Source organism: Chiloscyllium punctatum, chromosome 3 (assembly GCF_047496795.1).
Source record: "Chiloscyllium punctatum isolate Juve2018m chromosome 3, sChiPun1.3, whole genome shotgun sequence".
Taxonomy (NCBI): domain Eukaryota; kingdom Metazoa; phylum Chordata; class Chondrichthyes; order Orectolobiformes; family Hemiscylliidae; genus Chiloscyllium; species Chiloscyllium punctatum.
Genome location: NC_092741.1, coordinates 85,296,960 through 85,407,738, shown reverse-complemented (window position 1 = coordinate 85,407,738; position 110,779 = coordinate 85,296,960). Strand labels below are relative to the sequence as shown.

The 110,779-nt window shown below is 39.7% G+C and overlaps 1 protein-coding gene across 3 annotated transcripts; it reads right to left on the bottom strand.

The window, feature by feature from the left end:
- Positions 1-6,213: 6,213 nt before the first annotated feature.
- On the bottom strand, positions 6,214-85,984 carry pkib (protein kinase (cAMP-dependent, catalytic) inhibitor beta). 3 transcript variants are annotated; one of them, XM_072555932.1, is made up of 3 exons: positions 85,870-85,984; positions 9,789-9,963; positions 6,214-6,894 (listed from the first exon to the last, which is right to left on the bottom strand). In XM_072555932.1, the coding sequence occupies exons 2-3, from the start codon at positions 9,934-9,936 to the stop codon at positions 6,815-6,817; spliced, it is 228 nt and encodes a 75-aa protein (XP_072412033.1). In that variant the 5' UTR covers positions 9,937-9,963; positions 85,870-85,984; the 3' UTR covers positions 6,214-6,814. The 3 variants fall into 3 exon arrangements, with proteins under 3 accessions (XP_072412033.1, XP_072412034.1, XP_072412035.1); XM_072555933.1 differs by lacking the exon at positions 85,870-85,984 and adding an exon at positions 68,597-68,721; XM_072555934.1 differs by lacking the exon at positions 85,870-85,984 and adding an exon at positions 44,936-45,023.
- Positions 85,985-110,779: the final 24,795 nt, after the last annotated feature.

Here is a 110,779-nt window from a genome sequence, read left to right as displayed (position 1 = left end):
GAGCTAGTACTAAAGATCCACATTTTCACTTATTCAACGTGTGATGCACTTATTTTCTGAAGTAATGATTTAGATAGCCTCAAAATACATTTTAATTTAGTTGCCCTATTGTGTTTTTGTAATGATAGAATTCGGTGACTTGTGTCGATTTTTGTTTGTACATTTTGAATAAGCGGATCTGAGCTGATTGTGACAAATGACAGATGGGATTGGAGTGAATTTGAGCCCTGCACAGTTGTAATGGGTGAAGCGACACCTGTTGTTCACCTTAAAGAACACAAGTCAAAGGAAAGGGGTGTTTGGAAGTGAAGGGGTACAATTCTTAGTTGGATGTTTCTGCATTGCGTTTACTATAGCGATAGTGGAACAAGGAGTACATACTAACGACATAGCTGTACAATTTAGCTCAGCTGGGTAGGCAGTAGGTTTGCCAAGCAGTGCTTTGAATTCCCATCACTATTTGAGATTACCATACCATGAAGGACTCTCCTTCTCAACCTCTCCCCTCGCCTGAGGCCTGGTGACCCTCAGGTTAAACCACCAGCAGTTGTCTCTCTCTAATGAGAACCATGATATCACACAACCCGAGGTTAGAGTCCAACAGGTTTATTTGGAAGCACTAGCTGTCAGAGCGCTGCTCCTTCATCAGATAGCTACGGTTGTCTGAGCTGTTATTTGTTTTATATATAAAACCTTAAGTTATCTGGAGAATGCAACTGGAAAGAAGTTCTGGGGTTTACATATTAATTAACCGAAACCAGCAACCCATTCTAAAAGATGAAAGATTTAACAGCAATCTAAGTTTGTTCAGTGTATCATTTCAGTTGCATGACATTGAGACCTTTTGCTATAAATTGTATGCCTTACGATCCTGCTCCACAGCTCCCTGGAAGAAGGAGCAGTGTTTTAATGAGAGAGTAGCGCTGTGGGCTGGTACGGCTATGGCGACTTGACTGTCAGACGAATGAAATATTCCTATTCTGAAGCATTTGTTGGGACTTTGCTAACACCCCACAAGACCTTGTTGAGACAGTCCTGTCGCTCACGTGCTGGCGAGACATGAACCTCCGCGCTGACCACATTGTATTCCCAGGGATAAAAAAGAGAAATTGCTGGAACAAATCGTCAGGTCTGGCTGCAGTGAAATCAGGGTTAACGTTTCAAGTCAGGGGACCATTCTCAGAACCGACGGTTCACCTTTTCATCAGGAGCTGGGCACACTCCAGTTACGGTAAATGCCTGAGATTGGAAACTGGGGAATCATGTCCTGCAATGGAATTGAAAAAGTTGCATGTCACATTATTAGCATTTTAAAAGTAACAACTCGCGTAGCTGGACACATCCAGGAGGGAAACATTAGAGTCTGGTCAAACTGTGTTGGACCAACTGTAACTGAACCCTCTTCCAGTTTCCTCATTGCCTTCAATTCCTTTTTTTCTTTTCACTTCTAGACTGTCGATTTCTTCCTTGTCTCGTCCCTTCATTGCCATCAATTTGTTTCCCATCTCCCGGGAGGTGTAGTTGCTAATAGATACGATCCTCCTTCGACAGCAGCCAGGCGTTCTGTCGGCGGTGTGTAGCTGTTCGAGATCAGCGCGATTTCGGAGCAACGATGCGGAGATTGGAGCCCAGTTTGTGGGATTCTCTTTTATCAGAAAGGGCAGCTCAAAACTCTGGCTGCTAAAATTCTGCTATCTAATGTAAAAAAAAAGTTGCATTGCCGTTAGTTACCACACACCAAGACCAATTTCTGATGGACAGTATAATCATTGTTGCAATGTAGGAAGCAAGAAGCCAATTTCTAGAAAACAAGCCTCCACAAAGAGCAGTGTGGTAATGACCAGATTATCTTTCTGTGACAGACACAGAGAATGCTGGAGAAACTCAGCAAATCTAGTAGCATCCATGACGAGACAACCAGACTTAACATTTCAAGTTCGGTGTGAATTCTTCAGTACTTTAATTCTGTTCTTCCCTTCTGAAGAAGTCATACCGAACTCAAAACTTCTGTTTCTCTCTCTCTCTCTGCAGATACTACCAGCTAGACCTGCTGAGTTTTTCCTGCATTCTCTGTGTTTGGTGCAGATTGCCAGCATCTACAGTATTTTTACCCTTTAATCTTTGTGTGAGATTGATTGGGAGATCAATATTGGCCACTACACAGGATAATTCCCTTGCTTCTCTTCAAAGCATTTTCATTGGTTCTTTTACATCCAACTGGGAGGATGAATTAAGACATGGTTTAAAATCTTATCTGAAAGACAGCACTTCCAGCAGTACAGTATTCCCTCAGTGCTGTACTTCAATGTCAGTTAGGTTACTGTGTTCCAAGGTAAACTGAAGTCAGTGGGAATCCAGGTAGAAACTCTCCACTGGTTGAAATCTTATCTACCACAAAGGAACACTATTGTTGTTGGGGTTAAATCATCTCAGCTCCAAGAGATCACTGTCAGAGTTCCTTACACCAGTTTTCTAGGCCCAACCAGCTTCAATTGCTTCAGCCTTCTTCCATCACAAGATCAGAAGTGGGAATGTTTGCTGATGATTGCACAATATTCAGCACAATTCATAATTCCTTAGGTACTGAAGCAGTCTGTGTCTATCCTCAGTAAAAGCTAGAAATCATTCGGTTTGGGTTGGTAAATGGTACGTAGCATCCCTACCACGCAATTACAAGGCATTGATTTTATCCAATCAGCTGCCTGTAAGATTTAATGACAGTACTATTGCTGAATCCACACCACCTGTCAAGATACTACTGACATTATATTTGTGTGTTTTGACTTTTGACTTTGTTCCCATGAACCACCTTATAAATTCAATCCCTCCACCATGAACACCCAATGGCAACAGTGTGTACAATCTACAATACTTACTGCAGCAACTCACAAAGGCTCCGCATCTTCCAAATCTTTGACCGGTACCACCTCAAACAACAAGATACCAGGTTCATGGTAACAACATCAACTGCAAGTTTCCCTTCAAACTGGACACCATGCTGACTTGGAACTATATCCCGTTCATTCACTGGGATTGGGCAAGATCCTGTAACTCTCTTCTGAATGAAATAGCAGGTCTACCGACACTACATGGACTGTGACAGTTCAAAAAGGCAGCTCACCATCACCTCAAGAGAAATTAAGGATGCTGTCTTGCCAGTCAACATTAAAACTCAGAAAATCTGGCCCTTTGGTCTGCTATTCAATATGCTCATGGATGGTCATCCAACTCAGTAACCTGTTCCTGTAATCTCCCCAGACTCTGTGACCCCTTTAGTTTTGAGAACCAAATCTAACTCCTTCCTGAAAATATTCAATGTTTTGCCCTCAACCATTTTATTTGGCAGAGAATTCCATCAGATCACTACTGAAAAAATTTTTCATCATCATAGTCCTAAATGGCCTATGCCAATATGCATAAACCATGGTTCCAGGTTTATCGGTTAACAGGAACATCCTCTTGAACATTCACCGTGTCTAGTCTTGTTAGAATATTATGGGTTTCTAAGAGATCCTCATTCATTCTTCTAGACTACAAAGAATATAGTTGTAACTGATCTAGTCTGTCTTCATATAGCAGTCCTGCCATCCCAGGAATCATCCAACTTTCATTGCACTTGCTCAACAGCCAGAATACCCTTCCTCAGATGAGATCAAAAGTCACACAATACTCCAGGTGTAATCTCTGCAGGGCCCTCTACAATTGCAGCAATACATCGCTGCTCCTGTACTCAAATCCTCTTGCATGTAAGCCAATATACAGTTGTCTTCTTCATCACCTATCACATCTACATATGTACTTTCAGTGATTGGTATATAAAGACACCCAGGTTTCATTGTGCATACCCCTTTCCCAAACGATCCACTTAGATAATGACATCGCCTTCTGATTTTGCCACTAAAGTGGATGATGTCAAATTATACTTCATTATACTTCATCCACCATGCATTTGCCCATCCCTAGTTCCTGCAACATTGAATCACTCCTAGCTTCAACAAACTTGCCTCCCACTCAAAGTATACAGAATATCTTAATGATTGTGAGGAACAGTTGACCAGTTGTCAATGTAGATGCCCCTTTGCCCATTCAGAGATGAGATAAGGTAAAGTGCTGTTGAACATGTCTCTCTTTACTGTCAGAGGGTCTGGCCCTTGCAACTTCCTCCCTTCACGTAACACCTAGCTTTCCACAATTCTTGCATTTCACCTTGTCCCTATCCTTCCTCTGCTTTACTTGGGTGTTTAGGTCATGTGCCCAGGTGAACTCATTCACAAAATGTTTTAATGGCTCCATTGAGACCCTCCTTCTACATTTTCTGGAACACTGTATCATCCCTACCTGGATTAGGCAACCCTGGAAATTCCTTATATTTCCTATACTTTGATTTGACAACCTCAGTTGCAGTTTCTCCATTGTTCAGGGTACTGTCCATTATAGCACCCCAGTTACTTAAACCACTGCCTCCTACTTCACTCCACTCCACTCCACCCCACCCCAACCCACCAAATGACTCAAAACTGTCAGTTTTAAATCTCAATACTTTTGTCAATTATTTTTTCAGGATCTATGTCCATGAGTTATCTTGGCTATTTCCTGCACAGCTTTCCAAGACATTGGGGGGATGTTTCACCAATCTATGTATACCTTAGAATGCATTTGATGAATTTGTTTGCATTTCTTCCAATTTGCTCCAAAACTTGGTATTCCTTTAAGGCATTTAATTTAAAATCACTTGTTCCTTTCATGGTTTGAATGATTTATAGACAGAGGTGTTCAGTGTATTCTTTATCATTCCCAATCTAATCCTTGTCTTGTCTTAGTTTGTACAGTGTCTAACAGTGCCTGTCCATTCTAACACAGGTTGAGAGCCCTGAGATCCTGATCTGACCTTTTAAACATGCTTCAGAATGATATCAATATCATCACTTCACTACCCCTCTGTACCTACTTCCTTCTTTAACTCACACCATGCAATATCCATGTTATTATCATTATGCTGAGTTCCTCTGGTCCATTTTCTTTCCTCATAACTGTTGCACACCCTGCACTTGCTTTCTTGGCCTTTATTAATTGCTCCTCCAAGTACTGCTTATTTTTCTTGAATTCTACTGCAGTTTATACAACTTCATGTGTACATGAATCATACTGGTCTTGAATCATTAACTCTATTTCCCACTCCACAAATGCTACTAGAGTGCAGAGGTTTAGAAAATTACAGAGTCATACATGTTTGTTCTGTCTTTGTTTCATGTGTTCATGCTGCAGATTGACAATTCTCTTTCCCGTGTATGTTTTGTTTATTTTCCCTACCAATGCTTTTGCTTGTTTGATTCCAATTGAGTCCCAAGCATTTTTACCACCTTTGTTACAGTCTTCTTATGTTGCTCCATTAAGTATTCCATGAGTGACTGTTGTGGTGCCGCTTGCTGTGTGTTTCCATCATGGCTAGATTCTCTCAGTCAAATCCATCTATTAGGACATCCTTCTGTTCCCTGTTGTTTGCCCAGTGGTCTTTACGTGTTTACCCGAGGAATGGCTTCCACTTACTTCAGAAACAACCGGATGCACTGCATCAACTTTAATATGCCAGATCTGCTCTCCTTATTATGGTTCAGATTCCTGTTCAATTGAAGCGGTGGTCTGTCACTTCAAAGGTCCTTTTTAACAGGTGGTATATAAATGTACTCACCCATCCTCTGTTAGTTCTGAGTCCCTCTCTTGTTCAGATCCTGGAGACCTTGTCGATTATGTCAATTATAGTAAGTTCTTCAAACATCATTCCAGAGGCAGATTGTATGAAATATAATCGTTTTGCAAGCATATGCAGAGAAAAGTATTCAACTAAGAGAAATCTCTTTGCAAATTTTAGTCACAGCAAATATTTATACAGCAATTTCAAGTGGCATTGTCCTCCATGTTTGATTATATTTTGTGTCTCTTCATTTAATTATGTTTTGTGTCCCTTACATAAAAACATTTGTCCCATCCAGAACGAGAGAGAAACAATTTACATAACAAACCTCAGTAACCCAGATAGAAAAGAAAGCTTTAACACTGTAAGCTCTTTTAACGTTTTACTTCCCACATTAACTTCCGTCTGCTACAATCCAATTGCTTCCCGCTCATCATTCCTATCATCCACATATTTTGCATAAGAAATGTTTGAGCTTTACATTTCAATTCATGATTACAAGGGATATTTTTCAAAAATAATAAACAAAACAAGCACGTTTATTTTAAATGAAAACATTTTTTATCAAAAATCTCATCTAAAAGTTTTTGCAAATGCCATACAATCTACAACAGTATAAAGCAGGTAGTGTCCATAAAGGTTGGAAGTTAATTACATGAAAGACAGTACAACAGCACAAAGAACAGAATGTGGTAAGTGGCTTTAGAATAATAAATACGATAATTTCTTTATATTGCATTTTACGGAAGCTATTGTTAGATAAGAAAATAAACTCTAAATTAATTTTAATAGTTAAACTGCAAATTACTAATACCTGCACATATTCTATCCACAATGTTTCTTATATTTTACTGAGTTATATAAATATCATTTGAATCCATGTGTAGATAAATGCCATCAGTCAAAAAAAAATCAGAAGCAGTTACAACGAAACAGGTTGTTGCAATGTTATCATTTTGAGAATTCTATCTAATTCCTCCCCACACTGTCAAGAAAAAGAAATGCTGAGTTTGCTTCAACTTGAAGTGGCAATCTCTTGTATTTAATTGCTGCATAAATCTGGGCAATTTGGTGTCACTTGTGAAAATGACATATTACGCGGTGTTGTGGTTCAGTGGCCTGTTATGATGTATTTTCCTTATCTTCACATTCTTGTGGTTTTGGTGGTTCTTCTGACACAGATGTTTTTTCTTCTGCTCCATCTATGATCAATTAAGAAAAAGATGAATAAAGAGAAACAAAAAATATATACCACAATGACTTATTGCTTACAATGTATAGTTGTAAAAACAAATAGTACGGTTTGTTTTGAATGTTTATGACCAATAACCGATGTGAGTTTTGTTGTAATCATAACAATTTTGTCCAGATAGCTCTGAACGAGGCTGCTTTACCCAGTTATTTTTATTTTGTAAAAGCCCTACTTTTCAAAATACAATACCCTTGTTAATAAAGTGGTAATGAACACTCATGTTTAATTTGTGGAATTGGTTTATTTATTCTTGTTTATGCCTCTTATTAAGGGAAGTCTTCACAAAAAAAAACCTTATCTCCTAAGTTATGGGCTGACTTTCTGAGAACAAATGTTCATTTTTTTGTCTCAGCAAATTTGTGGATGATGATAGAAGCACCTTTATGTGAAAAATACTTGTCATTCCTATCAGTAAACTAGTTCTTAGATCATAAGCTGTACTTTCAGGTGCTGAGGTATCATTGTTGGCATTAATATGTGAGGCATTTTGTGTGACTCACATACTTATTCCAGCATAAATGTAGTGTCAAGACTCCAGAACAAATTTGCTGCGGTTAGGATATATTAATTGACTTCAATGAGACTTATCAAACACAGTGAGAGAGACAAAAAACAGCAGAATTGGCACAACCCTCCACTTTCCACTATAATTTAAACTCATGAAATGGTTACCTTTTAATGCTGCATAACCATCCACCTAGCCAGATTACATTGGTCCATGTAGTAATGTCAAGGAATACGATACTTATTAAAACTTTGCATATACACAGAATCTGTAGAGCTGCAGCATGGGGTATTGTTGGAAGCCAGGGCTAGTGTAACACTTGTATAAATTGACAATTTAATTTGGCAAATTTATTGAAGGAACTGTAAACTCAAAGTATAATAAAGCTATATAGATGTTCAATTGCTGAAGTCACAACAAAAAGTGAATGAATTCAACTAGCAACTTTCTCCACCGGACCTCTGTGTTGAACATCAGGCACTAACATCTCAGGGCATGCTTCATAGGTACTGGCTGTGTCCATCCCTTGTCCTCAGATACTGGTATAAGAAATATGTCAAACTCTAAGCAGCCTAGTTGTATACTTCTGATTCACTTAGAGGGTTCTTCTGCACCTTGTGCTGCACCAGCAACAATCATTGTAATGCTGCAGCCCTGTGCATTCAGGGGCATGCACACAGCTCATGGACTGATCCACACCCACATTGCTGGTTTCTTCACATGCTGTCATAGTGCTCAATCACTTGAAGCTACCTAGATGCTTGCAGTATCCCTACCTTGCTTGGCCTAGGCATTTTCCATTTGTCCCCTCACTCGAAGGTTCCAGGTTCCTATTACTTCTGGTTTGACTTACCATTTAGCAAAGACACAAAGGCAGGAATTTTGGCATGGTTATTATTTGGCCTCATTCAAGTCAAAGTGCATGGACTTCACTCAAAGTGGCTCCAGCTCTGTAAGTAAAAGGCAGCTTTCATACTAGTCCACGGGCTTGGATAGTCTGTCAGCTGCTCGGACAATCAGAGTCAGGGGCAATCAGAGTCAGGATGCTCTACGCATTAGGAGAGAGGTGCCAAATGTCAGGGAGCTCTCTGCTCAGCTTGTCCTTTCCTGCCTTATTATGGGAGTTGATAAAGTATGGGAGCTGGAAAAGCCCGGCAAGTCAGGCAGCATCGGATGAGCAGAAAAGTCAACATTTCAGATTGGGACCCTTCATCAGGGCTGCGGAGGGGGAAGGGAACTGTGAAATAGATAGAGAGAGTGGGGTGGGACTGGGGAAAATATGGGTGGGATGATGATGGGTTGATACAGTTAGGGGGTTATTGTGATTGGTCAGTGGGAAGGTTTGAGCAGATAGGTGAGAAGGAAAATGGAACATTGTGCCAGTTCTGCTTCCTGCTCCAATGCTGTCTGACTTGCTGATCCTTTCCAGGTCTACATTTTATCGACTCTGACTTCCAGCAGTCCTTACTATCTTCAAGCCACTGCCTTATTGTGGGCTGTTTTCCCCCTGGAGAAGCTGTATTAACGGGGATGAAAGTTGGTGGCACAGTCATTGTTGGTGCAGATGGGGAGGTGTCACAAGCAAGTGAGTAAGCTGGACAGAGGCCCTGTGGAGTTAGAGCAATAGAGGGTTGGAGTGACCGCAAATGAATGAAGATGTTGTAGGCAAGAGCAAGAGTGGTAGAGCATGAGCCTTGGTGGGAGATGGATACAGTATCAGAGTGTGAGCTATCGGAGAAAAGATAGTGAAACTTACCCTGGCAGAGTGGAGAAGAACATTGACCCTTTTCCTACATTTCTGACCATTCCTTCAACCCAAATGATAACCTCAGACCAGGCTGGCATGCTCTGGTGTTATGGTCTCCTCCTCTGATTCTGGGGGACGATGGCATCCCACTTCTGCACCACCCTATCCAGCAGGACCTCTAGATGTGCCCACAAAGTGAAGAGCACTGATTTCCCCATCTGTATATTGAGGGCAAATATCAAGAACCAATAGGTTTTAAAGATAATACAAGGGATGCCAGTTAATTCTGGAATATCCCGGCAGTGATAAGATATTCTGGCATCAACGCTTCCTAAGATCGAGCTGGAAATGAATATAAGAGATGCCATAGAGGCAGGTAGGTAGTTTATAATGCAAGTTTGGTAAGACACAGTGCAAATATTTAAGGCCTTGCAGTAAAAGGCTTTACAAAAAACTTGAGAGACCTCAAAGTTAGCCAATAAAAAATGTAAGATTCAATGCAGAGGTGGTATTTTGATTCCAACATGACTCTCCTTTGGAGTTCCAAAGAAGACAATGCTAACTGTCAGACTTTCCTGGCTGCAATCTTTACCTGTGTTTATGGATAATTCTGACAGCTTGTTTGGTAAATCAGCTGAATTGACTCCTGCTGGAGAGCTAAGGATATCAGGTAAGGCATTTCTACGGCCTGCTCGTCCTGATGAGACAAAATCTGTGACACCAGGCTCCACATCAGTCATTTCGGAGTTGTCTCTTCATAGCAACAGCTGAAAGAAAATTGGGAAGATTGTGAAATCATGGCACTTAACCTTTATTCCACTTCCCACCACTCCTCCCACACCCCCGCTGAGATTTAAAATAAATACAGCACTAACATGTCCCAGAGCAGTGAAACTATAATAGCCTCACCCACAAGGAAACCAGCAAGAATGGCAAATGAGACATACTGGGTCTGATATTTCTAGGGGATGAGTATGACCTGTAGTTCATTTCCATATATTACTATTTATTTTACTGTTTTCTCTCTCTCATAAGCCACAGATGACATATCCGATTGTCATAATTGTTTCATATTCAACTCATCTACATTCACTGAAGAGATATAAAATCAGATTTTGATTTCATGCGAAAACCTAATTTGCATCATTCCTATTTTGTATTTGTCAGTGGCAGATTCGCTATCACACAGGGACTCAAATGAGAAGTGGAACTATCCATCCCTTGCAAGTAAGTGGGATTGTTTGTTGTTATGGGAAAACATCCTTGTCAAAGGTAGTAAATATTCAATCGAAGAAAAATTGCCTAAGTAGCAGGAACCTGTGAGATGGATGTGGAGCTCATAGTCTGGGTCACTCTACTCATCCAGTCAAAGCAACTAAACAAAACTCTAATTAATAAATTTTAAGTAGCACAACAAAATCTTTATTACACTGTTCTCTGTTTCATATGTGCTTGCATATTTCCTCAAGTCAATCCTATGCATGGTTATGAGGATACGTTTCCACTGCAAATAAAAGATGTTTTCATTAAATGCCATCTCAGAAAGTAATACGTTAGCTGGAGAGCTGAACAGCAATTCAGGTTTCAAACTGAAAAGTTTAGAACATCTTAAGAAATAAATTTAAATATGTAATACTTGAGGGGTATTAGTGGTCATATTTCTTATGATTTACCAGAGATATATTTCACAAGATAGAGTTTCTTCTTAAAACAGTTCATAACTATATCAGTGAACAACGTTGGCAGCTTTATTGGTACTCGCAAGCCTTTTCTTCCTATTCATTACATGGTTAGAAACATATTCTGAATGAAAATCTATTTTAGAATCCTCTTTCATGTTTGCTTCATATGGCAGAAGGCCCTTGTCTTTTGATATTAATACCTGGCTTGAAAACCAAGTGTGACAATCACAGGAGTTATCCAACTAATTCAGCTGCAATAGGGAGAACAATTCTACTTTCTACATTTAACAAGGTATAAAAGAGGTTTTATTGACAGGCTTATAAATGCTGGTAAATTTAAAATTCTTACAAATCCAGCTTGTCCAAGATTATCTAGATTGTCTGCCCAATGTTAGTAAAATGCCAAATGTTTTTCTAGGTACGTGGATCTTTCTAAATTTCAATTATACTGGCTAGTTAAAGTGACGCAAGATCACTTCAAACCTAAAGCTGAACTTGGAAGTATTTGCTTCCTGCACAGTCAAAGCTGGCTTACAGAAATGCAGTGGAGCTTGTGTTGAAAAAAATTTCACATCTTATCTTATTACCGATAGACTGGTTCAATTTCTCATTTCAAGATCTCGACTGAAAAGGTTTCTGGAATCAACTGACCAACAACCTTAGTTCTACTTTACAAAGAACAATCATGGCATTATCATGTTGTACTAGCTCAGTAGTAGCATATTGATTGTGGATTTTGATATGTGAGCAGAGAACACTGAAGTTAATTCTACTATTGTTATCATTCCTAAGTTGCAAAACACCAACATAGCTTAGGCTCACTTAAAAATATTACCAGCAGAGGTCACTGTTCATTTAAAAAAACAGAATAAATGACTTGCAATGGCAAATGGTGGTTTTAAAAAATATCACTCTGAAAATTCCAAATCCCAAATTCTGTCTCTAGTGGTATTCCCACAAGAAGATTATTTCCAAAAGCAACACTACACTTGGAAAATATGATACATTTAAAAAAAAATCATTATTGACTTCCGACTCTTCCTGGCTCCATAATAAGCAAAAAAATAAAAGCTTGGCTTTCAGGCTCAGCCTCCAACAGTCCCTGAGTTGGTTGCCAAGGGCCTGACATTATTGACTGTATGTTGTGGTCTGTTGCTAATGATCAAGTTTTGTGTTAAGATTGTAGCTTGGGTGCCAGTTGTCGTGGTTGTGGGGATGTTCACTGAGTTGGGAAGTTGATTTGCGTCCCCTGTCTAGGTGACATCTTCAGTGCTTTGGAACCTCCTGTGAAGTGCTGCTGTACTGTGTCTTCTGGAATTTATTTGGTTTCGCTTCTGCTGCTTGCGGTTGTCAGTTCCGATTGCTCATTGTAGTGGCCGATATATTGGGTCTAGGTCTATGTGTTTGTTGATAGATGGCACTCATCCACAGACTCTTTTAATTAGCATTCTGACCTGGACCCAATATACCGGCCACTACAACAAACAACTGGAACCCGCAATGGGAAGTTGCAAGAATGGAACCAAATAAATTCCAGAAGACACAGTACAGCAGCTCTTCACAGGAGGCTCCAAAGCACTGAAGATGTCATCTAGACAGGGGACAAAATGTCTGCAAATCAACTTCACAGCGCAACGAGCATACCCACAACTACAACAGTTGCTAATGAATTTTGAAATGGCCTCCAGCACCACACAATAACATTAACAAAGAATCTAAAACCTCTTTCAGTGTGGACCTAGATGCATGCATGATTAACTTGAAAATAAAATGGGGTAGAGCACTTCAGATATAGAATGTGTGCATTGAACATGTGGACAGTGAAGTTCTCCACTCAGAGTACAATTTGTGTCCCTGACACACTCAGGACTTCCTCCAAGCTGTGTTCAACATAGAAGAACACTGATTCATCAGCTGAGGGAGGACACTATGTGATAATCAGCAGGACCTTTCCTTGTCCATGTTTGACCTGATGCCATGAGACTTTATGGGTTTCAGAGTCAATGTTGAGGATCTCTAGGGCAACTCCTTGTTAACTGTGTGCCGCTGTGCCGTGGGCTCTGCTGGGTCTGCCCTGGCAGTGGGACAGGACATATCCAGGATGATGATGGTATTGTCTGGGATATTGTTTGCAGAGGTTTCTTTGCCCATGTGTGACCTGCTGCCATAAGATGTCATGGGATCCAGCATCAACATTGAACACCGCCAGGCTAACTCTCTCTTGACAATGTGCCACCAAGCTGCCACCTCTGGTGGATTTATCCTGCCATTGGGACAACGATGCCCAGGGAATGGTGACATCCAGGACAATGTTTGTGAAATATGATTCTGTAAGTATGACTATGTCAGGCTGTTCTTCACTAGTCTATAAGACAGCCGTCTCTCTTTTTGGCACCAGCTCCCATATGTTTGTCAGGTAATTTTTGCAAGATGGGCAGAGGTGCATTTGTCATTGTAATTTAAAAGTGATTTTGTTAATACTGGGTGATTCATCTGGTTTCAGTCCTTGTATTTGATTTTTTCATAACGAGATATGAATAAGTAGTGTGCTACTCATTTCGGAGGGCATTTAAGGGTCAACCATATTGCCATGAATTACTGTCACATACAGTAGTATGTTTTCCACTCCTACACAATATTAGTGAACCAGATGAGACAACCATCTACAATGGTGTCATGTTTATCCTTTAACTAGCTTTGTTAATAAGTTATTACGATTTATTAATTGAACTCAATTATTCATTTCAATTTATTATCTGAATTCAAATTTCACTATTAACCAATGGGGATGGGGGGGTAGGTATCAAAACCATGTCCCCAGAGTCTTGGCCTAGGTATCTTGATGGCTTATTCAGTGACATTGCCACCATGTCACCCCTATCCTAAATACCAGTAACCTGAGTAGCAGGCCCTTAAAGTGGCATTAATTTCCCACCTAAAGTTCCCAATTGGCAGAAGTGTAAGCAGGTTCTCTGTTTACCTTAGCAGCATCTGAATAAAGAGGGTGTAGATGGGATATTGTCAGTGTAAATCACCCACAACTCTCCTGCCTGACTGAATCCCTCTTGTCCCCAAATGCACAATGGGGAAGTGCATTAAATCACAGCTCATGTTTTAGACCAGACAATGAATAATGTACCATTCTTACTCTTCTCACTAGAAAATCTGAATATTTCAGCAACATTCCATAAGAAATCAGTTGTACATGTGCCAAGATTTTAATGCAAGTGAACACAAAGAGAATAAGAAATGCTGGAGATCACAGTGGCTCAGGCAGCATCCATAGAGAGAGAGAGAGAGCAAACTAACGTTTCGAGTCTAGATGACTCTTCATCAAAGCTGAAGTGAAATGTGGAGGGGGCAGCATTTATGCTGTAGTGAGGCGGGGGTCTGGTAGGAATGCTGGGGAATGAAGGATGTTGGTAGTTCAGATTAAGTGATCACAATGTGAGAATGGCATAACGATGGGGTGTCTAACTGCCAGACTGGAAAGAACAGACAGTCCCATTGGATTTGGGGGGAGAGAGTGTAGCAAGCAAAGCTGAAAGAAAGGGAAGAAATGGGTTCACTCTTTGAAGGTGTTGAACTCAATATTAAGCCCAGAAGTTTGTAAAGTGCCTAACTTGAAAATGAGAAGTTGTTCCTCTAGTTTTCGCTGTGATTCGCTGGAGTATTGCAGCATGCTGAGAACAGATAAGTGGGCATAGGAACAGGACACTGTGCTAACATGGCCGACTACAGGAAGGCTGGGGTCATGCTTGCACACAGACCTGAGGTGTTCTGCAAAACAGCCACCCAGTCTGAGTTTGATTTCTCTAGTGAAGAGTAGGCTACATTGGGTACAGCGAATACAATACACAAGATTGGAGGATGTACAGGTGATATGCTGGTTCACTTGGAAACACAGTTTAGGCCCTTGGATGGTGAGCAGGACGGAGGTGAAGGGACGGGTGTTACACCTTCTGTGGTTACATGGGAAGGTACAGTGGGACCCGGGGTGGGGGTGGTGGGGGTGGGATCGAGCGCTGAGAAATGCAGAAAAGGATGTGAGGGGTATACATGTTTGGTGGCGCCATTCTGTTGGAGTTATTTGAAATGGTGGATGGCATCAGAGGAATTGTGGATGTAGGTGGGCAGGGTCTGGACAAGTGGAGAGAGGATGGAGTTAAGGTCGGAGAAAATGAGCTCAGTGGGGTAGGAACAAGCTGATACAATAGGTCTACTGAGGCAGTCTGGTTTGTGAATTTTGGGAAGGATGTTGGAATGGCCTGTCTGGGGTTGGGAGACTATAAGGTTGGAGGCAGTGGGGAAAGGATTCCCAGAGGTAATGAGATTGGCGACAGTGCAGGCAACAATGGATTAATGTTTAGATGTGGAGTCATGCTCCGGGGGTGGGTGGGGGGGTGGAGGGCGATAGGAAGAAGTGTCTGAGAGCTGGTGTTGAACCTCTGCAAGGTGGCGATCAGTGCACAAAACTACAACAGCACCAGCTTGGTCAGTGGGTTTGATAACAAAGTTAAGGTTGGACCTGAGAGAACAATGTGTGGAAATTTCAGAAGAGGACAGGTTAGAGTGGGTGAGAAGAGCAGAGAAAGTGAGATGGTTAATGTTACACCAGCAGGTTTCAATGAAGAGATTGAGGGCTGTTAAGAGGCCAGAGGAAGGGGTCCAAGTGGACGCGAACACTGAAGGCGAGTGATAGGATCAGTGGAATGAGGGGGGAGTCCTGCCCAAAGAAGTGCGCATGGAGATGGAGATGGTGGAAAAACAGCTCCCCCTAATGGTGAGCCTGAAAGGTGGGGGCATATGTGTATGAAGCTGAGGCCTTTGCTGAGGACAGTACATTCAGCCTCAGAGAGGGGAAGGTCAGGAGGTAAGATGAACACATGGTAAGGTCTGAGACTGGATGGAGTAAACTCTTGGGAACAGAAAGGGGTGTCATCTGAGGGCTGGGAAGGGATAAGCACGAAGGGAGGGTAAGGGATCAGCTCTGAATGACAGGTCCTAGAGGCGGAAAGAGGAGGGCAGCACAGGACAGGTGTTGGAGTCTATAAGTTGCTAGAGCTGGTGAGCCTTGAATCCTGAAGGAAAGAGAAAAAGTCTTTTGTTGAGGTGACAGTTGAGATGAAGGATGCAGTGAAATGGAAGAATGGCACAGCTTGGAGAGAAGGTGAATCGATGTTGCTGCAGAGTGGAGTCGAGTTTATCACCTTCCCTTTCTTTTAGTTTTGCATATTATATTCCCTCTTTCCTCTCCCCCCAGTTCCATTCTGTTCTTTCCAGTCTGCCATTTTTCTGCCATTCTCGCCTTCCGATCACTTATTCTGAACTATTAGCACCCTTTCTCCCTGAGTATTTCAACTCCCACTGGCCCTCACTATTGCAGAAATACTACCCCCTCCACACTTCACTTCAGCTCTGATGGAAAATCGTCTTGACTCGAAACATTTGCTTGCTCTTGCTCCATGGGTGCTGCTTGATCCATTGTGACCTCCAGCATTTCTTGTTTTCAATACAGATTCCAGCAACTGCAGTAATTTGCTCCGATATTGAACATCAAGAGTTTCAGGTTTCATTGCTATAAAATCACAACACAAAGTAAATTGGAGATTATATTCATAAAGAGTTCCAAAAAACATAAAGTAAATAGATAATTCCCACTGCATTTGCATAAATTCTGACGTGCATTCAAATGTATTTGAGCCTTCATTGGAAAGATTGTAGTGTTGAAGGAGTAAACAATTAGCTCCAATCATTGGTTTGTTAAGGTCTTTTCACTGAAAATGATTTAAGATGTAGTGCACATATGTCTTTTCACAAGATGAGGTGATAGAAATCAGTGCTTAGGCTTGTTTTCACATTGAAATCCTAATGTGAATGTCTCTCTTTGGAAACACAAGCTGACTGTCTGGAGAACTCTGAAACTAGGTCAGAAAATTTGCATTTTAATGCCTGATTTAAATATTAGTGAAAGCTGCCTGTTTAATGGCTACATCAGAATTACATCAGGACTAGTTTCCTAACGATCCATTGAATACACTCACAACTTGTCACTTGTTTTTTGTTTCCTCTTTTAACGGGTCTCAGTGGAGGAGAATGGAGCATTTTCTAATTTTAGGCACTGTGTTTGGTGCAGAGTAAAAATTTTTCTTCTCTGCCCTAACAAACATAATACATCAACATCAAATGGCTTTAAAGTGTACAGAGAACATGTGTATTCTGAATCTTGCTTTCTAATTTGAAACCTTAATGTCTCAACCTCAACTTCACTTGCTTAATTCTCTTCTCTGCAATGTTACCACTCCATCAATGTCTTTTTTAAGTGTACTGTGCCTAATATCAATATAGAACAGAATATGATGCACATCCCATCCCTCCGACTCCAGCATGTGAGAAGTTCAGAGTTATGGCTTAGGTATTAGTGGGTCATGTGATCATGTGGGAAAATACAGACTGGAGATTCCACACCTTTTCACCTTCCTCCAGTTAAATCAAGGTTGGGAAGGGTAGCAATTACTTGGCTAGAGCTCAAGTGAGAGTACCGGCTGTTTCAGGACATCGATCCATTGTCAGTGATATTCAGCTAGCATGGGTCCTAACATACAGCGAGGCTACCTAGTAGGCTTTACAGTGACCTACTAGGATGGGTCCAATGTTCTCAGTCGAGAGTGTGGTGCTGGAAAAGCACAGCAGGTCAGGCAGCATCCAAGGAACAAGAGAACAAGGGCAAAAGCCCTTCTTCGGGACAGACATTTCCAGCAGCACACTCTCGACTCTAATCTCCAGCATCTGCAGTCCTCACATTTGCCAATGTTTTCAGGCCCAGAATCAGGAAGAAGAAGGGCCTGCAGGAGCTAATGCACTGGCCTTGTTGTCAAATCCTGCCCTCACAGGCTAGCAAGTCATCTGAGGGCCCACTTACCTGCCTCTGGAATATCCAGTGTCAATCTTCTGGGCAGGCCACATTAGAATACAGGTAGTGCCCGCTGCATCCAGTTGCCTTAGGGGTGAGATTTCTGCTGCAGGCATGGCAGTGCAGCAATGAAACATCTCTGGAGGAAAGACAAACCCCAGCACAGAGCTCCTGATGCCAATTGAGAACTTTATTCCAGGTTGGTGGGAGAATCAACAAATTCTGTAGTGGCATGCCTACTGTCCACATTGAAAGTCCAGGGATAATTTTTAAATTGGACCTAACCAGTGATTTACATGATGTGGAAACATCAAATGAGATAGCACAGAAGGAGGTCATTATGATATCCTTAAAGATTGAGACTGGGAAATAAGAATGGTGAACCTGGAAATGGCGGAGGAGTTGAACAAATACTCTGCAGCAGTTTTCATGGTAGACGACATTGGTAGTATTCCAAAATATTAAATAATCAGGCACTAAACGGTGTAGGAAATAAATGCAATAACTATCATTTGAAAAAGGTTCTAGGGCAACTAATGGGGCTAAAATTGCCATTGAGGAGATAGTGGTGAGCTGCTTTCTTAAACTGCTGCAATTTTTGTGACATTGATACATTCACAGTGTTGTTACGGAAAGAATTCCAGGATTTTGTCCCAGCAGCAGTGATGAAACAGTGATATAACCCTATATCAGGATGGTTTGTTGATTAGGAGGAAGGTTGCATGTGGTTTTCCCATGTATTTACTGTCCTTGTCATTCTAGGTGGTCATGAGCATGGAAGCTGCTGTCCAAGGAGCATTGGCAAGTTGCTGCACTACATATTGTGGATGGTACACAGATCAGACACATTGGTGATGGAGGAGTGAGTATTGAAGCTGTTAAAGATGGTGTCAATCAAGTGATAACTTTGAACTGAATGGTGTTGAATTTCTTGCGTGGTAATGCCATTGAATATCAGGGGAGAAAGGTTGGATTCTCTGTTATTGAAGATGGTCTTTGCCTAGCACTTTTGTGGTAAAAATGCTGTTTGCCATTTATTAGCTCAAGACTGAAAGCTGTCTTGGTGTTACTGCACCTGGCTACAGACAGCTTCAGGATCTGAGGAATTGCAAACGGTGCTGCACATTGTGTAGTCATCAATGAACATCCCACTTCCTTATGATGGAGACAAGGTTATTCATGAAGCAATTGAAAATGGTTGGCTGAAGACACTACCCTGAGGAACTCCTGCAGAGATGTGCTTTGACTGAGGTGAATGACCTTCAACAAGCACAATTTTCATTTTCGTACTAGGTATGAATCCAAACAATTTCCACAGTTCCCTATAGCTTCTTATTGATTTCAGTTTTACTTGGATTCCTTAATCAATCAAATGCTGCCTTGTTGTCAAGTACAATTACCCTAACTTCCCTTCTTGTTTTAACTCTTTTTCATGCTGTAAGCTGACGTCAAGAGCTGAGCAGGCCTGAAACCTAAACCGAGCATAAGTGAGCAGATTATTCCTAAGGAGTTATTGCTTGATTGCACTGTTCATAATAAGTTTCATCACTGTTCTGATGATTGAAAGTAGACTGATGGACAGTGATTGGCTGGAGTGGATTCATCCTGCTTTCTGTGCACAGGACACATCAGGCCAGTTTGAATGAATGGATATGCTGAGAGATGGTCCCTCATGGGAGAGACTAGGAGCACAAGGCATAGAATAAAGGAGCACCAATTTAAGACTGAGGTAAGATGGAATTTCTTCTCTCAGAGGGTTGTGAATCTTTGGAACTCCTTCCCACAAAGAGCTGTGGAGGCAAAATCCTTGTGTGTATTTAAGGCTGAGATAGATAAGATTCTTAACCAGTAGGGGAATCAAGGTTATGAGAAAAGGCAGGAAAGTGTGCAAGGGGAATATCAGATGAGCCATGCTCCTATCAAATGGCAGAGCAAGCCCCAGAGACTGAACAACATACACTTGTTCTTATTTCTAATGGTCTTATTTTGGGTATCTGCCACTGAAAAAACTTTGATGGAGGGAAATCAATGTGTCACATAACAAAAGGATGCACCGTGAGTCTTTGACCAGAATGAAAGTGACAAACTCTGTTAGTTTTGAATGGTCAAAATCCATTCTTTCAGACTGTTACGTAGTCTTCAGAACCTACCATTATCAGCAGAGGAAAGACAGGTGACAACTGTGTTTTTTTTTAATTCATAGGGTTTTAGTGAGAAAACAATCACTTTTTTTGGTGGGTTTATTCAGAGATAACTTTTGTAGCAATGGGTGGTTAGGTTTGTAAGCAGTTTATCTCTTCAAGAAATACAGCAAAAAAGTTAAAGATTGATTTGGTCTATGAGGATATTTCACTGTCTCACCTTTCAGACATTGTTTACTTGAACTGATATTTTGTACTTACTATATAAAACTTGAGATTAAACTACTTTACAATTTTATCTATTAGTATTTCTGAACTTTCTGGATTAGTTTATGTCATATGGTTTTCAACACTTCCCCACTATGTTCCTTGTTTTAAAATAACTTGCTCCAAGTAATCACAGGCAGAAAACACATTGAGCAGATGGCCTTTCAGACAAAGAGTCATCAATAGGTGTTTGATTTAATAAGGGATTTGGATCAAATAAGCAAGCTTTCAGGTGACGAACTCAGGGTATCGTTCATGAGGACATGACCACATCCATCCCTCTATAATAAACAAGTAGGCAAGGATTATATGATAAAATGTTTTGCTATCTCAATGGTTAGCGATAAAACACAATGAAGTGGTGTGATGTATAATAAGCGATTAATAATTAAAGACATCTTAAAAGTTCAAACCTATTGTTTAGGATATTTGCAATGATAATTAATTGCTGGAAAGTGACACTACATGCAATAAGCTGATACACAAATTGCTTTATCGGTACCATTTTCTCTTGGTAGCTATCTATGAAATGGGTGAGTTAAGACAGACAAGCAATTTTAAGAGCAATGATCTTATAAGTTGAGTGACATATAAAAGAATAAATGAATAGAAAATGGAAGTGAGCATATAGTACCGATGCATTCCAAAATTAACCATAATTTGTTCATGCACTGTACATGCATGCCCCATGCTTCAGAGACAAATTAATGTTACGAGTTCTAGTTTAGAAAGGGTTAATAAGTCCTACTTTCCAGAGTTGTGTTTGCAGGAAGCAGATATCAGAAGGAATACAGAAGAAAGAGGATTTACATGTATCTGGAAAGGCAAGGACTGATTAGAGATAGTCAATATGACTTTGTATGTGGGAACTGTCTCACTAACTTGATTGAATTTTTTGAAAAAGTGACAAAGAAGATTAATGAAGAGGGTGGTGGGTGTTGTCTGTATGGACTTCAGTAAAGCATTTGACAGGGTTCTGTATGGTAGTCTGGTTAGATCACAAACATGAATGGATCCCCAGGACCTGATTGGTGTACCCTAGAACTCTGTGGGAAGCTAAGGAAGTGATTGCTGGACCTCCTGCTGAGATATTTGTCTCATTGATAGTCACAAATGAGGTGCTGGAAGACTTGAGGTTAACGTGGTGCCACTGTTTAAGAAAGGTGGTAAGGACAAGCCAGGGAAGTATAGACCAGTGAGCCTGACATCGGTGGTGGGCAAATTGTTGGATGGAATCCTGAGGGGCAGGACTTACACATATTTGAAAAGGCAAGGACTGATTAGGGAGAGTCAACATGGATTTGTGTGTAGGACATCATGTTTCACTTAATTGATTGAGTTTTTTGATGAAGTAATAAAGAGGGCCAATGACGACAGAGCAGTGGACGTGATCTATATGGACTTCAGTAAGGTGTTTGACAAGGTTCCTCATGGTAGATTGCTAACAAGGTTAGATTAAATGGAATACAGGGAGAACAGGCTTGAAGGTAGAAGCTTGAAGCCTGAGGGTATCCGTTGCTCCCGATGCGGCTTCCTCTACATTGGGGAGACTGGACGCCTCCTAGCAGAGCGCTTTAGGGAACATCTCTGGGACACCTGCACCAATCAACCCCACCGCCCTGTGGCCCAACATTTCAACTCTCCCTCCCCCTCTGCCGACGACATGGAGGTCCTGGGCCTCCTTCACCGCAACTCCCTCACCACCAGACGCCTGGAGGAAGAATGTCTCATCTTCCGCCTTGGAACACTTCAACCCCAGGGCATCAATGTGGACTTCAACAGTTTCCTCATTTCCCCTTCCCCCACCTCACCCCAGTTCCAAACTTCCAGCTCAGCACTGTCCCCATGACTTGTCCCACCTGCCTATCTTCTTTTGCACCTATCCACTCCACCCCTCCTCCCCCCTGACCTATCACCTTCATCCCCTCCCCCACTCACCTATTGTACTCTATGCTACCTTCTCCCCACCCCCACCCTCCTCTCACTTATCTCTTCACCCTTCAGGCTCTCTGCCTGTATTCCTGATGAAGGGCTTTTGCCCGAAACGTCGATTTTACTGCTCCTCGGATGCTGCCTGAACTGCTGTGCTTTTCCAGCACCACTCTAATTTAGATTGAAGGTAGAAGATCTGGTGGTGGTGGTGGAAGGTTGCTTTACTGATTGGAGACCTGTGACCAGTGTGTGCCACAAGATTTGGTGCTGACTCCACTGCTTTTTGTCACTTTTATAAATGATTTGGAAGTGAGTACAGGAGGTATAATGAATAAGTTTGCAGATTGCACCAAAATTGGAGGTGTAGTGGATAGTGAAGAAGGTTTCCTCAGAGTATAATGGGACCTTGATCAGGTGGGCCAATGGGCCGAGGAGTGGCAGATGGTGTTTAATTTAAATAAATGTGAGGTGCTGCATTTTGGAAAGGCAAATCAGGGCAGGACATATATACAGGTCCTGGGGAGTGTTGCTGAACAAAGAGACCTTGGAGTGCAGGTTCATACTTCCTTGAAAGTGGAGTCACAGGTAGATAGGATAGTGAAGAAGGTGTTTGGTATGCTTCCCTTTATTGGTCAAAGCATTGTGTATAAGAGTTGGGAGGTCATGTTGCAGCTTTATAGGACATTGGTTTGGCCACTTTTGAAATATTGTGTGCAATTCTGGTCTCTGTACTGTAGGAAGGATGTTGTGAAACTTGAAAGGGTTCAGAAAAGATTTACAAGGATGTTGTCAGGGTTGGAGGGTTTGAGTTATAGGGAGAGGCTGAATAGGATGGGGGCTATTTTCCTGGAGCGTCAGAGGCTGAGGGGTGACCTTATAGAGGTTTACAAAATCATGAGGGGCATGGCTAAGGTAAATAGACAAGGTCATTTCCCTGGGGTGGGGAGTCCAGAACTAGAGGGCATGGGTTTCAAGTGAAAGGGGAAAGATTTTAAAACAGACCTAAGGGCAACCTTTGGTGCATGTATGGAATGAACTGCCAGAGGAAGTGGTGGAGACTGGTACAATTACAACATTTAAAAGACACCTGGATGGGCATATGATTAGGAAAGGTTTGGAGGGATATGGTCCAAGTGCTGGCAAATGGGACTCGATTAATTTTGGATATCTGGTGGGTATGAATGCGTTGCACTGAAGGGTCAGTTTCTGTAGTGTACATCTGTATGACTCTATGACATGGGGTCCAGGGGAAGCTAACTAATTCAATACAAAATTGATTAAAGATAGGAGATGGAGGGTGGTAGTCGAGGGTTTCTGGAGGCCTGTGTCAAGCAGTGTGCTGCAAGAGTTGGTGCTGGGTCCACTGCTTTTTGTCATTTATATAAAAGATTTAGATATAAATATAGGATATATGTTTAGTAAGTTTACAAGTGACACCATAATTGGAGGTGTAGTGGACGGGGAGGAAAGTTATCTCAGAGCACAATGGGACCTTCATCAGATGGGCCGATGGGCCAAGGGGTGACAGATAGGGTGGCACGGTGGCACAGTGGTTAGCACTGCTGCCTCACAGCACCAGAGACCCGGGTTCAATTCCCACCTCAGGCGACTGACTGTGTGGAGTTTGCATGTTCTCCCCGTGTCTGCGTGGGTTTCCTCCGGGTGCTCCGGTTTCCTCCCACAGTCCAAAAGATGTGCGGGTCAGGTGAATTGGCCATGCTAAATTGCCTATAGTGTTAGGTTAGGGGTATGGGTGGGTTGCGCTTCGGCGGGTCGGTGTGGACTTGTTGGGCCGAAGGGCCTGTTTCCACACTGTAAGTAATCTAATCTAATCTAATTTAGGTAAATGTGAGGTGTTACATTTTGGAAAGGCAAATCAGGGCAAGACTTAAACACTTAATGGTAGGTGCCTAGGGAGTGTTGCTGAACAAAGAGACCTTGGAGTGCAGGTTCATAGTTCCTTAAAAGTAGAGATCACAGGTTATCAGGATAGTGAAGGAGACATTTGGTATGCTTGCCTTTAATGGTCAGTGCATTGAGTATTTGAGTTGGGATGTCATGTTGAGGCTATACAGAGTATTGGTTAGGCCACTTTTGGAATAATGTGTTCAATTCTGGTCTCCCTGCAAGAGGAAAGATGTTGTTAAACTGGAAAGGGTGCAGAACAGATTTACAAAGATGTTGCCAGGACTGGAGTGTTTGAACCACAGTGACTGGCTGAATAGGCTGGAGTTGTTTTCCCTGATGTGTCAAGAGTTGAAGGGGACCTTTTAGAGGTTTATAAAATAATGAAGGGCATCAATAGGGTGAATAGACAAGGTCTTTCTTCCATGGTGATGGAGTCCAAAACTACAGGGCATATGTTTAAGGTGAGAGGGAAAGATTTTAGACGGACTTAAGTGGCAATTTTTTCATTTCTGAAGGTGGTGTATGGAATGAGCTGCCAGAGGAAGTGATGGAGGCTAGTATAATTACAACATTTAAAAGACATCTGGATGAATATATGAATAGGAAGTGGTGCTGAACAAAGAGACCTTGGAGTGCAGGTTCATAGCTCCTTGAAAGTGGAGTTGCAGGTAGATAGGATAGTGAAGAAGGTGTTTGGTATGTTTTCCTTTATTGGTCAGAGTATTGAGTACAGGAGTTGGAGGGTCATGTTGCGGCTGTACAGGACATTGGTTAGGCCACTGTTGGAATATTGCGTGCAATTCTGGTCTCCTTCCTGTCGGAAAGATGTGTGAAACTTGAAAGGGTTCAGAAAAGATTTACAAGGACATTGCCAGGGTTGGAGGATCTGAGCTACAGGGAGAGGCTAAACAGGCTGGGGCTGTTTTCCCTGGAGCGTCGGAGGCTGAGGGGTGACCTTATAGAGGTTTACAAAACTATGAGGGGCATGAATAGGATAAATAGACAAAGTCTTTTCCCTGGGATTGGGGAGTCCAGAACTAGAGGGCATAGGTTTAGGGTGAGAGGGGAAAGATATAAAAGAGACCTAACGGTCAACTTTTTCACACAGATGGTGGTACGTTTATGGAATGAGCTGCCAGAGGATGTAGTGGAGTCTGGTACAATTGCAATATTTAAGAGGCATTTGGATGGGTATATGAATAGGAAGGGTTTGGAGGGAAATGGGCCAGGTGCTGGCAGGTGGACTAGATTGGGTTGGGATATCTGGTCGGCATGGATGGGTTGGACCGAAGGGTCTGTTTCCATGCTGTACATCTCTATGACTCTATGACTCTAAGCGTTTAGAGGGATTTGGGCCAAGTGCTGGCAAATGGAACTAGAATAATTTAGGAAATTTGGTTGGCATGGATGAGTTAGACTCAAGGCTCTTTTTCCGTTCTCTGTGACTCTATGTTGAGATAGCACCCTACCAATTGGGAGATCTGGTATTTTGTTGTGCAGAATTTGACTCTACTGCCTGGTTAAGTGTAATTTCTGTTATGCCTGTTATGATAATTTATTAAACTGGTAAACCTAGTCTGAACACACCTGTACTTGGAGTGGTTATAGTCAGATCCTGAAAGGAACAATTATATTCAAATTGGCTTTAAAAATCCTACATTGATGTATGGTAGCAAGTTGGCAGCCAGATCCCTATCTCAAATATTAATTCACAGCCCCACCACTACCTCTTCTCTCTCTTTGTAAAAGAACAATATTTACTTTTTTAAAATCTCTATTTTTTTTTTCTTCAGCAATCCAAATCATAATCTTAACCTAGACTATTACATGGATCCCAGTGCACCATGATAGTTGGCTTTTTCTTAATTCAACTAATGTCTGAAAACTCAGACTGTGCTGGTTTGGTTTATTTGGCTGGTTTATTGAAGAGGCATTATGGTAGCAGGTAGTGAACTGTAACAACAATGCAGGCAAAAGTAAGGACTGCAGATGCTGGAAATCAAAATCTAGAGTGTTGTTGAAAAAGCACAGCAGGTCAGGCAGCATCCAAGCAGCAGGAAAATTGATTTTTCAGGCAAAAGCCCTTCATCAGGACTGAAGGCAGGGAGCCTCCAGGGTGGAGAGATAAATGGGAGGGGGGTGGGGGTGGGGAGAAGGTAGCAAAGAGTACAATAGGTAGATGGGAGTGGGGATGAGAGTGAAAGGTCAGAGAGGAGGGTGGAGCGGATAGATGGGAAGGAAGATTGGCAGGTAGGACAGGTCATGAGGATGGTGCTGAACTGGAAAGTTGGAACTGGGAAAGTTGGAGGGGAAATGAGGAAACTGGTGAAGTCCACATTGATGCCCTGGGGTTGAAGTGTTCTGAGGCAGAAGATGAGGCGTTCTTCCTCCAGGCGTCGGGTGGTGAGGGAGCGGTGGTGGGGGAGGCCCAGGACCTGCATGTCCTCAGCTGAGTGGGAGAGGGAGTTGAAATGTTGGGCCACAGGGCGGTGTGGTTGATTGGTGTGGGTGTCCCAGAGATATTCCCTAAAGTGCTCTGCGAGAAGGTGTCCAGTCTCCCCACTGTTGAGGAGACCACATTGGGAGCAACGGATACAATAAGTGATATTGGTGGATGTGCAGGTGAAACTTTGATAGATGTGGAAGGCTCCTTTGGGGCCTTGGATGGAGGTGGGTGGGGGTGGGGGTGGGGGTGGGGGTGGGGTGTGGGGGGGTGGGCACAGGTTTTACAATTCCAGCGGTGGTAGGGGAAGGTGCCAGGAGGGGAGGGTGGATTGTTGGGGAGCGTGGACCTGACCAGGTAGTCACTGTAACAATAATGCAAACAAACAAGTAATCTTGATTCATGAAATTACAATTAACAATCATGAAGTGAAAACACGATAGAAAGTAAAAGAAGGAATGCAGTTATGATCATTTCAGTCTATTGTTAATTACAATAGTCAGTGAAATGTAGTCCCCCAAACCTTAGTTTAGGGAATAGAAATGAAAGGCAAACAACACTCTAAAATTTATGTTTAGGTCCAGAGATCAAATTGACAGATTGAGTTCATAAAATTGTCCTTCATTTACATGCTATTTGTGAGTTTTATAAAGTAAGAAATTGAACTTGAAATGTGAGAAAATCCAATATAAGGTGACTATAATCTCATCTCTGCTCCAGCTTCCTCTCCGCACCTTTACTCCAGTAGTTTGGTCGGAGGCTGCGATAACTTCATTCCTAAAAGTCCATTCTAGGCTCTCAAATTTTCATTGTAGTTAAAACAAAGTAGAAATACAGAAAATTTGTGGGAGATAGTTACTAAATTAGCCGCACTATCTTTTTCTCTGCGATTTTATAATGACAGGCAGTGATGCTTACATACTCCTGTTTGTAATCCTATTAGCAAACGAGTAAATCGCAGAAAGGATGAAATAGCAGAAAATAAAATTACACCAGTCTGTCATTCTGCCCAACAAAATAACTTTCAGTAAGTTAGCCACTTAATATTGGGACAAAATTAATTTAGTTAGAAATTACGATTATCAGTGTTATAATTTTGCCATTCTTCACTTTCTTAAATCATGGTTTTTCAAAAATTCACTTCTAGAGAGCTATGTGTGCCTCCTGTGGACCAACAGAAAAGCACTGTGCTGATAATCTATTTTAGGCTGAACTACTAATTTTACTAAGGAGATTATACTGAACAAAAATAGATCAGCAGATTAAACAAGTTGCCTGCCATCAATGGATAAATTAACCTGTTCTCTGAACCTATCACAATAAACTATTTCTGTAAAAATATTTTATCAGAACTGTTCATATGAAATTTTGTTTTGTGATTTGGCTGAAATAAACAAACTAAACTATCTCAGTAGCTTTTATATTCAGGCAAACTTTGAAAGCTTGCGGCTGAAGAGTTGCTAAACAAACCAAGATAAAAATACAAAAGCAGTCCAAGGATAAATTACATATTGATGCAGAGTGACACCTAGTGTACAAGTGTGGTATTTTAAAAATTAGCTAACTTATTATTTCCTTTTGGGATGTGGGTGTTGCAGGCTGGCCAGCATTTATTGCCAGTCCCTCGTTGTCCTTGAGAAGATAGTGATTAGCTACCTTCTTAAACTGCTGCAGTCCATGAGCTGTCAGTCGGGAGGTAGTACACTTAAAGCAGTTATTTGATGCCCTTTAAATTGTACTTCTTTTACTTTAAAAAATACACTTCATTCATAAAAATATCTTTATATACATCATTTATATATATCACTTAAGCAGCTCAGCTTGAATCCTTTCTGATGGACTCAGCAAAGGGCTCTATACAACACACGAACAAGGCAGGAGAGAGTGGGCAGCCCTGCCTGTCTTTGGATCTGATCAGGAACTTTCTGATTCCTACCCATTAACCGAGAGTCCATTAATGATGTTGGTTAGAGCATTCAGACCCAGCCTCAGATTCCTTCCCCAATGCCCAATTTGGACAGCACATCCCACAAGTAGGTGTCAAAGGCCTTCCCCTGGTCCAGACTGATGAGGCAGCCGTTTACACCCCATGTCCTGCACACATGTGATCATATCCCTGAGGAATGCAAAGCTCTCTGAGATCATCCTGCCAATACAGCACAGGTTTCACTGTGGCTCATGATGCAGCCCAAGAATGGCTGGCCTGGGGTGTCTCCAGCAGCAGTGGGAGCTGCTGCAGGATGGCCACATCTCACTTTTTACCACCAGGGCATACACGTTAAGTATTCTCAGGGGAGCATTTCTGTCCATGACATCTACTATAAGGAGGCACTCGCCCACCACCTCCATAACCTCAAAGATGATGAAGTTGTCTCCTCAGAAGTTCACTTACTTGCGGTGCCTGAAGTTAAATTCCTGACCTTTTCAATACTCTCTGACCTATTGCAAGTTTTTAGACATGTCAACAGTTCCAAACCACAACTGCCCAAACCTTCAGATCTGGGTCAGTGTTCCTATTTTGGTAAGCTGCGCACGGTCACATCCAGAGGGCGACATACACCAAGTGAATATATAGTTTGGGAACTTTGGAGACATTTTAGGGAGTCAAAGGGGAACAATTTTTTTTAATGCTTTGTTGGCTCACAGATTGTAAGTCTTTTTTAATAGAATAAATTGAAGCCCAGTTTCGGGGTCCAACACAAAACAGTAACATCGCTGAAGATCAGAAGCTTCATTGTTCGGTAACAGTTGCTACTTTGCCTGTCTAGGTATAGGTTACTTTCAGATTGAAGGTAAATAGGATAAATATTTACAGATTACAGACTAAAAGACAAGTAGGATTTTTTTAAAGATGTAAATAAAAATGAAGATGCCAGGTGATGTATCAGGTGCACCCCACTGTGGTTCATAGTGACCACATCTGTAGCAAGTGCTAGTTGTTTGAGGAACTCCTGCTCAAGGTTGGTGAGTTGGAGTCTGAGCTTTGACATGAGAGGATGCTGCATTTCAGGAGGCACTCACATCCCTTAGATGAACTACTTTGAACTTAGTCAGTGGTCAGTGTCAGGAGGATGAGACAGGTCAAGTGATCCAGAAGAGAGTGCTGAAGGAACGTCAACCCATGAGCTTGTCCACCAGGTTTGAGATTCTTGCTCCCTTGCAGATGACAGTAAGGGCTGTGGAGAGAATGTGCAAATTGACCATAGCATCATGGTACAGGGAGTCATTCAACATGCGAGAGGCAGGGCTGTGCGTGAGAAAAGAGAAATGTAGTTGGAATTGGGGATAGAACAGTCAAAGGAATGGAAACTATTCTCTATGGCCAGGATCAAGAGTCCCAAAGTCCCAGATATTGTCTGCCTGGTGCCTGAGTTCAGGATATGTCATCTGGGCTGCAGAGGAAAGAGATAGAAAAAGGTAAAAGATTCTGCTGAGGGAATATGATCAGCTGGAGGCTAAATTAAAAAGCAGAAACAAAAAGGTAATAATCTCTGAATTACAGTCTGAGCCATGAGCTAATGGCATAGTGTCAACAAGATTATAGATGGTAAACATATGGTTCAGAGAATGATGTGGGAGAAACAGGTTTGAATTCATGGAACATTGGCACCAGTACTGTAAATGGAGAGAGCAGTTCCAATAGGATGGGGTCCACCTGAAGCATGCTGGGACCAGAGTCCAGGCAAATAAAAATAACCAAGCCTTTAAGTTAAATAGTGGGAGCTGGGTTCAGCTGCCATTGGAAAACTGTAACATTAGGAAAAAGGTAAAGGGGAGAAGGGCTCTGGAGAGGTTGTTAACATTTCTAGAACAAGTAATAGGACAGAGAGTATTGAAAAGGTCAGGAATTTAACTTCAGGTACCGCAGATAAGGGAACATCTAAGAGTAGAGGGTCCAGAGGAGGTTTACAACAATGATCCCGGGCTTATCATATAAGAAGTGGTTGAGGACTCTGGATCTGTGCTTTATGGAGTTTTGAAGGATGAAGAGGGATCCTATTGAAACTCACAGAACACTGAAAGGCCTGGACAGAACTGACATAGAGAAGATCTTTCCACAAGTAGGAAAGACTAAGACCTAAGGGCACAGATTCAGAGTAAAGGGATAACTCTTTAGAACTGAGGTGAGGAGAAATGTCTTCAGCCAGAGGGTGGGGAATCTGTGGAACTCATTGCCCAGAATGCTGTGGAACCGAAGACATTGAGTGTCATTGAGAGGAAGATAGATCATTTCTTGATTAGTATGGGGATCAAAAGCCCTGAGGAGATGGCAGATGAGAAACATGTCAGTCATGATCGAATGGCAGAGCAGATTCAATGAGGCCAGCAAGACTAATTCTGGTCCTATATCATATGATCATATAGATTAGACAAAAGGTTGCCTATTTACCTTCCACAACTTTTTAGACCTGAATTCTGATGTACAATACATCCCAATAAATGCAGTCAAGGGATGTCAAGTTGGGGTGGAATAGTGACCGAGTGTATGTGGTAGGGCTGGATGTTGGGGTCTGGTCAGATCTATAGATGCTGATGATAGACCAAACTAAAGCTTTTGACATTGAAATAAAGTTGGTCTTGATTATGCTGACTCAGAAACCAGGTGCCCCACAATGAGAAGATGATGGGAGCAGACTTACTTGATCCAGTGTGGGAGTTCCACACCCACCTGGAAAATCTGGGCAATCTGACTGGCAGCTGCTCTATAATCACAGCTACACTAGGACCAAGAGGCAGCCATGTTTGTGTTACATCCTGAGGAAGTTGTATCATGGAGGTTTGTAAAGAGTTTTAGATGGATTGAGTGAAGCAAGGGAGTGAGGGAGGTAGGGGCCAGGTTTCAGAGGCCACAGTGGAGGCTTAAAGGCAATTATGATCTTGGACAATGGGTGCCTTCTATGGCCATGAGGATCCCCTCCTCAAAGGAGGTATGCCCCCTTCTCTCTGACAGTAACATTCACAGTGAAACCTACTGGGATGTCCTCCTTGCTTCTGCTTTCCCCTGTTGTATGTTAAATAGTAGCAGTGGCAGAATGAAGCTCTTCGTTAATTGGTCACATAAGGGTCTCCATAGGTTGAAGAGCAGGTGAGTGGGTAAGTTACTTGATTACTTTGCTATCCAATGGAATATGGGAAACAGTTTGGGGTTGGACAGGAACATGATAGGAACACCAGCCACATTATTTTATAAACTTCTTTGCTTTCAGTATGCTGGCAGAAGGGTAGTAACATTCAGACCTGTGAGTTGATCTGCTGTCTGGCACATACACTCCAAGGTAGGATGTCAAATTTTCAGCACTGTCAAAGACTTGCGCCTGCTGTCTGTGATAGAATGGTTGGATATGTGTCTGACAGTGGCAAGATATCCAATTTCATTGCAATAATCCACAGTATCAATTGAGGATGTGTTGTGGGTCCCCAACTCTTCAATGTCTGTTTTGTTGCATTGATTAAGGAAGCCACTAGAGATATATCTGAAGAAATCAAAATAAGGTTGCTTCAAGAACATCGTCACTTCTGTAGACTGCATGCCTCCACCAACATTAGAGGAAGTAGTCAGAGAGCTTCTGTATTCAGATAACCATGTCCTTGGAGATCTCTCTCTACAGATACTACGAGATCTCTTGATTTTTTCCAGCACATTCTGTTTTTATTTCAGATCTCCAGCATCCACAATTTTTTGCTTTCAATTTAAATGGACATTTCCCATATGGAGGACATCTCAAAATCCCCAAGTAGATCTCCTTTGAGGAACTGTCCCAGAATACTAACATCAAGGTGGTCAGTACATACAACAAAGAGTCACCTTAAAAAAAGCCTGAAAAAAGTGCATTGCAGACCAACACTCTTTGGAAAGTATTGTTGGTCATGTGAAGGCACACACTGAAGTCTGGTTCAGCAAATTTTGAAGATCATTTGGATGTACAATGTGGGAAACTGTGAGGATATTCACATTGGTAGTTAGAATAAAAAACAGAATTTTAAAAAGATAATGAAACCTTTAGCATGCAGATTCAACAACTGATTAGAAAAGCAAATGGCATGTTCAACTTTATTCTGGATTAGTGGTCATCAGGGGCTTTTGCCCGAAACGTTGATTTCACTGCTCCTTGGATGCTGCCTGAACTGCTGTGCTCTTCCAGCACCACAAATCCAGAATCTGGTTTCCAGCATCTGCAGTCATTGTTTTTACCTTGTTCAACTTTATTGTCAGGGAGTGGAGCACAAAAGTAAGGAAAATTTGGTATAACTCCTCAAGGCGTTGGTGAGACAATGCCTGAAATAACATATGTAGTTTTGATCTACATACTCCAGGAAGGATATACTTGCATTGAAGACAGTACAGTCAGGCTTCACTAGATTGCATTGTGAAGAAGAACTTGAAACATTAACTCTGTTTCTTTCTCCACAGTTGCTGCTAGTTCTGCTGAGTTTCTCCAGCCTCTGTGTTTGTTACACGAGATTGGTTTCTGGGATAAGGGTTGTCCTAAGTTGAGAGGCTGAATAAATTTGGCCTATCTCTGTTGGAGTTTCAAAGAATGAAAGATGATAGGATTTTAACAGACAAGATTCAATTAAATTGTCCACAATAATACTTCAAATGATAGGAAAACAGACATGTTGAAAGTAAAATATAAAACAAAGTACCATGACAAATCTTCTGAATCTGAGAAGACTGTGGCAGATGTAATGAATTGGATTGGGTGGATGTGGACAAAATGAGCCTGCAGTGAGCATACTGGTACAGGTGCCAAGAGACAGAGGAAATTGGCCGTTTGAGATTGATGCTGATAAGTAGCAAGGAATGGGTCTTTTGGCCATTTGGGATTGGGAAATTGGGATTGGGAAAGTGGCCGTTTGGAATTGATGCTCATAAGTAGCAAGGAATGGGTCTTTTGGACAAAGGTGTAGACGTAAACTGTTGGCATATTCAAATAGGATTCAAGTACAAAGAAGGGTCAAGATTGCAGGATCTAGAGGAATAATGGCAGGCTTTTTAAGGAGGTAAAGTACTTGAGAAGAAGAAATGAAAAGTGATAACACTGAAAGACAGGAAGAGAAAGAGGGGAAAGAAAGAACAAGTGGAGCAAACAGAAGTCAAAAAAATGACATTGAAATACTCGACTGGGATCTGGAGCTGCAGTCTGGGCGTGCACATGAATAAGCAAAGCAGCAAATAGGATTATAAATGCTTGACATGTGATGTGCTGATATGTTGCATTTGCAGAATGTGGAAGCTCCTGAGCGCAGATGTGACCCAGGATAAACAAGTCTGCAGTATACGTCTGTGGGAGGGGGCAGCCGAAGCTCAGAGTTCATGAGCTGGAGACATGCAACTTATCAGAGTCATAAGTCTTAAGCAAGGGGTGAACAATAATTGAGGATAGATAGGAATGTTGATTCATCAGTTCAGCCTTTTGAGGGGTTGTTTGATGTTCTCTGCCCCAAATTCATATATTCTAATATTAGGACAGACAAGTCAGAATTGTCAACAGAGGCAAAGGCCCTGACTGCCACAGTACCTCAACATTTTGTTTTCTTACCTTCTGTTTATAAACATACTAAACAAGGAAATATATTCGAATATTGCCACTTCTAGCACCATTGTGCAGACTATGTTGATTGCCCAGGGGCAGGCAATGTGGTATCACATATCGTTCTCTCCAATATTGAATGCTGCATGGTTTGCTCTGGTGGTGATCCACAATCCTGCCTGCCCCAGGGATTCAAAGTGCTTCTGCCTAAAGATACCTGAATCAGTGATTCACAAACAAACCTTCTTCTTTTGTACTTTAATATTCTACATTGACCTTTTCTACCCCATGACATGAAATAACGAGATACAGAGGTATCTCAGTTAGAATGTTGTCCAACATAATTAATATTAATTTTTTGCATTTATTTAAATAAAGAATGTGAAGGATTTTGATCAATCGTACATCATCACATTCTCCAATCATAATTCTTTATGGAGGGGAACTGTGCTCCCAGGTACCATCCCTGTTCTGTGCTAAGTTGCTAACCTCAATCTGGGCAGTGTAATTATTGCACCACTGCCTGGACTAGAAAAAAGAAAACAAAACTAGCAAGGTTCTTGTTTATAATTATTAGTGAGCGTTGTTGGAAATTGCATCTGGAAATAATGGGGAGAACAGATCCAGGTTTCCCTAAGCTCCTTCCTTGAATTAACATGCTGCCAATGTTTACTGACATGGCTCATAAATAATGGTGGACCACCGAGGAAAATGCTAGATGGCACTTTGCTCTGTGAAAATGTATTGGATCAATAGGCAAGTTGATTTGGCAATGTTAGCAGATTTTTCCACTAGTAGAGCAGTGCAAGTATTATTTCAAGAAAGTTTCCAAATATTTAGTTACATTGGCCTCTTGTTTTCAATTGTTCCTAAGATAAATCAATATAATTTAAGAAAAATGAAGGCAGCAAAGACTTTATCAATATATAGTTGCACACAGCACCAATAAATTATTGTATTCTATCTGAAATATAAAGATTAACATGAATAACAGAACAAATGTTAATATTGGTCAATATTAATTTCAAACATTGTCAAATATTTATGCCCTGTATCTTTTAGTCCAGCTCTACATATTGTTCTCCTAGTTTCCATGTCCCTGGCGAAATTTGAGTTCCTCCATAATGTATTATTAATCCAATCTGACTTCATGCTTGTATTAATTTTGATATCCCTTGAATTCTCATTTACTTAGATCAACTCTAATGGGTGGACCTTATCTTCTATTACTATCTCAATAAATCTGATGCAGATGGTAGCAGAAGAGCAAAAAAAATGTTAGAGATTTTTCAGGTCTACAAAATATGTAGCTTCAAATAATAATAATTCACATAATACAGAGAATTGCATCAGTAAGAATATTGAATTTAATTAATCTATTGGGTTACTAACTGTCGCTACTAACAGTGATTGAGTCTTCCTCTGCTTCATACATTTTCACTTTGTTTGAATTACTTGTTTTCAATAAATAAAACAAATCAGGAACATAGAGATTTAAATTAAGACACTTCACATTGATTTCCAAGAAGAATTGTTCACTTGTTTAATGTGGCTATTTATTAAACCGTGTTGCAGCACAGTTAAAAAAAATGAAGTGCTTTCATTTAGTTGTCCACTTAGTGAATTTCTGGAAGTACCAAAAATAAATAGAATTCCATGTCACTTTGTATAAAGATTAGGTCTCTCGAAGTCTGAAGTATATCAGTAAGCTCATCTCCATTTTAAATCTGCCAACCCTTATCCTAAAACTATGACCTCTCATTCCAAATTGCCCCACAAGAGGAAACATTCTCTCTACATCTACTTTGTCAATCCCATATATACCTCAGTTAGATTGGTCATTCTTGTCAACTTCTAAACTAAGAGAAAAGCCTTAAATTGCTCAATCTCTCTTCATAACAGAAACCCCTCACCTCTGGAATCAATCTAGTGTACCTCTTCTGGGCTGCCTCTAATGCAACTGTATCTCTCCTCAAGCGATAGTCCAGGTGCGTTTTCACTAATTCCTTTGCTAATGCATTAATCTCACTAAATTAAAGCAACACTTTCCCAGTTTTACACTCTATTTCTTTAGCAAAACATACCAAAATTCCATTTGCCCTCCTTATTACCTGCTGTACCTGCATATTAGTTTTTCTGTACAGAGAAACTCAAATGTCTCTGCTCTGAAATACTCTGAAGTTTCTCTCCATTTAGATAATAAGTTACTTTTTTTTATATTTCCAACCAAAATGGATAATATTATATACATTCAAATTAAATCATGAGTGCCAAATTTTGGTCCATTCAACTAATCTATCCATATCCATTTGTAAATTTCTTATTTCCTTATTGCAACTTACTTTCCCATCTATTTCAGCGTCATTTGCAAGTTGGCTATAGTGCATTCTGTCCCCGCAATCAAGGCATTAAAATATAGATTGGAAATAGTTGGGGCGCAAGGACCAAACCCTGTGGCATCACATTAACTAACATTGTTCCATCTTTGAAGCACTCCAGGAAATTAGACAAAGACAATTTACTCGTAAAACCATACTGATCCAATGGATTGCATTTGACTTCCCAAATGTCCTGTTATTTCTTTGTCAATAATGGATTCTAGTAATTTTCCAATGACAGATGTTAGAAATAACTTGTCTATAATTTCTACTTTCTGCTTCCCTCCCTTTAAAAATAAAGGTGCTATATTAGCAGTTTCCCAATCCACTAGAATCTTTCCCACATCCAGGGAACTTTGCAATGTTACTGGGCTGCCTAGTCCACATACACCAAGCAGGTGGACAGGTGCCACATGCAATTGTTTGGAGTCTCTTGAGCACCATTAGGAGGATAAAGAGCCTCCTACATTGATGTACTCCAAACCAGCAGAAATGTCTGAAACTGAACTACTCTGCATTCAGTCCAGGGAGATGGTCATGTAGAACCAGGGCTAATGTTAAAAATCCTGAGGCAGTCATGTATTCAGAACTTGAGCATGGACTCTGCCTGGGCGACAGCAATAATTAAGATTCAAAGATTCCTCAGAAATAAACCTGATGAAAAATGGCATGATCACAATGAGCTTGTAGACAAAAAGCACAAGAAATGAAAATGTGGAGAGAAACCTGAAGTAGCCGCATTGTTTCCTTTGAACAGCAAGGCAGCTTTAACTAAACAGCAAGCGAGAAAGACCCAGCCTGACTAACAAAATGAAACATTCATCCTTGCCCATTTTGTATAAAACTGTAAGGGTCCAACAAGGCTTATAATGAGGTGTGCCATAAGTACCATCCACCATGAGAGTGTACGTGACCTAGTCAGAGAAAAGCTTAGGATCTTGAAAGGCTAAGATCTAACATCTGAGTTTTCCTTGTAGTCACTGTAATGATATCTATTATATCAATATAACTCTTAATTAGTTACAATGAGGCAATAAACTGCATCTGTTTTAAGATAACAGACTTTTCTTGATAGAAAACCAGGTAGTTTTACTCAATTGGACCAAGCCGGCTGTGTAGAGGAAAGAGAGTGGTGCCAGCGAATCTAACAGACAGCTAATATACAACACAATGAGCAATGGTGAAGATGCACCCATGACAACTCACGATGTGGAAAGCCATGGAGATCTGCAATCATACGAACATAGAGACAAGAAGAAGGAATAGATCAGTCAGCCTGCTCCGCCAGTCATAAGATCATGGATGATCTGATTGTAAATTCAAATCTGCATTCTCACCTACCATTGATCATGTTTCAATTTCTTGTTTAACAAGAATCCATCTACTCCTGTCTCAAAAATATTCAAGAACTCTGTTTCCACCAAGTTTTTCAAGGAGGAGAGCTCCAAAGATTTACAACTCTGTGAGAGAAAAAAATCTCTGTTTTAAAGAATGACTCCTGGTTTTAGATTTTCCCATGACAGGAAACAAACTTTCCATACCCACCCTGTCAAGACTTCAGGATTTTATACGTTCCTGTCAAGTTGCCCCTTACAGTCCAGTTACAAGCCTAATCTATCCAACCTTTTCTCATAAGACAGCCTACCCATTCCAGGCATTAGCATAGTAAACTTTCTCTGAACTGTCTCCATAATGTACTTGCATCCTTCCTTAAAAAGATGACCAATACTCTGCACTGTACCACTCCAGATAACGCTACATAATTAAGTAATGACATTGTCAATTATGAAGGGAAACTGCTGACAAACTATAAAATTAAGATCATGCCATATTATCACCTTTCACAAACACCAGCGTGGAAATTGTTGGGGTCTGAGTGGTGGCGAGATGGGTGGCAGAGTTAGGTGATAAATGCAGAGTGCTCCATCTCAGTGCCAACATCATTTTGCTTCATGGTTTACACTTTCACATATAGAATGGCAAAGCAGCAGCAAGATGCCAATTGTTGGTTGTTATTGCTTATAAACACAACTTGTCTTTGGACACAATGGCCTCCACTGCTCTGAAGCTGTATCAGTGCAGTGAACCATGTGACTGCCTGTCTGCCTCCTTGGACAGGGCTTCAGGCTCTCTGCCTTTATTCCTGATGAAGGGCTTTTGCCCGAAACATCGATTTTTTACTGCTCCTCGGATGCTGCCTGAACTGCTGTGCTCTTCCAGCACCACTAATCCAGAATCTGGTTTCCAGCATCTGCAGTCATTGTTTTTACCTCCTTGGACTGGGCGGCAGCTGCATAGAGAGTTAAATCCAGCCCCTACACTGTTCAAGCCACAAACAAACATAATCAGATGAGATATTCTGAATTCCTTCTTAGCAAATAATTTAATAAACCTCAAAAATTTGTCAACCTGAAAAAGCAACATATCTTTCATCAGATCACAAACTTTCTTCTTGCAGAATATTTAAGCACAGATAGCCCTTGTGCTTTTAACCCGTTTCTCCCACTAAATGCCAAATGTTTCGCATATAGGACTGCTTCATAAAAACAAACTTACAAGAGATATTATAGTAATATCATCTCAAAACATACAAAAAAGATGTACAGTAGCGCCTAGACATACAAATGACCCCACTCACGAACAAATCGGTTTACAAACAAGATTGTATGTAAAACTTTGCTTCAACGTACGTACGAAATTCAAGGTACGAATGAAGATGAACATTTTAAATGACAATGTGATGTCCCATTTTCAGAAAATTCCGCAACAAAGAAAAAAACAAGTTTTCCTGGATTGTTTTCTTGTGGCATCACCAACCTCCAAGAGACAAAAAAGAGAAAGACTCCGGAAATATCCAAAACAATGGGAAAATTGATTCAGTTCACAAACTTTTCGGTTCGCGAACTGGGTCCCGGAACGGATTAAGTTTGTAAGTCGAGGCGCTACTGTATTTTAAAGGTTGTTGGTATGTGAAAACATATCCAATTTATCATCATCGATTGATTGTCAAGTATTATCCAATGAATATCTTATCTAAGTCAGGAACTTGTGACATATGACTTATGATTAAAGTTGAAGAACTGTAAAATATGGCTTGCTATAGAATTACCTGATAAGTCAATTGTGAATTATTTATAACTTGCAGTACAGATGTAAAGATCATTATTCATCTAACTGAAAGTTAATGACATTGAGAACCTACATCATCCTTAGCAAATTAGAAGAATGTTAAGAAGAGAGGGATATTTCCATCAATGCATCTATTCCCCATTTTACTCAGAATTTGAAAGTTAGTTTAATTGTTAATAGGATATTATAAATATATTAATTAGCCAGGTAATTGATGTAAAAGCTGACCTAAAGTGAGTCTTCACTGATCCACAAATGATTTCTCAATACATATTTTTGCTTTTCTTTCATAAGAGGAATTTTGTGAGTGCAGAAAAATTATTAATGAAAAATAATTCTATTTTTTATTCATTATTCCCACTCTATAAATTTTGTCCAAAAAGAAAATTGCTGCATTTACTCTAGATAATGCTCAGAATTTCTTTACAAAAGTACGAACTGTTATTCAATTTAGAAAAAAAACTGGAACTTCTCTCTCTGATGAATTATTTATTTATGTTAACCTCAATGATAACAACACAATGTTAAAGTTGTTAATGCTTGTACTTTCTACAAACACTGTTTGTATTATGGCCAAGTGCCTGCAGATCCTAATATCAATGCAAAGATGCTGCTAATTCTCTTGGAAAGAGGTCCATTAAGGAGGTCCAAATAGAACAAATCAATGGATCAAGTTCTGCCAATCAATAAAAATAATCTTGTGAGGATATTGTTTGTAGTGAATGTCATTGTGAAACTTATGAATGATGGATTATCCAAATGCAGTTGTGAGAATTATCACTTTAATATTCTTCATCTGGGGTATCTCCAATATGAATTAGGAGTTGTATCTCACTTGGAAACACTCTTGCCCATGCATCACAAGCTTCTGAGTTCCCCACTCCAGAACCTGAACAGCAAATTAAGACTGATACTGTTGTGCATTTCAGTCTTATTCTGAAGAAATGTTACAGTGAGCATTGCTGAAAATGGATGCATACATCAATTAAAGGGGAAAACCATCAACCAGTATATTTTTTTCCTTTGAATTGTTATTCTTGCAAATTGTCTTGATGAGTACAAGATAAAAATCTTTGACAAAATGTCTTTTTGCAACAATAGTCAAGTTCTGTACTGCCAAACAACAATTTGAATGGAGATGCTGTCTTTCAGTTCAGATGCTTAGGAGGGTGGTAGCATAATGATATTATTTCTGTCCCAATAATCCAGAGACCCAGCTAATGCTCTGGGAACACTATGGCAGATGGTGAAATTTGAGGCAATGAAAATTTGGAATAAAAAAAGACAACTAGCTTAATGTAACCATCTTTGGTTGCTGTAAAAACTCATCTGTTTCAGTAATGTACTTTAGTGACGGAAATCTGTCATCCTTATCTGGTCATCCTTATCTGTGACTCCAGACCCACAGCAATATGATTGACTCTTAACTTCCCTTTGGAATGCCCTCAGAAAGTCAGCTTATTCAAGTGACAATTAGAGATTGGCAATATATGTTGGCCCAGCCAATGGCACCCACAACCCACGAACAAATAAAGAATAAAGATGCTCAGTGAGATTTCAGCTCTCCTCTTTAGTAACGTAAAATATCTCATGAAGCTATTTGAAGAAAAGTAGACTTGAATATTTATCTCTATTTTGCAAAATAAAATATCTGATCATTATCACATTGCTGTTTATGGGAGCTTCTTTCGTACAAATTGACCATTGCGTTTCTATATTGCAACAGTAATTACTATTCAAAAGTACTTCATTGGCTTTAAAGTGCTTTGAAACATCTGGTGATTTTGAACAATGCGATATAAATGGAATATTTCTTTCTATATCAGTGATGAAGACAGTAAAGTCTTTGGGGTTACAGCATTAAATAGGCCTGTAAGAACTGTAAGAGTAGCTTGTAGAGATAATTTGTTGGAATTCTGTAAATAATTATTGCTGTTAATAATAGTAAATTAAGAAAGATGTAAAATAATATGTCAAATCTCTCTGTTAATGAAGCTCATCATTATGAAATGGCTGACCCTGAGCAAGATCGACAATCTAGAAAGAATATGCTATTAGAATAAATTTGTAAGTCATCATTATCTAGAATATTCTGTGATTGCATTTCTCTCAATGACCTTTGTTGAAGATCAGACCAAACAGCTCACATCTAAAACAATGACGGGTAGATGTGTCAGATACCAAAATAAATTACAGTTACATGCAGACGGGGTTACATGAAGGAATTAACTGTGAATAGCGTCTTGGACTAAGTCTAAAAAGATACAATCACAAACAGATCACGTTTCTAACAAACAGATCTCCAAGATTGTATTCAAAGGCTTGCTCGTATGTGGTCTAACGCAGAAGAAACCAGAAGGCCCTGCTTGAAATGATAAGAAGATGGAAAACCAATGAAGAGAGATCAATGAAATGGAACTGGACTTGCATGTTAAGCCATTCAAGTTTGATACATGAAACAGAGCTTGAGTTTATTATCTAATTTCAGAAGTTATTGCACTTCACAAATTTATGCCAAAGATGTGGTTCCGGTCTCATCTCTGTAATTATTTCATATTAGGATCTCATAGAATGGAGTTATTCTTCACAAAGTAAATTCCTCATAGAAGTAAAGGAATTACATTTCATCGGTTTAATATTGAGGATTTATGAAGAGAAAGTGCCTTTGTCGTTTTTGATCCTTTCGGGAATAATGAAGTCTATAATTATGTAAATAATTTGTTCAAAAATTGATCATGACCAGACCTTGCACACAATCAAGCCCCAGTTTGGTGGGAAATCTATCCAAGGGGGGTACAGCATAGCTGGGGAAAAGCTGGCTGCATATCAATTTACACAGGACTTTGAATAGGAATTGTAGCACTGGCAAAATCCAGTCTGAATGCTCAGACTGAGGTCAGGAAGCTTCAACTCCATACTGTATAAACAGTTTGGTGCCACACTAGCTCTGAACACAAGAAGCTCGCAGGCTGTCACAACAGTCCAGTAATCTATCTTCTCACAGATTGTCAGAATCGGAGTACAAACTTTCTGTTCTTTTTCAGGATAACAACACTTACACTCCCAACACTACCAATCCATGAGAGCCCTTGCTATTTTTTTTGTCAGCCAGTCAACCAAGATTATAGCTTCCCCATGCTGAGATGGTACGGCAGAGTTCAAAATCAGGCCTCCTTGGTTCAGAATACTCGAGGACATTTTATAAGAACAAATGTGGTCTGCTCCACTGACACTCAACAGGCTTCCATCAACCATGCAGCAGACTGTAGTGGTGAGCTCTGCCAACTACCAGTTGCTGGTAGTTGGTATCCAGAGTTCACAACAACTGAAGACTTTCCTACTTGTGGTCCCAGTGCCTGCATACTTCACAGATTACAACAATTTCCTCAGTAAGCACTTGCACACATTCAACCAGCAGAAAATAATTCACAAGTGCCCGCAAGTTGTTCAATTTCCCACTATTGAGGAGTTTCCTTCCCTTTGTGCTGCTTAAAGTTGACTGGCATAATATTCTGCCCACTCATCTTGCTTCTGGCCCACCTTTGCTAACTCCTTCACCTGAAGTTCTGTGGATGCCATTTTGGTACTAAACCATGGAAATAGCACCAAAATTACTGCAGCTCTCGAATCTCATGTTGTGTCCTCACTTGTTAAGTTGTGAACAACTACAATTGCGATAACTTTCATACTGGCCTCCCTACCTCAATTGGCCCAAATAAAGACATTTAATTAAAAGGACAGTTAATTCTTTTTATATTACTGTCCCTACCACTCTTGACTCACTAATTGCCTCCCTTTTATATGCACAGAGGATAAGTGCTGCTACACAATACTGTTGCCTAGCAACAAACGTTTTCTATTTCTCATGCAGGTTTTGTAAATGGAAACCGTTTGTAATCATCACAACCTTTCTTTTAACAAACACAAATATTGGAAAATGCAATTCCTTCCAACTGTTTATGCCTTTCAAGGTTCATCCAAAATGAAGAATAAAACCTAATAATAATAATAAAATGAATATGGGACATCTACATATAATAAATGTAATGAAGGAATTTTCTTTAACAGAAGTCAAGCTTATATTATTTGAATATTGCTCAATATTTTCTGCTGGATTAGGAACTTTTAATGTGCACAATCTTAAAAGTACTCTATTTGGTTACTCTGATCTATAATTAACCATTTGTTTTGTGTCTTTTTATGTGATAAAGATGATTGTTGATTATAAAAGAAATGGTTTATAACAAAGTCTGAATTCAATGTTTTAACTTAAACGCAATATTACTGATAACATATACCACGTTTATAGGCCATTCTACCCCTTGAAGTTTCACCTCCTTTCATTAGGTGATGGCCAATCAGATATGGTTAGGGTTAAGCTTATGGCTTGTACTGCACATTGAGGGACAGTATTCCAAACACTGATAGAAGAACTATCTCATCTCTGTTGTTAGCATCCAGTTCAGAACAATTAACATTTACAGAGAAATCTGAAACCTCATTTTAAGTCAGTAAAGCTATAGGCCAAGCTTTCACATCCTTTTAAACAAAATGCAAACTTTATTTTACATAGTACAATTCTTTTTATTCTTACATTGGATGAAGCAAACAGTATTGTCATTCACAATTTATTGAACAACCTTAGCTCAAAATAAGTTCTGTACAAATATATTTTATTCAGGAAACAAAATAATGAAGGATGAACCACATATAAACCATATAAACCATAGTGCAACTACAAAACAGACAGTCCAACAGCAATTTTTTTAAAAGTTGAGGTTAAAATGACTTGACTGAAATTGGCTTTCAGCAAGACCCAGAACTACTGGATTAATTAAAAGACTCATTTAAACAGATGTTGTTCACTGCCTTACAGCTAAAGCAGTTGTAGAAAGCAGGTTTCCCCAGAGCAGTTTTGAAATAAAGAAATACTACTAACATTGTGGAAAGAGATTGCATGAAAACTTTAAAATGGGTAAAAAAAAACATCATGAAGAGAATTTCCCTCAAATAAATTATGTCCTGAGAACCATAAATAAAAATGTTGAAAATCAAATAATTCACATTTGTGAAGGATTTACCTTATTAAGCACATAGAGTATACTGTTGGGTAGTCATATTCCAGAAGTAGGAAAAAATAATAATACCATATCTTCATATATATAGACAAGTAGAAAAATTCAAAGCAAATCTGTACTCTAATTATAGGTTCAAGTAACATCATTAACTTTTTCAAGTTTTTCATTCATAAGCTTCTGATGTTCAAACTCTTTCATTCAAGCTTTTATTTTAAGAATGCTTAATCGCGCAAACAATTATTTTTATAAGTTAATATAAGAATAGAAAACCAGGCACAATACTTATATGTTTTTCATTACTCATCTGATGATAGCAATAGAGAACTGACTCACCTAACGAGATAAACTTAACTCTGGTCTCCCTTTCTTTGAAGCGATCTTACTGGAAATGTTTGGCAAAGACTGCTGTTTATTGCAGGTGCTGATGGACTAAAAGTGCCCTTGAATGATTCGTGTAAACTGTGCTTACCTATCAAGTATTAAATTACATTGCCTGACTGTACCTCCTCTCTCAGTTACTGCTAAAGGCACTAATTAGATTCCAAGTCTCTTTTAATAATAACAAGAAAAAATATGCTACAACTGTAAAACATCAATTAAGTACCAATATTCTAAAACAGCTGTAAATTTTGCAAAAGGACTGGGTGTAGTTAGTTGATGTAGCTTGACTGTATACTTCAAAGAACTATTTTTTATAATAAACTTCATTTTCTCTTGTACAAATCCACTTTCCAGAAATCAATTTTGAATTTCATTGCTTCAGAAAATATACTTACAATAACAGAAAAAAATTGGGTTGGTTTTCAGCTGCAGGCTAAAGCTGCCTTATTTGGCAGCTGTCCTATCACTTTTACTTATAATGAAACATTCCAGGAACAACACCTGCTGAGATGCTGCTATGTTAACACTTCTAAAACAACCCATTGAACTGCAATAACCTTGTTGTCAATAGTGTGAGTATTTTCACAAACAAATGTTAGGTTATCAACTGGAGTGAATACAGGTTAATTGATAGAAATGATTAACGTATTAGAAACAAGATTTACTTGTCTCAAAAGCTTGGATCTTTTGGTATAATAAATGAAAAGAATAAACATCACTGGCAGTCATCAATAATTTAGAGAAGTTAAATCTCAGTAACAAAGATGTAGTGTTCTAATGGTGAACTTTTGTTTTAAAAGGAAGCTACGTAATTGTATCTTGTATTCTCTATGCACAGTGCCTTTTGGAAATATCTTGGTATGTCTGGTTTTGGAGCTGGGAAAATGGTAAACACCCTTGTGTTGAGAAATAATTTCTCTAAATGCAACCTCACACATCTGCTCACATCATGTCAACAGGCTTCACAGAACCAGAGGACTATGTTTGAAAATCTTGCTGCTTATGTGTGCCTGCAGTTTAGCATAGAAACTAAGGAAAGACTCAGATAAATAAGTGAACAGGATATTAATTTCAATCAAATCATGGAATAAGTGCATAGAACAATAGGTTGCACTCAAGTCGCTATGACAGACCTGTTTTTAACCTCTTCTATGCAAATGAAAACTGATTTCAAACCCTTGGGCCTGGATCTTTGCTTTGGAGAGTCGAGGATATTCACAGAGCAATAAAAACCCAATGTGGGGAAAAAATGCCACAGCGAGTCTAATATTTGCTCCAAGATGGAAGTTTGGAATGTATGGTTCTTAAGGGGAATTCGGTCCACTGATTCCAGAAAGAGTTTAGAGGCAGGTATAGGGTGTCTGCAGCGTATGGAAGGAGATCTGTGAACGGCTAGCCTCAGTGACCTGGGACTTCATTGCCACTGTTAACTCAAAAAAACCCTTCAGTCTTCACCCCCTCACTCAATAACGCCATACTCTCCATTCCCTATTCATGGCAACGAATGCTCAACTCACTTCTACCTTTCCACATTATAGCTCTTCATGATCCCAGTGGAACCCTATGTCCCTCCACTTGCCCCATGGCCTTCTATACCCCCTTGCCAATTTATGCTAAAGTATACTCTCACCCACCACCCTTTGCCACTACACTCTTCATGCCAACTCATTCAGTATCCAAAAGGGACACAGTTCAGAACTTATGCCATATTCAACTTTCTTCAAATCCTAATGAAAAACAAGTATTTGCGTTCATAGTGCCAGTTAAGCCTCTTAGTAAGACTTAGATCTATCAATCAAGCTATGAACTGACAGCCACATCGCAGTGATAAGGTTGTCAAATTCATCGTGCATAATAAACCCAATAATGATAGTCCTTAGGCTTATGTCAATAGAGTGAAATAGCAAACTTCTTTTTACACTACAGATAGACTTTAGAAAAAAATAAAGTCCAAGACAGTTAAATTCCTTGACAGCTTGACAGTTCAATAAACTTGACAGCTCCAATGAGCATGTAATAATTCTAATGAGCTTAACAGTTGCCTTGACAATTTGCCAGTTCCTTTGACAAACTTAGTTAGAATTAACTTAAGTATTTATTATTTATATACATGTCCACTTCTAACTACTCCAAAGGCTCTTCAGTTTTTGTAAAAGCTATCAGACTTCTGCTAAAGGGCATCTTATTCTGTCCCAAAGATGGCCTGGGCCTATCCAGATGGTAAGTTTACCTCTCTGAAAGGGTACCATATGCCTCTAAGAAATGCTAGCAGCTTTAGGCTTTTTCCGATTATGTTTAAGACACCTCATGGGAAAAAAATGGATTATTTGAAAGTAACTTCACTTTAGCATATGCAGCTTCTTCAAAAACCATGAACATACAAATGTAATCCACCTTCATTTTTCACTGGCCTTAATAGTGGGTACCTAGTTTGCACAGACTTTGTTACTGTTTTGGTTAAGACAGTGACCCTCTTCCTCATTACAAAACTTCAGGCTTTAGCATCCAGTTAGTGTGTGACTACAGGTATTGGTGATGTCACGAATGTGGTGGTCATATTTGCTTATGTGGACTTGTAAGAATCATATATTCCTGGACTTAATGGCATATTCTGCACAATGCCTAGTACTTTAAGAGTCACAGTGTACAAAGAGATTTATCCAAACATTCACTCTTCCTAAAAGAAAGGAAACTAAATGCATGCCCTATCATCTGAAAGTATTTGACATAGTCCATAGAAAAAAATGATCAATCGTGGGGATAAAAACCTGTACTTTCTAGACTCTTCCAACTTTGTCTATTCTACTTCATTTTAGCCAGTCCCTCAGATTGAGGAAGATATCCTTCCAACCTGGTTTGATGGGTTCGGAGATGGCAGATAAGTTCAATGCACAATCTGCAGATGCTGCCACCTGCAGCCAGGGGATGCTTGAAGAGTTGGGTAGATGGATAGTTTGGACGTTTATGTGCTCTCTTGGATGATTTGACTTCACCTCTACACATCTCCAATGAAGTCGGCTGATGTGTGTGACTCCTTCCCAAACAAGACTTCTCCATCTTGATTAGTTTCAAGTCAGGACCCCCATGAATCAGCAGCTGTGTTTGACCTCTTCAGGAATGATCTTATGATATCAGCAAAGTGTTTCCACTTTGCTTCCTGATATGACTGAGCTCTCGACAGAACACAGCTGCTTTATGAGCCTGATGTTAGGTATATGGCCAACATATTCCACATAAAATTGTAGAATTACTTGGTGAAGCTGAGTTTGACTGAACAGCACCTTGATGCTGGTTGTTTTAACTTGGGAGAGGGTGTTGTGGTTGGTTTAGTGTTTTTGCCTCTGGGTTTAGAGGAGCATTTGAAGAATTGGTGACACTGCTCTAGTGCTTTGAGGTACCTGCTATAGGTCACTCAAGCCACCAAAACATTTAACAGCATTGAAATCACTGCTGCTCATTAAACCAAGACCCTAGTCTAGGGTTTATGATCCTAGTCATCAAATACATTTTTCCTCAGTCTGTCCCTATACACACAATACACAAATAGTCTTGAAGTAGTTCAGATCTTCTGATAGTATGTGTATGGATTGGTGTTGGCTATTTGTCTGGTATCTGCTGTTTGCTAAAGTGCATTTGACTCTCTCGGGAATATTGGTGCCATAATAACTGCTGCTACTGTGGTCATTGTTGCTGCTGGTCCATTGCATTTGTAGTGGAATGGCTGACCTCTGGGACTGGTGGTTCTTCAAATTATGATTCAGTTGGCAAAATCAAATTTGCCTCAGTAGGTTTATTCTGTAAAAATGCACGTTTTCTAGTTATACATATAGATCTGCAAGGAGACCTGTTGAAAGAGAAGCATTTCTTCCAAAAGGGGGCATTAAGCTAAGTGTTAAAGAGGCCTAAATTTATATCTAGATTTTGGTTCCTCTCGGTAAGGTCCATTTTATTAAAATTAAGCTGTTTTCAATTGAATTTTGACCCTTTTGTGTTTTACTGACACCGTGGGGTGGTAGAGGGGTAACTTTCAAGCATCTTTATGCTGTCCATAAATGCTTTCTTACGACAGTAACAAGTGAATTTGAAAAGCAATGTCATAACTGGGCTTAAAACAGTATTTAAAATTGGCGATCAGGTTTCAGGGACGTTTAAGTACATTGGGCTGGTATTAGAACATAGAACATAGAACAGTACAGCACAGAACAGGCCCTTCAGCCCACGATGTTGTGCTGACCAAAATTATTATCCTCATGCTTTCAAACTTTGTATCATTAGTAAATCTTGAAATTTTTCTTTGCATTCTCATATCCAAGTCATTTTAATCTTTGTCATTAGGAGTCTCTATCTTCTGTTTGATCACTTCCATTATTATATACATTCTCATACACGCTGAGTATTCTAGAACTTGCAGTTTCATTTTTTTGTCCACCACTATTTTTTCTTGTGCTGTATTTCAAAGAGAAATGACAATCCAAGTGTGTCAAACTAATTAGTGTCGGATGTTTGGTAGCAAACTATAAAATGGTTACAGTTACAGTTGCATGTAAACAATTATCTACAGTTAACCATTTGGTTAAAACGGTGACCCTCTCCCTCATTACAAAAATTTTCAGGAGCATTTCAAAATTTCGTTCTACTATAAAGGGACAATGATAACATTTTAAAGATATGAAGAAGCAGTTGGTTTTTCCACATCGCCCTTCAGCGTTTGATAGATGAAGGAAGTGAGTAGCAGAGCTATTCAGGACCATGAGGGAACTAAGCACAATTTGCAATCTAGGGCAGCTCACCACAAAATGTTGCCTACCCCTAGGAAAGGATGGAAAAAGAAATATGCAAAAAAAAATCAAGAATATTTGAATACTGAGAAGGCCACCTAGGCTCAGCAAACCTGTCTCCATTTGTCCACAGATCTCATTTAACCACTTCTCACGATATCCCTAAATCCAAGTACTGGAAATTGCCTTTGCTGGAATAATTCCAAATTGATTCATAGCTGTGATCTGAAACTATGACCTAAGGAACTGATACATCAAATTTGCAGAACAATTGGAATAGGTTGTGCTTTGACTTGGAAAACAACTCCTTCATCTTGCCAGGTTCACATCAATTTAAAATTTCCAGCTCCTGGCATCCCGTGCAGTGTCAATTCAGATGTGCTTCTACCTCAATCCTGTTGTGATATTCACTTCAGTGTTATAGTGAATGAAAGAAAATATATAATTATATTTTGCAACACTCCTAAGATAATTTTAGTAATATTCATGGAGTAAGGAATGATAATCAAAACATTATAAAATCTTTGCACTCTCTAAAAGTGCCATTAATTATCACTTAAACAGGTGAGAAAGGATGTCAATTTAATATCTAAAGACACAGCCATAGCGCAGTATTCCAATGCTGTACTTGGGCTGGCCACACAATATGCCGAGGCTCATCATCACCAATATTTCTCCGTTTGCTCTCTGTCACTCTATCAGCAAGGTCACAAGCTCCTTTATATGATGAGGGAGAGCTTTACTTGACTCAGTTCTACAGAGAATTGGGAGGAGCAGATATATGGCATTGTCAGGGTTGCAAGATTCCCAGTGTCACAAAGCAGCCATCAATAGCTCACACATTACTCTATGGGCACACCTCAAGGGAGAGCTGAACAGAAACAGCAGAAGGTTCTATTCCCTTAACATGAAGTTGGTGTGCAACTGCAAGGTTATCATGTCAGTGAATTCCTGTTACTAAGTCTAACCTACCTAACCCTATTGTAGAAGCCATGATGCTTTTATCCTAAAACAGTCAGCTGTACCTGCCATATTTCTCACAGTGGAAATTATGTACCATTAAGAATATTTCTCAGAAGTAATCACTCTCGCTTAATCTTAAAACACGTTTGGCAAATGTCCCAACAGCCATGATTTGGAAAAATGGACAAATACCTGAGAATAAATTCAGCCTGTATAATGCCAACTCAGAAACTTAAATAATTTTTAATTCACTGTTGAAGGTAGATTCAGCATGTTGACTGCCCAGTCTGCATTTTTTTTTACAGCTTTGTCAGCCTGCATTTGTTGTTCATATAGCAAGCTGGAATCAGCTGTATTTTAACCTGCAGCAACTAGCTGCTAGATTCCATATAACTGCACAGGTATGATTTGCCTGAATACAGTAAAATAGGCTGGCATGGTGGCTCAGTGGTTAGCAGTGCTGCCTCACAGCAGCAGGGACCTGGGTTCGATTTCAGCCTCAGGTGACTGACTGTGTGCAGTTTGCACATTCTCCCCATGTCTGCGCAGGCTTCCTCCGGGTGCTCCGATTTCCTCCCACAATCCAAAACTTAGGTGAATTGGCCATGCTAAATTGCCCATAGCGTTCAGGGATGCGTAGGTTAGGGGGTAAATGTAGAGGAACGGGTTTGGGCAAAATATTCTTCGGAGGGTCAGTGTGGATTTGTAGGGCCAAAGGACCTGTTTCCACGCTGTAGAGATTCTAATCTAGAGGCCCAATTGGTCCATGCTTGTGATTTTGTTTCACATCAGCATCATCCTTAATAAAAACTGAAAGAACTGCAGATTCTGGAAATCAGAAACAAAAACAAAAGTTGCTGGAAAAGCTCAGCAGGTCTGGCAGCATCCGTGGAGAGAAATAAGAGTTAACCTTGTGGGTCCAGTGACCCTTCCTTAGAACAGGAGGAAAGGTCTGAACCTGAAGTTCTGAGGAAGGGTCACTGGACCCAAAAGGTTAATTCTGATTTCTCTCTGCAGATGCTGCCAGATCTGTCGAGCTTTTCCAGTATTTCCTGTTTTTTTTCAGCATCATCTTTTCCTGTTATATTTCATCCTATCACCATACCTTCCTTCCTTCTGATTGATCTAGATTCCCATATGTGCTAATTGCCTTAACTATTCCTTAGATCTAGAATTCCATATTTTAATCATTCTCAGGAGAGATAAATTTCTCCTAAATTATTGATTGGATAGAAGCTGCTTGGTATTCATGATCTCTGAATCTGGAATTGTCTTGTTTGCATGTGGAGAGGAACATGATTTTTCTATCTCCAATTCAAGTGATGCAATCTGCTTGTAAACTTGAACATTGTCTGCTCATCTACACAACTGAAGCATACAACACAATACTAAGAACTCTCTGCTGATGGCTTTGGTATTCAATGAGGACCCCTGGTATACTCAAAGCTTTCATTGATTGTGACTAGCCCGTACTGTTTAATGGGCAGCTACTTCATTATTAGAGAGAGAATGTCAATTGAAAATATCTTCTCTCTGTCTATACCTTTGAACTCCTGGATCGTTTTAAAACCTTATTATCTCTTGGCCTTCCACATAAAAAGGTCTATTTTAGTGCTACAAAATGATAATCATTCACAGATTGTGCCAGCCACAATCTCATCTGGAATCACTTCAACACAATCATCATTGTGAATTATTGGGACAATGTTCTCCCCTGTGGTGTAATTCCATGATTGACAGAACCTTAGATCTACTTGCAGCACAGAAAAGCCACCAGGACAGTGCCAATGCTGGCCTGACAAATCCCTAACAAATTCAGTGACCCACAAGATCAAGTAATAGCCACACAAATGTACACAGAGGAATTGGGTCCACTTGTAAGAATAGGCTGGTTATGTGGATCACAAAATTGAAATGACAGCAGGATCTGCAGCAACATTTGCAGCTGCAGTCTTTCACTGGAACATCTTCCAAACCAAACATGCTGTGTATCTGTAGCAATTAGCTACAATTAATTTCCATCATACAGTGCAAAAATGTGGAGACAACATGATTCTGGGATTCACTAACGGAATTAAGCGATGTTGGTTAAAGGAAAATGACAATTCATTAACACTTCAATATTTTAACAAGGTGCAGTATAAATACCAGTTGACTCCCTTCACTTGGGACTGTGCATTCCTAAAATAAATAGCTGGTCACTATAAGTTTGCAGAATGGTAAGCCCGTGTGGGTCAGTTACAACATTGCTCCAGATAGAAATATGGTGAAATAGACCATCCAGACGTTATCAGAATTTATTGGAAAGGGAAATTGGGTGAATCTTACAATGGGTTGGAAATCCTTTTCCAGCAAGTTATAGATTGTGATCCCTTCAAATGATCCTATTCCTGCTGAGTCTACCAAAATTACTTTTAAGGCCATCTTTAAACTTAATTTTCAGTGGGTTTTGTAGGAGGTACTAAATAATTTTGTTAGTCCCAGTGCCAAACTACACATCAACAAATTTTATGAACAGTTATTTTTATCAAATGTCAGGTTCCTAACTTACACGACGGTTGGAGGAAGAGCGCCTCATCTTCCGCCTAGGAACCCTCCAACCACAAGGGATGAACTCAGATTTCTCCAGTTTCCTCATTTCCCCTCCCCCCACCTTGTCTCAGTCAAATCCCTCGAACTCAGCACCACCTTCCTAACCTGCAATCTTCTTCCTGACCTCTCCGCCCCCACCCCACTCCGGCCTATCACCCTTACCTTGACCTCCTTCCACCTATCACATTTCCAACGCCCCTCCCCCAAGTCCCTCCTCCCTACCTTTTTATCTTAGCCTGCTGGACACACTTTCCTCATTCCTGAAGAAGAGCTTATGCCCGAAACGTTGATTCTCCTGTTCCTTGGATGCTGCCTGACCTGCTGCACTTTTCTAGCAACACATTTTCAGCTCCTAACTTAAATATTCAAATGTCTATTGTCTATGGATATCTACAAAAGACCCAATAACTTAGCTGTGACATCAGTTTTTATGCAGATTGAACAAAGGATACTTCATTGATAGGCTTTGTGCCCACTGTAGATGGTAAATAGGCACAACACATCTCTTCGACACAATGTTCCTGTACTGGCACTTCCATTCTTACAAAATTGACCAAAAATCTGAAATAACAAATAGCACGAATCGTTCACTGCTTTCCATCAGTAGTGCCTTCAGTATAACTTGAATGCAACACATTTTGCTGCCACCTGAAGCCACTTTCAACTTAGTGCCAATGTTGCCAACAAAACCGTAATGTCTTTTGCAGTATATTTTAAATACAGAACAGTCACCATAGATTTGGGTGAGTACTAACTCTGTTTCATCTTTGTAGCTGATTGTGTCCAGATGCAAGGAAAGAGATGAATTGCGCAAGGTGAAATGATAAAGTTATTAAATAAACAATTTGCATTTCTTTCACAAATGAAAATACAGGTGAGCTAAAGGTTGGAATTGTTGGAGATAATTTTAGAAAATGAGTTAGCTCTCCAAAGGTTAGGAAAATGTAAATGCAAATTACTTGGCTTGATGGCATTTATTTCAATCTGTTGAAGAAATTACAAGAGACAGCAAGAGGCTCTAGTCACAGCTTTACGAAATATTGCAAATTATGGCAAAGGACTGGAGGGTAGTGAATGCAAATCTCTTCAAGAAGAGAAAAAGAGAGAAATTCCGAATAGTAATAGGCCAGTTTAACTAATGTTGTGACCGATTTCCTAATATTCATCATCAGCGATTTAAATTAATGCAAATTTAACAAGTCATGAATTAATCAAGGCCAGCTGGGATGGATTTAGGCAAATTATATCAGAGATTCTGATCAACATTTTTGCGGAGGTGACTCATTAGACGAATATTGAGTTTAAATTGCTGTAGTGTAACAATTTCACAGCAGCATTCAGTAAAGGTCTGCTGGGGAAGTTCAGGTACAGTGCTGTGTTGCAGCATAAATTGAACAGGAGACAATTATGAGAAATGGATGTTGCTCAGAAAAGTGAACTGTTTCAAGATATTTTATTAATTAACAGGGTGTGTGTCAATGGCCAGGCCAGCAATTTTTGCCCATCCCTAATTGCCCTTGAAGGTGGTGAACTGTCTTCTTAAATAACTGAAGTCCATAGTATGTGGGTACATTCAGTGCTGTCTGTAAGGGAATTTCAGGATTATAACCAAGTGACAGTGAAGGAATGATGATACAGTTCCAAGTCAGGATGGTCCATGGCTTGGAGAAAAACCGTGGAGGTGTTGATTCTCCCATGCAGCTGCTTGTGGACGGCACGGTGGCACAGTGGTTAGCACTGCTACCTCACAGCGCCAGAGACCTGAGTTCAATTCCCACCTCAAGTGACTGACTGTGTAGAGTTTGCACATTCTCCCTGTGTCTGTGTGGGTTTCCTCACACAGTCCAAAAATGTGCAGGTTAGGTGAATTGGCCATGCTAAATTGCCCATTGTGTTAGGTAAAGGGGTTCAAAGTCTGGGAGAAGATTTGTAGCTCGGGTGCTCGTTGTTGTGGTTCTGTTCACCGAGCTGGGAATTTGTGTTGCAAACGTTTCATCCCCTGTCTAGGTGACATCCTCAGTGCTTGGGAGCCTCCTGTGAAGCGCTTCTGTGATGTTTCTTCTGGCATTTATAGTGGCTTGTCTCTGCCGCTTCCAGTTGTCAGTTCCAGCTGTCTGCTGCAGTGGCCGGTATATTGGGTCCAGGTCGATGTGTTTGTTGATAGAATCTGTGGATGAGTGCCATGCCTCTAGGAATTCCCCGGCTGTTCTCTGTTTGGCTTGTCCTATAATAGTAGTGTTGTCCCAGTCGAATTAATTTGCTTGTCATCTGCGTGTGTGGCTACTAAGGATAGTTGGTCGTGTCGTTTCATGGCTAGTTGGTGTTCATGGATGCAGATCGTTAGCTGTCTTCCTGTTTGTCCTATGTAGTGTTTTGTGCAGTCCTTGCATGGGATTTTGTACACGATATTGGTTTTGCTCATGCTGGATACTGGGTCCTTTGTTCTGGTGAGTTCTGGTAAAGGGGTAAATGTAGGGGAATGGGTCTGGGTGGGTTGCGGATCTGTGTGGACTTGTTGTGCCAAAGGGCCTGTTTCCCCACTGTAAGTAATCTAATCTGTTCTTCTCTTCCTGGTTACAGGAGGTCATTGGTTTTGGCAGGTTATATCGGAGGAACCTCAGAGCATTATTGCAGTGAAACTAGATGGGACACACATCTGCCACTTGCATCAGTATGGAGAGGAAATGTTGATGGTTCTGGATAGGGTGATAATCAAATGGACTATTTTGTCCTAGATGGCATCAAGCATCGTGAGATTTGTTGAAGTTGCACTCATCCAGTAAAATGGAATGTATTCCATCACACTCTTGTAAATGGTGGACATGCTTTGAGAGGTTTAGGAGCTGAGCTGCATACATCAGAATTCTTGTAGCTGGTCTGTTTCAGTTTCAAGGTTAATGGTAAGTGTCAGGATGTTGATATGACCTTAAAAATAAGATGCATGAGTAGGCTATACTGCCCTTTGATTCTGCTTCACCATTTAATAAAGTCATTGATGATCTGCTGCCTTAACACCACGTTTCCACTAACCTGTTCCCAGTTTGTTTTCCTACCTGCCTTGGCCATAAACAAATTTAGTGAGCATACCTTCTAACCTTTCATCTAAATCATTTATGTAAATTCTAAAATGTTGGGGCCCCAGCACTGATCCCCATGGCACACCTTTCATTACTTTGTAACAACCAGAAAAATACCCATTTATGTCTTTCCATGACAATCTTTGCAATGCCTCAATAAATTCCTTCTGGAAACATAAGCACATATTCATAAAGTCATAGAATCCCTATAGTGTGGAAACAGGCCATTTGACCCAACAAGTCCACAATGACCTTCCAACCAAGACTCTACATTTACCCCAAAGAACTGTTCCTAAACTACATATCCCTGAACACTATGGGCAATTTAGCATGGTCAATTCACCTAACCTGCACATCTTTGAATTGTGGGAGGAAACAGGAACACTCAGAGGAAACCCACACAGACATGGGGAGAACAAGCACACTCCAGACAGACAGCTACCTGAGGCTGGAATCGAACTCAGGTCCCTAGCCCTGTGAGGCAGCAGTGCTAACCACTGAGCCACTGTGCTATCTACTTCCCTTTCACCACAACATCTATCACTCCATCTACAACCTTCATCATTCACTCCCTCCACTGATGCACAGTGGCAGATATGTGTAATGTCAAGATGCACTGCAGTAAGGTACAATGGTTCCTCCAACATTACTTTCCAAACCAATGACCTTTGCCAGTTAGGAGGACAAGGGCAGCAATTCCACAGGACTGTGAGTATCTGCAAGCTTTTTCTCCAAGCCATGACATCATTAATTCAAATTGGTTAACATGATTTCTCTTTTAACAAACCATGATGACTTGGCCTGCTTTCTGCAATTTATTGAAGTAGCCTGTTGTAGCCACATTCACAATAGCTTCTAATAATTTCCCAGATGTCAAATTAACTGGCTTACAGTTTCCTGCTATCTGTCTCCACCAATAAACAGCTTTTTGAAAAATGAATTACATTTACTATGCTCAATGTAACAGAACATTCCCTGAATCAAGGAAGTTTTTGAAAATTAAAACTATGCATCAATTATTTGATTAGCCAGTTATGTTAAGACCCTATCATGAAGTCTATCAAGACCTTTGTTAGCTCTCAGCTCCAAAAGTTTGCTCAGTCACACTTTTCTTGTGACTTTAATTTTTCTAAATTCCTTCCTACCCTCCATTTCCTGATTTACAGATATTTTGTGATGTTACTTGCAATTTCTGTTGTCAAGAGTGATGCAAAGTGCTAATTAAATTCATCTGCCATCTCATTATTTTCCATTATTAATTCCATAAACACACTTCATTAATTCACTCTTTCTTTGGATATGCCAAGAAAGCTTTGCTATCATTTTTATTTCTTGTTAACTTTCTCTCATACTCTAATTTTCACTTATTCTTTAGTTATTCTTTCTCCTTTACATTTCATCCAATTTTGAACTACCACCTGTCTTTTTGCAGTTTCTTTGCTTTTCCTTTAAGATTTATACGAGCTTTAACATTTTTAGTGAACCACAGATGGTGAGACATCCCTTCCAAACGTTCTTTCCCATTGGAATATATCTAATCTATGTATTTTGAAATATCCTTTAATGGCCTGCCACTGAATCTTTATTGACATTTCCCTTATTCAAATTTGCCTGTCCTGTTTAGCTAGCTCTGCTTTCATGCCTTCAAATGTTCATATTTAAGCTTAAAACATTAGTCTTGGATCCATTCTTCTCTCCCTCAAAATGAAGTAAAGTACAATCAAAGTCTGCTTGCTGCTATGTAGAGTCATCTTCACTGAGACCTTGATTATTCTTATTTCATTGCACAATACCAGTTTTGTTACAGCCTGCTTTTTGGTTGGTCAAAAAATATGCTATTCTCAGAAACTAGTTATAAAGTATTCTTCATCTAGGTTATTTTTGCCTATTTATTTTTTTTCCAATCCATTCATAAATTGGAATTATCCATCATCATTGTCATTCCTTCTTTATTCCTCCCTTTATACTCTGCCCTAATTTGTGGTTATTGTTAGGAAGCCTGGACATCATTCCCAAAGTAACTTCTTGCCTTTTCATTTTATCAGCTCTACCCAAGCCATTTTTTGGTTTTCTGATTCTCTGAATTTGGGTCAACTATCTCTATTGCATTAATAAAATCATCCATTAATGGAGCCATCCCTCCAGCCATTCCTTCCTAAATGTCATGTAAACCTCAGTCGTCAGATTCCAATCTGACAGAGTCAGACAGACAAGTCAGGATGAATGGCTTCCTGTTTTGTAAACATTTTATGATTCTATAATTCAAACAGATCCTTTAGTCTTGGAAAGAGCATGATCATGACAATTACCAATGATTCAAATAGAGAGGCTTTTTGTAACAAGCAGCAGCGTAAAATACTTCAGGGAGGTTTGAGCATATTAATAGTTTGGGAGAGAGATGGCAGATGTGATTGAATGCAAATGTAAGATAATATATCCTTAGAGGCACAGAGATGTACACCATGGAAACAGACCCTTCGACCCAACTTGTCCATATCAACCAGATATCACAAATTAACATAGTCCCATTTGCCAACATTTGGCCAATATTCCTTGAGATCCTTTCTGTTCACCGATCCAGATGTATTTTAAATGTTGTAATTGTATAAGCCTCCACCACTTCCTCTGGCAGCTTATTCCATATATGCAGCACCCTCTGTATGAAACAATTACCCCTTAGGTCCCTTAGATACCTTTCCCCTCTCACCCTAAACTGGTGTCCTCTAGTTTTGGACACCCCTACCCTGTGAAAAAGACCTCAGTTATTTAAAATGTTCATGTCCTCCATAATATTATAAACCTCTGTAAAGTCACCCCTCAGCCTCCAATGTCTCAGGGAAAACTGCCCCAGCCTATTCAGCTTCTCCTTTTAGCTCAAACCCTCCAATCCCAGCATCAGCCTTGTAAATCATTTCTGTAACCTTTCAAGTTTAACGGCATCTTTCTTATAGCAGGGAGACCTGAACTGAATGCAGTATTCCAAAAGTGACTTAACCAATGCCCTGCACAGCCTCAACATGACTTCTCAACTCCTTTAGTCAATGCACTGAACAATAAAGATGTGTATCAAATGTCTTCTTTACTACCCTGTTTACGTGTGACTCCATCTTCAAGGAACTACAAATCTCCACCTCAAGGTGTCCTGCCCTGATTTGCCTTACCAAAATGCAGGACTTCACATTTATCTAATTTAAACTCTATCTACCTCTCTTTGGCCTATTGGCCCATCTGATCAAGGCCCCATTGCATGCTGAGATAACCTTCTTCACTGTCCACTGCACCACCAATTTTGCTGCCATCTGCAAGTTTACTAATTATTCCTTCTATACTCACATCCAAATAATTTATATAGATGACCAATCCATGCAGCACACTGCAGGTCACAGGCTTCCAGTCTGAAAAACAATCCTCCACCATAACTTGCTGCCTCTTACCTTTAGGCCAATTTTGTATCCAAATGGCTAACTCTCTCTGGATTCCATGTGATCTAACCTTGCAAACTAGTCTATTTGGCAAAGAAAGTGAATGCATGTTCAATGGAGAAATACTGAATTGTGGTGATGTACAAATAAAAAAAAAGGTTCGAATCCAAAGAAGGTTGCAAGTATAAGTAGATAAAACAATTAAAATCTGAATTGGCCAGGCGACAAGATTATTGCAGGGAAGATCATCTTGTATGAAATATTGGTCAGATCACAGATGTAGTTCGAAGTTCACTTTGTAAGTTTCCCCTTCCAGAAAGAGCATTAACATCATAAAAATATTGATACATCAATTAATGGGAAGCTGTAGCCTATGACGGAAAGAACAGTTTTTGAAGCTATTAATGCAAAAGTGAAGGAGAAATGTAAAAGAGCATGTTAAAACAAGTAAAAGTTTTAAAAGGTGAATTGGTAAGAACAATACTTCTGGTGGTAGAGTTAGTTATGAGTCATCAATTGTAGATTGTTACTAATAATAAGGAGATACTAGGAGAAATTTCTTTTCAGAGGATTACTTGAGTATGTAATGGATTGCCACAAGGAATGGTTGAGGCAGAGATCTTCTTCTTTCAAAAAGAAATAGGAGAAATATTGTGCATTCTGTGGAAAGTCAGGGATGCTTCTTGCATCCAAAATATTACCATCTCTAGGTTTCAGAACTCAACCAATAGCTAGAATTACTATGGTACATCCATGAGGCAGAGGACTACATGCTTAGTGAAGTGGCCACTCTGTCACTTAAGAGTACAGTCAGAGAGAATGGGTGACTAATGGACAGATAATGCAGGAGTCCGAGGAGGCCATCTTGCTGAATAATTGATTTTCTGTTTTTGATTCTGTTGAGGGCAGTAATTCATTAGGTATGTGCAGCTCTGGTTGTCCCTGGCACAGGATGAGGCGGTTTCACAGGAGGGAAGGAAGAAGAGTGGATGCACAACAGTGGTCAGGGTTTCATTTTAGGTAGGGGAGGAGACAAGTGTTTCTGCAGCTAAAGACATGACTCCAGATTGTTGGTGCCTCCCTGGTGCCAGGGTCAAGGATCTCATTCAGTTCTTTATAGGAGAAGGTGAAGTGTCAAAGATCATGGTCCACATCAATAACAATGACAGGAGTAGAAAGAGGCATGAGATCTTATAAGCAGAGTTTAGAGAGGTAATAAAGAGATTTAAAAGCAAGACTCTGAAGGCAATAATCCAAATGCTAGTGAGGACAGAAACAGGTGCAGAGAGAAAATGAATGAATGGCTGAAAATTTGGTGGAGGTGGAGAGAAGGCTTTGGATTTGAGGAATGGAGACTGGTTGCAGGGCAGGTTGGACCTGTACTGTAAGATGGGCTCCACATTAGGATGAATATCTTCAGCATAGTTGGGAGGAGTTATGTTGGGAACAGTTTACCATTGGTTGGCAAGAAACCTGAGAGAAAGTTCGGATGGGAGAGAAACATAGCTGTTAATGGTAGAAAGAAAAGCAGATATGTGAATTTGAAAGGCAACAGAAATGAAGGCCAACATTATATAAGATCAAAAATCTGAAGAAAGATTAAAGGCATTTGTTTTGAATGCATGCAGAATTCACACTAAGGTAGATGAATCAGCAGCATAAAAAGAAGTAAATGGATATGATCTAATTGCTATTGCGTAGATGTAGCTGCAGAATTATCAACACTGGGGATTGAATATTCAAGGATTTTTGAAATTTGGAAATAATAGCAAAAAAGAAAATAGATAGAGGAGCACTGAGATCAGTGTGAGAATATTGATCAGAAGTTCAGGATGCAGATTGAATAGAGCTAGGAAACAGGAAAGGGAAAGCAAACACTTCTAGGCACTTTCGATTCTGTCCACCCAATCATAACGATAATGTAGGGCATTGCATAGATCTGGAAATTAGAGGAGATGAGTAATGCATTAATCATGAGAATCTTCAACCAGCAAATAGGTTGGACAAACCTATTTAGAATTGAACTGTGGAGGACCTGTCATGTATAAAAGATGGTTTTCTAGAACAGAACATTAAGAATCCATTAAACAATGGGCTATTTTAGATCTAATATTTGACAGCAAAAAACAGCTCATTAATAATCCCAACACGGGAGACTTTAGCAAAGAGAGACCTAATAATGCAGAATTTTACATCAAGTTTTGAAATGGCCTTGTTCAGCCTGAAATTCAGGTCTTAAATCTAAACAAAGAAACCACAAAGATACAAAAGCAAATTGCTTGCGATGATTTGAGAAGGTACATTAAAATGTATCATAGACATGCAATGGTTAGCATTTAAAGAATTAATATGATTTACAGCAAATATACATACTTTGAGGCATAAAAAACCCAGAGGAAAAGTAATCCAAGTGTGACCAATAGGAAGTCAAAGATTGTTTAATAGATTAAAGATCAATTCTTATAAATTTAAAATAAAAAGTTAGTAAACTTGAGCATTGGGACCATTTTCGAATTTAGCAAAGAAGGACCAATGAAAACCATAAGAAATAGAAACAGAAGGAGGACATTCAGCCCCTTGAGCCTACTCTGTCATTCCATAGGATCATGGCTGATCCAACATTCTTCATGTCCCCTTTCCTGACTTTTTCCCGTAACCCTCAATTCCATGACAGATCAAGAATCAATTTATTTCAGCCCTAAATATACCCAAGAACTCTAGTTCCACAGCTCTTAGTGGCAAGGAGTTCCAAAGACCCACAACTCTCAGAGAAGAAATTCCCCCTTATCTCAGTTTTAGGTTAGTGCCGTGTCTAGCTCTCTGCTCCTAGACTCTCCCATGAGAGGAAATATCCTCTCAGCATTTACCCTTTCAAGCCCCTTCAGAGTCCTGTATGTCTCAATGAGATCATTTCTCAACTAACAAATGGAAACAGAATGTGAAAATGAGCCAGTGAAAAACATGAACATTTCTATAATTACAAATGTGGATCCATTACAATTGAGGACAATTTGTAATACAATAAGGAAATGATAGAGAAACTGAAATACTTTTTCTATTTGTCTTCACAGAGGAAGATATGGAAAACAGCCTCCCAGAAAATGAAGAACCAAAAGACACATACACACATGTGCACACACACACACACACACACATTCTCTCTCCCTCTCTCTCTCCCTCTCTCTCACACACACACACACCTTTCTGATTGATTTGTTCCAATGATTCTATTTCAGCTACCCAGGCTCTTGGTATTCAATTGTCTTTCTCTGGAAGGCTGCACTGGTTTGTAAGAAGTACAGAGTGACTGACTCACTCGGAAAATGTCTCTAATTTATCAAAAGTCACAGCTCAGTGCTACAGGAAAGGTAACTACTTTTGGCCAAGTTGAAACTGAGGTTTTTTTTGCATAGAACAGGCAGTTTCGACTGAAGGGAATCCTTCTGCATCTTTCTCTTTCTCTGTGTCTGTGTTTCTATAACCTGCCCATATGGAAGATGGAATGTAATGTGAAAAATGAGAAGTTACCCACTTTAATATGAAAAACAAAATGCTGAGTATTTCTTAAATAAGAAAAAGATTGGAAAATGTTGATGTATCCTTGTTCATGCACCACTAAATATAGGATAAGCAAGCAATTAGGAAGCAAATATTATGTTGGTTTTTATTACAAGCAGTTTTGCTTGCAAATTGGAGGGATATGGGCCAGGTGCTGGCAGGTGGGACTAGATTGGGTTGGGATATCTAGTCGGCATGGACGGGTTGGACCGAAGGGTCTGTTTCCATGCTGTACATCTCTATGACTGGTTGCATTTCTACAGAGCCTTGGTGAGATGGAATATTGTGTACCTTTTTATCCTTTCACATTACATTACATCTTCCATGTTCTTGGCAAATTAGCCTACCTAAGTCCCCTTGAAGTCTTAGTATCCTCAGCGCAACTCATATTCCCAACCAGTTTTATCATCGACAAACTTGGAAAAATCTTATTTTGTCTATGAAGCCAAATAATTGTTATTGATGGTGAAGGACATATTTTCCATGGAGGAAATGGGGAAAGGAGGGATTGTCCACTGAAGCAAGATTCCGATGAATTCTCTAAAATTTAGAAGAATGAGAGGCGATATCATTGTAATAGCCAAGATTTTTTTCAGATCTTAACAGGGTAATTGCAGGAAAGATGTTTCCTCTTGCTTGAGAATGTAGAACCAGGATAGATAACCTGAGTAAGGGGCAGGCCATCTAGGATTGAGATGAGGAGGGATTTCTTCACTTGGAATGGTGAATCTTTGGACATTCCCATCCCAAGACTGAGATCAATAGATAGTGAAGACATCAAGGAATATGTGAATAGTGCTGGAAAATGTCACTGAGGAAATCTGGTCAAATGGTGAAGCAAGTAAGCTCCTATTTCCTATGCTGCTATATGATGTATAGGCATGTACAAGGTATACTGAGGTAGCAAGGCAGCAGGAATCATTTTCAATTGTTCTTGCCAGTTCCAAAATAAAATGAGCACCTCTCATGCTGGATTTAAAGTCCATTTTCTCTACACTGCTACAGCATTTAGCAGATGTAATAAAACACTGGCAGAAAACTAATGAATAGAGAAATTGAATTTTCAAGCTGATAATCTACACGCTTCTATGATAGAGACGGTACAGTCATGTAGTCATTATGAAAAGAATAAAAATTGGATTTCGGTGAGAACCAAAAGATCAAGGTGGACTTAAGATCTGAGGAGATGATACAAACTTTGCAGAGATACAAGCTTATTCAACAAGTGATCATGCAGTTACTGTTTTAAGTGTCTTTGGAGTCTATACCGCACTTTTGTATTAATGGAGAAGAGAAGGAAAAGTTTGGGAACTGTCAGCATTTTAACATCAGAATTCCTGGGTACCCCAACAATATTCCAAACAGCAATTCTGGTTTTTGTAGTCAAGACACAAAGATAAATAGAGGGAAATGTAGTATTGAGGAAGTGGGGAGGCTACAGAAGGACTTGCAGGGAAGGTAAAGAAGTGGCAGGTGGAATACAATGTGGGAAACTGTGAGGTTATGTGCTTTGGTAGGAAGAATAAAGGCATAGACTAAATGGGGAAAGACTTCAGAAATCTGAAGCGCAAGGAACCTAGCAGTCCTAGTTCAGGATTATTTTAACGTTAATATATAGGTTCAGTTGGCAGTTAAGAAGGCAAATATAGTATTAGTGTTCATTTCATTGAAGTTTTTAAGGACACTTTCAGACCACATTTGGAATATAGTGAGCAGGTTTGGGTACCATCATAAAGGAGTATGTGCTGACCTTGGAGGGGGTCCAGGGGAGGTTTACAAGAATGATCCCGGAATGAAGGGCTTGTTATATGAGGAATGATTGAGGACTCTGGGTCTGTACATGTTGGAGTTTAGAGGGATTGGGAAGATGTATTTGAAACTTACAGAATACTGATGCCTGGATAGAGTGGACATGGAGAAGATGTTTCCACTAGTAGGAGAGAGTAGGACATGGTGTGAAAGGAAGTTAAGAACTGAGATGAGAAGGAATTTCTTTAGCCAAGAGGATGGTGAATCTATGGAATTCATTGCCACAAAAGGCCAAGTCATTGACTGTCCATGAGACAGACATTAAGAGATTCTTGATTAGTAAGGCGATCAAGGGTTACGCGGAGAACGCAGGAAAATGGGACTGAGAAACATATCAGCCATTGAATAGCCTGATTCTGATCCTATATCTTATCAATGTCCTATATATACAGGGAGGTGATGGTCTAGTGGTATTATCACTGGACAGTTAATCCAGAGGTCCAGTAATGTTTTGGAGACCTGGATTCAAATGCTGCCATGGCAGATGGTGGAATTCAAATTCAACAAAGAAAATCTGGGATTAAGAGTCTAATGATGACCACAAAATCATTGCTGGTTGTCAGGAAAACCCATCCTGTTCACTGAGGTCCTTTAGGGAAGGAAACCACTATCCTTACCTGGTCTGGCCTACATGTGACTCCAGACCCACATCAATGCAGTTGACTCTGAACTGCCTTCTGGGCAATTAGGGATGGGCAATAAATGCTGACATAGTGTTGCCTCCATCCAAATGAATTTTTAAAATAACCTTATGGGATTGTAATCTCATAGCATGCCACATTAAATTCATTGTTGATGTAAAGATAATGTGCCTTTTTCTTTTTCTGTAATTTTAATTATGGACTGAAATGATAAATGAACTGTTTTAAAACTAGTCATTCCTGAATGGATTACTGCCATATTCGAAAGCAAGTAAACTGATACTCCTTGTCTTTTAGGCAATAGTTAGGTGCTCACTTTTGATCAGCACAGACTTAATAAGCCAAAAGGCCTTTTCCTGAGCTGTAGACTTCCGTGACTAAATGTAAGTGACGTTTAAACAGCAGCCTGTTAGAGCAGTAGGTAAGGTGTAGTTTGCAGATTGTCTGGAGGTAAGGGTGTTTGTAAATGGTGATTCAGCTGGCAACAAGTAGCTGATTCACCTGGGGGACTAATAACAAGTTATCGATGCACTGCTTTCTGCCTGCCAACAACTATGTGACTGATTCTCAGACAACTGGAGAGCTAGGGGCTTTGAGCAGAATAGTGAGAAGCTCACGAACTGTGTTCTCCACAATTGAAATCCTTTTAAGCCTTAGTCTTTAGTTGGAACAGGTGAAATAAGCTGTGACTTTTAATTAACAGATCAGAACTTCTTTAATTGTGAAGCAGCCACCTTTGCAAACCAATGAAAGCACCAGGAGAAGAAAGACCAGTAAGCAGCATTGCGATCAACAGAACCATCCCAGCAGATCTTGTGGACAGAGACCATTAAACTGCTTTTGCAGCTCTCTCCATCCAGAACACCCATTGTGTGTGTGTGTGTCTGTGCCTGTGTGTGTGTGTGTGTATATGTGTGTGTGTGTGTGTGTCTGTGTGTATGTTTGTGTATGTGTTTGTGTGCATGTGTGTATGTGTGTGTGTGTATGTGCGTGTGTGTGTATGTGCGTGTATGTGTGTGTGTCTATCTCTGTGTGCATATGTGTGTGCGCGTCTATGTGTGTGTGTATGTGTTTGTGTGCATCTGTGTGTGTCTGTGTGTGTGCGTGTATGTGTATGTGTGTGTGCGTGTATGTGTGTGCGTGTCTGTGTGCATGTCTGTGTGTATTTGTATGTGTGTTAGAGTTTTAACTAGTAGAGTTATATGTCAATGTTTTATGGATATTTACCTGTTGCTGGAGTCTATTTATTGGTTAAAAAAAAGTGATTCTAGTTAAGTACAGAAATCTGGTCTATTTTTCTGTCATCTTGGGACTAAAGGTAGGTAAATCAAGGAATTCTGTGTACTTTCTTAAAACTTATAACTTTTATAATGACTCAGGGAATTGTGGGACTTGATTTCTAGTGCACTAACTCAGTGAGGCATAAGACAAAAATGCTGTTGATTTACATCGCCATGAGAAGAAAATTGCAGCTTGGGAAAAATATGACTGTTTTAGTTTACTCCAAATAAAACAATTTGATGTGGCACAACATAAAATACTGTAATATAATCGTGCATGCATGGGAGCACAGTGTAAATAATTACTGAGCAAATGATTAGCAAAAGCTGAGTCAATATAAAATTCAGTGACAGGTCAACTAAAGCAATATTATATAAGCCGGTAATTTTGAAACCAAATTCTGCCTGTCAGAATAAGTACAGTGTCCTTGTTAATTTGCTGTCTTTTCATTAGAAATACTGTACAAGAAGTCTTGATGTAACAATTTACAATGTTGCTACAGATAGTAAATCAGCAGTTCTATCCAGATTGATCTCATTTTGTCAATCATATGCTGTTTAATTTGAAAAAAACAAATTTAAATACAGAGCAACAACACTTCATTTGCACAACACAAATTTGGTGAGTAGAAGTAGATGTGTTCTTATTAGAATTTGGATTGTTCTTATGTCACCTGAGCAAATCAAATTAGAATAAAAGAGCTTCTCTTCCAGCATTAAATATATAACCCATATAAAGACTGAATCAGTGAATAGGAATACTGCTTATAGTAATACTCATATAAATCAAAATTCTACCATCACCAACTGAGTGCTTCAATTAAATGTCACGCAGTTGCATTTCTAAGTAAAATATTCCTACAGTCACTTTTCGTCTTTCTGTTTACTTGAGTGTTCAGCATTCATTATTGCGTGAGACATTTTATGGGTTTTGATTGGTTATTCTAATTAGTCTGTAAATTAACAAACCTACACTGCATTTTGAGTAGTTATTTTAAGTGCACTTGCCTGATTTGAATGCACTACCCATGGTCACTTGGGTTAAGGAATGACAAAAACAAATGAAAGATAAAGGAGTTTGCTGAATACTCTATTGCACTTAACTGGTTCTTTGCTGATGCAGACATATTTGAGGCCTAATCTTTACACAGTTATTAATATGTTGGGTTATGTTACTGTGTAAAGTCGCTAAATTTGTTTGCAAATCAGTAGCTTGCTCCTAAATTATCTTTACCAAATTTAGAGTTGCAGAAAAACAATTGGTTATGCTGATTTACCATTTCATGGTAATCCACGCAATGTTTACAAGGCTGACACTAGGTCTGTGATAGTTACCAGGCACAGACGTCAAATGGAAGTGTTTCAACAAAGTGGTCATGTTGAAAACAGCTGCCATTATAACTATCTGACTGTAATCCCGTCATAGCCATCATTTTTCTGTTTTCCCAAGCACAATTCCATTGACAACTAAAGAAACTTGAAAGGTCACTTACCAGTCTACAGACGTTTGTTTATAACCAATTGAACAAAGTGACTGGTATTGAAAGTGAATAATTCCAAGGAAACCAAAGCCAAATGGCTGGCAGATGCCCAACCCAGGATTATCCAAAACAACAACACAGGATATACAGCTCAAGCAGGAGTTTCAAGGTAATATTTTTCCACAAGATGTCACTATTATGCCTTGCAGTGCATCACCTACATTATTATAGTAACTGTATTATAAAACTGAGTCTTTAATAGATTTGTCTCCCTAAAGGCTGTATTCCCAAAAGGCTCCCAAAATGCTACTCCAGGAGCTGGTTCAAGTTTTGTACATCTGCTTTGCCCTGCAACTGATTATGTTAGAAAGTTCGTTTGACTGTTGCCAGGAAAGGAGGGTTTGAGCTATAAGGAGAGGCTGGATTAACTAGGACTTTTTTCGCTGGAGCATTGGAGGTTGAGGGGTGACCTTATAGAGGTTTATAAAATTATGAGGGGTAGAGATAAGGTGAATAGCAGGTGTATTTTCCCTAGGGTAGGTGATATTAAGACAGAGGTCATATTTTTAAGGTTCGAGGAGAATGATTTAAAAAAAGACATGAGAGGCAACGTTTTTACACGGAGTGTGGTTTATGTATGAAATGAACTTCCAAAGGAAGTAGTCAATGCAAGTACAATTACAATGTTTAAAATACATTTGGATAAGTACATGAATAAGAAAGGTTTGGAAGGGTGTGGGACAAGTGCAGGCAAGTGGGACTCCTTTAATTTGGGATTGTGGGCCTGTTTTTGTGCTGTATGACTTTATGACACTGTGAATGGTCTAACAGATTGGGTCTGTACTTTGGAGTTCAGAAGAAAATGATCTTTTTGGAACTTAAAAGATCCTGAGGTAGCTGGCAGCCTGGATCCTGAGAAGGTATTTCTTCCTGCTTGAGAGACTAGAACTAGGAACATAGGAACATAGAAACAGGATTTGGCTATTCAAGCCTGAACTGCCATCGAGTGAGATTATGGCTGATCTGAGGCCTAACTGCATATCTCTTAATAACTTTGTTAAACAAAAAATTATCTCTGTCAGATTTAAAACAAACTAGGTACACAATTTAAAAATAAGAGCTTTCCCATTTAAAATGGAGATTACTATTCTATTCCCCGGAGAGTCATGAGTTTTTGGAAATCTCTTCGGAGGGCAAAGTGGACAAGATCATCAATATCTCTTATAGCAGAGGTATATATATTCTTGGCTAGCCAATGAGTCAATGATTATCAAAGGAGGTGGCAATATGAAGTTGAAGCCACAATCAGATCAGCCATGACTTTGTTGAGTGTTTGACATTATTAGCAATACTTTGTTCAACAGCAAACCACTTCCAGAAGGCTATGTCCCAAACTGCAGGCACATATAGTGCTTAACCCTTTGAAGATTACACCAGGACAGGGATCGCAAAACCAGTTTTAACTCAATTCAAGTGTATTTGTGAGACTGAGCGTTCTCATGTGTAGCTGCCTGGGTTCAAGTGTTAGTATGTTGTGGAGGTCAGAGTTTAAAAACTAAGTATCCTCTCATCGAGTGCGTGAAGCCAACTTGTAAGCAGCCAAACAAAAGGGAAATGGGACAACGAAACTATTGGCAACCTCAATCGCAATGGCGACAACATTCAACTATCCGCTGTTAGCAAAGAATTCATAAACTGATCTGCATAACTTTAACTTTTTGTACTCTCTTATTTCTAATCAGCATGCATTGCCAGCATTTAATGTCATGTCTAGTAACTAAAACTATTGCTGTTAATTCAAGAATGTCTAGTAAAATTGACTCATTTTAAGCTTTAAGTTCATTTAGGTTTGGGAGAAAGGTACCCACATGGATAGGGATTTTTTCAAAATTTACTTTGTTCCAAATTCCCAAGGGGTGGGTGAATAAAGAAGAGAACCAAATTTAACAGTTTAACAGTTTGAGTCTTCCCATCTCGTATTATAATGAATTAGGAAACCTCACACAGGGTATGGCTTAATCTCAGATTGTTATCCAATGGAGTGATGGTATGTAAGGCATAGAGATTGGAGCAGGGATCAAAAACAATGGCTTCAGTATTAGCATGATTTATTTTGAAGTAAGTTTTGCTCATCTAATATTAAATATCAGAAAAGTAATCTGAGAAATTAACAAGAGTGAAGGAATCATGAAAGGTGGCAGAGAGGGAGTGTGCAATGATGTTTCTGTACATGTCATCTGGGGAGGAGTATAACTCAGTGATAGGATGGGGTCAAACATAGATTCTGACGGGCTCCCCAGGCGAGGGAGCAGGAAAAGAAGCCTGTACAAGTGATTTTCTAGCTTTCAATAGATAGAGAATGTAACCAAGTTGGAGCAATATTACCTAGCTGGATGATGGTGTGATCGATCATGTCCAAGGTTGCAAAGAGCTCAAGAGGAACAAACAGAGAAACTTTTGCATTGTTACAATCCCACATCAGATGTCATTGGTGACTTTCGCAGATAGTACTACAGATATCAGACAATGTGTGTACCTGATAGGAGGGATTCACCAGGGGAATTCTGGAAAAGGTGGGGACACTTGGAAGGTAACAAAATATTCAAATGATTTAGCGAGGAAAGAGATTTTGCAGACAGGATTATAATTTATAATGATGATAAGATGAAGTGTTTTTAGAGAAGAGAGATGGGTAATAAGAGTATATTTTAAAGAGGGAGGGTTCAATACCTGTTGATAGTAAATATCCAAAACCTGGGATTTCCACAAAAGAAAATATTTACCTAAACAGATATTGGGTTTTTTCCAGGGGCTTCTGAAGGAGCTTACACTGGAGATAGGAATATAAGTAGTTGGCCATAGGAGCAAATCAGACATCGAGAGTTCTCCATTAAGAAACTTGTCTCCGAATATCCCAAGGCCTGTGTACCAACTATAAGACACAAGTCAGGAGTGTGATGAAATTTTCCCCACTTACCTGGATAAGTGCAGCTCCAGCAACACTCCAGAAGCTTGATACCATTCAGGACAAAGCAGCCCTCTTGACTGGATCTTCATCCACAACTTTAAGCAGTCATTCCTTCCCCCCAGCTGTACAAGAGCATCAATACGTGCCATCTAAAGGATACACTGCAGCAACTCACAACAAAGCAACTCTGACAGCACCTTCCAAACCATCAATCATTATAATCTAGAAGGTACATGGTAGCGAATACATAGGAATTACACTACCTGTATGTACCACCTATGATGATACCAACCTAACTTGGAAGTATATTACCATTCCTCAGGTTCATTGCCAAAAATCTGGCACAGCTTTCCAAAGAGTTTGAGTACATCTATAACAGATGGATTTCAATGCCCCACTCACCGCCCCATCAGCGATCCCATAAAAGGATTAAAAATATACTGTGAATAGTAATAACAAGTGGACACATTGATTTGTTATGTGACCCCATGGCTGTTAGTTTCCAGAAATAACTAACCTTAATGCATATCGGGTTGTAATTTCATAATGAGCAATTGTGTTCAGGAAAGGAGAGGTATATTGCAGAGGAGAGAAAGCAGATGAATTGTCAGGTCAAAAGCTTGTCGGCTGGAAGATATTATTCAAGCTGCTTCTGGTCCATGAGCTGTTCAATAAAGACACTCATGTTATGACTTTGGGGGCTCCTCAGGTCAGGGAGACATGACTGACAAGAGTTTGAACTAAAAAGGTTCTTAAAGTGGAACTGAAAGGTTTTACTGATTTAATCTGGAAGTCAATTTGTTGCCCTTTATATGCCTCATTTCCAGTAAAATCAGGAGAGGGCATGTTTAATGCGGTGGGAGTTGAGTTTGAAATTCAACTCCTTGCCAGATTGAAACTCTCTCCTGTTTGTGAATTAAAATTGCTGTTAGTGAGGTCGACAAAATGGAAAGTGATTAGCATTGCTTTTAATAGAAGATTAAAATCAGACCTTGCTGGATGCATTTTTTAACTTAATAAGATGTGGGCAGTGCTGGTCAGGGCAAAATGTCTTGACCTTTTCTAATTGTCCTTGAAGAGAGGACAGGTGAGAATCAACTGTATTGCTGAAAGTTATACACAGATCGACCAGGTAAGGTTGGCAGATTTCCCCGTATTCCAAAGACATAAGAAAACCAGATTAACCTTTGGAAAACACAATGATAGTTATTATGGCCATTCGGGAGAATATAAAACTAACCTTAGTATACTGATCAGTCAATCCACAGTAGCAGTTTGACAACCAAGAAGCAAGTAGATAATCTACGCCCATAAGAAATCTATTCAAAAACCTTAGTTACACATGGTATAATAACTTCACATGCAACTCAATTCTCTATTTTTGTGATGAATTAGTATTTGAGTGGTGCTTTGTATCTTATCCTTAAAAGGATAGATTAAATTTAATTAACCGAGATTTTGAAAATACAAAAGTTTTCAGTTAAAATTGATGAAGACTAGTCTGGAAATCACCAAAACCAATAAATGGAGACGCAATAAATTGATGTGCTTGTTTTTTTCACATTTTAAGAGGTGTCACCCATTTCAGGTAAATGCACTAATCATTGTATTGAACAGTGGGTAAAGAAATTTAATACAAACACATCTGTTGGTATTGTCAATAGTAATCTCTAAACTTGAATCTCGAACAATGTTTATCTTTTAACGATGCATTCATATCCATTAGGTTCTGCTCTACCCTCCTCATCTACTTCTGAGGGTTCACATACTGAGTCAACACTCATACACTGACAAAGGGTCATGACCTGAAATGTTAGCTCTGAGTCAGATTTTGAGAGGGCTTTGAGGGTGTCAGCAGGCATTCTCTATCTATTGGGATGAAGTCAGATTCATGGTGTGTGATAGCCAGCAATTAAATATGTTGGAGAGTTTGTCAATGACCTGAAGAGATTTGGAAAGCCATAAGCATGAAGAATGAGCAGTCTAGTGCATGCTGGTTAACATACGTCAGGAGCATGGAGGGAAGCTGAATGAAAATGTTGAAAATAAATCAGGCTTGTTGTAATGGAGGTGCTCAACTAGTGTAGATCTGTTGCTTGGGAAAAATCATTTGACTACTTGTGTGCACAATGAGGACGCTGGTGCACTGAACTTCTCTGTGATCCAATCTGTAAGATTAAGGCAAATACAACCATGGCTGCTGTTCATCTTTGAAAATTGAAATCCAATGCCAAATCTTAATCTCAGACTGTGCACACTTTCCAATTCGGGGCATTGCCTATTCAAATAGCTTCTCATTTGTAAGCATACAGGGAGTGGGGTTGAGATCTTGTTGCTGATTCCGGATTAAAAACCAAAACAAAGAACTGTGGATGCTGGGTATCTGAAATAGAAACAGAACTTGCTGGAGAAACTCAGCAGGCCTAGCAGCATCTTTGGAGAGACAAAAACAAAGTTAACATGTTCTAAAGAGGAGTCACTAGACTCAAAATGTTAACTCTGTATATCCCTCAAAGATGTTGCCAGACTTGAAGAGTTTCTCCAGCAATTTCTGTTTTGTGAAAAACACAACCCTCTCTTTCCCATGTCAGAGATGCTACCACACCTGATGACTATCTACAGCTTTTTCTAAACTAAGAAAACCAAAGAACTGCAGATGATGGAAATCATGGAAAAAAAAGAAAAAACTCAGCAGGTCAGCCAGCATCTGAGGAGAGAAGGCAGAGTTAACATTTCAGGTCCAGTCAGCCTTCTTCAGAAGTGATTGTATCTCAGAAAAGGTTAGTATTTATGCTGAAGATAGGGTTGAGGAAGGGGAGTGAGGAGTAAAGGATAGGTGGAGATGGAGCCCAGAGAGAGAGAAAACAACAGATGGACATACAAAGGAATGGTAAAAATTCAGCCTGGGGGAGTCAATAACTGCTAATGGGGAACATTAATAGCTGACAATGGGATGGTTGTGGTAGAAGTCCATGTGGTTACAAAACATTGTGTGTGCGGGTTGGAGTAAGAACATGGGAGAAGGTGCTCAGGCCCTAAAATAATTAACTTGATAGTGAGTCCCAAAGACTGCAGGGGAACCAAGCAGAATATGTGATGCTGTTCTACCAGCTTGCCCTGATGTTGGCCAGGGAACACAGTGGTGTGTTAAAGTGGCAGGCAACTGGAAGCTCAGGGTCATTGTTACAGACAGTGGGTGTTCTGCAAAGCAGTTAGCCAGCCTGCACTTTGTTTCCCTGGTGTAGAGGAGACCATATTGTGAGCAGCAATTATAATTGACAATGTTGAGTGAAGTTCAGGTAAATTAGAGCTTCAACTGTCTGGTGCCTTGGATAATGAGGAGGGAGGAGATGAAAGGGGAAGATGTTGCACCATCAGTGATTGCATGGGAAGGTGACATCAGGGTGTAGGGAAGTGTTGAGATTAGATGAGGAGTGGACAAAGGTCTCCGGAGAGAATGTCCCTGCGGAAGTCTGACAAGCAAGGGGAGGGGAATATGCGGTGTGGCATCCCACTGGAGGTGACAGAAATGATGGCTTTATGATCCCTTGGATGTGAATGCAGGTTGGATGGTAAGTGAGGATGAGGGGGACTCTTTTGCTATTGTGGGAGAGAAGAGAAGGGGTGAGGGCCTAAGTACGAGAGATGGGTTGACCCCAGCTGAGGGCCCTGTCAAGTCCAGTGGTGGGAAATCCTCAGTTGAGGAAAAACATGGACAATTTGGAGGCTCCCTTGTAGAAGTTGGCCTCATCAGAACAAAAGTGACGAAAATGGAGAAACTGGGATAGTGGAATAGTGTCTTTACAGCAAGCAGTGTGTGAGGATGTAGAGTCAAGGTAACTGTGAGAGGCAGTGGGTTTGTAGGGGATATTAGTGGCAGGCCTATCCCTAGAACTGGAAACAAAGATGTCGAAGAAGGGAAGGGAGGAATCTGAGATGGACCAGATGAAGGTGAGATGTCAGTGGAACTCGGAAGCCAAATTGATAAACTTTGAGAGAGAGAGAGAGAGAGAGAGAGACAGAGAAAAGTAGCACTGATAATGACATCAATGTACTGGGGAAAGTTTTGTGGGGAGAGACCTGAGTAGGACTGGAACAAGGCATGCTTGTTACCTGTACCCCACCGGTAGTGAAGGGTATTGGTGGCTGGGGGCGGTACAGACCTTCTTTCCAAGAAGAAGTGGAGAGCCCTGAGACCATCCTGGTGAGGGATAGACAATGTAAAGAGATTGCACATGGTAAAGTTGAGGGAACTGGAGCCCATAAACTGGATATTCTGAAACTGACATAAAGTATCAGAGGAATCGCTGATATAAATGGGAAGGGACTGGAGAGGAGAAAAATTTGAGTCAAGGTAGGAAGAGATGAGTTCTGTGAAGCAGCAGCAGGCAGAAAAATGGATCTGCACAGGTACTCCTGTTAGTGAATTTTGAGAAGGAGGTAGAAATGGGCTCTGTGACCTATGAGCTTGGAAACTCTGGGGGGAGATCACCAAATCTACATCTTCAAGCACCATCCACTCCCTCCATCACCAGTGGGAGCAGTTTGTACTATTTACTAAATGCATCACAGAAGTTCATCTAAGATCCTTAGACAGCACCTTCCAAACACACAATCACTTTGTTCTAGAAGGACAAGGGCATTATGGGAGCATCACCACCTCTAGGTTCCCCTCCAGGCTTCTCACCATCCTGACTTGGAAATAGGTTTGCCTTTTCTTCACTGTCGCTGGATCAAAATCGTGGAATTCCCTCCCTAATGACATTGTGAATCAACCCACAGCAGGTGGACTGTAGTGGTTCAAGAAGGCACACCTTCCCAAGGACGATTAGGGATGGACAATAAATGCTGACCATCCAGCAATGCCCACATCCCATGAATGAATAAAACAAAGAAATGAGTTTAGTGACTGTTGTGGTCCTAAGAGTCAGGAGTTTAATGGTGGGGTCATGGTCCGGGGGAGATATGAGGAGGTCAGTATGCTAGAAAACATACAAAGATTACAAAAATTCCTGAAGAAGGGCTTATGCCTGAAACGTTGATTCTCCTGCTCCTTGGATGCTGCCTGACATGCTGCGCTTTTCCAGCAACACATTTTTCAGGCCTGATTACAAAGTCAGTGTTAAACCTGAGGGCACCAACTGCAGTCAGTTCAGAGGGAAATAGGTTGGAATGGGTAAGGGTGGGGTGGGTAGGGTATGTGTGTGGTGGGGGGGGGCAGAGAAATTCAGATGACCAACGTCACGTTAAAAGTTCTCAATGAACAGGTCAAGTGCAGGTAAAAGGCTAGAGGAAGGGGTCCAGGTAGAGAGAGAGAGTGTTAGAGGTGCATAAAGTGTTCTGTAGGATAGGAAGAGCAGTACTGTTCAAAGAAATGGCCACAGAGAGCAAGTCAATGGAGCTCAATGTCTTATTGTGCCTGAAATTCATCGAAGTGGAGGTGCAGAGAGATAAAACAAAGACCTTTGTTGAGTGCAAAACATTCAGCATCAGAGAGCAAAAGGTCTGAAGTGATAGTAAATATATGACAGGAGGTGGGGTTGGGAGATTGGATGGAGTTAGAGTGAAGGGAAGGGCGGGGGATCCAGTGGGACATGGGTATATCTCAGTTTATGCATCTTGCATTCCTTAATGCCTGAAAGGGAAAGAAAAAGCTTTTTGTTAGAATGTCAAATGAGCCAGAGGATGAATTGAGGGTGAGGGGCATGGCAGCTCTGAGCCGGTATGAGGTGGTGCTGATGGAGAGAAAGTTGGAGAGTGTGCAAATAGCAATGAATGGCAATGAGTGTGGATCACAGGATGCAGGGAGAGCGGCTGTCTGATGAGCACTGCACATCACAGAGAGACCTGTGATCCTGGGTGGAATCAAAACACAAAGGATGAAACTTCAGCTGAAATCCACATGGTGGTGAGTCTGAGCCAGAGCCAGTCACTGAGGAATATGATTTTGCTCGGAAGCCAATTTTGCCAAAATACATTGTCAAACACTAGGAGTGACAAAAAAGTATTGACAGGGAAAGAGAAAAAGGATTAAAATTGAAATCCTGTCAGAGAGAGAGGATCAGTTCTGAAAAAGGGTCATTGGACACAAAATGCTTTCTTTCTACAAATGCTGAGTTTTTCAAGCAATTTCTGTTTTTGTTCCAGCTTATTCTATTTTGACTCCAACCTTCTAGAACCGACAGTATGTTGCTTCAGAATAGTTTTACTTTGAGTTACTAAATATGAGATTCCTATTGAACTGTTTTTTCACAACTTCATTGTTCTGGAATGAAAGTGGCAAGGTGACAGAAAACCATTCTAGCTGTTTCACAGGGTCTTAATGTCCGATTGCTGAGCTCATAAAAGTAATCTGAGATGGGAAGAAGGCACAGACTGATTTACTGAACCACTGAGTGTATAAACTGAGACAACATTTTCACTTAAAGCATATTTATTTTGCCCTCATGTATGAATAGTTTTGAGTTTTCATCCAATAGAAGAGTGATCGATTAAATAATTTTAGGAATTGATATGATTATTTTCACAAGCTTAGCGGAAACTGCAGAATGTGAAAATAAACTGGCATCGAATAGAATCAGGGAAAGCATGATTTTTATTGGCAAGTGGTTAACCTTTGAGAAAGCTACACATTCATGCCCACTAAAGACATTGAACAATGAATAAATGCTTTCTAATACAGAACCTAAACATTCTAGAAGGAGACTAGTAGCTAAAGGTTTTCATTCAGCACTTGTCAGAATTAGGCTATAAGAAACAAGTTAGGAAAGACGCCATTTGATACAGAATGACAAACGGATCCTGATTAATTGGCCATTATTGGTATGGAAATGCATCCAGAATAGTTATCTTTAACCTTACTTCTTAGACAGCCATATTCATTCTGAGTGCTCAGGGTGTTGCCATGGGATGGAGCAAAGGTTGGCTGTTACCATGACCCCTTTTTTTGAAAAGATGTAACATCTGATCAAATTCCTTTTTACCGACAGAAAACAATGTCTTGAGTATTTTTATATGCTGGCTTCCCAACTGGACCAAACATCAGCCATGGTCTAGAGTTTGCTTTGGAATATACTCCATGATGACATCAAACCACATAAGTTATAATTAGAAACATTTGATTTGGGGTGGCCACTCTAGTATTAATAAAGATACCTAATGACTCAATATGTCGAGATTATGAACAATGCCTTGGACATATTCCGAGAACTTTTCACAGGCACAAATGACAGCCAGGGCCTTCTTCCTAATAACTGTTCACCTGTTAGATCTTGTGCAGCTACACAGGAATCGGACCTCTTATTTGATTTGAATGGAAATGAAGCACTGAAGTATTTTGTAATATTAAACCTTAGTAGATAGAAATTGTGCATAGGATATTATATGGTAAATGAGCACATGTAACCTACTTCAGTGCTTGAGCAGTATAAAATATTCTACATAGAAATAACATTACTTGTAACAGTTTTCCTTTTAAACAACAACTTTTTATTGCAAAGCAACATCACCTTATAAAATTACAAGTATGTCGGGATGGACAGCTGAAGATGTCTGAATTCAATTGTTTTACTGATGATCTAGCACAGCTAGTAATTTGGGTTGATATGTCCACATCCTATCTTTCCTGAAATTTCCAAGATTTATTTCAGAAAATTCCTCCGTTAACTTTTTTGAAAAGGCGTCCTGGTGGAATTTTCCTGCCAATAATTTTAGTAAAAATGTTGATGTGAAACTAAAATGAAATATTCCATTTTCTATTCATGCCGCAATTTATCAGAATAAATGTCGTCTAATTGTGTTTTGCAAGACATTGCCACAGAGCATCTTACTTAAAATGAGTGATCATGCCAATTAGCATTTCTATTTCATGTTGACTATTACTAGGTGACCAAACACTTAATTGCATTTCAGTAATTAACAAGTTAAAAACAATGACTGCAGATGCTGAAAATCAAATACTGGATTAGTGGTGCTGGAAGAGCACAGCAGTTCAGGCAGCATCCAACGAGCAGCGAAATCAACGTTTCGGGCAAAAGCCCTTCATCAGGAAGTGCCTATTAAGATGAAATACTTAAGTTGATTGTAAGCTTTTGGTTAAGCAGTTTGTGAGATTTTTCTATTTCACACAGTAGCCAAAAAGCTTCAAAGTGATAAGTCAATGTGAATACATGCCAACATACAATTAGCAGCAGGAGTAGGCCATTCCGCCCCTAGAATTTTTTCTGTCAATCAATAAGATCATGGTTGATTTGATAGTAACTTCAAATCCACATTCCTGCCTATTCCTGATAAAGTACATACCTTTGCCTTAAAAAATATCTAAGGACTCTGATTTCACCATCTTTTCAGGCAAAGTCTGCCAAACGAAATTCAACCCTCAGAGAACTTTCACCTGATTTCTGACCCCTGATCTGAATCAGGGACCCCCAATTTTAGATTCACCCAAAAGATGAAACATCCTCTCCACATCCACCATGTCAAGACCCCAGAGAATCCTGGACATCACAATTAATGCACCTCTGAATCTTGTGTGACCTTTCATGCTATACGATCTGCTCTTGTGAAGACCTGATTTGGATTGTCTCCTTTGGATCTAAAAAAGAAGTCATATTGGACTCTCTAAGCATTAACTCCTGTTTCTCTCTCCACAAATGTTCACAGATCTGCCGTGAATTTTTCAAGAACTTCCTGTTTATATTTCAGATTTCCAGCATCCACAGTAATTTGCTTTTGTACAGATTGTTTGAGTCCTCTTAGCACTATATTGTTAAAGGTATCAAAGAGCAGATAACTTTTAGCCAGTCTATTCAAGTGCCACAGTAATAATATTTTACATCTCCATATTATCGAGTACACATAATTACTGAGTAGGTTTCCTACAGTAATAATATTCATCAATGAGTATTAAATGTGGATAGTTTATATTTTATTAAGGTTTTTAACCCTGCAATGGGATCAAATATTATAATTCGTAGAAAAATTATACAATCCTGATTTAACACAGACAAATAATTAGCAAGTGTCAAAGAGCCCCTATAGTGTGGAAGCAGGTTATTTGGCCCATCGAGTCCACATTGACCCCTGAAGATCATCACACCCAGACCAACTCCCTTACCCTATATCTGTAACCCCTTATTTCCCATGACCAATCTACCTAGCCTGCACATCCCTGGACACTATAGGCAATTTAGCATGGCTGCATATCTTAGGGCTGTCCAGAGCACCCGAAGGAAACCCACGCAGATGTGGGGAGAATGTGCAAACACTACACAGATGGACACCTGAGGCTGGAATCAAACCCGGATCCTTGGCATGGTGTATGAAATAATTTTACTATACATAAACACCAGATCACCTTCACTACCTCATCAGGTGAAAGCTTTCGGATGTGTTGGGAGTCTCGCCTCCTGGATCATGAAGCAGTTTGAAACATGTGCAGCCTCTTTTCAGGAAGACCACAAATCAATCAGGTCATGGCTCGGCCATTGGCAGGCCTTGCCCTGAAATCAAAATACCAGAGCAGAGATCGCCTACTGAGGACAGTCAGCTAATCTAGCTTGAAGCTCTTGTACTCAGCACTACTTCAAGGTGGATGATGTCTTCTGCACAAAAAGTACATGTCAGAGTCCCAGGATTGTCAAGCAATCCAGGCCACATAAATAAGAAGAATAGAAATAGGCAGGTCATTGGGTGAGTGTTAGAGAGAGGTATGCAGGCTAGCAGCAAGAGAAAAAGAGTGACTCTCAACAGGCCCCCTACTTTATGTTTGTTGTGGTTCTGTTCGCCGAGCTGGGAATTTGTGTTGCAGACGTTTCGTCCCCTGTCTAGGTGACATCCTCAGTGCTTGGGTGCCTCCTGTGAAACGCTTCTATGATGCTTCCTCCGGCATTTGTAGTAGTTTGAATCTGCCGCTTCCGGTTGTCAGTTCCAGCTGTCCGCTGCAGTGGTCGGTATATTGGGTCCAGGTTGATGTACTTATTGATTGAATCTGTGGATGAGTGCCATGCCTCTAGGAATTCCCTGGCTGTTGCTCATGAGCAAAACCAATGTAGTGTACAAAATCCCATGCAAGGACTGCACAAAACACTACATAGGACAAACAGGAAGACAGCTAACGATCCGCATCCATGAACACCAACTAGCCACAAATTGACAAGACCAGCTATCCTTTGTAGCCACACACGCAGATGACAAACAGCATGAATTCGACTGGGACAACACTACTATTATAGGACAAGCCAAACAGAGAACAGCCAGGGAATAGAAGAGACTCTATTCCTGATGAAGGACTTTTGCCCGAAACGTTGATTTTCCTGCTCCTCGGATGCTGCCTGAACTGCTGTGCTTTTCCAGCACCACTGTAATCTAGACCCTGAGTTTTTTGATGGAGTAACTAAAAAGATTAATGAGGACAGAGCAGTGGACATTGTATACTTGGACTTTAGTAAATTCTTTGACAAGGTTCTGTGTGGTAGTATAGTTAGATCACATAGAATTCAGGGTGAGTTTGCCAAATGGATACAACATTGGCTTGATGGCAGGAGACAGAGGGTGGTGGTGGAAGTTTGCTTTTTTGAACTGGAGGCCTGTAACCAGTGGTGCTGTGTCACCAGAAATTAAGAAGTTTAGGTTTACGGATGATTTATAAGGTGCCACTGAATAATAGCTAATCACTGATAATATTGCTTTAGATTTCACAGAATCACAGAATAGTTGAAGTGCAAGAGGAGATCATTCAGTCCATCATGTCTGCATCGGCTCTTTAAATGAGCACCACTATCCAGTGCCAATCCTCTTCTTTGTCCCCATTCCCTTGTGCATTGTTTTTATCCAATTGCCAACCCAAAAGCACTGAGTTGCAGATTCTGTTCAAAAATCAATTCATTCTTCCTGGTTTTCAAATTACAGTGAAGTCATTTGCTGATGTTTCATCGTTGTTACGGCCAGACTATGCGAACATGCAATTTGCAGCATTACCGTCAATAGCAAATATTTTATTCAATAATAATTACAAAAAGGCATCTAACTTTCCAAAATATTGTGCTAAAACTCTCCTATTCATTTACTGTTGCAAAAGGTTTGATTTTCTTTGCCAAGAAAATGTGAGTAAAAAACATAGTTAAATAAACATGATTGCATGATGAAAGGGTTTCACGGTATATTCTGTCTCTATGTGGTTTACTTGATCAATTCAATACACCTCGGTATGTATGATGACAGGAAAATCTGCTCAATAGGAATACTCTAAAGAACTTATTTTAACTGTGCTTCTATTGTGAAGAACAGGAAAATCCTCATCTCCTAACACAATTCACCAGACATTCTAGAGGACCAATGCTATTTATGGGACCACCCATCTCTAATTATACCAGTGACTAACTTCAAAATTTTGTCATATATTCATGGAATGCTGGCATCACAAGTCTTCTTTGCAACAGGAACAAATGATATCTGACACTAAGTAAATTTTCTGCCGACAAATAGGTAAATGACTCACAGTTCAAAGGGCAAAAAGGCATAAAGAATATAGTAAAACTTCCAGAACATTGCATTGGAGATATCCGCAATAATATTTTTGAACTAGCTATTTTGTTGCTTAAAAATACATTTTCTAAAATAATAATCATTATTCTCCAATAATAAAATGACTCTATCTGGTTTTCCTATTTGAACATATTTATTCTTAGAAAAAGCTAACCCCTGTAGAAGACTAGTTTCTTGTGATTTTTCTGGTGTAGGCATTTCTTCCTTAAGTTATGATGAAAATAGTAGCTATTTGTGCAACTTTTGATGGATTTGTTTTCCAACAAACCATTGCTTTAGACAGAACCACTTAAAATAACAGTTTTCAGATGGAGGTGTTTGACGCTGATTATATGGTCCCATCTTCCAATCACTGTCAGAACCATTATACGTGAAGCAAATTAGTCAGAAAATGGCATGCTTACCTGATAACATTTATAAAGGTCTGAATGAATTTGCTCTGCACAGAACTCCATGCAGAGAACTGTGAAGAGGATAGGCACAGAAGACATGCACTTTTTTTTTAAGGCACTAACTGCTGAATGTAAGTGTCAAATGTACTGTTTGGAAGTTCCTGAGTGGTGATTGGGTAGTAGATGAACAAATGCTTTGAATTGGTGGCTGAGTGGATATATGAGTCAGAAAAGTACTATCAGTTGAGGAATGGGAAGATAGTTGGATGCTTGGGTTTCTGACCGTTTGAAAGATATAGTGGCATGGTTGCAACTTTGCATGGTCTTAGATGGCAAATTTGGGTCAAGTCGGGGTGTAACCTGGGGATCAGTATGGTGGGAGGTGCGTTCAAGAGAGGTAGTTAAGTGTTAGATAGCTAGTCAGGTTTGAGGGTGGGTGAGACTCGGTATGAATGACTAGTGAGGTCAGTCTGTAGTTACCCAAGTTTTAGGGGATTTGTTTTGTCTAACATTTCCTGAATAACTATCTGTGTAATTACAATGGAACTGTTTAATTCAGTCAGAGAGCTCTTCAGACCAGGAGAGATGTCTGTTTTATGTTCAAATACCCTGGGATTCAGAGTTTCCGGACTTCCACAGGTTACAATGCACATCTTGAGTTATACATATAGTCTCTGAAGATCAAGAGATCAGAAGATTTAATTTTTAGTTTTCTACTTGTATTTTTACATTTATCAGCAATCTGAAGTAGCTATCATCATGGATTTTCTAAAATAGTTTCTACTTGTGTGTTTTTAAAAGTAATTTGCACCAAGAAAAATGCCGCAAATGTAAATGTAATGATTGTATGAATATAAAACTTGCATCGTGAAAATAAATGATAACAAAGGCATCCAGTGTAGTTGTAAGTGGTGCAATCACCCTCTAAATGCATTGAGATGATGCAAATGTCAGCTTTCTGATTTCAGATTCAATATTCAGATCATTTGGACTGAAATGATCTCTATTAGGGCAGCAATAATGATGAACCTCTATTGCTGTTCCGGTACCTTATGGAGAGAAAAAGCAAAAACTAATTTTCCTGCACTTGATATCTTAATAACTTGTGCTGGACAATAACTGGAAATTAGCAGGTGACAAGATTAGCTTTGAGAGTGATGTCTTGAGCGACTAGCTGTCAACATTCACTATTAAGACTTGTACAAGAAGGTGATCCAGTTCAGTAAGATTTATGAGCTTCAGTGAAACATTTAGGTCAATTTTGTAATTATCCCAGCAGGCAGAGTATTCACAAGCTGTGGTGGGTATTTCAAAGAACTAGTACAGATGTAACAGGTCAAATGGCCTTATTCTGTTTTACCTCATTCTATAATTCCGTGATGTAACAGGAAATTGTAGGCAGACATTTGGTGTGTCTTTTCCATTCAATAAAATGTCAAATAAAATCACAAACAAAATACTGAGCAAAATTTGTGTATACATTTCGGAAGCACAGCTAAGTGTTTATTCGGATATAGCAAGGACTTTGACCTTTAAGGTCCATCTGTTTTTTTGAAAAATAACTTCTTGTAGGAGTTGTCATGCCTTAAACAATTATGTGTAATGCAAACAGGGCGGAGGAAGTATTACCTTGATTTCCAGGCAAATAGACAGTGATTATTCTTACACTATTTTCTGTGCAGATAGCTTAACAAAATGAACATTATTAATAATGATTATTGAAATAAACAAGTTGCTATCATAACCTACTCTGTGCAAACTACAACACACCAGCCTGACTGAAGCTTTAGAATCTAAAGTGGTCCCTTGAAACAAACTATTGTACTTCTGCCTCAACATTCTCTAGTTTCATCTCTAGCTTTGTTGAACTGTGTGCTCAGGTGTCTGGAACTAATGGTGATGACAAACAAGATTAAATGCTTTTCAGAATAGTGATAATCTAGTGGCAATTTTTCTCCAGGGTGTGATAAGCATTGTCAATGGGAATCACCTTGACACGTTAACATGATATAAAAAACAATCTGGAAAATGAAAACCCAGACTTTATCTTTATGACTAATGATACACTCGCTCTTGATTTGTGTAACATTAACAAATAATATCAATTAGATAGAAACCTACAAGTCAAATAATTTTATATAGATTATTGTTTCGTAGATCGTTAATCAAAATGTATGAAGCATAAATTCTACATTTTACGAAACAATTTAAAGATTTCCATTTTTCAGGCAATCTTTTCACTTTTTCAGTTATGATCTAAAAAAATTCAACTGTGACAGATGAATTCACATAGCTATTCTGCTAAAAACTAAACATCGTAAGAATTTGAATTCAGCATATTATCAATTTCTGTACAAAACTGGCTTTATGTATTTACTTACCAAGCAACAGAGCTTCAAGAAGCTTATCCTATCCACTCAGCAGTCAGTGTAGTGATTAAAATCCAGAGGGAAAGGTTCAGCAGAAGAACACATGTTCATTTATATTTGTTACTGGCTCTCTCTGACTGGCTGATTTTGATGTGCATATCACATTGCTTCTGTGATACTGTGACATCAGCCAAGCTTAATTCATGCCTCACAATGGAGACAGGTCTGAAGCAATACTCAAGCCTATTATTTTTCAATTTAACATAATAATGATTTGGTAAAATAATTGCTTAACAATAATACAAAAGAAAAATTGGCTGCCATATATGCTTTCAATTACTTGTGTGAGAGATAATTAAAAATTCAAACAAATAAAAACTCCCCATGATTAACAATTCCATTGGTAAATTCCAAATAATTGCAATAAAGGTAATTATTTAGAAGTATTAAATTTAATGTGGTAAACATCAATTACCACTGAATAGATTTTAAGACAAAAGACATTTCTGAAGCTGTCAACCTCAGCAAAATCTAAAAGGAAGCATTTACCATCATTATCACCATGACGACACAGCTTTCAAAAACAAGTAAACATGAGTTATAGCTACAATTAAGCGAGACACACATCAAAATAAGTTACACTTTTAATCATGCTGAGTCAATTTCAATCTTAATTATTTGTCAGGTGATTCCAAATATTTATTCCAATATTTATTCCAATACTTCAAATACAGTATTGTTAAATTTTAAAAAAACACCATTTAAAATAAAATATTGCATTTGTTTAACGTTTTCACAATCACTGGCATTCTCAAAATGCTTTACAGCTAAAGAAGTACTTTTTAAGTGTAGTTACTGTGCTGTCATAGAGTCATAGAATCATGGAGATGTACTGCACGGAAACAGACCCTTCGGTCCAACTCTTCCAATGCCGACCAGATATCCTAACCTAATCTAGTCCTACGTGTCAGCACTTGGCCCATACCCCTCTAAATCCTTCCTATTCATTACCTGTTCAGTTCTTTTTTCTGCGATCCTTACACAGTTGATGCAACTGCAACACACCAACAACCAAAATTTTGTTAAACACAGCACAGTACAAACCTTCCGGAGGAATCTTTAACACACACCTCACAGGGCTTATGGCGTCGTGGCAAGAGCTCTCTCCGAAAAAAGGAAACAGTCCTTCCCTTACACATGCTCTTATTGATTTCTGAATGGGGATGAAAATGTAAATAGTAATGTAGGAAAAACAACAGCAAACTCTAGTAAATAGTAATAGGATAATGAATAGATATTCTTAGTTCTTGATATGTTGACTGAGGAATTAATATTGGCCAAAAATAAGCACCCAGCTCTGCATCAAAATTGTAGTGTGGCATCTTTTATATCCATCTGAGGAGATAAATGGAGTCACAGTTTATCAACATGCGCCATCTTTAAACAATCATGAACTGGATGCCAAGAGATTTTTGGGTGCTGCTGAAGGTAGGTCTTTACTGAAAATGGTCTCACTACAGATTATGAGTCTTCATGGCATACAAACATCTCAGAAGTATGAACCCATCACAGACTGGTATAGTTTTCAACTTATCACATAGACTGCTGACTTTATCACTGAATCACTGACCTATTGGGTGATTACATTTTCTTGCCTGAAAGGCATTAGTGAACCTAATGGGTTTTCATGACAATCAATAATAACTTCATAGTCATTATGATAGTCATAGTCATTATGACTGCAACTAACTATATATTCCAGATTTATTAATAGAATTTAAATTTCACCAGCTCCCATGGTGGGTTTTGAACCCATGTCCAGAACACAAGCCTGGCTTCTTCATCACTAGTAAAATTACTACTGTCCCAATTTTTCCCCTGACTTGATCATTGACTTGACCATTGCCAAATTATGAGTCAGGTTTCACCCTTCCACATATCTTTGTGATAGAAGTCCCAACTTCTCCAGATGTCGATGAGAAAATATCTGAATAAAGTTTTTACACCCACATTCTTTTCCCATTCACTCTAAAATCAAATATTGACAAGACATTGTTGAACTTCCTTAAGGGCAGCCATCAATCTACTGCAAAGTTCAATTACATTTTATTAACATCTCATTGAAATACCCCTGATGTTCATTAGCATGTAAATGCTTTGCTCAAACATAAAGACTAGCTCTAGGACTAGCTATGCCTAGCTTCATCTATAAAGGAAAGAGCAGGTCTCCTAAAATGCTTTAAAAATAAAGGGCTCATTCTTCATCTTTTGTTTAAGGTAAAATGTCCATTTCAATTGTATATTCCAAAGTCCCTGATTGCATATTGCATGAGTATGACAATCATCATAATATATTGATTAGTTCATTCTCAGATCTGGCATTTCTGAGCAGCAGCTATTGATTAGTGAGTGTGTACTTTGTCTACCATATGAAGTATAACATTGCATACAATATCTATTGCATCTACTGTGATGGTCATACATTTTACAGCAGCAAATGAAACAGATCAACACATGAAGAGCAACCATCATTCATTAGACTTGTTTTCGTCATTGACTTTCCGTTTGGTTTTCCATGACAAGCTGCAGTAACGAGGAAATCCAAACAGTGTAGTGTACCCTCTTCAATATTTGGCATCTATGCAGACAGGATTAACAGCTGAAAAGCTGCTCAAGAGTAGTACAGAGGCTAACCAAGAAGTATCAGCAGGAATATTGAATTAAATATCAAAGCATGACGGGAATACTTCAGAATGTTTATAAAGGTGTTCAGCTGAGTTCCTGGAATTTCTAGTTCATTGCTGTAATCTCACAAGGACAGCAGAGAAACTGATGGTCACTGGGCACTAAGGATTCAACAGGAATGGAAGCAGCACTGCCATTGTCACTGAGTCAGAACCTGTACAGAGGGTTGAAGCCAAGGTAGTGAAAAAGGCAAGGTAAAAACAATGACTGCAGATGCTGAAAACCAAATACTGGATTAGTGGTGCTGGAAGAGCACAGCAGTTCAGGCAGCATCCAACGAGCAACTTTTGCCCGAAATGTCGATTTCGCTGCTCGTTGGATGCTGCCTGAACTGCTGTGCTCTTCCAGCACCACTAATCCAGTGAAAAAGGCAAGCACTGTGTGATGAGTCATGATAATGGGTCATGATATTGTTAACTTTCAACTCCAAAATGTGTGCTTTCTTAACAAAAAAATTGCTGCAGCCAAAATATGACTTCAGATGTACATTCAGTTGCTGTCTGACAAAGCTCTGTGGGGGATTCATGGAATATAGTGACAAGAAAACTTCAAACAGAGGAAGACTTAATGAGGGGGCTGACTATCTCTTTTCTTTCAGCAGAAAGCTACCTCTCAGAATGTTTGTGTTCTTGCCTTGCAGGAATATTGAAAAAAACCAGTTAAAAACTAACTGCAATATGGGTTTGTGCATGGCAATGGTTTGATGTTCTAGAGAATGGACTGGTTAGTGTGATAGTCACAGCTTTGAGAACTGTAAGGGCAACATGGTAGTTCAGTGGCTCAGTGATTAGCACTGCTGGCTCTCAGCACCAGGGACCTGGGTTCGAGTCCAGCCTCAGATGACTATCTGTGTGGAGTTTGTGCATTCTCCCTGTGTCTGCATGGGTTTCCTCCAGGTGCTGTGGATTGCTCACACAATCCAAAGATGTGCAGGTTAGGTGAATTGGCCGTGCTAAATTGCCTATAGCGTTCAGGGGTGTGATGGTTAGGTGCGTTATTCAGGAGTAAATGTAGAGTAATGGGGAATGGTTTGGGTGGGAGAGTTGGTGTGGACTTGTTGGGCCAAAGGGCCTGTTTCCACACTGTAGGGATTCTCTGAACAGTAATTAAAACAACCCTACACTGCAGACAAAGCAAGGGAAAAGATTGCCCCTTCCTCTGAGTGCTGCCAGCCAGCCAACTGCTTGCAAAGGATCACAACAAAAGAGTTTTGATCATTTGACAAAGCCAAGAATTTCAATCAACTACTGATGTCAATGCAACTGGTGACATCCATTGCAATGACTGCTCTTCACAAACAATTCAGACACAAATCTTTAACTTCTTGGACTCACTCATTTCTAATGTATGTGTTGTGTCAGTTTTTTCTTTATTTAGTAACCAATAAATCCACCCTTTTTAAAAATTTGACATCTGCTTTAACTGGTTCCTTCTAAAGCATATGATCATTTAGGTCTGGGAGCAAGGCATCCAGAAAGACAGGGATCCTTTTAAAATTAACCTTGTTGCAATTAATCATGTGGATGGGTGAATCAAGAAGGGAAACTAGTTCACCTCTCCTCACCTGGGAGCCTGACAATTTGAGGTATCTTGCTTAAAGAAATAATAAATTGAGGAAGCTTGCCCTGAGACTAGTCACAGCAGATGTTATTTCCTCCATACTTCTCAACTGCAGCAGTTGGATATCCGCAAGTTCAACCAATACACCAAGTATTTCTGTGTGCACGTCTTTTTCTGAACACGGCCTCATCAAAGTCCTCATCTGAGTCCTCTGCGGCAGAAAATGTGCACACATGGAATGAATGTTTACATGAAGATGACATGATGAGATTGAATGAGATTACATATTTTAAAATCTTAAAGAATTCCAAAACCTAAAGACGTGATGAATGTCCAATATAATGAGCAGCCATTAACCTTTCTCCAACAGACTGTAATTATTTTGAGACAACCCAAACTATCATTGACTTTCACAATGGTTTTCTACTGAGACCCTTAAGTCAGGGCACTTCTCTGCATCCCTCTTTTTTTTTTGACATTGTTCATTTTTTTTGGTTCAGACAATTTGATGTAAAAAAATGATGTTAAAAATTAGTCACTGAATCACAATGTTAAATGACTCTTTCAAAGACCAATGAAGTGAGATTTATAACTCTTTTCCTGTAAAATGTTTGTAAGAGATTATGTGATGATCATCTCATTGTTATATGGATCTTCAACTCCAGCTGTAGTGAGCTGGATTGTCCAAGCCTCAGTTTACTCCTTTTAAGGGCAATGTGAATCCAGCAAGTTATATTTATCCACTGGATCTAGTTTTTCTGAGCAACACATTTAATCAGACAGCCTTCCCTCATCAAACTAGGCTTCAGATTTCCCGTCCATCCAGCCACCACCTCCTGACTTGAGGCTACCCTCATCTGGCATCAAATACCCACAACCGGCACAACCCTATCTCACTGGCCTCGGAACCTTCAATTACCCTACCTGCTCCTTACCACACAGCCCAACTGGCATTCTCTTACCTGTGCACTACTTACTCACCCTACACCCCTGTCTCTGATCAGCCCTATTGCCAGCTCTCAGGATCAGAACTCCATTTCCAAACCCCTGATTGACAGTCTACCCTCTGATCAATCCCCTTCCTCCCCAGTCAATATCCTTGTCCTCAGTTTTCTCTCATTTAGACTTAGATTTATTTATTAAACCTGGGAACAGTGAAAAGTGTATAATGTTGCCATGCTCTGGTGTCATCTTGGATTACAGAATAAATTATTGAACAAATTACTGAATAAGTTGTATAAATCAAAAATACTGAATAAATTAGTATTAAAATGATATCACTGAAACAGCTTCAATAGTTCATCTTTCCCTCTCCGTAGACTTCACACTCTCTACTCCTCCAGTTATCACCATCCCACATCGTCCCTGGGGTCCTGGCAATATGTTCCTTTTCTGCCACTATTGGAATCTGCCCATCCCTTCCTATGACCAACTCTCAGCCATGGTCCTTTTGAATGGTGGTGCAGGCTCAAAAGGCAGAATGGCCTACTCCTGCACCTATTGTCTATTGTCTTTCCACTCCCAATGACTCCAGGTAAAAACTGTGCAATGTGTAGAGTCAACCTTCTGACTGACCCCACCCACCTCCCAATTACACTACAGTACCCCTGTGCCTGACAGGTCTGGTAAATAAGAAACCAGGACAAACAATTTGTCTCCCAAACAATGACAATGGGATGAACTTTCAGTTTTATCTTTTATATGTGAACCAAAAGTGGTTGGAATATGTACCCACTCCCAAGCCCTTGGAACTGAGAATCTCCTGTATCTTTCCAGTCAGATACTTAAGTAGTGATCTGGTCAACATTACATTGGGATCCCTTCCTGAAATTATAATGTCCCACGCCGCCTGAAGTCATTGGCCAATGAGAGGCTGGCAGCCACTGTGAGCCATGGCATCAGCTCAGTGGCTATGAATGGTGGTAGCATCCTACACGTCAAGGTTAGTAGGCATGAGAAGTACTGTTCTCTGGGCAGGTGAGGTCAGAGATGTTTAGAAACAAGGACAAAGAGTTATTTTGAGTTGACGCTCCCCATTATGCACCCAATGCACCACCTTGGAAAACAGCTAATGTTATACCCCCATTTAAGAATGGAGGAAGGTAGAAGAAACTATAGGCTAGCTCACCTGTCCTCAGTCCTTCTCTCACTCATCTCTCTGCCTGTATTCCTGATGAAGGGCTTTTGCCCAAAACGTTGATTTTACTGCTCCTCGGATGCTGCCTGAACTGCTGTGCTTTTCCAGCACCATTCTAATCTAGACTCTGGTTTCCAGCATCTTCAACCATTGCTTTTACCTATAAGATATTAAAGTCAATTATTAAGGATGAGATTGTGAAGTATTTGGAAATGCATGGTAAATAGGGCTGAGTTAGCACTACTTCATCAAGGGGAGGTCTTGCCTAACAAATCTGTTAGAATTCTTTGAGGAGATAATGAGCAAGTTAGACTAAGGAGAGCCAGTGGATATAATCTATTTGATTTCCAGAAGGCATTTGACAAGATACTGCACAGAAGGCTGCTAAATAAGATAAGAGACCACAGAGTTCAGAGCAAGGTACTGGCATGGATAGAGGATTGGCTGACTGGCAGAAGGCAGAGAAGGCAGGATTAACCAGTCTTTTTCAGGATAGCAGCTGTTGCTGAGTAGAGTTCCAGCATGTTGGGACCACAACTATTCTCGTTATATATTATTGATCTGGACAAAGGAACTAAGGGCATTGTTGCTAGGTTTGCAGATGACTCAAAGATAAGTGGAAGGTCAAGTAATGTTGAGGAAGCAGGGAAGCTACAGATGGACTTGGGTAGGCTAGGAGATTGGGCAAAGAATTGGAAAAGTGTGAGGTTATTGGTTGGAAGAATAGAGGTATCGATTATTTTCCAAATGGAAACACTTCGGAAATCTAAAGCATAAAGCGACTTAGGAGTCCTAGTTTAGGATTCTCTTAAGGTTAACATGTAGATTTAGTCTGCAGTTAGAAACTCATATGTAAGGATAACATTCATTTTGAGAAGGCTAGAATGCAAGAGCAGGGATGGACTGCTCTGGGCAGACTTTATCTGGAATAATTTGAGCAGTTTTGGGCCCTATATCTGATGAAAGATATGCTAATTCCAGGAATGAAAGGAACTTATCATATGAGGAGTGGTTGAAGACTCTGGATCTTTAGTGAATAGAGTTTAGGAGAATAAGGGAATCTGATTGAAACATTAAGAATATTGAGAAAACTGGATAGAGTGGACATGGAGAAGATGTTTCCACAAGAATGAGAGACGAGGACACAAGGACACAGACTCTGAATGAAGGGATGACCGTTTCGGACTGAAATGTGGAAGGGGAAATCCTTCAGCCAGAGGTTGCTGAATCTGTGGAACTCATTGCCACAGAAGGCAATGTGGAGGCTAATTCACTTAATGCCTATAAGACGGAGATAGATTTGATCAATAAGGGGTCAAAGGGTTACAGGGAGAAGGTGGGAGAATGGGGTTTAGAAACATTTCAGCCATGATTGATTGGCAGAGCAGATTTGATGGGCCAAATAATGTAATTTTATTCCTATATCTTATGGTCTTCAATCTTCTACTCACCCTAGTATTTAGGTGTTTAAATAGGAAAGGGTGCTAAGGAGCTTTACAATTCCTATCATGATCCAAATAGTGTATATTTACTTTGCATTAAAAATGGACCAAACATTTCTACTGAATATTTTGAGCAAGCAGCACTACAATACTGTGAGCGTATATGCAGATTTCAATTGTTCATATTTAAATCTACATGGATTAGTGCCTAAGACAATATTATTTCTACATAAATTAGCTTCATAACAAATAAAATAGTCATTCAGATGTGTTTACCAAGGGATTGGAAATATTGTTCTATAAATGCTGATGACAGCCTCTGTGCTTTTATAAAAAATAAATGAATAGAAAAGTTAGGATTTGTTTATATGCAGAAGTTTTCCAGGACATCCTACTAGAATCCATAATGATTTTTAAAGAGGAAATGAATATTTTTTAAACAAGAATAAAAGGATAATGAAAATAGGAAAGGATAAAGGAATTGGACAGCTCATTCAGAAAGCTAGCATAAGCCCAAAATGCTGAGTGGCCTCCACTTGTTTTGCAAAATATTGTAATTCTATAAGGTAATTAATATGAAAACTAGTCTCAATTGTGCAGCCCTGTATTCAATTGTAAAATTTAAATACGTTATGTTTCCTAGGAGAAACTGATGTCAAAATATGGGTCAGTTTAGTAGAAAGAGCAGAAAATCAGCTTTGTAGTAGAGTTTCTCCAATAACCTAAACAAGGATCAACAATACATGAAAAGGCCTCAGCTTATCTTTGAGAACAAATCTATCCAGCAATCCCTACTTCACAAAATACAGAATACACGCACCCTATTTAACCCCACAATTCTGTAAATTGCACTCAAACTAATGCACATAAAATGATTTTCAACAAGATTTGAGAGATTGAAACACGCTCACCACCAGTTGAAAAGTGGTGTTTTGTTGTCATCTTACCAGATGTTCTGTTCTTGTTCACACGGCACAGATTGTAAAGCCATTTTGTTTAAGACAGAGGATAAATTTGTCTTTCTTTTCCATTGGTAAAAAACAATTTTTAGAAAGGTATTGAAAATTGGACCTAAGCTGAAAGTCTGTTATAATTGATGGTGATGTACATTTATGATTTGTTTTATATTTTTTAAAAATGATGAAAGGGCAGCTGGGTGCTGGCAGGTGGGACGAGATTGGGGTTACCTGGTTGGCATGGACGAGTTGGACCGAAAGGTCTGTTTCCATGCTGTACATCTCTATGACTCTATGACAGCAAACTCTGTGAATTAGTTGTCACCCTACCAAAGGCAATCTGAAACAGTGACAGCTTTCAGCAAATAAATCATGACAAAAACAAATATTGTAGTGAAGAGCAGCATGTGGAATACAAGCAGGAACTTGATTAAAGAGCATTTTGTGACATCCTTCTATTACAACACAGTAGAAAAAGGACCAGGAATGTTTTAAAGGTCAAAATTCCACAATGTAGATCATACTGTACTAATCAGCACCAGAACCTAATTTATTGAATAGTGATGCCTTGGCACTTTCTGTCCACGAGAGTGGTGGAAATGGAGACAAACAATGATTTCAAAGAGAAATCATTGCTTGTCTCCACCCTACCAAATGAAGGAAGGAAATAAGCTTGCAGGGCTACGGTGTTCAAGCTGGGGAATGGAACTGACTGGATTGCTCTGTGAAGAGCTGTAATGGATTACATGAGGTAAATGGCCTCCTTTTCAGCTCTGAATGACTCCACTCCCCAGCTGAAGGAAGAGGAAAAGAAAAGGTCAATGTAATGCCATATTTATAATCATTAACAGAACATATACCAGTGCGGTAAAATCTCTAGAGAGGCATTTTATAAATTGGATTGATCTGGATTTTCTAGTCACCAGTAAAAGAATGTTTGCCAATACCCAAGGACTTTTTATGTCCTCTTCAATGTTGACTTGATGCTGAAGTTTGCACAGCGATGGTGAGGGTAGCATCTCTTGTATCCTGATGCTAAAGTTAGATGCTTCATTATTTTGGGTCATATGTTTGTTCATATCTTATGTTGCATGGACAAGGGTTGGCATATTGCTAGTGCCCATTTTCCAAATTCCTTCCCACTATGTCCCCATGTTACATATGATTGCAAGAGTCTGAAAGGGTTAACGCTGAAGAATGTAATAAACACCACCCAATATGATGATGTCATGGGGATTTTGTTTTATTTAGTCAGGAATGTGGGCCTCGCCAGCTGGGCATGTCTATTTGCCCTGGTCATGGTGAGCTAGCAATACATTTCATATAAGTACACATACAATGCTATTAAGAAGGGAGAGCAGCTTTAAGTCTCAAAGGTGTAAGATCTAACATTGAGTTTGCCCTCATAGTCTTGCAACAATATTCATCATAACATTATAACTTGTACCTGGTAACTATCATGCAATAAACTACGTCTTGTTTCATATATGAGTCTCTTCTCATTAAAGAACATTCAGTAAACTAGTCTAAATATACTTTGTAAACCCTACTACCAAGGAAGGTGGCAGAAAATCTCCCAAATATAGCTTTCACCAAGATGAACCCTTGATCCTTATGAGGATCCTTGATGCAACACTGCCCTCATCCATTTGCCATCCCACTTCTAAGGGGCTCTAGGTTTCTACCATTCTTCTATAAATGAGACTATTCCATAAATAGGTCAGAAACTGGATGTCTCAGACTGAGGAATTCTCATTGAGGCAGATAGAATCTAAAGATGAAGAATGAATGAAAATATTTAATTCAATGCCGAACCATATGTAAAAGGTAAAAAATAAAGAGAGGGAATGATAGGATAAGGGAGAGACATAAAGGAGATAAATAAAACGTTTAAAATCTAGTTAGTTCTATTGCTTTAAAAAAATCTCCAGCAAGAATGAACACTGAAGGAATGAAAGTATAGACAAAATTTTGCAAGATTCCATTTTCAGTGCCAGAGAGGTGGTTGACAGTAACTACAACTTGTCACATCATAATTAAGATTGATTTACACCTGAATGCACAATCCCAAATATATTTTAGCATGCGGAGTCAGTGCGTAATGCTAAGGATGACTGTTACCTTTACATGGAGTTTAATATTGAATCCTTCAGAGAAGGAGCAGTGGAGCAACATGGCAAATTGATCTGTACTTTCCAAATTTCAATGTTTAAATGCAAAATTTACCAAAGGTCCTTAGACAGCACTTTCCAAACTGACAACTACTTCCAACTAAAAGAGCAAGGGCAGCAGATATATGGGAACAGGTTCTTCTCCAAGCTATTCACCATCCTGACTTGAAAATATATTGCTGTTCCTTTAGTATCACTGTGTAAAAGTCCTGAAACTCCCTTCTTAATGGTATTATGGATCTGTCTACAGCAACAGTTCAAGAAGGCAACTCATGACCAATTTCTCTATGACATCTCGAAACAGGCAACAATTGTTAGCCCAGCCAGTGATATCCACAGCCCATGAGTGAATAAAAAATTTCCAAAACCCTTGGGATGAATTTTCTTTCCCAAGGTGGGGCCTTGGAGCTTGGAAATGTCCACCTAAGTGCATGCATGTTTGGAAAAGTGCCCCTGGTTGTTCAATTTTCACTTGATGCTGGATAGTGTAAGGGAGATGACAGTGGTTTGGAGAAGGTAAGGGGGGGGGGGTGTGGTGACAGGTATGGAGGAGCTGGACAGCTGCTTCTGAGCATAGGTCAGGGATTGCTGAAACTTGCTGTTTATAAAAACCTGCCTTGGTTCTTTGCAGCTTCAACTCAGTTGTTCTGTTAGACATCAAGCCTTCTTACCCACAGCCCTCACATGTTTTCATCCCAATTCACTTGCAATGTCAACTTTTTGCAAACTATACCTCCCACTAATGTCCTCTGTTAGCATTCATGCCAACCCATGACACCACTAATCCCCTTTATGTCCCCCATGTCAATTTAGTGCCAAATCATGTCAACTCCTAGTATCATTGCAGTGTTCAGTGTGTATAAAGAGAGTCCCATTCATGAAAGCTCTTTCAATACATTCAAATCCTCGAAAGCATTTAATCTGTCATATCAGCAGACAATTATACTCATAACCACATCAGAGGTAATAAATCAAACTGTAAACTTAGAATCACTACTGAGATAATGATAGATTGTGAAAGCAGCTATTCATTACTAATTCAATAATATTAGCATTTGGGACTATCTAAACAAATAGCTACTGAAGCTGCTCCAACAGACTTCTCTACTTTCATAATATTTTAAAAGGCAAATAGGACTCGATTAATTTTGGATGTTTGGTCAGCATGGACGAGTTGGGCTGAAGGTCTCTTTCCATGTTACACAGCTCTCTGACTCTAAGTTTTGAATTAACTTAACAGCTTGACATTTCTATTGACCTTATTAACTCTTCAAGAGCAATTATAGCCTTTCTAAAATTCATAATCCCCAAGTGAAAATGCGATCTAGTGAAAATGTGATCTCTTTGAATATAGTACTGAGTTCAAAAATGGTTCCGGTTCCCTCAAGTGTGAACCATATCCATGCACCTCCCCCACAACCCAGTGAAAATAGGACCTGTTGGAAATAGTACCAGGCCTTCTGGATCTATCTTCCACTCATCACTTCTAAAGGTCACTGGAGTCTCCGTGACCTTGTAAAAATCTGACTGTTAAAGCATTGCAACTCGAGCTGCAGCATGGGCGAGCACGAGAAGAAGAGAAGAATATTTAAGTGACAGGATGAAGAGGAGGACTCTCAGCTGAAGACTCTCTCACCAAGAATCCTTAGAGAATACTTCAGCCAGGACCTGTGCCTGAGGGGCTTATGTTTTAACAAGGAGACAATCACAGAACTGAGTCATCTCTTGCATTCCAACGTTCAGCTGCAGAGGAGCACAAGGTTGGCAATGCCCAGTAGCTGTTAGTACCAGTGCTCCTGATTTTTATGTGTTTGGATGCTTTCAGACAGAACCAAGTGATGTCAGGAACATTTCAAAACTCATCATCTATCACGATATCACTATATCAATCACAAATTATATATGTGAGGAAAGTGGTCTCTTATCATCTTCTTCCTGACCAGAGAGAAGCAAGGGGAGTCTGCCAGGTGGGAGGAATTCTCAGTGGTGTAACAAGCAATCAATTGCACACACAAGGCATTGCATCAGCAAATGTTCCACGACTGCAAGAGTTACTATCTCTTAATTGGAAAATGGTCATGCTCAGAGATTATTTCAATGAATGCCCAGTAACCTGGTAGCAGCAACAGGACATTCATTCTGTGCCAGTGAGCTCTATCCTCCAGTGCTAGTCCAACACATTGAATCAGGGCTGGTTGTTCAGGGACAAGGCATACCCACTGCACACCTTGTTAATGATCCCCCTCTATATCACAACTTTAACAGGATCTACAGAGAAGTATAGAATGTGGTGGAGAAAACCAGAGTCACAAAACCAGAGTTCTGCTGTATGGACCTTCTGGTCAGCAGAATTTATGTCAAAGGTTACCTGTGACCTCCACAACCTTGCTGTCATATACCTTTGTCCATTTCTTCAGTGGTCTGTCTTTCAGATGACAGTTCCAAGGTAGACCAAGATGCTCAGTGCCCCGCAGCCTCTCATCATCATTATGGAGCTTTGGATGTCTGACACCAACTTGGCATAGAGCTTTGCCCAGTATTTAGACCACCCTTTTCAGCATGAAAGTATCAACTTGATGAGAACCCCTGCTAGCCCATGGTTATGAAGCAAATGCTGTTTGCTGTATGAACTTCCATTTCAGGATAGGCAAAAGTCATCCAAAATCCCAATGCAACAGTGCAAGATCAGATGGAGGCCATGAGGTCCACTGTTGTTGTGACACAGATTCAGACTGTTCTTGGCCTCGTGACATATTAGTGTGCAAAGGGATGTACAGCCTCACGGAGAAAACCAGCAATTTGTCCTCTGAAAGACTACTAGGATTACTCATGCTTCAGCTCAAGTGGAGAGACTATGGCATGGGGGTGCCTGAATTAACTACCCTCTCTCTGCTAATGTCCATGCTGTTGCGACTCAGCCTGCCAGCCCAGACAGCTGCTACCTGTACCAAGGTAGTGCTGTACAAACCTAGGGTGTCAAAGCCCAGACCCAGTCCACATTGACATTCAAGGCCATCTGCAATTGTGCACAGTGACAGATAGCAGCCTTCTATCAGCCATACTTCAGCCATTCATGTAGAACTGCATGGTGCAGTAGCATAGCTTGTAGGACTACCATAGAGCTACCCAGCCAAGATAGAATCAGACTGGGTTCAATTTTTGTGCTGGACAGCAGTGTAATTCGCACCCAGTGTAAAAGAAGGCTGAATGTAAGGAACATGGTGGAGCAAACAGTCATTATGAATGTTCTCTGTAATGGTGTATGCAACAGTCTCAGTTGCAGCAGGCCTCACAAAATGCACTTATCTCTTCCAGAAGGCCCTCCTTGATTCTGAACTACCCTCTTGTGTTATGTGTCACCTTCTATTATATGAGAGATAGAATAATGTCAGTTAGTGTTCTGCAGGGCATTCGGATCTACCTGCATCGAGATATGTGGATGAATGTGGAAATCGCAAGAAGTTAGTATGAGGAGTTAGTATTGGTATATATCTAAGTGTGAGGAAATGAAATGTTATACGTGAGTTCTGATAGTTAGACATTAGTAATGAGTGAGTTATGGGGGTGTGGGAGGCATTGGCATCATGAGGGGCTGATGATACATTGGAGAAGGGATTCGTTTTTTGAATATACGTTGCCTGACTTTGATCACCCATGTAAGGACATGGATCTTTTACCAGCATTGTAGCTAGATCCTTGGGGCAGGGAGGTATGGTTTTATCATCTGTAAAAACATAGATCTCTACTCCTTTTCACCTCTAGAATCAATGCCTCAGTATGTTCTGCCTGCCTGAAGAGAACTGGACGCAGAAACTCTGATCACCATACCAAAAGTGAGCTCTAATTATTTTTTTCCTCTTGAATAGAGTAAGCAGCACTCATGTACGCTGTCAGAAACCATCTAATTTTAATCATGACGAACTAATAATTCATGACTGAATGTAATTGTATGTTCCATCCTTGAATACAATCTCATGGATAACTGTATTACATTGTAAAAACTCAGTGCTTTAATTAGATTGTGCTCTTCCATTTCATTTCAAAGTTGAAATAAAATCTGAACCTCCTCATTGTTCAGGATCAAGCCATCTTGACAAACCATTTTTCATTTCCTTTTACTTCCTTTGCTCTTGTGAAAATCATTGATTTTTTTTAGCAGGATCCTTTTAAATTTATAAAATAAGACATGATTCAGATTGTACTTTACCAAGCGTAATGCCAAAAAAATTCAATAATCTTACATTTTCAATTGTTGCTCTGCTACTTGTACCTGCAATTAAATCATTGTTATATCATTACAGCTCACATCTAAATGTATAAACGGCCCTAATATATCTGCATGTTTGAAACAAGAAGAGATCATATCCTTGAATCCCTTTCTCTATTGAAATTCATCCACATCTTATTTGAACAGAGGTCTTTCCATTTAATGTGAGTGTGGTTAACAATTTATCGCGTGCTTAATTAAATGTTGCCTAAAATTGTTATTGTCGAAACTGTAGTGCTGGAGAAGTGCAGCAGGTCAGGCAGTATCCGAGGAGCAGGAGAATTGACTTTTCAGGCAAAAGCCCTTCATCAGGAAATGCTTTTGCCCGAAACGTCGGTTCTCCTGCTCCTCAGATGTTGCCTGATCTGCTGTGCTTTTCCAGCACTACACTCTCGACTCTGATCTCCAGCATCTGTGGTGCTCACTTTCTCCTAAAATTGTTCTTGCTCTATCACTTTGCAATTTTTGAAGCGCAGAGATGAAAATTAATTCATTCCTCCATCATTATAGTTTAAGCATCTGGGAGAGGAAAAGAAAATAACATAAGTGATGGAAATCACAAAAAATACTCAGCATGCAAAGGACTTTACTCATACTCTTGGTGATGCAGTGTATCAATTTTAGCTTCTTTACATCCCTTCCAAAGATTCTGTTAAATGATATCACCAGTTTGACTTTGCTTGGCCCAGTACAGCAGTCATGGATAACTGTGAGTCAAAAACAAACTTTTGCTTTATTTCCTGCTCAATGCTGCAGCATTTCCTTCAAATCCTTCACCACACTTTTTGACTGATAACCAATATATTCCATCAGCTGGTGAACTTGCCCCCAGATTTCTCTCCTGTAGTGTGATGGACAGTAGGAGAGGAAATTAGACACAAATGGAACATTGCAGCTGTCTTGTAAAATCAATAGCTCTCTTACATAGTCAAAACACAGTCAGAGTCATAGAGTTATAAACATGTATAAAGCCACTCCTCAGTCTATTCAGCCTCTCTCTATAGCTGAAACCCTCCAATCCCAACAACATCCTTATAAATCTTTTCTGAACCCTTTAACAATATCTTTCCTATAGCAGCCCTAGTCAGTCTTTTAGTCATGGGGAAAGCACAGCAGATCAGGCAGCATCTGAGGAGCAGGAGAATCGATGTTTGGGACAGAAGGCCTTCATTTCTCCCCAGCATCTGCAGTCCTCATTTATGAGTTTGTTGCTGAAGGAGGTAAGAAGCTCATGTATAACTTACAAAATACTGTGCTCACAATTACTGGATTCAATATAACATTATTTGATAATTATATTGCAGAGCCCAAGTACAAAAATAACTTGACATTTTAAATAGTGGTTAAGTTATTAGGAAATACAATGGCAATAATTTTCAGCTTGTTAGAGCCAGGATCATTGTACTTTTATTTCATAATAACTTTCTTTCTAATCTTTATTGCTGCTAATTCTGGTATGTGTTTTGTAGACGCAGTATAATCTCTGGTCTTTGGAGATTTCGATAAGGGATAACTTGGCGACATAAAGCCAAGAGATGCAGATGTGCACCTGCTGTTAGGTTGTTTATCTGAATGTGCTGTGTCTGTAACACAGTAACACCTTAGCTAACTTGTCTCTGCAGAAAACATCATTGAAAATAGATCAGAAAACTGGAAATCTCTAACTGATCAGTAACCGAAGCCAAGTTGTCAAATCTAAGGCCCTTCCATATTATTCCCATACAAATTAATTTATTTGTAATTTCAGTCAGTCTTTGTGCTTGCCAAGATTGTGAAGGAAATTGACAAAGATCATTCAGGCAAATTGGTCACCAAGGTGAAGAGTTCAAATGCCAGGCAGAGATCAAAAAAGTTTTGATGTAAGAATCCAAGTCAAACAAATCATCCGAAAATAACAGATTTGTTCACTATGCTGTTGAAACAGAATGTATTAATGGATCAAAAGACACTTGATATCTAATTATGGAAATTTAGGGACACTTAATTTAAATTGTTGGATAATTTGAGGCTGAATTGCATTTAAAAAGGTTCCAACAATCATTTATTGTAGCTTTTCTAATTTAAAATGCTGGATAATTTGATGCTTTTTTTGTGCAGAAAGACAACATTACTTACAGTGTAGAAACAGGCCCTTCAGCCCAATAAGTCTACGCCGACACACTGAAGAGCAACCCAACCAAACCCATTCCCCTACATTTACAGACTGTGGGAGGAAACTGGAGCATCCAGAGGAAACCCATGCAGACACAGGGAGAATGTGCAAACTCCACACAGACAGTTGCCTGAGGCGGGAATTCAACCTAGGTCTCTGGCACTGTGAGGTAGCAGTGCTAACCATTGTGCCACTGTGCCGCCCATTCAGATTCATCTGCAACTCTGAATACTGTAAAATGAAAACTAGAAAAAACTTGGTGTCAAATAGCAACTTTGACTAGTCAGGACTTCCCAAGGCACTTCACAGCCAATGAGATACTTCTGAAGTGTAGTCTCTACAGTAGGAAACATGGGAGCCAATTCCACAAATCAGAAGTGATAACTAATTAACCTGTTTTATGATATTGGTTGGCTATCTATTGTGCAGGTTAGAGGATGTTTCATATCAGCCTAAAGGAACAGGCGGGATTCTGAGGGATATTGGGAGTGGAGTTGTTTCAACTTCTCAACTCTAAGAGTACAGCATTTCCTCAGTGTACTCGAGGGTCATGTTTCAAATAAAGATATTGAACCTTTTACATTCACCTGAGATTAGGATTGGGCCATCTTTTAATGTTACATTAATATGAGGGCACTTCCAACATTGCTGCATTTACCTAGTATCACAGATTGTATGCTTAAGTCTTTGGCCTAGAGTTTGAACCCACAATTTCTTATGTCAGATGCAAGCATGCTATCAAATGAGATACAGTAATAGGCAAGGACTTGGTGAGGTTGTGATCGAGCACATGATGGATAGATAGATTTGACTTATCTTAACGATGTTGTTTAGATAATAATTTCCTGCCCTCACTCCTATCCCATTCCGATTAAGAGTCCTAATGGTTCATATGTCCTTTTTTGTTCATTGTGCCTCTTTCTTCTAAGCTAAATACTTTTATAGCTTTTCCAAGGGAAGAGGAAAGCTGAAACTTTGGGACAAATAAAATTCAAATTGCTTTGAATTACTGTGCCTATAGCTAACTCTTGGTTTTACTATAAAATGACATAATCTATACTGATCCATTTCCTTTATAGTTTTATTAAGAATCAGGTTTAACTCGATGTTTTAGAATTACACAACCAAATAAACTGCATAAACAAAAATATTTCCCCTCGTTTTTGTGAAGGAACTAATACAGTTCTGGTTACTGATATAACAAGCTGGGAAAACAGATTTTTAAGATTTGCCTTACAACGTTACAGTACTGGACCAGTAGATCATTTTCTCAATCCCTTTCCAATCAGAGAATCAGTCTGGGGAAGGAGAAAGGACAATTGAACTTTAACCAGATCCATCTCAAAGTAGGTCATCTGGCTTTCTTTGAGGGGAGCTGCCTGAAGATGCAAGAATATTTCCAATAAATAATTTCCTTTCGCATGTTTCAAAATGACAGATGCTTCCATTGGAAAGGCTGGGCTAGGGGCAAATGTGTTCTTTATAAGTGACTTGGATTCAGAAATACAAGTGATTTCAGATACGTGAAAGCAAAGTGTAATGTTGGTGCATTCACCCAGGAGCCAGAAATGGAAGGGCATGCAGGAAAATGGATGCCTAAGATCTTCGTTCATTCATTTGCATTTTTGTATGTCTGAACACATTGGTGTTGTCTTTGTAGCTGAGTGTGTTCCAGATTTGTGCTTTCTCTGGGTCTCCCAATGGGCCTTATGCTGAATGCACGGGAGGCTTGAATTGCTCACTGGCATAAGCCTCATTAATGCACTAAATCTGAGTGCATGTTGTGACTTGTCCTTATTATATCGAAAATTGTAAAGAATTGTCAAATTGTGGCAGACAAGCCAAACCTACAATCTCATCATGAGATAAACATTTTTAAAATCAAGAAATTTGGTATAAAATCATAAGCTACATTTTCTTTTCAAACTAATATGAAAAAAAGTTGACAGCTCGTATAACTTATAAGTGCTTATTTAATCTATAACAAGTCAAAATTATTTACAGTTCTATTACCGTATCTGAAAATATTGATTAAAATCCTTTTAAAAATCGTACCTGTTATCCCTACACATATTAGAAGGATTGTCCTTCCCTCACAATTACTGTTGACAGGAACAGCTTCATCGGCATTGAATGAACTTTAGCCTAGTACTCTAGCTTAATATTTTATCATCTCCAAATTCAATTTATTTGAAATATGATAGCAGTAATGAAGTTAATGCAACCACATTAATAATAACCAATTGGTGGAAAGCCTCTGATCCATTCAAGCTGAGCCCGCCCCACCCCCCAATTGCAATATTTGTGTTTCATATGTGTTGCTGTCCAATTAATATAACAGTTTCAATTACAGTTCCAAAGATTGGTTTTAATTTACAATGTTTTGAAGTAAACCCAAACTGCATTGGTGCAGACAAGTCACTGTATTTCAGTATTATCCCAGTTATATGGAGCGCTAGTGTTTGATAAGTTGAAATCCCAACAAATAATGCTTGATATCAATAGAGTTGGAGAACACTGATCAAGCAGCAATGCGGCAATTCCATGTGACATGGGAAAAATCAAAGGAAGCAGAAAAAGTAGTCAGTATCATGAAGTAGATTAAATAAAAATGGACATGATAATGGAGAATAACAGATACTGAGCAATTGGTACAAATGCATTGCTCTTTTTGTACTAATAGACAGCAATTTGTAATTCTACACAGAAACACTTCACATAGTGATCAACACTGAAGGGTGCAAAACAGTGGATGGCAAGCTGATAAGCAATTTAAAACAGAATAGGTTGAGAAATGTGACAGTCAACAGAAGAAATGTTGCAGGAAGTGTTTTTTTAAAGCCAAGAGGATTGAGAGAATTGAATAGAGAGGGAAGGATTGCAGAAAAGTGAGGGGCCAACTATAATAAGGAAGTAAACAACAGTAAAACATTTGATTTTAAAGCAGTGAAGGAATGGAGGCATGCAGTTTTTTGGATATTAGACTAAAACGTTATCTCACCTCCCTCAGGCTTCCATTGTACTTGAACAGAGAGGGAGATAAAATGACACAAGATACTGCCAGCAGTCCAAATCTCTGTCTCACTATTTTTAGCCTTTAATGCAAGTTACTTTTCTAAAGGTAATCAGAGGTGCTTTGCATGGTATGGCCTAGAGGGCAGCACAGTAGCTCAGTAGTTAGCAATACTACCTTTGCAGAGCCAGGAATCTGGGTTCAATTCCAGCCTTAGGTTTTGCCTGTGTGGAGTTTGTATGTTTTTCCTGTGTTTGTGTGGGCTTCTGCCAAGTGCTCTGGTTTCCACCCACAGTCCAAAGTTGTACAGGCTAGATGGATTGTTCATAGCTAAATTGTTTGTAGTGTCCGTGGATGTATATGTTAGGTAGATTAGCCACAGTAAGTATGGGAATAGGGTAGGGGTCTGGGTCTGGGTGATATGCTCTTTGGAGGGTCAGTGTGGGCCTGACAGGCTGAATGACCTTTCATCTATACTAAAGGGATTCTATGATTCTAAACACAATCAGTAAATAGATAGTCAGAAACCCTGAGCAAATATAAGTAGCAGAAAACTCAGCATGACTTTGAGAGGAAGGCCAAATTTGACTGAGAACTTGTGTCTCTCACATCAAATTCACAAGAATTGGCGTATATGGAGGACAACACAAGTACAAACCTGTGCGGAAATGTTATAATGAGACCCTGGATGAGGTTTCCCAACTTGTTATGGTTCCAGACAGCGTATCGTATAGAGGGAAAAACTACCCTTCTTTATTGATGCACCCTCTCAGTTGTTGCAACAAGATAAATTTTAAAAAGCATCCCTTCCACTAAGGATACCTTTCTCCCGGAACTAATGCACTTACTTTTGAAAAAGAGCCAATTTATTGATTTCTTGAATTAATAGAAGTGATTTTATTCATTTTAAATGTGAGAAGAAGTAGTGATATGTAGATTGGAAATAAGGAATAACTCCAAAATGATAAATGTTACAAAAAGAACAGATCAGTCACTGAATTGTTTGTAAAGAGTGGATGGTTTAAAATTGCTGTCATTGCAGTAAAGGTTATAGATAATGTTGATGTTGGTTGGTGAACAGTCAGGTTCACAATCCTTAGTTTTGCAGATTTGTTGAGATTCTGTAATCCAGCATTCAGGTTTCACTCAGGACACAGGGTTGACTGTCAGCTTCACAACATGTTAATGCTTGAACCTCAGCTGGTACACAGGAGAACACAGTCTCACAATTACACTCCAGTAGAGTTGAAACTGGCTTTTTGACCACTGCCCTCACGTATTCTTCAAAGGGCTCAGCACAAAATGTGTCTGCAGTTTGGAACGTAATCTTCAGAGGATTGCTTGCTGTTGAGTACAGAGGCCATCAAGCCCCTTGTTATCTGTGTACTCACAACAGATCACGGTCCAGTCCACTCAGAGGATTTTTGACACTGCTTTAGGCCCATGCACATTTTTGTCAGCCAACCAGCCATTAAATTTATATCTATAATGTTTGTCTAAGTAGCAGTCCTCTCTTAAAGTAATACATTTTGAAACTAAGAACTAATTATGACCAGAAGTGTTTTAGGATTCCAACTCATTGTAGTTTCCAAAGTATAATGATTGCAAAGAGGTCAGCCAGATAGACCTCAGATAATATAAGTTCTCTGATAGGGCTAGGTAATTTGGTCCAATCAGGGAGCCTTGGCTGACAGATAAGAACAGGAGTGTAACATAGGCATTGTCTCAATTGAACTTTGCTTGTAACTGGTTCCCTTGCCACATGGGTGTTTTTCCTGGTGGTGGGAATATTGAATAAAACTGTTTGCACAACTGTCAGTCCCCAGACTTACACTTACACAACATGGGGGCTGTGGGGTAAAATAAGCACTGCTGCTGTATTACAGTAGTGCAGGGTTAACAAACAAATATAAACAGGGGATTCAGAATCTCCTCAATTCATGGAGTTGACTCTGAGCTGGCTGGCTACAGCCAGTGTACTGTGGGGAAAGTTCCTGCTGAACAGAGACAAAGAAAGTTCCTGCTGAACATAGCTCTTAGAAAAGCAGAAAAATAGCAGGAGTGCCAGATTTCCTGTTCACTCTGAGAGCTGGCTCTGAGGGAACTAGATCAATGTCATGGACTCTCCCCATGTAAATAAAGGGTAACTTGATGCCAGTATACCGATCTCTGTGGAGTTATTCCACAAAGCAAATTCCAAAGGAACACATGATTTTTTTGTCTTTTGGTGACTGTTATAATTGCTTTTAAATTACTTTTGGTTTCTTTGGATTGAATCAAGTTGCTTTCCTTCCTTGGGTTTCAACTGATGTACTCTGATTCCAGATCTTTGAACTGAAACCGGTATTTGTCTAATGTACTTGCATCAAAATAGAGTCCATTGGTTTACCATCTCGCTAAAAGTGACATGCCAGCTGCTATTTGAAAGAGAGGCTGGAGCTCACTTATTTCAAATGAAATTCCATTGGGCTATGCCAATCTGTTTATCTCAGCCTTGAGGACACTTAATGATTCAGCCTAGAAAATCCTCTATTGTAAAGAATTTCCCAGATACACTACCCTCGAACAGAGGAAATTCCTCTTTATCTCTGTCTTAAATGTGTGAACCCTTATTATGAGATGATGCCGTTTGTCCTAGACTTTCCCACAGAGAGAAGCAGCCTCTCCACATTGACCCTGTCAAGTCCCCTAAGAATCCTCTATGTTTCAATAAGGTCACCTCTCATTTTTTAAAGTTCCAATGAGTACAACCCCAACCTATACAACCTTTTCTCATAAGGCAGACTCTCCAGCTGGTATCAGTTGAATAAATCTTCTCTGGACTTCCTTCAACAACAACAATAGACATTTAGTTGTATGTGTGCAACCAGAGTTATCCTGGGTAGAACTATCTAAGCAGCAAAGACAATAACAGTGTTTTTTTTGGAAGTAAAAAGGAAACACTATATATCTATAGTGTTTTCCCTGTAAATGTTGATTTAGTACCATGGAAATGATTATTCATTTCTATGTTAGTCCATTGTAAATCAGTCAAGTTCACGTGTAGTAATATTAAATCCGTGATTATAACTTCAAAGTCTTTAAGCTTGTGAATTACTTTGGAGCAAACGTATGAAACAAAGACAGAACAGACAATACTATAGCATCGGAGGCTGAGGGATGACCTTTTAACAGTTTATAAAATCATGAGGGACACAGATAAGTTGAGTAGCCAAGGTATTTTTCCCAAGGTAGAGGAGTCCAAAACTAGAAGGCATTGGTTTAAGGTGAGAGGGGAAAGATTTAAAAGGGATGAGAGGGGAAACCTTTTTGCAAAGAGGGTGGTGTGTGTATGAAATGAGCTGCCAGTGGAGGTGGTGGAGGCTTGTGCAATTGCAACATTTAAAAGGTATCTGGATGGGTAGGCAAATAGGAAGGATTTAGAGGAATATGGGACTAGATCAGTTTAGGATATCTGGTCAGCATGAATGAGTTGAGCCGAAGGGTTTGTTTCTGTGTTGTATAACTCTATTCCTCTACAATACTAAGACCATTGACAAGACAGGTGAACAATTCATGTGTATATAAATAGCAAAAAAGACAGTTTTTGTGAACTTATTGCTAGAGATGTATTTCAAAGTATAATTAAGCCTCACTTGTGATCTTGTGAGAGGGTTCTGAAATCTCAGGATTGTTGCTATGGAATCCTGTTTTCAGACACCATAATGTCAGAATGTATTTGGAAAATGTTGTGTGGCCCAGAAATTTCCTTTTTTAGTTGGTCTGGACTGTACACCTTGGGGTGGATTGAGAATGTTGCATTTCAGTTATGGAACAGCCTATTACGAGAAAAGCAGGGCAAATCTGGACAAAAGGAAAGTCTAAACATCAGCTCACAGAACATGTGCGTTATATACTTCCTATGTCGCATCCCAAAGGCAGAGTCCTATTCTTTTCTCCTAATTTCTATTTTACTTGCTTAGTCGATGGGTCTCTTTGTCTTGGTTCTTGGTCATGTGTCTTTATTCCTGTGTCTTGAAAACTCTTGAAAGGTTTCCTGTTATGCTACAATCCTGCTGCGCTCTTCCCCTGAGGCCTGCATTAAGAGCTGTTCATGTGCATTTCATTACACAATCATGCAGTTTTTGTTCAATCATAGGTGTGTTCATGTGAAGAGAATTCATCTTGTACATGACACACATATATTCATCAGAGATTTATAGCTTCAGCAATTCCTTTTATCATTATATCTGCAATCTAAATGCAAATAAAGTTTTTTTATTTGAAGTGTGACATTATTTCTACAGATTTCACAGTATAGCTCAATACACTGACAAAGAAGAATATCATTCTTACATAACGATCCCATGAATTCATCGATTCAGTTTATTTCAAATGTTAGCAAGTTAACACCAGATGGCCTCCTTCTTTAGAGACCGCAATTTCCCTTCCCACGTGGTTAAAGATGCCCTCCAACGCATCTCGTCTACATCCCGCACC

Bases quoted from the DNA above. Each gene is read 5' to 3' on its own strand.
- pkib (XM_072555932.1), bottom strand. From the start codon at position 9,936: ATGACTGATGTGGAGCCTGGTGTCACAGATTTTGTCTCATCAGGACGA. The intron at 6,895-9,788 runs GTAAAGATTGCA...AATTGATCATAG, and splicing joins AGAATTATCCATAAACACAG to ATGGAGCAGAAGAAAAAACA.